This window comes from Gigantopelta aegis, chromosome 10, assembly GCF_016097555.1.
Source record: "Gigantopelta aegis isolate Gae_Host chromosome 10, Gae_host_genome, whole genome shotgun sequence".
Lineage (NCBI taxonomy): Eukaryota > Metazoa > Mollusca > Gastropoda > Neomphalida > Peltospiridae > Gigantopelta > Gigantopelta aegis.
In genome coordinates this window covers 31,384,222-31,507,745 of record NC_054708.1, presented here as the reverse complement: position 1 = coordinate 31,507,745, position 123,524 = coordinate 31,384,222, and the positions used below count along the sequence as shown (strand labels likewise).

The 123,524-nt window shown below is 36.2% G+C and overlaps 2 protein-coding genes across 2 annotated transcripts in view; one reads left to right on the top strand and one right to left on the bottom strand.

The window, feature by feature from the left end:
* Positions 1-10,793: 10,793 nt before the first annotated feature.
* Positions 10,794-92,759, top strand: LOC121383234 (E3 ubiquitin-protein ligase MARCHF5-like). Its single transcript, XM_041513126.1, has 6 exons — positions 10,794-11,124; positions 13,101-13,306; positions 14,003-14,133; positions 15,361-15,547; positions 84,501-84,664; positions 89,330-92,759. The coding sequence occupies exons 1-6, from the start codon at positions 11,063-11,065 to the stop codon at positions 89,477-89,479; spliced, it is 900 nt and encodes a 299-aa protein (XP_041369060.1). The 5' UTR covers positions 10,794-11,062; the 3' UTR covers positions 89,480-92,759.
* Positions 92,760-114,435: 21,676 nt separating this feature from the next.
* Positions 114,436-123,524, bottom strand: part of LOC121384470 — a 23,974-nt gene continuing 14,885 nt past the window's right edge. Inside the window, exon 2 of the mRNA XM_041514876.1 lies at positions 114,436-115,729. Coding sequence (XP_041370810.1) covers positions 114,791-115,729 — 939 coding nt within the window. The 3' untranslated portion in view covers positions 114,436-114,790. The remainder of the gene's footprint in view (positions 115,730-123,524) is intronic.

Genomic DNA, 123,524 nt, shown 5'->3' with positions numbered 1-123,524 from the left:
GGGACAAAGTCTGTTTTCTCAACATTCATGAGTGCATAGAAAAAGTAGGCTTAAAAGTAATCATATTTATAATTATTAATTTCGTGATACAAAACGGAAACGGACCTTACTTTGTTTTGGACCTGACAAAGAAACTGATTAGACCTAGGGCTACTTTGTTTGGACATCTATTTGAGTTTGTATTAAAAACACACACACACACACACACACACACAAACTGTAAATAAAAGAGGTCGAGGATTGCGATACATTATTGGTTGACAGACATCGAGGGCGCAAAGCAGAGTTTTTAGTGGGTTTCGGGGTATTCCGTAAAAATTTAAAAACTACTGAGAATTTCCTATTCTACAAGTATTTATCTCTGCCTTATGTTTGACATGTGTGTGTGAGTCCCCTTGTGTTCGCCGTGCCTGGAGACAGTCTTGTATGTATGTATGTATGTGTGTGTGTGTGTGTGTGTGTGTGTGTGTGTGTGTGTATATATATATATATATATATATATATATATATATATATATATATATATATATATATATGAGACGTGGACGCTAGCTTGGGGCGGAACGTAGCCCAGTGGTAAAGCGTTCGCTTGATGCGCGGTCGGTTTGGGATCGATCCCCGTCAGTGGGCCCATTGGGCTATTTTTCGCTCCAGCCAGTGCACTACGACTGGTATATCAAAGGCCGTGGTATGTGTCATCTTGTCTGTGGAATGGCGCATATAAAAGATTCCTTGCTGCTAATCGAAAAGAGTAGCCCATGAAGTGGCGACAGCGGGTTTCCTCTCTATATATCTGTGTGGTCCTTAACCATTTATGTCCGACGCCATATAACCGTAATTAAAATGTGTTGAGTGCGTCGTTAAATAAAACATTTCCTGGACGCTAGCTTTAAACATTTCGTTTGAGAAACATTGTTGTAGCAGGGTGCTAACTTCTATAGGTCCGTGCATGACATCGTGCTAACACATGTTATTCAATATTTACAACACCGTTTATTTTAAACTATATATATATATTTATATATGTGACGTCTGTGAACTTCGCGACTGTTGATATGGCTTCCTTTACATTTGAGATAACTATTTGATATTTATACTGAGTCACATACATAATGTGTTCGTCAAATATCATTCATGTTTTTGCGTGATGACTATTTGTATGATCAACTTCATGTACGGGTGAATTCTATTTTCAGGATGTATTTCTTTTACAATGTCTGGGTTGCAAATATAATTAAATATCAAACTGTGCGTTTGTGTTTGTGCGTGTCCGTCACCTCTCTCTCTCTCTCTCTCTCTCTCTCTCTCTCTCTCTCTCTCTCTCTCTCTCTCTCTCTCTCTCTCTCTCTCTCTCTCTCTCTCTCTCTCTCTCTCTCTCTCTCTCGTATGTCACTCAGAGTTTGGTGGGAGTGACTGAGTGATATCCTCCTACATTTCTACCCATCCCGGTATTGATTATTTAAATGTCCCAGAATGTTCTTAATTTTGCGATTATTAAAAAACTCACCATTTCACTAAAAGGCTCATAGGAACAATATTTGGCAGTGCAGTTTTCACAAACTAATATTGAGATATTTGGATGTTTCGAATTTTTAACATTGAAAAATTTAAAGTTTCTTTGTATTGAATGGTAAAATTGAAAATTAAATAGCGGAGCTCTCTAGACCGAAAGGCCTTTTGTTTATATTTATACTTCCACAATCTAAAATTATATCCGACAGGCCTGCATGGGTGGGTGGATTTATTATTTATTCTCTAGCCTAATTCTATGCTGCTTCTACTCTATTTTAAATGTGTTACGTTTTGATTATACAGTATACGATTCAGTAGCTACTACCTGTAAAATTAACATCTATAATATTGATAACGGGGCTGTACCTAGCTTAAAAGAACTGTACTAATAAGGAGAGGGCAATTAAGGCATTTGGCCTGGTATGCATATTCAACGATATATAATGCACATTATTGCTTAATATCAACACGTATAATCGTATAGTTAACTAATAAAACGGTTAAATGTGACGGTTATATATAACGGGCGCAGCCATTTTGTACCATCTCAGTGAGTACGCCCTCTGGCGAGCTGGTGGTTACGTAATACTTAACGCGTAACGTCAGGAATGAGCCTTAGAACTAGAGAAACACAATCTACCTGGTTTTTGCGGAATAATTAAGTTTGTTTTGTTTAACGACATCACTAGAGCACATTGATTATTTATCATCGGCTATTGGATGTCAAACATTTGGTATTTCTGACATGTCATCAGAGGAAACCCGCTACATTTTTCTTAATGTAGCAAGGTATATTTTATATGCACCATCCCACAGACATGATAGCTTATACCACGGCCTTTTATATACCAGTCGTGGTGCACTGGTTGGGAGGAAAAAAATATTGCGATATAGCGCGATTAAAACATAATAATAAACATCCCTACTGCTCTTAATGTGTGTGCGTGCGCGCGCGTCTGTGTAAATAAATTTTGGGCTAACTTCTATCAGAGAACTGTTAAAGCACGCTTGTTGTGTACATAGAGTTGTCCAAGATGGGCGATGTTGGCAGGAACTAACATAAAGTTCTAAGTGTATAATCACCTAAACATTGGTGCGAACCAAAAATGCTCAACTTTTATCTGGAGTCCACGCGTAGATGTTTAAATATTCGTGCTCAGTGAAAGTGTTCGGAATTGTAAAATATCCGACAATTCAACAGGATGCATTTATGAAAATTGCATGTTGTCAAATGCGCAACAAAGATTAGATATCATCACACAGTTCAGCCATTGAAGTTGCTCGTTATCACAATATAAACAGATATAACAGATTGTGTGTTTTGTGTAATTTAGGCGAGGTTGAGGATAGATTTCATGCTATATTATCTGGCCCTTTTTTTTCTTTTTTTTTTAACAATGATTGTTGTTTTATGTATTAATAAATATTATAGAATTCATTCATCTATATTTAAATTAGTATAGTTATTATCTAATAATAATGTAAAGGAATTATGCAAATTAGAAAAACTATTATTAATGCATGCAAAATGTTTAAAAGTAGAGAATATCTATAGTTGTATAATTGTGACACTTCGTGTTCTTAAATGTTTAAAGTTCTTAGTCTATACACATTGTATATTCTCCTTATCTATCTGTTTTATAACACCTTTCATTATGCATGTAAGTAATCGTTATGTGCATGTTAACTGATGATATAAACGCTCACGGTTAATAAAGAATTGAATTGAATTGATTGAATTGAACAGTCTGTCGTGCGACTTGAAACTGTCCGACCTTCTGTTATTAAAGGGACTCTCCCAAAATTGTCGCCACTTAACATATTTAGATCAGATCCTAAAAGTACGTTATTTAGATATTTTCCTGTTTAGAATATCACTGTCTGTATAAACAAGGTGTTTGTAAATTGTCCTAATGTTTTCATTAGGCCAAACTAGATTTCACCGTGAACCAAAAAATACGAAGAAAAGGAGCAATGAATCTTACAAACATTAGAACACGACTGCAAACCTGGATATACAGGCACTGGTATTCTATTCATATTGTAATTCTAATCGCTGAAAAGAGGAAACATCTTAGCCTAAATGGTTGCAAATTCAAGACAGTCCTTTTTTTAAAGACAAATAAGATCAAAATGGAGGTCTATAAATGAACAGTCTAATCAAGAAACGAAAATTTTCGACCAGAATATTTTGAATATAGAATACATACAGAGTGGATTGATTTTGTTCCAGTTGATACCAAAAACACCTGCTGCATCTTCGACAGCTGTAAATACTTAATCATTGATATGTGTGGAAAAGGTCCACGCACTTCATGTGACACAATGGGACATCTGGTTTTGGTTTGTTTACGACAGCATTATTCGTATGGATTGAGGCTAAATGGCAAGCATATCTCATTAGAAAATCCCGACTGGCTATTGACAGAAATAAATATTTGTAATTAAAATGGGATGCTAAATATACTCAACAAAGAAAGTTTAGCTAATGTTAAAAAAAATGGCATAACATTTTAAAATTAACCTATTTTTATTAATTAGTATTCACATCTGAAATGTTTACCATTTGCAAACAACATAAACTCAACAACCTTTGCCTTAACACAACAGGAGGACCTGGTTTTCTTTTAAGTTCATTCAACCATGGCAAATATAGACGTAATAAAAGATATTTGCTAAACTTTCGTTGTTGAGTATATAATATGTATGCTCTGGTTACATTAGACCACTGTTTTATTTTATGGAGTAGTCATTGATTTATTTACTTTAATAAAATAAAATTATTAAAATAAAGACGGCTGATTGTAGGGTAGGTTATGGAAACATTTCAACGTCTAATGGTGGGTGTGTTTAATACTTAATAGATTAAAACTTATTAGGCCCTATACTCGTTTCCTCTTCGAATCATGAACAACTATTAGTTCACAACAATATATTTAAAAATAAATAAATAAATAAATAAATAAATAATTAAAATAATTAAAATCAATGAAACTTAAACACAAAGTATTTAAATAATTTCTACAAATAGTTTATACATATGAAATCAGGTCTCCAAATTGGCAAAACAAACAACAATGTAAAATATAACTGTTTAAAAAAGAAAAGGAAAAAGAAGGAAGCAAAAGCCCTTTAGGCGATATTTCTGTCTCTCTCTGTCACTCTGTCTCTGTCCAGATTTCGTATTCGCCCTTGAAATATATTTGTGTCGTATGACATGTACATGTATTCAAGTGTCAAACATACAATCTGTGACACGTGTCTAGACGACAGAAGAAACTCATACCGCCACATGGGCGGTTTTATTTTTATTCTAAGGAAAGGTCCAACGTTAAAGAAAAAGCACAGGTCTACTGTTTAGCTAAGCATTTTATTTAGGCAATAATAATTATTATTCAGAAACATCTAGGCGATCAGTATAATACATCATGTATGCATGCACACGCATACATATACAAATGCACATAATGTGATACACATTACGAACTTGTAAACTCACACTTAAACACATCATAAACATGTACACAAACACACAAACTAACTCTCTCTCTCTCTCTCTCTCTCTCTCTCTCTCTCTCTCTCTCTCTCTCTCTCTCTCTCTCTATACTCTGTATACACACACACACACACACACACACACACACACACACACACACACACACACACACCGTAAGCCTAGTTTTGCACGTAAACGCAAATCTACGACTAAACCACAATTCTTATTATTATTATAGTACAACAAATTCAGTTAGAAATACACATAATATTTCATTTTCTTTTGTTCTTAAAATGCGCCATTTGTCGTAATGATGTAATTTTCTTCACGAAGTAGATGCCGAACACTTATAAATGTATGTCCGGTATAACTGCTAGTCGCAATATAAATTTACGATGTTTTGAGAAATTGTCCCCTGATATGCCTGCCACTCCATACTTAAAGTGGCCGTCGGGACATCCAAGACGGAGTGGTAGTAAGCTCTTATTTCAATCACGAGGCACCGTAACTGTAACTTAGCTCCAGCAGGTTCATCAATCATCATTTATTTATAGGTACCAAACAATATAGGGCGCAGTACGAATCCAAAGAGCTCCACAAATTTAATATTTAATAATACACAAATTTTACACATAATGTATCATTAAACTTTGGGTGTTTTTTTTTTAAAAGGCAATTTGATTTTCGCACCCGCTTTGGATCCGCGCCTGCACCATATACAGTCAAACCTGTCCTAGCGGCTACCTGTACTCAGCGGTCACCTACCTTAAGCAGCCACTTTTTTCCCTCCCAAACGATTTATAATGTAAATGCACCTGTAATAAGCGGTCACCAGTCTAACGCGGTCAGCGGCCACCTAAATCGGATCCCAAATCGCTAAAATACCTGTATTAAGCGGCCACAGTAAAGTTTTACTATTACATAAAAGGGATATATTAACAACAAAAATAAGGTGCAGCAAATAACCGATCTTCACACCTTCAGGAATACTAGTACCGATTCAGTCACGACATCTCTACTGTATATCAATTAAGAAAGTATGACTCTGGAATGCATCTCTGGACAGGCTATGCTTGACATTTGTAGATTCACTTACTATGACAATACACCGCATGAAGTAGGAATTAAATAATTAAATGGAAAAAGAAAACAAACTTGTTGAGAACGGTTAATTTAATACATTCCATTTGCATTTTTTTCTTTTTTGAAGGAGACATGTCAAAAGTTGATTTATAGTCAACTGTGAAACACACATTCGTTGATTAGCAGTACAGACGGTAAAACAAGGAACAACAACAAATGTTTTACAGACTATATACGTGGCAACCTGTACTCAGCGGCCACCTGTTTTAAGCGGCTACTTTTATTTACTCCCTTGTGTGACCGTTTAAAACAGGTTTGACTGTAGGCCTACTTGTATTTGTTTTATATCTGGGTGAGGTTTTTTTTTCATTTCGCACATTTTAATACTTGACAGACATGATCATAAATGATTGCGTAAATTTAAACAGGCTACTTCAATATTTTTGATAATGACAATTTAAAGAGGCTTGCTTAAGATTTATTTTGTTAGATTTCTTTTCTTTTTTTCATCTTTTAGGACAATAGCGATGATCACGCAATGGCGACTGAATCGCTTGGCGAATTCGCTTATAGGCCATGGTTATCGTAATTGTGCCCCGGAGACACGTGCCTGAACTTTAATTAGGTATAGGCACACTAATATGGTATCCTATCTCTGGTATCTTATTTCCTTATCACGCTCTCATATCATTCACAACCATAACCCGTAGGTTCGTGGGTGGGCATGTCATTATTTTTCTTTAGGTCGTGTTATCAAAATTAGTTAACACGTCAGCTTCCATTTTTAGTGTAGGGGATTGTCAAAATCATCGTCCAAATGATTTAAAACTTTAGAACGACGACCATAAACTTATTTTCATTAATAGTACAACCACTAATTTATCGATTATGTCACTAATTAACCAGATAAAGTCATTGCACGTTTTGTCCAAACCCATTTTTGTTTTGGAGAGGATATTTATAAGCACGTCAAATATTTAGTTCAAGTAATTTCCTTAACCAGGATGGAAGTAGGTATTCGAACTCTCTGTTCCAATGATTATACATATATACGCTTACGAAGTATGAGGTGCAAACTAGAGAATCCAAAAGTGGCCATAAGATACCATTTACCAAACGTGTGTCAAAATGACCATGTTGAACATTATTTACAGGTGCGGGTCGAGGGGTAGAGTGCAGGAAGCTGCATCCCTCCGCACACACAGTTCAAAGTGCTTGGAAAATTCAGACATGAATATAGTGGATTTCTTTCTTTTTGGTGAAGACTTAGAGTATTTTTACATGCTCCTATACCACTAAGGTTTCGGGCATGTTCGTCCTGGGTCTCTGGATAGCCAGTGATCCGACATGGTACAGAATTTTGGTGAGGAAAAATTAAAGTTTGTTTTGTTTAACGACACCACTAGAGCACATTGATTAATTAATAATCGGCTATTGGATGTAAAAAATTGGGTAAATATGACACGTGGTCATCAGAGGAAACCCGCTACATTTTTCCATTAGCAGCACTTATATGCACTTTCCCACAAATAGGAAAGCATATACAACGGCCTTTGACCAGTTGTGATGCACTGGTTAGAACGTGAAAAAAACCCAATCAGTTGAATGGATCCACTAAGATGGTTCGATCCTGACACGCAAGCCCCTCAGCCGAGCACTCAACCGACTGACCTAAATTCCGCCACCCATTCCGGAGGTGCGTAATATAAATATAATGCGTGTTTCTCTGGATTAGACTTATTGCATGCGCCTATCTTCTCTTCTTCTTGTTCCTTAATATCTCTGTCTCTCTCTCTCTCTCTCTCTCTCTCTCTCTCTCTCTCTCTCTCCCTCCCTCTCCCTCTCCTCTCTCTCTCTCTCTCTCTCTCTCTCTCTCTCTCTCTCTCTCTCTCTCTCTCTCACACACACACACACACACACACACCCCTCTCTCTAATATTATTATTAGTTTTTAATTATTATTTTATATATAGATGTTGCGCCTCTCCCTAGAAAGATGCTGCAGCCATCCCTGAAATAACTGCACTTTAAAATGTGCTGAAATATATTCCTTTTCTTCTATTATTAGTGATCCGTTTCATTATTATGTACTTGGTGACGTTCGTTTAATAGCTGGCGTCATGTACATATTGCTGTCGCCGTGACACCTGTCAGTCAACAGACGATGTCGTATTTCAGTGCAGCTGCAATAAGTCTTATTCGAAAAAAAAAAAGGAATGCAGGGCCGTACATAGTCTAAAATAACTAGAGGGAGGTACAAGAAACAAATAATAAGAAAAAAAAGGAGAAGAAAAAACAATCACTACCGCATTCCCCCCCCCCCCCCAAAAAAAAAAACACCAAAAAAAAAACTAAACTAAAAACAACAACAAACCAACTAACAAAACCCCCAATACAACAACCCCCCCCCAATTTTTTTTTTACAAAAACAAAATAAAATAAAACAACATCAGCAACAGCAGCAGCAGCATGCAACAACAATAACATTTTAAACAAAAACCAACTCCCTCGAAACGAATCATAAAAACAAAAACAAACAAACAACAAACATGCTAAAATAAATAAATAATAAATAAATAAATAAATAAATAAATAAATAAATAAATCTTCGTTGCTAAAAAATACAATCTTGTTACAGAAATATATTTCTGCTGCACGACGTCATTTAACAAAAATAATTTTAACGAGATTTATTCCTCACCCTTCAAGTTTCTTTTAGGCCTAAATAAAGGTATATTTGTTTTGTTTAACGGCACCACTAGAGCACATTGATTCATTAATCATCGGCTGTTGAATGTCAACCATTTGGTAATTTTGGAATATATAGTCTTATTTAGAGAGGAAACACGCTACATTTTCCTATCAGTTCAGGTCATAGGACTTAATAATAACATGCACATTCAGAGCAAGCTGATTTAGCGAACGTCTGTCATGGGCGCCGATGGGTGGGAGAGTGGATCGCCCGCCCTGGCAAGTACAAGAGAGTACAAGTAGCCCGACCAGGGTTGGTAGCGGCGGGGGGCATTTGTGGTGCTATTGGATTTTGAATTTCCCCTAAAATATAAAAATTTGCGCAGTTTTCATGAGGTAATTTTGGCTTATAATTTTGAATTGGGGTCTTTATATGCACCGTCCCACAGACAGGGTAGGACATACCACGTCCTTTGATATACCAGTCGTGGTGCACTGGCTAGAGCGAGAAATAGCACAATGGCTCCACCGACGAGGGTCTGTCGTAGACCGAAAGCGCACCAGACGAGCGCTTTACCACATGTTATATAATTATTTTTGGTTTAACAACACCACTAGAGTAAATATTGATTTATTAATCATCGGCTATTGGATGTCAAACATTTGGTAATTTTGACATATATAGTCTCAGAGAGGAAACCCGCTATATTTTTCCATTAATAGCAAGGGATATTGTGTATGCACCTTCCCACAGACAAGATAGCACATACCACCGGCTTTGTTATACGTCCTAGTGAATTGGCTGAAACGATAAATAACCCAAGTGGTTAGAATTATGAAAATACTCTCATAACGAGTTGTTTTAAAATGTATTTAACGAGCGAAAGCCTTTTTGATACGTTTTTAAATAACGAGTTGTGAGATAAATGGTATCTAACGGACAGGAATGTATTATTCTATTTTTTTTACATATCTTAAAAAAAACAAGGTTTTAAGCAAATTTTAACATATTTTTCGACTAAAAGTTATTTACAGCCGTTGCACTTGTAGCCGACTTAGGCGTTACAGACTTATATGAATGTCAGGTTAACTATATGTCACAGTCTAATCGATTTCCATCGTGTAGTTTTTCATTGGGTGTATGACATTGGTGGCCTGGTCAACACCTAGGATCAGCCAGTCGTATGTCTTGAAATTGTTAACATACGTGCATGTGTTAGCCTAACAACCATGCGTAACCAAAAATAACGCATGGTGTTCTCACCAATGGGTGTGTAAGAAATTTAATTTAAGAAATAAACTTTTTTCTGCCTCACGACTACGAAAGTCATGGTTGTTTTTAAGAATGAACTAACTTGAAAAAAAGAGAAGACAATCTTGTGATTTATTTGTATTTTAATCTAATAACTGTAAAACTTGATCATTCATGCATCCTAAGTCATGTCATAGGTAATTGACGTAACATTTTTAGCCAATATTTTAATTTCGATGTTTGCTGAACATAACGTTCAATCATAGCAGATATCCATAAAACTAACATAAAACTTCAAATACTTTGATGGCCATTTTTAAACTGACCGTAACTAACTTTCCAAAATTAAATGGCCACATGTCATTCCCACAGCCTGATAGGGAACGCCTTTTTCATACAATGGAATTTACTACACGTTATTTATTTATTTTATTTCCAAAACACTTTTAGGCGACTTTTCTTCTTACGTCAAACCAAACTGAAATTATTTACAAAAAAAACCACCCACATTTTTTTGTGGATATGTGACGGACATTTAAAAAATAGCCCGATACATTTTTATTGCAACATTTCATAGATATGAACCTAAAAGGAAGATATGCTCGGATACAAAAGTAACCAAAATATGGATAGGCCTATTTGAAATTTCAAATTGATTGAAAATGTAACATCAGCTCCACAACATACTAGTTAACAATGAGAACTCAGAGAAACAATTCTGAATAAAGATAGCTCCCTCCAAACTTCCGGTAACCGACTTCCGGGTGAAAGGATTTGTGTTTTTAGTAATGGAAATAATGTTTTAAATTACAAACTTTTAGCTTTGTCTTTAGATGTTGGAATTACGAGTCCAGAATTTTGTAAACAGAAACATTCTATCTTTTTATCAATGGATATACAGATGTAATAATATGTGTACAAATCGGTATTGCGAGTGTTTGCCGAGCCGAGTTGATCGTTTTTTAACCTCGCACTATTGAATCTATTCTCTAAACTAATATTTAACACATACGATACATTTACAGCATATGCACACAGAAAATAAAGGTACTGAAATGTCGCAGAGTAGACTAAAGGATGATGATAACAGGTAACTACCAAAACTATGAACCCCAATAACTATCAGTGAGTATAAAAAAAACCTGTAATTTAACAACTGAATCATCACTCATGAATTTAGCTTGAGACATTTTACTGTTTAGTGACCTCTAGACCTACCCTGTTTTAACATTTATATGTGAGGACAAGGCTAGACTGTATTGAGTGTCACATTCTATTACCTAACATTCATCATATAACATGTCTATATGCATGTACACACAGTTTTTAAAATCTGATGCAATACTGTATTGAATACATCATCAATAACAGGTTTATGTCATTCAACTCACTGGTGTCATAAAAATGTTATTGATGTCTAGTACAAATTATGTAACAAAAAACAAACTCCCCTATCCGAAACATTAGAACATCAGGATTAGTTCTAGATTAACAGACAATTTCACCAAATTATCTATTAAATTATATATTTTGGTAGAAACCCAGTTATTTTCTAACAAAATATCAATTATTACATGCAATTATTTTGCCAAATTAAATTAAAATTTGCCACTTGTTTTTAAAGTTTGCAGTTGGCGAGCCAGAGTTAGTATTAATAGTATTAATAATATTGGGGTTTTTTTTAATAGCAAAGTACTGTAAAATGCTTTATTTTTGTGAGGAATTTGTTTTCGCGTTTGAATAAAATTCGTGAAAATAAATTCCACACCCTGAAACTGAATCAATGTAACAAAAGACACCGCCTCTGTGCTAGCGCAAACTACAGATCTGGAAGCAGACAACATACATGTAGAAAATGTTCTATATATTGATAGGGCCAGACTGACCAGACTCCACCTCAACCTCTGCGATTTGTAAATGGACAGGATATGCCATAATTATCTAGTAGACTTACTTTTTGATATTATTCAGTGTTATGGTAAAAATTAATCTTTGTGAATAGTTTTATTATTCTGGGACAGAATCAGTCTAGCTTGTAGTTTTAACTCACACTAATGTGAGTACATACGCGCATATGAAAATAACAAGGGAATGTTTCATTTCTATTCCAAATGTCAGTTAATTGAATGTCGTCATTAGTATTGTTTTAAGTTTAAGCAATTTACTTGAAATAAGAACTGATCAGGGCCCATGCTTATAAAACTTGAAGTCTAGACTAATAAAATCCAGACTTTAACGTAATGCTATTTGAATGACGTTGACATGACGTTAAAGTCTGGACTTAATTAAAGTCTAGACTTTAAGGTTTATAAGCACGGGGCCAGATCTAAAGTCTTGACACCAAGTCTTTTTCTTTCGATATTTATTTTATTAGTAGACTACTACTGTACTATACAATATCCAAATTAAACATACACATGTGTGTGTATACTATTATTACTATACACACACAAATTATTAAATTTTACTGAGGCAGAAAATATCAATTTGAAGCTATAATCTGTTTGTGTCAAAAGGAAACCGTTGAATTGACATGTATGTAATTTCATAGTGAATAATGTTAAAACTTATATTAAAAAATATTATTTATTATGTTTTAAACCCATACCATCTCAACATTTTTGGGGAGAACAAGTTAAGTGTAAATTAAAAAGAAAATTTACAAATTACCATCAAACTGCATAGGCTAAATCCTCTTTTCTGACACAGATTTTAAAACAGTAGATGTCTTTCTCATTCCACTGCGCATGTGCCCGTTGCAGGGCAACTTGAGGACGCAAACCGCAAACTCACGTGAGATCTCGCAAAAATAGCCCTGTGTACAAGTTGGGGGGCATAGACAATGAGAGGCCATGCAGTAGGAATGTGAATATCTTCATGATTAATTATTCAATCAGTAGGGAACCCGAAAATTCTGTGCTCGAGTGGTGTTGTTAAACAAAACAAAATTATCAACTTCTCTTGTGACTAGTGTTGGCTGACTGTTCCTCTTTTTATGATTTATTTGTTATGTTACACAAATTTGATTGCTGTTGCTTATTGCTTCTCATTAATTGTTTGTTTCAGACAGTCTTGCTGGGTTTGTTTCGCCACTGAAGAAGATGACCGTGAAGCATCATGGGTACGGCCTTGTCGTTGTCGAGGAACGACACAGTGGGTGCATCAGAATTGCCTACAGCGCTGGATTGATGAAAAGCAAAAAGGAAACAGCACTGCCAAAGTAGCTTGTCCACAATGCAATACAGAATATATGATAATATTTCCAAAGTTAGGTACGGTTTAGAAGATAGTAACAAAATTAAAGACGCAGACTGTAGTTTCAAAATGGGCACCAAGTTTCGTTAATTGATAAACCTGTAACACATTTGGATAAAGCTGCAATAGAGTGAAACAAGAGTTTGTGACCTTGAAACGGAGAAATACTCTTAAAATAGACTATAGCTCATCTCCATAACTGTTACTTCTCAAAGGTACATGATGTATACTATTTAAAAATTATTTATTTATAACAGGGCTTCTAGACTCCCATGGCTAGTGATATTCAATGTTGGGCTAGTAAATAATTACTATTGCCATGCCCGACAGCTAGTGAAAACAAGTTGTCAAATGCTGCATTTTGTAAATATGAATATCCTGCCCCCACCCCCTAATCTTAGTTTTTTATATAGCTATTTCCCTCTTTAGGTAACATATCTGATTGTTACTATTAGTAAAATTGTATTAAGTAAAGTAGGGCTAGTGAATTTTTAATTGTGGCTAGTATATTTTTTAAATCACTGATCCCATGGCTAGTGGAGTTTGTGAAAATTCTAGATGCCCTGCAACAAGAGATTAATTTTGTCTGCTTGACTACTATATTAGTAGTTGATATTGGCATATAATAAGAAGAAATATTATGTTATATTTTTAAAGCTATATATATTCCATTGTATTTAATTTGGCCATTTCTTTTGATGTTTTGATTTCAGGACCAGTGGTATACATGATGGACATTGCAGACAAGATTATATACAAAATGTGTCCATTCGTTGCCGGTGGCATCTTTGTTGGGTCGGTCTACTGGACCGCTGTCACTTACGGAGCAGTCACAGTTATGCAGGTGAGATTAATTCATTTGATAATTTTAAGTTTTAAATTACGGTTCAAGCATGCTACACCAGCTGTCTGTCCAGGAGAGGTGATGGTTAGTGGAGAGTGAGGGATGGTTAGTGGAGAGTGAGGGATGGTTAGTGGAGAGTGGTGATGGTTAGTGGAGAGTGAGGGATGGTTAGTGGAGAGAGGGATGGTTAGTGGAGAGTGGTGATGATTAGTGGAGAGTGAGGGATGGTTAGTGGAGAGTGTTGATGGTTAGTGGAGAGTGAGGGATGGTTAGTGGAGAGTGGTGATGGTTAGTGGAGAGTGAGGGATGGTTAGTGGAGAGTGTTGATGGTTAGTGGAGAGTGAGGGATGGTTAGTGGAGAGTGGTGATGGTTAGTGGAGAGTGAGGGGATGGTTAGTGGAGAATGAGGGATGGTTAGGGATGGTTAGTGGAGAGTGAGGGATGATTAGTGGAGAGTGAGGGATGGTGTAGAGCCCTTACATCTCTCCTGGGTGGGATGTAGCCCAGTGGTAAAGCACTCACCTGATGTATGGTTGGTCTGGGATCGATCCCTGTTGGTGGGCCTATTGGACTTGTTTTCGTTCCAACCAGTGTACCATGACTGGTATATCAAAGGCCATGGTATGTGCTATCAAAGCTCCTTTGCTACTAATGGAAAAATGTAGTGGGTTTCATCTCTAAGACTATATGTCAGAATTACCGAATGTTTGACATCCAATAGCGATGATTAATAATCAATGTGCTCTAGTGGTATCGTTAAGCAACATGAAACGTTACACCTCTCCATTTCCATCCTCTCTCTGGGTAGATGTCAGTACTAGGATGTCAACCCATTCCTCTCTGACTTGTTCATCAAAGGACATGGTACTATAAACCAGAGGGAAAATGCATGCTTATAAATTCTGCCTTGTTCTTTCCCCACCTCAAGTTTGCGAAATTTATTCGTTCATGCAATGTTGGTTGTTTGCAAAATTTTACATGTGAAAATGCGCTAAGATGTGTCACAGTATTATTCTGGTCAACAGTATATGCTGTCCTGTTTAGTGCAAACTGCATATAAAAGACACTCTGCTTAAGTATGGTTGGAATAGTCCATTTGCTGACAACAACTTACCTGTATATTTCAAGTGGCACAGTTGTCATTGTACTGAACTTTCGTATGTATGCAGGTAAATTCCTTTGCATTTCTAGTTTTGTTGACCATCTAGATTGGTTTTCTCTCAACAGGTTCTTGGTCACAAAGAAGGTCTGAATGTCATGGAGCGGGCAGATCCCCTCTTCCTTCTCATCGGTTTACCCACAATTCCTGTGATGCTAATACTCGGTAAAATGGTGCGCTGGGAAGACTATGTTCTGAAACTGTGGAGAAAACATTCAGCAAAGCTTCCATTACTCAACTATTTATTTCCTGATGGTGAGTCTTTGTACTTGGTTTGTCCTGTTTCTTGCATTTCAGAGCAACACCTATACTCTTGCTCAAGGCGAGTATAAATCCCGGGGAACAAGTACATGTTAAATGCTGCTTGGGCCTTCAGGCCAGTCAAAATATGTTCCAGTGTGATAATTATGCAGATATGCTATGGTTGATTTTGGATTTGTTTCAGGATGAGAATATTTGTTCATCACATGGTTCCAACCAGTAGTGGGTTTTGGGTACTAGTCATTTGTCATTGGGATTGGTAACTTTCTCAGGCTAATAGACCTCAAGGCCAAAGGAAGTTTCTCAATTTCTTCCCCTGCAAAGTGGTACATACTTTTAAGTGAGGGTTTGCACAAACCTTGAAAAGTTCTTAAGTTTGAGTGGTGCATGAAAAGTACTTGGATGTTTTATGTTTAATTGCTTGAATGTTAATTGAAACCTCTGTGAATTGAAAAAAGAAGATACAAAGAACAAGAAATCCAACACATTTCTATAAGAAGTAAACCCTTTTTGTTGATTTTTCATAAAATTCTGAAATTTTGATTAGTCAAATCTATTTGAGAGTCCAATCATAAACCCTCCAAAAATGTCATCCGTAGAAAGTCGGGGAATATTTTGTTTTCAAAATCTTGATTAGCAATATTTCTAGTCAATTAAAATTGATTAGCGACTACTGTTTAATGATTTAAAATTGTGTAGTGATCTCAGAAACTCTTGACTTTCCTTTAATGACCTCTACAGGAAGGAATTGTGGGATACATACTGCAATATTGCAAGTGACTTCTGATGTATCGGGAGATGACCCTTTCTTCTCTTCCTGTACCGTATGTACTAAATTAAAAACAGAAAGTGATGCTTGTGCCGACAGACACATGGTCATTCATTTGCATAAAACATTTTTATTGCAATTAAGAAATTTGATTTTGTGATTTTAAGTCAGCCTAATTGATCTTGTATTTAGCAACCAGCAATCTTGAAACCTGATGAATAGATTTCACAAGTACTCAATAATTTAAGGTTGAATAGATTTGGAAAATGTGAAAACTTTGTGGGAATTTTAATGTTTAATCATGTACAGTATACCCTCGATTTACCGCCTACTGTGGTACTTACGTGATTTTGGCGTTATATCGAGTTGGCGTTAAAGTGAGGGTGCCAAGGATGCGCCACCAAACATATTTTCCATTTAATACATCTGCATGTATTAAATGTCATACAGTTTGTTTAAAACGACAATAAACAAAAACAGAAGAAAAAAAAGGTAACAAGTTAAACATTAATTTTAATTTGTCAATCAGCAATGAACATTGGAAATATAAAAACGTAAAGAAGTACGGCGAAACGGTAAAAAGTACAGTAAATTTGAATAGCACAGTGTCAAAGTCAATCCTTTTTAAAAAAAAGTCTAGAATATTTTTCTGCTGTGTGCTCAGAAGAATTAACTCGTTCACTCTTGTTTGGAAAGAAATCATCGAATTTACATCGGACTCAACTAAATGGGGATTATCTTTCATAAACCGAAGAACTGTTTTGATCGCGTCTCGCGCACATACCGCTGAGGGAACTTCTTTCGGTTCAGGGTCAGAATCGTCTTCCTGGTCGACACACTTTTCATCAGGTTTCTTCACACTTTGCACAGTTTGTTCATCAGTAAGATTGGCGAATGTCTCAGTTTCTTTATCAACATTAAGAAACTCGCATAGAGGCCCTGCTCTTAAAAAAGCTTTTCAATTTTCAATTCTTTATTCACTTTGAGCTTTGCAACTAACTCATCAGCTTATACAGCTTACACACAATAACAGTTAAAAAGGATGTTTCTTTATTTATTAAACGCGGTTCATACTTGATTAGGACTAAAACAACTGATGTTACGCATTTACCCAGAATGGCCCGATCAAATGCACCGATCAAATCCCTTATTGTCACGTGATCATCAAACCGGTTTTTTGTCTGGTACCGCTACTTCTTTGAACTGCGGAATCACTGCACTTACAACTAACTGTAACACAGTCAATCATTAGACAATACGAAAAGTAACAACTCCTGTAGAGCTTAATTACGGCCAATGTACTCCTGTCGAGCCGCTTGATTACAGCTAATTGGAGCACAGGCGATACAATCGAGGGGACTGTAACATCTAAAATGCATCTTGTTCAAAAAGATGTTTGGCGGATGGCGAGGGTGGCGCTAAATAGAGGGAATTAACCAAGAAAACAAACGGTACTTGGAAGAAAGTTGGCGATACGAGAGGTTGGCGTTAAATCGGGGGGGGCGGTAAATCGAGGTTATACTGTACATGCTGTGTTACTGTAAGAAGCAATCCGAAAACTATTATTCTCCCAGAAAAAGTATTTTTATAACAAAATAATAAATGTTAATAGGTTGTTTATGTGTGTGTCAGCTAGTCCATGTTAATACTGTTGTATAGCATGTTTTATTCATATTTTTTGGTAATTTTACCATGCAAAGCTGATTTTAGTCCGGCAGATAAGTTTATGCCATATGTTTAGTGTTTCCTGTCATTGGCAAATGTGTATTTTTGATTTGTTCTGAAGAAACACTGGACTAGTATATTTATGATTCCACTCTTGATTTGATAACACCTTGCTATTCAACTGTTTTTCCTACGTGTTTACATTTCTACTCTTTTTTAAGTTCACAAATTGGCAAATTTTATTTTAATTTGGTAAAATAAATTATGTAAGAAAGTTTCTATTAATAAAAATTGTATATATAATCTACAATATAATATGCAAGAAAATCTTAACATTTTCCCATGGTTCTCCTCTTTTGATTTGTACTGCCAATCACCTTCTTTGCACTTACCCGATCGTACAGATCTTTTTGCACTCATATTTGTTATTTAACAGAAATGGATTTATACACAGTGACCTTGTATATAGCCATGGCTAATGAAGGAAGGAAATGTTTTATTTAACGCACTCAACACATTTTATTTACGGTTATAATGCGTCTGACATATAGTTATGGACCACACAGATGTTGAGAGAGGAAACCTGCTGTCGCCACTTTATTGGCTACTCTTTTTGATTAGCAGCAAGGGATTTTTTATATGCACCATCCCACAGACAGGATAACACCAGTTATGGTGCACCGACTGGAGCGAGAAATAGCCCAATGGGCCCACTGACGGGTATCGATCCCATACCGATCGCACATCAAGCGAACACTTTACAACTGGGCTACGTCCCACCCCCTTGGCTAATGAAGGCTGGCTAACTATGCAGCTGTCATATTTTGAGGAGAAAGCCAGATGTAAGGCTGCCACCATACCCCTTCTTACATTTTCCAGCATAGTAACAAAATAAAAAGAAAGTAAAATGATTTTGGAACTTATCGGGTCCTCAAATAGTTTTGTAATTGTCACAAGACATTGTGCTTGAGTCAGAAGTTATATTAAGACAAAAATATGTTAGTGTGAAAACATAGATATTTTTCTCAGTTGTTAGTAAAGGTTAGAGATGGACAATTAACTACTATGCTGTAATTATTTGAAGTAAAGTGCAGCTTGTTTCTGAATTACTCACTTGGTTCATATCATAATGTTTTCTTATCAAATTCTACTTCTGGTAATAAAATTTAAGAAAACTGTTGAATGTTTTCACTAAAAAAAAACCATGATAGTATTAATTAACTGATAATTAATGTGTCATTGTTATGTTAAAGCAGGATCAAACCATCTTGGTGGATCCATGCAACTGATTTGGGGTTTTTCTTGTTCCAACCAGTGCACCACAACTGTCTTATAAAAGATCCCTTGCTGCATTAGGAAAAATGTAGCGGGTTTCCATTAATAACTGTGTCAGAATTACCAAATGTTTGACATCCAATAGCCGATGATTAATCAATGTGCTCTAGTGGTGTTGTTAAACAAAACAAACTTTGTTATGTTAAAATGAAAGTAATAGCTAGTATTTACTAACAATACTGAAATGAGTCTGGTTGAGAACAAAACAACACTTGACTAGACGCTGCAAACAGCATAACGCGCGACGATGTACAGACTCGAGCTCAAGTAAAACAATGCACTGACAAGGTGTTAAATGAGCTATGACACTAAACAAGCCTGTGTCTTAATGTCAGTTGTGGAATTTTGTTTTTAAAATCGGATTGGGTCAATAAATGTTATGGTGACTTTTGACTTGTCACTACTGCTAATATTTCAGCAACTTAAAACTGACTTTTGATATAGAAAAACTAAAAAACAACCCCCCCCCCCCCCAACAACTCCATTTTGCTGGCAGGATTAGGGCCTGGTGTGAATCATTTGTTATTTTATGATTTACGTGAGTAGAATTTGTCATTGGGCTCATTATAACAATGTGCATGTATATATTATTACTATGATGATAGGTGACATGTGAGGCATGTATATATGCTATTTCAAGGTTTATATAAGTACAATTTGCCATTGGGCAAGCATGGATAATGTGTGAATCATACATACATACATCTGCTCTTTCATGTTTTACGTGCGTAGAATTTGCCAGTAACCCACAAACACCTTCGTTAAGTGAAGCGTGTCTGACCATTGCCACTACAAGACTATCATTCATCTTTTATTGGTCCATAAACGTCAGTTGTACATCTGGTTAATAATCAGCTGATGACTGCCACAATACACCGTGGTAGAAGAGATACTGTGTTTCATTACAAGGAAAACTGTTAGGTCTGTGCTTGACTAACTTTGCATTGCTGACGATAAGAAAAGCATTGCATTAGCTCTCCATGGTAATTGTTATAATTAGGACATTAACAGTGGACTGAATGCTGCCTTCCGATGGATTTTATGGTATCAATAAATAATAATAATGTTCCTGGTATTAGAAATCTTTTTTAGCTAAATTGTTGTTTCCTTTTTTCTTTTCTCTCTTTTAAAAAAAGAAGAAGAAGCATTTATTAATTTTTTTATACTATCTTTGAGACCTCTTTTTTGTTCCGTAATAATTTGCATGTTGGTTTTCGAAGAAGAATGCCTCAAGCCAAATGCCATGTAGTCAGTTATGGAATAATCCATACTAGGTAAATATTTGTCCATAATTATGGGCTCATTTTATTAGGCATCTGTGAATCTGATTCCAATAAATAAAAATCATGTGGATGCAATAACATTCCAATACTAAAAAAACAAAAACAAAAACAAGCATCAAGTTTCACCAATGTTCAAACAACATTACAATAATTTTTACATCAAGTTACTAATTTTATTATTTGTTAACATCATATTTTCACTTAATTAGTCTCTTAGAATATTGTAAAAAAAAAACACAAATCCATTAAAAATGAGTCCTCGTCTCCTGTAACATAAAATTGTGAGAGCCCCAATAGAATGCTGGTGGAATTTGACCCACTTCAAAATGGTGCTTGTAATTGTAATATGTGAAAATGTGTAGCATGGATATTCTGGTGATAGTATTCCGTGCTGCAAGCTATTGTAATTCGAGCACAACTGCAAAGTACATATATACATGTATGTTTGTTAATTACTCATATATAGTTACGCTGACATATGTTGTTAATATGTTACTCAGTTATTCAGTTATTGTCGAACACAATGTACTTGAAGCTCAGTGGTTAGAGGACTCGCTTTTAGGTGATGGGTTGTAGGAATGATCTGCATATGTCAGTTATTCCAGTGGTGTCGTTGAACAAAACAAACTTTAATTATTCAGATTAAGAAATTAGTGCCAATTATGTCCACATTAGGACGATCAATATAAAATTCATAATAAAAGAAATTAAACCCCAACTAATTAGTTTAAATTTACATAAAATAAGAGTAAAGTTTATATTGATAAAAGTGGTCGAGAACTGCTTCTCAATTTCTAGCGTTCGTTTCCAGATTAAAATGTCACAGGCAGAGATTGCTTCCCATTTTATTAAATGAATTTCGAGCCTTAACACTGATCTCACTTAAAGGGACATTCCCGAGTTTGCTGCAATTTTGAAGATGTTATCGACTAACAGAGACTTTTTAACAGTTATAATTACATATCAAATATATTTTTCTACATGAAATATTAGTGGCTGTATATTAAACATGTTTCTGATCGTCGTAATAATTGTATTAGGATAAATTTCATTTTATTTCTTAAAATATTTTTTTTGGAACACACGAAATTATTAGAAGACAAAATCCAGTTTGGGCTCCTTACAAATATTAAGACGACCAGAAACACATTGAATATACAGACACTGATATTCTAAACAAGAAAATATATTTAATATGTAAGTTTAATCGAAGAAATATGTTTTTAGTCGGAAACATTGCAGCAAACTCAGGAATGTCCCTTTAATAACTACCAACACGCTAACCAGGAACCCCCTTTCTCATTCTATAGACCAGTATTATATAGTTCCTGTGTGTCAGATTTCTCACAACCACTGATTGGCCAATGTGCTGTGGTGTTATGATACCTACATTCCTTTCCTTGTTTGTTGAGAGTATTATGTGTCGGAGATATCAGCAGGCCAGAATGACAGAGATTATTCTGAAAATGTAACTGTTTCTTTATCAGTGATACCGTGATTGTTTGCTAGTTATCTGAAACATGTACTGTAAATCATCTGTTTATTGTATGATCATATTAATTAATTTACGATGAAAATCCCAGATTAAATTTTTTTTTATTCTAGATTTTAGTATTACTCGAAACCTGTTCCTGTCCTTGTTTGAAATTACAAGCTCCTGGTACCCAGTATGTTCATTAGCAGGCTCGCCTATTTTTCAGTTTTACACTTAATGAAAAACCTCTCTGCATTCAGTACATTTTTACAGCCATCTGTTTTCATAGGTAATGAACATCCTGGGTACTGTCCCCACCCACACACACTTCTCAAATATTAGAGTTTTCACAATTTTTTTCATCTAATGTCACGTTCTTCCTTGAATGTATACAAATCAAGACTTGCAATTGACGGAAGGCAGGAAGCAATTGCCGCTCAAAATGCACAATATGCTTTTTGACAATCAGTTTAACAAGCAGCTTTTGCTTTCCATCTTTCTTTTTTTTACAGTATTCCAGATGCATCCAGAATTCCTCATTTTCAGGAGTGATGGTATAGCTAATGAGCTGTTATCCATCTTTCACATTTGTTCAACTTCATTTTCGCAAAAAGCGTAATAAGGAGTCTAATTTTGATACTATTTCCTAAAACTGCTTCTCAATTTCTAACATTTGCCTCCAGATTGAAATTTGAGAAAGAAAATGAATTTCAGACATTGCAAAGTGTTCATTCGTAGGCAGCAGATGGTGATTTTTGGAGTTCATTATTGCGGCCATCACTGTTTATTCGTCATGCTTTGAGTTCAAATATACCTGCTTAGTAGACATGGATTTATCCAGGCATTGTGTGGGTCCAAAGATAGGCCCCTTTCCAAAAGAAAGTAGCACTGAAAATTCCCAATTTCTATGCTAAAAATTCACAATATATACACACACACACACACACGCAGATATATATATACACATATACATATATACACATATATATACACATACATATACACATATATATACACATAACTATACACATACACATACACAGTGAAACTCCTATAAACCGGACATGCTCGGACCAATTAAAAAGTCCGGTTTTAAGAAATTACCTTTTGCATTGATATTTAAAAAGGGACTGAAAAACGTCATGTTTTGAGGGAATTCTGTTTTACAGAGGGTCCGGTTTTGAGAGGTTTCACTGTATATATATATATATATTTAATAATAACATATGTCTGTTGTAATAAAATAATGTAATAGTCGTGTTCTGCATTATTCAGTGGCCTGAAAAAATATCCCACGTATGATTTACTCGCTCTAATTTTCCAAGTCCTATCAGACATGGGACCCTGGCAATAAATCCCTGATAGATACAGCCGCCTACTTTTGTCAAACAGCATCCAATTTTCACAGACAACCAACACCCTGTGTGTGTTTAAGATCAACACAAAGGTTTATTATATAATTAATGCGACCATAAAGGAAACCGGTGACTGTTTTAATAATACTGTTTTATGTGTAAACTAATTAAATACAATCCTTAAATACTAAAATAATACATTTATGATTTATGTAAGGTTAAACTAAATCCAGAACATTTATAATTTGTGGCTAGCGAAAAATTCATGATTTACAGTATGCGACAAGGAAGTTATGACCTGTTGTATGGGATGCCTAATGAAGCTTTAACAATGGGATATATATGGGCCAGAAGGGTCCGTGATCTTACGCATGTATGTAATCGGTCAATACTACAATCTGGTTTTAAACACCAACCCGTTGTTTCCTAATGGCGATAATTGTTTATAGTTCAGTAGCTGTGGCTTGTTTGAAAGGAGTGATTTTATATCCATGTTAGTTTTGTATTGTACGTATGGATTTTCCAAACTGCACTTAAAGAGAACAATGAGAAGCAGACATGGAACCTGGCAGGACTATTGTTAAATGATTTGATTCTACGAGAACCTGTTTCACTTCATTTGTCATAATTTGTATTGACATAAACTGAATGTTATACCCGTGGGTATAATAATTAAAATTTCATCTCAATCAATAGGATACACTGTGTGGGTGTTTATGCATTTGTATGTGTCAATGTGTGTGTGTGTGTGTGTGTATGTGTGCGCGCGCATGCATGATGGTGTGTGTTTTTGCAACTGGCAACAAATTTGAATTTACAGATACTATTTTGTTTTTCATGAAAGATATTTATTTATTTGTTACTTTTTGTTTAAAGTACATGTATATCATCAGCACATCACTGTTTTGCATCAAGTTGAAAACAAATTTAATTACTGATTCAAGTTTAAAGGTCGAATGATTAAAAATCACTCAACTCTGTTTTTGTCCACTTACTAGTAAAATTATAGTTAAAGTTTGATTTATTTAACGACACCACTAGAACACATTGATTTGTTAATCATCGGCTATTAGATATCAAACATATGGTAATTTTGACATATAGTCTTAGAGAGGAAACCCACTACATTTTTCCATTAGTAGCAAAGGATCTGTTATATGCACAGGATATACCACATGCCACAGCCTTTAATATACCAGTTGTGGTGAATTAGTTTAGCTGCAGCAAACTAAATATGTTTTTTAATGAAGGCCTAAATAAATTATAAGATGGTGTAGATTTGTAATCTATATGCAAAATTCGGAGAGAATGACATTTGTATTGATTCAAGTTTCTAATTCAGAGTGCATAAAATATGAATACATTCACATATATAATAATAGTACACAATGTATGTATTGGAAAAATAATTTTTCTATCGATTCTTGCTATGTGGGTTAATGATTTCTGAGATAATGTAACAGAACTTGTGGAACCAGTTAAGTATATACCCAAAGGCAAAAGTTATTGTGACATGGATTGTTTGGAGTAATAAATTTGTGATGTAAACCAGAGAAAATGTGCATGAAACAGCTCAAAGAAATGCAACCAAGCAGTTGTTGCAGCGATTGCATGCTTTGTTCAAGAAACATGGAATATTCGGGAGAAATCCTGTCCAGTGTTCACCATAAAAGGCCAGACATTCAGTTGCAAATCATTGCCACTCTGTGCAGCCTTCAGAAGTCCAGAAGTCAGAAAAACACCATTAGTGAACTATTTGATGCAATTTCATCATGAATCTTGAATCTGGGACCTCCCAGCATGACATCGCACGTCAATTCAACTTCCACAAAAACACCATATGGCACTTATGGTAACGATATCAACAAAACAACCAGATCAGGGACCGTCCCCATAGCGGCCGACCACCCGTGACAACCCCTCGCCAAGAACTCTGTCTGATACTTCCTCAGATCTGGAATAGCATTCCCAGGAACTTTCTCCAGCGTTTAGTGGCCACAATGAGACGACAGTGCCAGGCCTGTATCAATGCTCACAGTGGACATAGTCACTACTGACTGTGTGAACTTCGCTCTGGACCCCTTTTAGTGATGTGGCTCATTTGCATATGGCAGGTGCGCCCTTTTTGTGGACTATTGCTCATTTCCATACCTTCGGACTTTCTCTTTCCATGTTATAACGTTTCATATACGGCAGTAAAAATTTATTATCAATTATCTTTTTTGTGTGTTACAATAACTTTTGCCTTTTAGTATATTTATTGTTGCTACAATCAGAGTAAAAATGTGCAAAACTGAACCCATGCTAATTTAGAGCCATGTACATTTAAGTGATGCATTGAATCCAGAGTGAATAGAATGTTTTACAATGGATGCATTTATGTAAATCAATAGTAGATGTATATATACATGTATGTATGTTTAAATGCTAATCGCAGTTGTCAATAATATCACAAATGTACAAGTAGTCCTTTTTTTCTACAACCCTACTGGATGGAAGTACAGGGCTTCTTTAGATTTCACTAATTTGGGCACAACAGGGACTTTTGTCTTTTATGAATGCAGGACGGTCCTTAACAGCTGCTGTAGAGTTATCAATACTCAGAAATGCATTTCAAGTTATTTTAATCTATTGAAACTTAACATTTCAATGATTTTAAGGTGAAATATTTTGAGGTCAGCAAGTTTGTACTTAATCTGGGCATGATTATTTTTGGCATCTGTATTTTTGGCACAACGTTTATCGCCTCAACTTTAATGCAGTTTAAAACCCTGGACTATAGGCTTCATCTCCGTCCTTCTGTCTGTCCATCTGTCTGCCCAACATGTAGTTTTCCGGACATTTTGTTTTCACAATGCCTCAAGATATTGAGCTGAAATTTTGTGTATACATGTAGCTTGATCATGTACTGTTACAGATCACAATTTTCACACACTTATGGCCCTTGAACTTAGGAGATAAGAAAATGTGTTGTGCCTGCTTTAGCAGTACTCTCAGAATGGTTGTTGTTTTTCTCTTTGTTTTGTCTCATCTTTACGAAGTAAAAAGGCGAGATATAGGTATTAGTTTTCCGACAGTAGTGGCGGTGATGGCGGCGGCGTCAAGTTTTATGTTGAAGTTTTGCATTTAGATTAGTTTTTCACACACTACAAGTCCCAGATCAATTAACAACTTGGTTTATAGTTGCACCTACATGTATGGAATCCAATAGTCGATGATTAATAAATCAATATCCTTTAGTGGCGTCATCATACAAAACAAACGTCTTCTACATGTATGGATGTTCATTGCAGTGAACTGAAAAAGATTATGGTAGGCAAGAGATTTAATTTTGCCGAATTCTTGATTTTAAGTTGTGTTTTGTTTAAAATTGTTGTTTCAATGGTTTCTGCACAGACATATGCCATCTTGCTGACAGGTGAAGATGATGTGGATGGGGGTGCCACTAATAAAGAGCTCAATTCTAGATTTTGAAAAAACAACATTTAATTTTTAATGTTCATTAGTAAAAACTTTATTGGACATTCCTTTGTATTATGGCAGTAAAACAAATATTTTTTATGATAGATTTTACCTCGGAAATATAGCACAAATGCTACACATTTGTAGTGCACATTTGTTTTGAGATGTGGCTAGTGCTGGAACATATAGTTAATTAAGCATGGCCTCGACTTTCGTATGCACATCTGTTGTCAACACAGCGTCAGCTTCATACAGACTCTGTCTTGCTAATGCTTTAATCTCCAACACAGATTTTTCTTAGGCTCTTAACTTGGCAGCCTTGAACCCTGTGTTGTTTTTGTTTAGAATAATATATTCTCCTTATTACTGGTGGTTCCTTGTCAGTACAAAATATAAATAATTATTATAAAACTTTTTAAAAATCTAGTTCTTTCTTGTATATTTTGACAACCCTATAGAAGTTACTCTGATTTGTTTATTATGATCCTCCACCCCCCTCCCCACCCCCCTAAAAATTGTTTTGGAAAATACCAGTCCTGTCAAAATTTGCATTCTTGAGATAGCTATGTACTATAGTTTATTAGTTTATTAGAAAAGGAAAAAGATAGAAAACGTAATGTTTAAAAAAAAACATAAAAGAAAAAAAGCAATTTTATCAACCATCCAAATACGGAAGTAATTAGAAAGGTTAAGTAGTAAATCTAATATAGTCTAAACAGTTTTCCATCGAATACAGTTTACATTATTGAATACAATTTTCTGAACACTGCGACAGATGGTCACATTCTATAGTTAGTAATTTTCTCTGAATTCGTTAATTGGCTTGTTAGTTAGCTATTAAGGTTATTCATCAAGAATTGTGTAATAACTTAGCTGTAATTCAGGTACTGATGTAATGGCATCTGGTCGTTTATTTTGCGTTAAACATGTTACTTTCCTTTTTGATTATGTATACTGAAATGGCCATGATTGAATTTATGTGGCATGCTCTTACCAGTGTTTTGGCCAAAAACAAATTTACAGGTATGGCGCTATGGAATTGAATGCAACCACAGTCAACAGAGCGGGTATGGGGTGTGTGGGGGTGGGGGGGGGGGGGGGGGGTGGCCTCTTCCACAAAGAAAATGGGTTTAGAGTTAGGGTTAAGAAAATCTTATAGTAACGACAAGAGTAATTAATTTTGTCAAAATGTTAACTTAAAAAATATTTCTGCCAACACATTTGGGTATGGTGCCATACCTGTTACCCTCTGGCAGAAACCCTGCTTAATTCAGCAGCTGTTGTTAAAAATTCATGTACCACATACATATTACATGGTCGAATACTCTTATTAAGCAGCCATCTATTCTAAGAGGCTACTTTAGGGTCTGTTCACAATTATCAATATTTCATGAGAATACAGGCCATATGCTAGCACAAGGTGTAGAGGGTTAATGTCAATGCTCAAGTTTAAATAAACAAAAATGTTAATATAAAAAAACAATTCCCTACAGAATTTATTTATTTGATGTACTCTTTTAGGAGGGAGGGTGGGTACCATACCAAAAAAGAATTGCTTGTAAAATTACGAAAATGTTAATGGTTTGTTAATGGTTTGTATGAGTCATAAACATCATGTGAAGTATGTGTAATAGATTTGTAAATGTCACCAGAATATGAAATGAACAAGATTCTGTGCTGCTGTGAACCTCAGTATTATAAGTTTATAGAATGGAATCCCAAAATTCCTATGATATATTACATCAGTTTTACATTTCTAGGGGTATCCTCGAAGAAAATTTAAAATCCCAAAATACATGCCTGGAAAGACATGAAATTTGAAGTTTGATTATGGAATTGAAAATGTATTGAATGCCCCCATCCATTTAAAATAACACAAAAAGAAGGGAAATCTGCATCAAAACATATATTATGCTGATGATCACAAAAAAAATATCTTTGAAAATCCTATAAATGTAATGGAAACTGCCTTTAATAGTCATGCACCTTGTACTTCTGAATATCTCCTTACAATTCTCCATCTCTTAAGAAGTTAGAAGTTTGTTTTGTTTAACAACACCACTGGAACACATTGATTAATTGATCATCGGCTATTGGATGTAAAACATTTGGTAATTCTAACTCATAGTCATTAGAGAAAACCTGTTACATTTTTTCTAATGCAGCAAGGGATCTTTTATATGCACTTTCCCACAGACAGGAAATCACATACTACAGCCTTTGTCCAGTTGTGATGCACTGGTTGGAATGAGAAAAACCGCAATCAGCTGAATGGATCCACCAAGGTGGTTTGATCCTGCAACACAAGCATCTCAAGTGAGCACTCAACCGACTGAGCTAAATCCCTCCCCTTCAACTCTTAAATGACAACCTAAAGCAGCTATACATGTTTAGAAACCATTTCTTTTTTCTTCTTCTTCTTGTTTTTTTTAAGAAGACTGCTCCATCCATGCTAGTATTCACATAGCAGCCATATTTGTTCATTGCTACTGCCTGTTTCAGTTTAATACATTCATAATACGATTGCCTAATATCATTACCATGTCAATAAATGATAACTTGACAGGCTTAATTTTGGGCCATTATGCAGAGAGAAAGAAAACCGACGAAAGCCTGTTTGGTGATTGAATGGACTTCATTGTCAGGACTCTTGTTGGCCATGTTACATTATCCAAATTTAATAACAATTCACTCTGCTTTTCATCTGCATGCAATTAATTTCTCTGTAAATGTTTATTTTCTGAAATCAATAACATGGACATGGATGGATGATTTATCTGTAACGGTTGCACTTGAAGGCCTCCCAGCTATAAAATAAACTAAGCGTAGAATTGATATTGTAATCGTTAATAAGGTGAGATAGCCTGTTTGTACTGTTCGTGACAGATATGCAAAAGTAGAAACCCATCAATGTTACAGTGTTATTTATGTTTCCTAATGGGCCATTCACAGTTAACAGCATTTTCCAGAGCCATATGTAGAGGCACTGATTTTCCGTTTCAGACTTTTCCCTTTTCCGTTTCATAATGTTACAAATTCCGTTTTTTTCCGTTTCAGTATTAAACAAATTCTGTTTTTGTTTCACACACACACACACACACACACACACACACACACACACACACACACACACACACACACACACACACACACACACACAGTAACACACACACATCAATTAATTGCTTGTATAAAATAAATATGCAATGAGGCAAAACATGTCGGTAGTTTGTATTTATTTTTGGTTTAAATTTAAACACGAATACGCCACGACACAGACTTCGGACATTTTCGGTTTTCTTTACGATATGATCGGGAAAATAATTACAAACAATCACACTAGTGTCACTATAAACCACTTCCCTTGTATAATTTATTTTGAACAAAGCCTGGCATACAATATGCAATTATTGCATTCCTTTGTGAGATCGGAAATATGGCAATGCTACAAATGTTAAAAATTAATAAGCAAACATAACATAATATATCTTTCACTTGAGTAAATATCAGACAATTTTAGCTCACAATGTTCGGTTTTTCCCGTTAAATCGCCGGGAATAAGCGAAGAAAACACGACTGGTAAAACGTCTAGATACTCTACATTAAACATTTGGCGTAACATACAAAGGTACTAGTGTCGTAGCGTAGCACAGGCAGATGTCAGTGTCCATAGTTTCTAGCTCGAAAAATAAATTTTAATTAATCAAATGTGCTAATTAAAGTTAAATAATGTTTTGGAAAAAAATTGGGAATTCCGTTTCAGATAGTTATTTCCGTGATTCCGTCCGCGATTCTGCGATTCTACATATGCTTTTAAAATATTTTTATTATGATTATTATTATTATTTTGTTTTATTATTATTATATATAAATGTCAATAAGAATATCTTGAAAAAATTGACATTTGGATCCTTAAACGTCTTAAACTTTGATTTTTTACATTTTATTTTATTATTAATTTTTTTAAATTATTATTATTATTTTTTTAACATTTCAACAGATATGGGGTAACATCCTTTTAGTGTTGCTGCTGGTATTGTTTTCACAAAAGAGGTGTTTGCCAATTATTTATCAAATATTTGTTTCCTCTAATCTCGTTCATTCTACAAAGCAGCCGGAGCATGGAGCAGAATCTATTTGTTTGTCCCAGACATGTATATACTGCATGACATCACACATGGGTTTAACATCTCCTGTTTAGATTGCATGTTACTGTTTCTCTTTGAAAACACAACAGTTGTCGTATGGTGTGTCACTAAGATTATGAAACAAGACAATCAGCTCTCTGTTAAGCTGAATTCTTTGTTACCGTACAAAGAGCTGTTTTGTGCTATAATAATAATATTAGTATATCAGGTGCCCCCCCTCCCCCCCTTAAAAAAAACAAAAACAAAAATTTTTTTTTTTTAATAATAACCTTACTGACTATGGAATTATTTCACACCTATTACTATGTGAATATTTGCAATCTTCAGTTAAAACATTAGGCCCATAGGTCAAATATTGTTAAAATAGCACCTAATCAAAATTGTCAGTAAAAATAAATGTGATGTCGGACTGAAGGACAAGAAGTGCAGTGAGTGTCACATTTGTACAATATTCACTGAAGGTAGCAAATATTCTTATAGTAATGGGTGTATAATATCAAAGTTAGAGTCATGGTCTGCATTCATTCGGAAAGGTTCCAAATTAAACACATTAATTTAAGCAAAATAATTGAATGTTTCCATTAAAAATGGATCAGTATTAAGTACTAGTAAGTAATAATTAATGTGTCATTGTTATATTAAAATGAAATAATTAGTATTTATTTCCTGGCATTATTGAAATAAATCAGGCCAAGAACCGAAACACGCTTGACTGATTAATTGGAAACAGTGTGACATACACTATTACAGTAATGTCCAGTATCCCACCGATTTGAAACAAGGGACCCACAAGGTTCTAAGTGAGCTATGACAAACATGTCTATGTCTTGACATCTGTGGTATGATTTTGTTTTTGAAATCGGAAAGGGTAAAAAATATTACAGTGACTTCCACTTTTCACTAAGTACTGCCAACAAATCAGCAACTTGTCTTAGCTGTTAGCGAAAAAGAAACAGGTGTCATTTCACCAGCTAGAATAATGTCTGCAATAGTGTCTGATTATAAAGGATCAATCCTCAATGAATCCATTATATATTTTTTCCCTTCCCATCGCTTCCCCATGATTGATACATGTAGTGTTTTATGTGGGGTTTTTTATCTGTTAAAAAAATGTCTATAAAATATCACTTGCCGCAGTTTGGTAGGAGTCCGGTACTCTATATGGTGGCAGTAGAAATCCTCTCTTGCACTCAAGACTAAATGTTGCAATATCTGTATATGTTAAGGTATTCCTTTTTTTTCCTTCTAAAAACAGTTTTCCATTTGTGCATTTTTTGTTATAGTGTGAGTGCTGTCTGAGTGTAGAACATGGAAAATGTACATACAAAAAAAATTGATTCTATGATTACCAGTAACAGTGTGAGTGGCATACTTCTGGGTAACCACGACACTGATGTGTTAAAAACTGTGAAGATGGAAAATGGTCCTTAAAACAGTACCATGATAATCAGAATATTAACCATGTAACAAAAAGTAACATTTAAAAAAACCAAAACCTTAAAAATGTATTTAAAGAAAAGAGTAATCATTTATTATTAACACGCCTCAAAACTGATGGTCATACTTCTACATCACTATGGTGAGTATGGTCATTACAAAGAGGATATTGCTGTCCAGATGGCAAAGGGCGTTGTATTCTTATAAACATTGATTAACAAGATCCATAGATCTCTCTCTTGGTCAAAACTTTAACTCAGATTATAAAACTGATCTTTTATTAATATCATCATGATAATACATTAACTGGAAGGAAATCAGATATTAGTTTCGCATCAGATTCTCGCAAGAAGATGATCAATAAAAATGTTCTGTTCTTTTGAATATGTTTTTTCATCCACAACTGTTTTTCCACAACCTCTTGTATCATTTTTGTCTTTCTGTTAGGTCCGACAATGATTTACTTTCACATGGACATGCCAAACATTGGACGTTGTTTGTCAATTTGCGTGTTTGCATTGTGGTTTTTGGACACTGGCCTGTTTACATGGGTTTAAATCATTAGTCTGAGTGTGTCAACAACAACATACGGTATGTGGATGATCCAGGACGAGACCTGAACATTGGCTCAGGCATTAGCGTTTGTGTGTTGACAGGCCAGCCTACACTGTCACGTACTAGCTCCATGTCTCATGAGGGCGGGACATAGCCTAGTGGTAGAGCTTCTCGCCTGATGCATGGTCAGTTTAGGATTGACCCCCCCATTATTGGGCCCACTGGGCTAGTTCTCTTTCCAGCCAGTGATCCTATCTGGGATACTGCATATAAAAGATCCCTTGTTGCTGATCGGATTCACTAATATCAAAACCTATATTAGCTCAGCCATTTACCTTTTGACCGACCGTTCAAAATTGCGCCAAATTCCCTCGATCAAAATTGCACACCCTTTTCTCTTTGGCATTTAACTGCTCCATTCAAATTCCATAGCACCAACACCACCCCCACCTGCCTGCTACCGATTTGATCGGGCTGCTGGTGCTCCCTTGCACCTGCCAGTGCAGGCGGTCCCTTCTCTCCCCTCCACTCCCCCCACCTTTCCTGTCATGGACGGAGGAGCCGGCCAAGGCCGGCACTTGTGCCCACGACAGGCATGCGCTACAACAGCTTGTTCTGAATGTGCACGTAAAACCCTATGACATGACATGACATGATCGGAAAGAGTAGCCCATTGTGTGGTGCCTGCAGGTTTCCTGTCTCATTATCTGTGTGGCCCGTAGCCATTTATCTGATGCCATAAAACTGTAATTAAGATGTTTTGGTATAAATAATTAAATAAAAAATTTCATCCTTGCTACTCACAAAAAAGAAAAAAGATGAAAAAAGTAAAAGATATGTATACATAGAGAATACGATTTGCAGATCCACCTAGCATAAAACAATAATAAAATAAATAAATAAATAAATAAATTAATTAATTAATTAAAAAAGTAAACGATATGTATACCGGTACATAGAGAATAAGATTTTCAGGTCCACCAAGCATAAAACAATACGTAAGGCACCTCTCCACTCTTGCCCCCACTTGTTATTAACTCTAGAACAGCCCTAAGTGTCTGCACAAATTGGTTCATCCATTTGTAAAAGTCGTAATCTGAATGTAAAGATAAAGAGAATACATGTACATGTACCGGTAGTTTGAGCACATGCTCACACACGATCTATTAGCAGAACTGTTTATTAATGAACTGAACTGGACATGTACCCACACATACTGTTATCACTATGACACCCGAGTTAATCAAAGTTCGATGATGTGATGATGATGATGATGATGATGATACAACTTATTTTTATGCCTATTGTCTTGCCAAATATTATACCAGTTAATTTCCGAATGTGGCGAATGCATCAACTTTGTAGTTAGCTCAATGTTAAGTTTTGACATTTAATCCCACAGAATTTTATTTTTTTCCAACTTAAGTTGTAGCATCTTTTGCAGGGATGTGCCTGGGCTTGGAACTGGATTACTCACCACTCAAAATAAAGGCTAAAACTATCATTTTTTCTTTCTTTGCATTGCAAATATACAGAACTCGCCTCTTGGCTAAAGACCTGTTAAATCTCATGCCTTTGATGTTGCTTTTGCCCATTACTAAGACTGCTTGTGATTACAATTGTAACCAGGGTGGGAATGAGCAACACATTTCTAGAAACGGCAATTTAAAAAAAATCCTTTACAAGACTAAAATAGTAATATTTCCATATTCTACACGGGATTATTATTAAAGTTCTGCAGGGCGCTGATTATATTTTTATCGTATTTTAACCTTGCAGCCTGGTGGTTAATCATGCATATTTAATCGCCTTTTGCGAGGGCATTGTGTCTTCATCCGATATCGTTAGTGTGATGAGTTAGTACAATCAGCTTCGCTTCAGCTAGCTTAAATGTGCTCCTTCTGTCGTCCACAATGTCCAGTCTGTGAGAAGTCCTGTTGTACACCAAAGGGGGTGCTGTACACGTAATCAATTCCCAGTGTTGATCATGTACTCAGTGTTAAGCAGTTTCCAGTAAACTGTGTTTCAACTTCAGATTCCCCCAGGCAGTACACATGATATAGAGAGAGTTAGTACCTGTGTACTTGGATAAGACTGCGTCGGTGGTCTAGTGGTTAAGTCATTGGGTTCTAAGGCTGGTAAGTGCTGGGTTCCAATCTCAGTATAAGCTCCCATCCAGAGTTACATGCTTAAAGCCACTACGCACTGACTTCGTCTTCACTTGGAAAAATACTTAAGTATAAAAATTAATTTTAAATGAAATGAAAAAAATTGGATGGGTGACTATTTCAGAACAGAACATTGAGTACTTCAGATATGGCTGCCCCTCTCTCTTTCTCTGCCCCCCCCCCCCCCCCCCCCCAAACTGTATATAGTTGCCGTGTCTAGAGAAGTACACACAAGACAACATACTGCTGGGTGGTATTGAAATTTCAGATCGGTATCAGTATTTTGGGAGTGATTTACCTCGGTATTGGTACAGTATTCGGTATTTATACAATACCGGTACCGATACCAATATCAAGCGGTATTTTCTGTATAATTTAATCATACCGATACCGAACGTTATATATGGTTTATCGCCCCGCTCTACTCATAAATAAGAGTAACCTATTAATATCGTAGAAAACGTTCTAGAATCATAATTGGATTTTAACACAGAAAGTAATCATCATTATCATTATCAAGGATTTCCTTCTCTTTTCTTTTTCTCTTTTTTTCTTCTGGCTGTTAACTACAAAACAGGAAACATTGGATTTCTTGCTGATCGAGCTACTTCCTAATCTATTTTATACCATATCATCTTTAATTGTTCATGTTTATATAGCCAGTTTGGTTTCAAACTTATTTACTAGTGCACATATCTCAACTATCTGGACTGTGTCTAGGACAGAGGATATGGATAGAGGATATGGGTGGGGTTACTAAGGTCAACAACTAACTTTCGGACACTAGTTTTGGCTTCGTACACAATAAATAAAAAACATATCCAACAGTAATTTTTATATGATATATTTGACAAAATGTACTTCTTCTTTTTTTCCCATCTTTTAAAACTTAAAATTAATATTTTGTTCAGAATTATGAAAAATTAAAAAATATCAACCTGTAAACAGCATTGTATGGGTGTCATAGAAATTTGATAGGGGTCAAGGTTAGTAGACCAGTTTTTATTTTAATGTGACGAAGCATTGTAATGATATAGCTAATTTTGAATTGAATGACGTCAGTATTCCAATGACGTCACTTTACATCTCCTTACAGTAACCATAAACTGTTTACATGACACTTCCGTTTTGGGAAAATGCTATTAAAATTGAAATATTTTTGTTCCAACATTACTAATGCACCTGAAAGTGTTTGAAGGAAATCTTGTGGTTAAAAAAATTGTACAGTACCTTTTACGAAATTTTAAGTGAAATTATGGTAACATATGTTATATTTATTGTGTACGAAGCCAAAGCAAGGATGCGAAAAGTGATTACATGGTCTACCTTAGAGAGATGTTTGAATTAAAAGACCCAATCATACAGTCATGTGAAATGGAAAAAGTACATCTGAAATGGTGGAAATTTTGATCTGCCAAGTCAGTCGAAATTTCCACCATCAAGTATGTTCTTTCTCAATCCCACATTTGAAGGAGTCTTTTTTTTCTCATCCATGTTGTAAATAAAATATAATTTTACATGAACAGACAAAAATATCTGATAAAGTAACTTTTTTATTTGACAATTTTTTCATAAATAGACTACATTATCATATTTGTCATGTTTGTTTCATAAATGTGTAAAATATAATTTAACACTACAAATTAACAAGGTAGCTTTTATAATGAAGATTTTAATAACAAAACATTATGATGTCATATATTACGAACGACATCATACTCCCCTTGTTAAGTGCAAGCACACGATAGCCCATGAAAGACAGAAAATCTATTATAGCTGTCATTCAATGAATAACTCTTTGGGACGGGACATAACCCAGTGGTAAAGCACTCAGCCCATTGGGCTATTTCTCATCCCAGCCAGTGCACCACGACTGGTATATCAAAAGCTGTGGTATGTGCTATTCTGTCTGCATGATGGTGCATCTAAAATATCCATAGCTAGTACCGGTAATGGACAAATTTAGCAGGTTTCCTCTCTAAGACTATGTCAGAATTACCAAATGTTTGACATCCAATAGCAGATGATTAATAAATCAATGTGTTCTAAGAGTTATTCCAAAAATGAATATGGGTATTTCCTTCAGTTATACTTTGAGTATGGGGTTGTAGTACTGGTATTTATGGGTTATAATTTGGTTGATATATTGCATATAGTGTCTTTAAACACAAATGTTAACATGGTCACCTATGGGATTTTATTGGGTATAGTACACCCTGTAGTGGCCTTATGCCATGGTGTAATGATTCGTCCTAGAAATTACATACCCCACCACTTGTTATGTACAAGGATATAAGGTACTCCAGAAAGTTTGTTCTGAATAGCTATACAATGCTTTTCTTTTAGATGGAAAGCTAAAGCTGGCTGTAAAATTGATTTGGTACTGTGATATGATCCCAGCACCAGTCTCCCAAGTGTTCACTTGATACAGGGATTAAATACACAAAACACATGGAAGTATGTAAATGTGTAAAATGTTTATTTGACATCAGTCTGACAAACTGCAAACATTAACTTGTCGTCAGTGGAAGATCACCAGGACTCATCTTTCATCAAAGTCTTCCAGAATCCATTTGCATTATATTCCTGCATCTTTACATCAAAGGACCGGCCTCGGTGGCGTAGTGGTTAGGCCATTGGTCTACAGGCTAGTAGGTACTGGGTTCAGATCCCAGTCAAGGCATAGGATTTTTAATCCAGATACCGACTCCAAACCCTGAGTGAGTGCTCCACAAGGCTCAATGGGTAGGTGTAAACCACTTGCACCAACCAGTGATCCATAACTGGTTCAACAAAGGCCATGGTTTGTGCTATCCTGCCTGTGGGAAGCGCTAATAAAAGATCCCTTGCTGCTAATCGGAAAGAGTAGCCCCTTTAGTGGCGACAGCGGGTTTCCTCTCAAACTCTGTGTGGTCCTTAACCATATGTCTGACGCCATATAACCGTAAATAAAATGTGTTGAGTGCGTCGTTAAATAAAACATTTCTTTCTTTCTTTCTTTACATCGAAGGAATCCTTGAGATTCTAATTTTGTTTATAGATTTTCTTTGCTGGGGGATGGGGCAGAACGTAGCCCAGTTGTGAAGTGCTCGCTTGATGCACCATCAGTTTGGGATCGATTCGCGTCGGTGGACCCATTAGGCTGTTTCTCGTTCCAGCCAGTGCACCACGACTGGTATACCAAAGGCTGTGGTATGTGCTGTCCTGTCTGTGGGATAGTGCATATAAAAGATCCCTTGATACTAATGGACAAGTGTTGTGGGTTTCCTCTCTAAGACTGTTTAAAAAATTACCAAATGTTTGACATCCAATAGCCGAAGATTAATAAATCAATGTGCTCTAGTGGTGTCAATTTTTTTATAACTTTTCCTTGATGTGGGAAATAATTCTTCTATATGCTTTCGAAATGAAAAAGAAAAATATAAATACCCCTTGCTACAGAACCAACATTTTAATGTACATTTTCAAGAGAGGATAGAAGTTACAACACATATAGCCCCCAAAAATAAGAAAGCATTTTGTAAATTTGTAAACATGTGAACAACCCCTTAGATAGGACTAGTCAAACAGAAATATGGGGGTTTTTTTCAGTTCATCCAGATTTGAAATGTGACCTCTTCTTTGTTTTCACAGTATTACAGAATCATGAGAAATATCAATACCATAATAAGCCAATTATTATGAATCTGCATCACATATTATCTACCCAGCTCAGAAAGTCCTTATTACAGCCAGCGTATATTTCCAATAACACTGCATGTGACAGGGTATTAATTATGGGGTCGGTGAACTTTACCTTAGTCATAAACAGTATAACAATAGCTAAGGGAGATTAACCTTAGCAGCATATTGTTGAACCATTCAGGCTGGAAGGTGCTGGGTTCGTATCCCAGTATTAGCTGGCTGCGTATCCCAGTATTAGCTGGCTGTATCCTGGTCTTTGCTTTAACAGCTTGATGGGAAGATGTAAGACTACAACACTGCCTGACTTCTCTTTCATTAACTAAGCACTTACAACTTACCATTAACTCTTGTCTCAGACAGTCAGCCCAAATAGTTGAGATGTATGTCCAGGACAGTATGCTTGAAGCTTATCAGCGATTGTTTTTCAGAGGGTAAAATGGGTAAAAAAAATTACACTCATGTTTTGTTAGAGTGCAGATCCATATACCCTTAAAATAGCAGAGCAACATCTTTTCTAAAAAGGTTAAAAAGTAGTTTGAATGTCCGTGTTTGCTTTGTACAGTCAGTGATGCACTGATGGTATGTAACAGTGAAACACAGAAAATTTTGTATCCTCAAAAATATTCCTAGTGGAAACTGTTTATAGGACATTTATAGCACCGTTTTCTTAACTTGCTTATCAGAATTTAAGAATAAAAATAATTTCCCTTTCCTTTTGTGGAATTGCGGAATAAAAACAATAACAGGTTAATATGAATAGGATATAACCTTTATTCTGTCCAGGACATTTGAGAGAATTCCATTTAGCTGTCAACATTATTTTTCATTTTTCTATTGACAGGAATATAAAGCCAATGCCAGACATCATAAGCCTTTCATTTTGTATATAAATACCTTGTTACACTAGAAAACTCACCCCCACAGTTTTGACTATTAATGGCAAATTAACAATTTTTTTATGTGACCTAGATTAGCAACTGCATCTAAATCATATTCAAGAATGGCCTATCATCGAATTTTTTTTTTTTTAAATCTGGATCTATTTTAATTGATTAAATTATAATAAAAAATATATATATTTCAGCTTGCAATTGAAGCATGCTAATTCTCAAATCAACTTTACGGTGAACTTCAACCTGTTGTGAAATGCATTTATCAACTTCAAACTTTATTCATATTTGGCAATTTTTTTGGACTATGTCTTGATGCCTGTTTGTAACATGGCATTATTTATGGGGTCGTTGAACCTAGATCTCAGAGCAGTTTATCGGTAAATGTAATAGCGTAATTGAACATGCCACAAGTACAAACACCGGCGGCTTCCATTATGGACTGTGTAGCAATTTTCTTGTTAATTTCAGTCCAGTAAGAGCCATCGTCAGGTCATGATGAGGGTATGCCGAGTTCATCGGTTAGATCTGTCGCAGCCGTTTTGTTGTATTAAAATGATAGAACTGTGCCCGCATGAAATCAATGACTGCCAGTCAGGTTTCTGATTGCCTTGTGCACTGGGGTATTCTGTTATTTCATTAAAGTGCCACAATCAATGCAGATTGGTTAATAACTATTCAACATGTTGACCACACTATTAATTATCAAGATTGTGCCTTAAAGTACCGCACACATATTTAATATTAATGAACTCTCTTGTATTTCACATATTTCACAGACACAGGTTTTCGTTGAAAATATTCTGATAAAGCAAATGTCTTTGGTTGTTGCTAAATAGTAACTAATTTCTAAGGTTTATTTTATTAGTGCTCATTTAGGTAAAATTATGTTCTAATATGTAAACACTTCTAATATAAAGTTTCAGGAAAGAAGGAATGTTTTATTGAACGGCGCACTCAACACATTTTATTTACGGTTATATGGCGTCAGACATATGGGGTAGGACCACACAGATTTTGAGAGGAAACCCGCTGTCGCCACTACATGGGCTACTCTTCTGATTAGCAGCAAGGGATCTTTTATTTGCGCTTCCCACAGGCAGGATAGCACAAACCATGGCCTTTGTTGAACCAGTTATGGATCACTGGTCAGTGCAAGTGGTTTACACCTACTCATTGAGCCTTGCGGAGCACTCACTCGGGGTTTGGAGTCGGTATCTGGATTAAAAATCCCATGCCTCGACTGGGATCCGAACCCAGTACCTACCAGCCTGTAGACCGATGGCCTACCACGACGCCACCGAGGCCGGTGTGTTCCTTTAAGATTCTTGTGTCTGTGCAAATTTCTACAAACACATCCATGTCACTTTTATTTAATTTTTTCGTTTTTCTTTTTTCATTCTTCATTTCTTAAAATCACTTTTATTCATTATGTTGAATTATGTTCTGCTTTCTCATATACCATACAACTGAACATTTTTGTGGGTTATATTTTCGAGGGTAAGTGGTAAGCCTCGAAGATTTAAAACCTTGAAAATATCTGAAAATTTCAACAAATAATATCAAAAATATTCATTGTGACAGCGCTATGATAAACTGACAATTGACTGGACTATATTATTTCCTGTCATGTGCAGACCACATGAAACTACAATACAATAGTGTATTCAATACAACAAGTTGTTATATTACAAATAAACACACACTATATTTATCTAAAAACATATATTTATTGGTGGACAACAATAAAAAAAAAAACCCAAGAAATTCCCCACTAAGACTAGAATAAAACATCATTAAACGTCTACCTTGCATGAATTGGTTTTATTGCCAAAGTACGCATGTCGTTAAACAAAACAAACTTTAAGTAATAGTTAGAGGACGAGTAACAATACTTTATCGGCGTATAAAGGTAGTGTCGCACGAGACAAAGGCGAGGCGTTAGCCGAGCGTTTTCTCGTGCGACACTACCTTTATACGCCGATAAAGTATTGTTACTCGTCCTCTAACTGTCTTAAAGCAGAGCCAAAATCTCGTGCAGCAATACCGCTTATAAAGTGAATGTCTGAAGTACTTTATCGGGATATAAATGTACTTCACGTGACCAAATATGAAGCTCCCATTGGACTAGAAATTGAGCTGTGCTCTAACTTTAATTGCTATTGCTTGATGAGTGGTTGGTCTAGGATCAGTCCCCGTCTGTGAGCCCATTGGGCTATTTCTCATTCCATCCTGTGCACCACGACTGGTATATCCTGTCGGAGGAATAGTGCATATAAAAAATCCCTTGCTACTAATGGAAAAATGAAGCAGGTTTCATCTCTAAGACTATATGTCAGAATTACCAAATGTTTGACATCCAATAGTCGACGATTAATAAATCAATGTGCTCTAGTGGTGTCATTAAACAAAGCAAACTTTAACTTTGAACTTTAGTTTGTCATAAACGTGCAGACAAGTTCTAATTAAAATGAACATCAATACTGAGTTCTTTTTTAAGGTTAGCTTAAGCAAATCACCGATGTAATATGCTTATTTCTGTTATATTATTCATGAATATTATAAATAGCACGAATTGCTAATTATAAGACACTTCCTGGTGAGTGGTATAATGGGCGTGTATTGATTTATTTGCTTATGTTTATTTTTATTTTGTTTGGCTTACAACAAATATGTTTCTTTTCATGTCTGGCTAATTAGTGTACATCCTTAACGGAGTAAACATCTGTACTTTTGTTGAAGTCGACTACTTCCTAGTTCATGAAACTTTCAATAAAAGAAATATATCTTTAACAAGACATGTGCACTTCAGTTGAAGTGGGCAACTTCCAAGTACATATGTAGAATATATGATATTACGTTAAAATTTTCAATAAAAGAAAGGAATATTTGTTTAATGAATTATCAGTAAATTTTAAATTATGGCTATTTGTTAAAAGGTTGGGGTTTTTAATGACACCACTAGAGCACATTGATTAATTAATCATCTGCTATTGGATGTCAAACATTTGGTAATTTGGACATATATTCTTAGAAATGAAACCTGCTTCATGTTTCCATTAGTAGCAAGGGATCTTTTACATGCACTATTCCTCCGACAGGATAGCACATACCACAGCCTTTGATCAAATGTTGTGCACTGGCTATTTGGTGTCTGGCACCAAATATTAATATATGTAAAATATAGATTACTTATGCACTTTGTTGTGAAGAAACTAAACAAAGCAACAGTCTGTTTTAGGAGTTGGTAACTTTTTTGTTTACATGTGTTTAACTCTTAAAGGTTTTATATCGAAGAAGATTATCACCCAAGAAATGAATTTCCTGTGTAAAAACACTGGTTTAGTGTCGTCGTATTTTTTTCTTTCTTTCTTTCTTTTAAAACTTGACAGGCGGTAGTGTTTCATGAACACATAGCTTGTGTCATGGACTGCAGTCGCTGGGCCACAAGTTGTGTCCAGTTGGTATAATATTTTAAATGGATCAACACCTCACGCCCGTGTCAACATTCTTTGTTGGTATGATAAATCCACACATTTACATTTCCACATTCTTGGGATCTTTAAAATTTTACATGGCTTTTCTTGCTTTTGTTTGTTAGCTAATTTTAGCTACAAATAAAACAGCTGGTGTGTTTTTAAATATATATATCTTATGATATTTTGTAACTAAAATTGCTACTGAACATTTGATTATAATATTAAGCTGTTCCAGAATTAGTCACGTGGAAAGAAAAGGAAGTAATGTTTTTCATCTCGAGAATAGTTAATCTGCAGTTAATTTTAGCCACAGATATAAAATTAATTTGAAATTGAAAACATGATAAAAGTGACACATGATTTTAACTAATACTTCAGACCTAAAAAAAAAGAAAGAAAAAGAAAGAAAAATGACACATAGAGTCCATGAATTGTTGTTGTTATTGATAATACTACAGTCCGTCCCATCATTCTTTAAAAGTGTTTTTTTGTAAATAATTTCAGTTTGTTTTGTCTAAGAAGAAAAGTAAAAGTGTTGTGAAAATTTTAAAACCCCCACTATTTTTATGTGCAATTTACAAATCAATCAGCTCAGAAATAAATAACTTGTAGTAAATTTCATAGTATGAAAAAAGGCGTTTACTGTGGGACGGACTATAGATTGCTGTACCCTGTTAGCCCCATACCTTGTTATTTTTGTAGTACTCTGTATAAGAGGTAGACCGGCCTCGGTGGCGTCATGGCAGGCCATCGGTCTACAGGCTGGTAGGTACTGGGTTCGGATCCCAGTCGAGCCATGGGATTTTTAATCCAGATACCGACTCCAAACCCCGAGTGAGTGCTCCGCAAGGCTCAATGGGTAGGTGTAAACCACTTGCACCGACCAGTGATCCATAACTGGTTCAACAAAGGCCATGGTTTGTGCTATCCTGCCTGTGGGAAGCGCAAATAAAAGATCCTTGCTGTCTGTCGTAAAAGAGTAGCCTATGTGGTGACAGCGGGTTTCCTCTCAAAATCTGTGAGGTCCTTAACCATATGTCTGAAGCCATATAACCGTAAATAAAAATGTGTTGAGTGCGTCGTTAAATAAAACATTTCTTTCTTTCTTTCTGTATAAGAGGTAGAGACAATTACTACTACCATTTAGTTACAAAACATGGCTAGCTTCCAGTGGTTTGACTGTCAAAACAAATGCCATCTTCTTGATGCCAACTGATGTGAGATAAACCTAAAGTACATTTACTGAAAAAAACTTGAGTATTTCTTGTTTGCAATGTGATTTTTTAAAAGTTGTATTTATTTACCAGACACATTAATAAAAAGAAAATGCATTTGAGTGTGTACATGCATTTGTCCCAACACAATAATATCATGACACATTATTTTTGTGATTTACAGTATATACATGTGTGTAGGACATTTGCAATTAATGTTAGGACATTTAGTTGTATCTGTTGAAGAAATGATGGCTTAGACAGATCCAATAAACAAGATCTAATTTTAATAACAAAATAATATATAGGACTATAAATTTCTGGTCTCGGTTCAGCGCGATTTTGACCATCGCGCATCAACATTTGGTTTTTTCCCCCTTTGGTATGAGGTAGATTTTTACCGGGACGTAAAACCACATTTGGAGCCAAAATGCCATCACGCATGAAATAAGACATGCATTCTGATTTCAATTTAAATATACCGCTTATTTTGGTATCAAATATACCCACCTTTTTTGTGCAATCCATGCTTTTCAAAAAATAATAATAAAAATAAATTTTTAAAAGTTGCCTCCCCACATCAATTCTGGAACTTTGATATGACCAGAGACCAACTTTTTTCTCTCTTTTTTGGCCTAAGGATGTGTTCAGTACTCACAATTTGTGGATTAAAATTCATTGACAGAAACATGTTGCTATATGTGTGGTATGTTAATAAGTTATAAAATTAAAAAGTCAAAAGTGTGTTGCATTTGTAATTATTAACTACATTTGTTGTGCTGTTCCAGAAATCTTCATTTTTAAGAGAAGAAAGGAATGTTTGTCTAACAACACCTTTGCATGTTTTGAAATATTACACATAGAATTCATTCAAACTTGGTCTAAAGTTTTATAGGGGAAAAAACGTGTGGCTGCCACATACATGTAGGCTACTTCTGCTAATTAATAAATTAACAGCAGGGGATCTTTTATATACTCTTCTTTTTTTTTTTAATGTAGGACAGCACAATTCATCTTGTAGGACAGCACATACCACAGCAGTTGTTGACACTAGCTCAGACAAAATCAAACCTGACAGATTTACGGATAATCAATTCTATCATATTGCGCCTTGGCCAAGTGTGATATTACCGAGTAACATTCCGCTAACTTAATATTGTTGAGAGACAGACGAGAACAGTTTTTGGGGTTTTTAGTATCAGACTATCCATAGATTATAATTAAAGCATTTGTTTTCACAGGCATTACGGCTTGTTTTTACAGTACTCCCAGCAGGCATCATTACTACATTTTTGATGTGATAATTTTAACAGTCTTTATTGACTATCACTTCCAGAGTTATTTCTGGATGCACTTTAAAAGGAAGTGTGTTTGTTAATAATGTGATATTACATAATCCATATATTAAAAAATAAACCAACATGGTGTGTGTATCAAATGAGTTTGATTGTGTTAACAGATGTTTAGCAACTTTGATGGATATTGATGGAAGTTTTGTTGTTAATATCGTGTGCTTTAGATTGAACATGGTCCAAGACTCGAGTAACCATTAGGTTTGCTGAGAATGTGGTCAGTTTGACATTGAGGCTGTTGAAAAAACATCTGCATTTGCAGCCGTAGCTTTTGAAATGCTTTTCGTGAAGTCGCCAAATTTGAATTGAAGCTGACTGTAACAAGTAAAATTGTATATTGAAGTTAGCAACAAGTGAACTCAGCCACCATATGTTGTCTTTTTTGGTTTCTTTAACTTAGTTTTGCCACATTTAATTAGAAAGGAAAAGAAAGCTGCTGCCACAATCTTATGTATTTTTAATAAAAGCTTCAAGGACATGTATAATGTTTCATAGACAGAACAACCTTGATGTATCTGTTATGGGTTAGTGGTCAAAATGAAAAAAATCCAATGTGACTGTCAAAGGGGACTGAACCTTTGATCTATCACACCTCATTTAAACGCTAACATTCCGTAGAAAAGCAAAGGAATAAAGCTGCCATTTTAAAATTGCATTGTTTTATGTGATTTTTAGTTTTGCAGTTGGTGATTTTACTTGTAGAATGAAAATGTTAATATTATTTCTTGGCCATACGTATTCTTGGTACTATGTGTTGGCATCTTTGTTGTATATATATGTTCAGGTTTGACCACAAATGTGTGTGTTTTGATGATTTTTCTACTCAGTATTTAGTATACTTCACTGGAGCTGTCAATTCTTCATGACTGGTTTGTCAAAGGCTGTTGTATGTGATGTTTTGTCTGTAGAAGCATGCACTAATCAATAAGTTGCTTGAGTACTCGCTTGAGGTGGATCCATTCACTGATAGTTTTTTCTCGTTCCAACCAGTGCACCACAACTGGACAAAGGCTGTGGTACGTAATTTCCTGTCTATGGGAAAATGCATATAAAAGATCCCTTGCTGCATTAGAAAAAATGTAACGGGTTTCCTCTGATGACTACAAGTCAGAATTACCAAATGTTTAACATCCAATAGCTGATGATTAATTAATCAATGTTCTCCAGTGGTGTCGTTAAACAAAACAAACTTTAGTCAATAAGAATAGCGTATATGACGGTAGTATGTTTGCTTTTGTTACTTTTTAGACCAGTTATTACAATTATTATGTTAGGTATTCTACTACTGTCATTGTTGATTAAAAATTTGCAGGGATGTTGTTTCTCTGCTTTCTTGAACAATTTCTCTATCTATACCCAGTCTTTCTGCTCTATTCAACTTCAACAGTGACTTTAAAGCTGTTGGCAAGTGTCAACATGATGCAGTTTCAATTGATTATTGATAGAGCTCAGTTTACTCACAAATGCACGAGAGATTCTTTTATACTTCTGAATGCTTAGTATCATCTCTTTCAAATCTGTTTCAGTGATGTTTTCCCAGTTCCAGCCAGTGTTTTACAACTGGTTTATAAAAAGTCGTAGTACACTAGCTGGAATGAGAAATAGCCCAGTGGGCTTACCGACGGCGATCGATCCCAGACCAGCTGCGCATCAGGCATCTCGCCATAAAAAGTCATGGTAACACTATCTAACAATAAAGAATTTTGTAAAGTGATCCAATGTGGGATAAAAAAAATTATGTTCATTTTATTTCTATCTTCATCGAATGAATCAATCGCTTTGATATCGCCAGCTGATAAAAAGTTTTGTTTTTGTAAAGGCTGTGTATATATTATTTGACACTATATATATGTAATTTTAATGATGATTAGTTTTTACTTACCACTTCTGTTGTTTTTATAAGAGGTGATATTCCCCCCTCCCCCCCCCATGAAAAGTTTCTAATATTTTATAAAGAATTGTGAAATAAACAAATGACAGAAAGTAAAAATCATCAGTTACAAGCAATTAAATCTAATTGAGGAAAAAATATCAGACGATAGTTTGTGGACACAAAAGACATTCTGATCATTTGACAAATTTGGAGCCAAAATAAGTGGGGGGTTTTCAGTCGGAGATTGCCGAATTGATTAAAAAAAAGAAGTTTTCATTGCTTAATTTAAATAAAATATAACTTATTGTGTGTATCAAACATACAAATGGATACATGTATGGGACAAAATAGAGGCTGTTAAAAATACCATTAAATTACATAATGTAACTGTCATACCAAACGTTTTCGTCAGTTGCTTTTCCATACACACTGTAGCTTTTTTCTTTTGATGTCCAGTGTGCTGACTAATCAAAATATTTTTATTCGGGTGTGCCTTTGGAAATAGCGGAGATGGGTGCTGTAAAATATAGTAGGATGCAGGAAAATAAAGAGGGGCGCAGAAAAATAAAGGAGGGCGGCAGAACGTGAAAGGAGGACGGCAAAATGCAATAGCGGGGCGCCAAGAACACTGTTATGTATGACTTTCACACAAGTTTATTTTTACTGTTACTCTGTAATGGTTGATCCAAACTCATCTTCTTCAAAGCTGGTATCAGACTCATCAAAGTCATTGTCAGCAATTGTTTCCTGCAAAACACCTTAAATAATGTTCAGTATGCTTTAAAGAAAATATTTTACAAATATAAAAAAAATAGAACGTGTGCTTTTTGTACGTCATCAATTTCACGTTTGCAAAAATAAAAAAAGTTCTCCCCTTTTCTTTTTGATATTGTGATAATTTAAATAAGAACACCAGCCAAAAAATATACATAATGTGTTCAGTTGTTATTCTACCATGTTCTAGCATTCACAGAATCAAGATAGATAACTCACATGAATGTTAACAGTTATGCTTTTGAAGACCAGTCACCTCTATCGTGAAGAATGGATGGGAAAGAGCCAAGGACCTCTTGTTGCTCAAGGGGCGGGACGTAGCCCAGTGGTACAATGCTCGCTCGATGCGCGGTCGGTGTGGGATCGATCCCTGTCGGTGGGCCCATTGGGCTATTTCTCATTCCAACCAATGCACCACGACTGGTATATCAAAGGCCATACTACCCTGTCTGTGGGATGGTGCATATAAAAAATCCCTTACTGCTAATTGAAAAGAGTAGCCCATGAAGTGGCAACAGCAGGTTCACTCTCTCCATATCTGTGTGGTCCTTAACCATATGTCTGATGCCATATAACCATAAATAAAATATGTTGAGTGCATTGTCAAATAAAACATTTCTTTCTTGTTGCTCATGTGGCAACAGCAGGTTTCTTTTCTCTAATTCTTTGGATCATGTTACAATTGCATGTCAGACACCTAATGCTCTGCGATTTATCCATGTACTGGCAGATCATTAATTTAAATATTCTTCTTTTTTGTTCTCCAAGATTTCAGTGACATTGTGACAAACCAAAGAAAAGGAATGTTTGTGTAATAACCACACCTCAATACATTATATAATCAATGCTCATTATGTGTCAGTCACTTCAATTGTCATACAAACAAAACCAGTGCAGTAACATTGAAAAGAAAGCAAGAAAGAAAGAAATGTTTTATTTAATGACACACCTTTTATTTGTGATTATATGGCATCGGACATATGGTTAAGGAGTGTTTCTACCAGAAAGACATTTTTGCGTATGGCACTATGGAATTGAATGCGGCCACAATCAACAGGGGATATGGGGGATCTCCCCCAGAAAGAAAGTGGGTAAAGTTTAGGTTTAGGGTTAAGAAAATCATACAGTAATGATAAGAGTAATTAATTTTGTCAAAAGGTCAACTTAAAAAAATAAAATCTGCAAAAATATTTGGTATAACACCATACCCGTTTTACCCTCTGACAGAAACTCTGGGTTAAGAATCACACAGATAACATAGGAAACCACTCCATACAGGAAGCTTCTCTTTTTGAGTAGCAATAAGAGATTTTGTATATGCACAGTCTTTAAAACACCAGTTTGGAGCACTGGATAGAAAGGAAGGAAATGTTTTATTTAATGATGCTCTCAACACATTTTATTTATGGCTATATGGCGTCGGACATATGGTTAAGGACCACACAGATATTGACAGAGAAAACCCACTGTCTCCACTTCATGGGCTACTCTTTTTGATTAGTAGCAAGGGATCTTTTATATGCACCATCCTATGGGCACATCATCAGGGATCGATCCTAGACTGACCGCACATCAGGCGAGTTCTGTATCACTAAGCTATGTCCCGACCCCCACATTGGATAGAATGAGAAATAGACCAATGACAGGGATCGATCATGCATCAGACAAGCACTTTACCACTGGGCTATGTTTCCCCTCCCCCACACTGCATCGTTGGATGCATCAGACGAGCACTTTACCACTGGGCTATGTTTCCCCTCCCCCACACTGCATCGTTGGATGCATCAGACGAGCACTTTACCACTGGGCTATGTTTCCCCTCCCCCACACTGTTTCCCCTCCCCCACACTGCATCGTTGGATGCATCAGACCAGCACTTTACCACTGGGCTATGTTTCCCCTCCCCCACACTGCATCGTTGGATGCATCAGACCAGCACTTTACCACTGGGCTATGTTTCCCCTCCCCCACACTGCCTCGTTGGATGCATCAGACTAGCACTTTACCACTGGGCTATGTTTCCCCTCCCCCACACTGCATCGTTGGATGCATCAGACCAGCACTTTACCACTGGGATATGTTTCCACCTATGTTTCCCCTCCCCCACACTGCATCGTTGGATGCATCAGACCAGCACTTTACCACTGGGCTATGTTTCCCCTCCCCCACACTGCCTCGTTGGATGCATCAGACTAGCACTTTACCACTGGGCTATGTTTCCCCTCCCCCACACAGCATCGTTGGATGCATCAGACGAGCACTATACCACTGGGCTATGTTTCCCCTCCCCCACACTGCATCGTTGGATGCATCAGACGAGCACTATACCACTGGGCTATGTTTCCCCTCCCCCACACTGCATCGTTGGATGCACATAGCCACTGATTAACACCAATACATGTTTCATAATATTTTCCAACTGACAGTGTTAAGACAGCACATACCACAGCGTTAGATATATACCAGTTGTTGTAAATGGGGCCATCAAGGGATTTGAATCTACGATCCATCACACTTAAAGCCAAAAGTCTATAACTGAGCAACTTCCCGTTACAAAATGTAAGAAAACTAAGGTAGATACATTAATAACAATGACACTAAGTGTCATAAAAACAATAAACACCAGAAAACCAGTTGAAGCACTATTGTGCCTGTGATGTTGGGGACAGGCAAACGAAGTTTGACGTCATTCTTATATCTATGTTAATAGTGAAACAAAAATGCCAAAACGTCAACAGAATGGAATGTTTTGTGTGAATGTCATAACAACAATAAACTCGGAAAAGCCGATTTACAGGTTAGTGTGCCCATGACGGTCTGGACAGGCTCACTAAATTGGATGTCATTCTTTTATTTATGTTGATTAGTAAACCCAAAAACGTAAAAACATCAACAGTAACTTGGTGGATTGTATTGTGGACTTGTCGAGCATGTAGGAATTGTTTCTTATATCATGTATAACATTATACATTGTATTACATATATTTAGACAGTAATAAACAAGCTACCAATACAATGGCTATCAAGTTTATTGCCCGAGTGATAAATGAAAATTATTTAATAGTGGCGTAGGTAGGTGCCAAAAACTGGGGTGCCACACTTATATTTACACACTTTTACACTAGTATAAAGCAAATATAAAGCAAAATATCTGAAAAGTTGGGGGCACATGCTCCCCTTGCCCCTCCGCTTCCTACGCTAGTGTTTAACCATATAGTATATTAAAGAGAGGAAAGGAATATTGAAATGCTGTGTATTACAAAATGTAACGAATAATAATAATAATAATACAGATTTCATATCGGTGATCTATAGAGTACATAGATTTAAAGTAAAGTTTGTTTTATTTAACGAAGCCACCAGAGCACATTGATTTTTTATCTTATCATCGGCTATTGGACGTCAAACATATGGTCATTCTGACACTGTTTTGAAGAGGAAACCCGCTGTCGCCACATAGGCTACTCTTTTTCCGACAGGCAGCAAGGGATCTTTTATTTGCGCTTCCCACAGGCAGGACAGCACAAACCATGGCCTTTGTTGAACCAGTTATGGATCACTGGTCGGTGCAAGTGGTTTACACCTACCCATTGAGCCTTGTGGAGCACTCACTCAGGGTTTGGAGTCGATATCTGGATTAAAAATCCCATGCCTCGACTGGGATCCGAACCCAGTACCTACCAGCCTGTAGACCGATGGCCTGCCATGACTCCACCGAGGCCGGTAGTACATAGATTTATACATTCACATACAAAAGTGATTACATGCTGTACAGTAGCCTGTGCCAGCGATTTATGCATACATGTTTTTATGTACACACTTGCGTACTGCATGTGTGCTGCAAGTAGAGGTTCATTTGTGTTTGCTAATTCAGTCTTGCTCTTCAGCAAATATGCTGTTAAGCAAAGTAAAGCACTTACAAAATATTGTTAAAATCTGAGTAACATATGTGTACTGGTATTGGTACTGTATGGTCATTTATGTCTGATCTTCCATCGTTATGCATTATTATAAGATTTTGTTTATATCCTTCATGGTATAAAGCAATTAGATATGTTTATCTGTATACTTGAAACATTAAAAAAAAAAAATATGCACGCACACGCATGCGCACACATACACGTGATGTGGTATTTCAATGCAGCTGCAATAAGTCTTATTCTAAGAAAAAAGGAATACAGGGCCGTACATAGTCTAGAGGGAGGTACAACAAACAAAAAATAAGAAAAACACACGCAAACACACACACACACATACATACACACACACATACACATACATACACACACATACATACACACACACACACACACACACGCATGCATATATACATATATACATACACATACACACACACATACACACACACACATACATACATACACACGTACACATACACACACATACATACACACATACACACACACATACAACACACTCATACATACACATACACATACAGACACACACACACACAACACACACATATACACACACACACACAGCACGCATACACACACACACACACACACAGACACACACACACACACACACACACACACACACAAAAAGAACAATCATCATATTTTTAATTCAGTCACATTTTAGTAAGCTTTCTACAACATCATGTATTATATTTACAACGAAAGCACAAAATATAAATTCAAAATGAAATGAAGTTTTTGGCGGACACATTTTCAGTTTTTCTTATTCATTACAAGTATCCGTTCATCTAATTACTTGATGTCTGCAAACCATCCAAGTGTACAAAGTATATATTGTAGATACAATTTTCTGCAATGAAAATGCTAATTTTTTCTCCATACCCCTGCAAGCTATGATTATCGGTGCTGGCAGAGTTGAGTGGAACTTAACCGAGTTTTGGCAATTACCATCATCCAAGCTTTAAACATATTGATTTTTGCTCCACTTCACTTTCAATTAAAGTTGTGCTGCGTTTGGCCTTGGCCTTTGATAGTTAATGTCCGGTTGCTTTTTTCTATATTTTCTTCCTTTGCTTGTTTGCAACATGTTAAGTGCAAACGTTATTAAAAAAAATTGTGTATAAAGTACATATACAGTGAAACCTCTCAAAACTGGACCCTCTGTAAACCGGAATTCCCTCAAAACTGGACCCTCTGTAAACCGGAATTCCCTCAAAACTGGACCCTCTGTAAACCGGAATTCCCTCAAAACTGGACCGTCTGTAAACCGGAATTTCCTCAAAACTGGACCATCTGTAAACCGGAATTCCCTCAAAACTGGACCGTCTGTAAACCGGAATTCCCTCAAAACCGGACGTTTAAATATCTGTACAGAAGAGAACCATCTAAACCGGATACCTCTTAAAACCGTACTTTTTACTTAGTCACGAGGGTGTCCAGTTTATAGGAGTTTCACTGTACATAATAGGGGGCGGGACATAACCCAGTAGTAAAATGCTCGCTTGATGCGCGGTCGGTCTGGGATCGATCCCAGCCAGTGCACAACAACCGGTTTCTCCATCCTTTGTTTAACTTCACTTTTAAAAAAAAAAATAATGTTCAGTCACAGATTTTTATTTGTTAGTTGAGGTTTTCCAATGTTTGTCAAATTTAAAAAAATATTTTCTGTCTAAAACTTACGATATGATTTTGGTTGATACTTTGCATATATTCTTAAAGGGACATACCCTAGTTTTAACCCATGAAAATTAACACTAAGTTTAGTTAATCTACAAACCTGTAACACATTTGGATAAAGTTACAAATGAGTGAAACATGAGTCTGTGACTTTGAAATGGTGAAATGCCCTCTAAAAATAGACTAAAACTCGACTCCATACTGTTACTTTTCAGACGCACGTGCGTTTTTAAAAATATAAGAAGTGCATTTTGTGATATTAAAAACACCAGGATGACCAAAAACACTTCGAATGTACGGAAATTGAAAATCTAAACGATAAAATCTAAGTAAAGTATGATTTAAGTGATCAAAAACGGTTATAATAGTCAAAAATATGTGTTAGTGTTTAAAAACTAGGGTATGTCCCTTTAATGGGAGCACCACTTTAGACCATTATGCAACCTTAACCCGACTACCCAATATTAAAATATCTGGATTTTTTGTTTGTAATCCACTTTCATTTCAGGGTTTTTTTTATACTCTGGACCAAATGTCAAAATAACCTGTGATGAAATAACAAATACCGGCTAACCATATAGTTTAAAATATGCTAAGGAAATGTTGAACATTCTTCTCAATTCCTTTCAAAAGTTTTGTGTTTTAAATTTGTGAAACAAAGGGTCTCTTTTGTGTAATGAGTGCAAGCCTGATTCCAAAGTGCAAACTAATATTGTGTTCTTTATTTAACGTGGTATTAGTTGCTGAAAGCTAACGTTGTTTGAGGATGAAGGGAGAACAAAGCGCTGTTAGTGTTTGAAGTTCATCAATAAACTCTGCTTATATCTCTTTGTGTTGGCAAATGCTTTCAACATGATAATGTAATATTGTCCATAATTCTTCATGTGTTTATGTAACGACATGTGGTGGGTTTTGTTTGTGGTGCATTATTTATTAATGTTTACTGTTCAGACTTTGTATTGTCATTTGCACACATACATGTACCAGGTAATATTACTAAGGAATAATAGCTGAACATTCATTTAGATTATCTAAATTGATATATGCAATGTTTTGGGGAGAGGTTTTGGTACATTTTCCCCCCTTTTCTTTTGGTGTATAGGGGTGGGTTTTTTCTCGCCTTTATAAATAATAAAGTAAAAAATGTGAGATATTAATATTACTTTTTGGACAGCAGAGGACTGTTTTTAATTCAAAGTTTCACGTTTAACTCCATTTCTCACTAACTATGTAAAGGTTAGATCAATGAAACTTGGTATATAGTTGTACTTATTGATGTTCATCACAGTGCAAAAAAATTCATAATAATAAATAAAATTTAAAAATATATATTAATTTTAAAAAAGTTTAATTTGTAAACATTTATTAAATTATTTTATTAACATACATTGAGATGAACATCTATGGATGGAGCTGTCAGCAGCAACAAATACGCTTATGATAGATGAAACATTTAATTCTGTGGAATTCTCATTTTACAGTATTTCAGGGAGTCTAGATTATAGTAGCCCCACTTCCATGGCTAGTGATATTCAATGTTGGGTTAGTAAATAACTACCATTGCCATGCCCGACAGCTAGTGATTTTTTTGGGTCAAATGTTGCAGTTAAGTCTATTTTGTAAATATGAATATCCTACCCCTACCCCAATCCTCCAATATTAGTGTTTCTAAGCTCTATCTCCCTCTTTAGGTGACAAAAATTCCAGAAGCCCCGAGTATTTGTTAAAATTTTTCTTCTCTATGTACATGTAGTATGGGTAGTGGTTGTATATAAAGCTTTGCTTCCAGACCCTCTTTAATTCCGGAACATCCCTAATTAGAAGACTTTATGGAAAGGCATTCAGAGGGCTTCAGACCGTAAATTAATTTCTTCGCATCACCCGGGAAGTGCCCAATTATCACTGGCGGATATGTATTGGTAGCCATAACAGCAGATGTTTGTGCAGCAGATGTCACTAACGGAGTCTCTCCAGAAGTCTTGGAAGTCTTCCAAAATAGGAAATTATAGTGGTTTCCACGCAGGGTCCATAATATGCCAGAGAAGTGTAATCACCCAAATTATGTATAATGTCGAGAAGAAAATTCTAGCTTTATATCTATGGTGTCCACACGAATAATTAATTTTAACTTTTAATGTGTGGTATTTAATGTGGGTTGTACGGTTAATTCGGTGTGTGTTAGTTATTTTACTGAATTGATACATATAGTTGAGGAATATATAAATATATGTATATGTATATAATATGTATATATTAATTCCATTACCAGATAGGTCATTGCATTGATTTATTATGGGGCGGGACATAGCCTAGTGGTAAAGCATTCGCTTGATGTGCGGTCAGTCTAGGATCGATCCCCATCTGTGAGCCCATTGGGCTATTTCTAGCTCCAGCCAGTGCACCACGACAGGTATATCAAAGGCTGTGGTATGTGCTATCCTGTCTATGGGATGGTGCATATAAAATATTCCTAGCTGTTAATCGAAAAGAGTAGCCCATGAAGTGGCGACAGTAGGTCTGCTCTCTCAGTATCTGTGTGGTCCTTAACCATATGTCCGATACCATATAAACCTGTAAATAAAATGTGTTGAGTGCATTGTTAAATAAAACATTTACTTCCTTCCTTGATTTATTATATTTGACCAATGAACAAAATAAAACCATTTTTCTTTAAAGCATTGTCATAAAAAAAAAATTAAAGTGTGTGTGTGTGTACATTCGTGTGTGTGTACATCTGTGTATGTTTGCATTTTAGTTTGTTATGAAAGCTCTCTATTTAAGTTACCAGTATGATTATGGAAAGAAATGTCAGTGTTTGGCTTCACTGAAGCCATGTGACTATACCAGTAATAGAAATTACAACACACATTAATTGCATTAATTAATTATCAATCATGGCAGCTTGTAATTTTCATACTTGTTTCAGTTGTTTGAACCATTGTATGACTTCTAGTTCTGTAATTATGTGCAGTTACCCAGTTAGAATTCCATTCATGCATGTAATTAGAGCTTAATTTGAGGTTGCCTTGCACCAAACAAATTCCCAGTGGGGATGGTATTGAACGTTGATGATAATAAACAGGGTACGATCAACCCACCCAGCCAGTATACATGACGTGTACAAGAAACTGCATGTACTTGTAACAGGTAGGTCACGGTGACACTTGGTGTACAGAGTTAGAGAAGAAACATGCAGTCACCACAAAGACTAAACTTATTGATGAAGTTTGTTTTGTTTAATGACACCGCCAGAGCACATTGATTAATTAATCCATCGGCTATTGGATGTCAAACATTTTGTAATTCTGACTCAGTCATCAGAAGAAACTCACTACATTTTTCATAATACTGTTATATGCACTTTCCCACAGACAGGAAAGCACATGCCACAGCCTTTGACCAGCTGTGGTGCACTGTTTGGAATGAGAGAAAAAACCTAATCAGTTGAATGGATCCACTGAGGTGAAAACTTATTGATGACTAGCAGCAAGTGATCTTGTGCATTTTCAGTGGAGTGATGGGGAGTGAGACTAATAGCACAGCAAGGGTCGGGACGTAGCCCAGTGGTAAAGCATTCGCTTGATGCGTGGTCCATCTAGGATCGATCCCCGTCGGTGGACCCATTGGGCTATTTCTCGTTTCAGCCAGTCCTCCACAATTGGTGTAGCAAAAGACCATGATATGTACTATCCTGTTTGTGGGATGGTACATATAAAAGATTCCTTGTTGCTAATCGAAAAGAGTAGCTAATGAAGTGGCGACAGCAGGTTTCCTCTATCAATATCTGTGTGGTCCTTAACCATATGTTTGACGCCATATAACCATAAAGAAAATGTGTTGAGTGCGTTGTTAAATAAAACATTTCCTTTCTTCCGTAAACATCAAAGTTTGCATTTTAACCTGTCTATTTGATGTCTTAGCATATATATGGTTATTCTGACACTTGGTCAAGAGAGAAAGCAATGGAAAACCTGTTGCCTCTACACATTTCTCTTTCTTTTTTAATGCACCTTCCCATAAACAATACATGGGGTGGGGGAGATGCCCAAATACACTGAGTGTGATAGAACCTACAACCCATCGTTTCCCAGTCAAGTGCTTTACCATTGAGTTACGTATATCAGCCTCCAGTATGTGTTTGTTTGTGGATAGTTGGTGGAGGCAGTCTAGAGAGGAATGACATGGTGGTGTGCAGCATACTATCAAAATGAGTCCTGGGTTGATCGAGTGACCGTTTCTTTAATAAAGAGCAGCATCCTCTAGCCGCTTTACTGCAACAAGTCACGGGATCGGCATCAAAATGGTGAACCTCAAGGGGGGAGGGGATATTTACGGAGCAAGAGTTGCCAGTTCACATGATGTAATGCCTACTTCTCCATGCAAATATTCAAGTATATTGTTAATTCTCTCACTTGCGACCCCTGCGTGTCAGGTTTCAGGAGAATTGGAATCGTACTCGAGTGTCCTGCTTTATTGATTGCCGCTGTTTGAAGGCGGCGCCATGCTGCAAGCCACACGACCACCGATCCTACACGAACATTGAATAATAAAACACTTCAATTGAATTAGACTGCAGATGGTGGAATACATCAGAGATTGCTTGGTCATGAACCGTTGCCTGAGCCATTTTAATTATTGAGTGCACCTATATTGTTTTGTGTTCTTGCACTCCCTTTTTGTGCCATGTGTGTAGCATCTATGGGAATGGTTCCTCCCTGGGTGTGCTTGGAAAGATCTAACTGATTGCGTTTGTATATCAATCTATAAAAAATTTAAAGGTCTGTGTTGCTGTTGCAATATTGTATATACTTCAAGCTGAAATATATACATTTTCATAATTACATATAGGATGTCAAAGGTTTATGTTAATTTTTACTACAATCTACATATCAGGAAACATTTTGTTCAGTATCGCGTCGCAATTCGCTACACAAGTTTCAGAGATCGCTACACAATTTTAAAACATTAATTCAGTAGTTGCTAATCAATTTTCAGTTGACTAGAAATATCGCTAATTAACATTTTGAAAACAAAATGTTCCCTGTGTATTGGATAAAAGTTGGGATGGGGTTTAAAAAAAAAAAAAAATTAGGCTATTAATTTCTGTACATCTAGTGTATTCTTGGCTGTACTAATGCTAATGGAAGTTCATGACAGCACTAATATTTTTAAGATACTAGATTTCTATAGCTGTACTCTTTAGAAATACATCATATTCATTTGTTAGGATGTTTGCTAATTAAAACTGATCAAAAACATTTAAGCATATATTTCTTTTCAGACAAGGTATTTCAGTTGGAGTGTACTGAACAAATGTGTATGTAAGATGACTCATATATTAGAAGCAAACTATGACCTACACATGTATTGTTGTTATCATTTTTAAATAGCAGGCTAAAAGAAATACATGTATGTCCTGCAAAGAAAAAATATGGTCTGCTGGACATAAGATAGCACATGGTGAGTGGGACGGATTGGGATAATGTGTACACAAAAATAAATTGGAACCTCTGATTAGCAGCAAGGGATCTTTTATTTGCGCTTCCCACAGGCAGGATAGCACAAACCATGGCCTTTGTTGAACCAGTTCTGGATCACTGGTCGGTGCAAGTGGTTTACACCTACCCACTGAGCCTTGCGGAGCACTCACTCAGGGTTTGGAGTCGGTATCTTGATTAAAAATCCCATGCCTCGACTGGGATCTGAACCCAGTACCTACCAGCCTGTAGACCGATGGCCTAACCACGATGCCACCGATGCCGGTAGAACCTCTGAGATGTATAATGCTCTGAAAAAAAAAAAAAAAAATCATTAGCTAAACAGCAGATGAAATCATTGTACACGGTACACACATGCATATCTGTCTTTTGAAAAATGGCATGTGATTTTGTTTTGTTTTTGTGGTATGTTTTAGCAGGTGAATTTTTATTTTACTTTCTTGGTCTAAAAAATAGAATGCTTTTCGCTTTTCTCAGGTCACTGTTATGTAAGATTATGTACTCGGAAATATCTTCATATTTTTTCCCTATTCATAATTTTTAATGTTAATTAAAATGTTAAAAAATAAAACATCTGGTGTGTACACATAAATAGTCGGTCAGCTTCTAGCAAACCACTGTTTTTGAAAGGAGATTGTGATAGTATGAAGAAAAGTAAATAATGTAGACACAGAAATACTTCTAATGATTTGTATGGTCACAGGGTTATCTACATGTTGCTTGCTGCTGGCAACATGCACACCTAGATTTCTGTGTCAGGTTGATGACATGCTGCGTGAAACTTTGATCCGTCTAATTGGTCACTGATACTGTCAATCTTTGACCTGCGTCCAGGCTGTGATAGCCTCATTTCAGTCACAAGTAATGTGTATTTTAGGATACTCTTATTCTTAATTAAAAATCATCACATAAACAAGTATGTCAGCACAATGAACCCTGCTCAGGTAGTCATCTCCATTAAGCGGATGCCAGTCTTAGGAGACGGTCCTATTATTTGAAGGGTAGATGTAGGATTTTTGAGGGGGCAGGTGAATAAGAATCCTTAAAAGGATCCTCTTGAACCCCAGTGATTTTTTTACCTGATAATCTAAAGCATCTTATTGTTTAAATATAAAGTTGCAAATGGATAAGGTATCCATTTAATTTTATAAAATGTGTGATCGGGGGGGTGGGGGGGTGGGTGGGTGGAGCTGATCCCCCCCCCCCCCCCCTTCGATTTACTCCTGTATTCTCTAATTGAATATGAAGCACAAATTGACATATGCCCTGTTTAAAACATATATGTCATCATAAATAAATACCTACTATCATAACCGTAATGTTTTTTTCTGTGATTGAATGCAGCATAGTTTACTACTGTCATAAGTTACAGTGGAAATTTACAATATGTCTTAAGGCACTTTTAAAGTTACTAATGTAAATGAAAGTTAAATGATTAGCATCCTTGTGGCAAAACGGATCTAATGTATACAACATATTCAGTGTCAAACATTTTTGTCCTCTTTAAAGTTAAAGTTTGTTTCGTTTAACATAATAACACCACTGGAGCACATTGATTAATTTGGTTCAAATGCCGATGTCCATGATTTTACAGATTTTTTATGGTCTATAGTGTTTTCTGGTTTTTTCCTGTTTGTACCAAATTGTCCATATTCTCCATCCAAAACTTGTTATGGTTTCACCTGGTGCTTTGTATACATTCTTTTTCATTTTTTTTTATTGTGTAAGCCACTTTCAGTCTCATTTCTGCGTGTTTATATCATAACAGATGATCCATTCATTAATTGATTATCTCTTTTACATCATCCCATGTTTATTTTGCCAAGTTAGTACTAGTGAAATTAACAACATTTAAAGGCCAAATTTACAGTAAACAGTATTTATCTCTTGATCACGTGTAACGTTCCTATACAGCTGTGTATGCTTAATAATTTATGGTAAATGCAGATGTTTAGCTACATGAATGTCTTTGTCCACGTTTAATTTGCACATGTGCACACACACAAATGCACATTTATATATACACACACACTCACGCGCGCACGCACACAGATACACTCACACACACAGAGAGAGAGAGAGAGAGAGTTAAAATCTGTAATTGATATCAGTCGAAATTAGAAAAGGTGTTTCTGTGTAATGTAATGTTAGCAGTGGCTGATTCTGGAGTAATCGTTACCTATTGACCTAGATCTGAAGATGTAGCGTGTATATGTAATGTAGATCATCTCTACATCCTGATGGTTAACTACGTTAGCATCTTGACGTGAAAATGATCAATGTGTTGTCTTGCTTGTTGTGCGGACATAAATCATAACTAATTGTCGGTTTGGCCATAGGCCTTTATCAGAATCGCAAAATTGCATCTCAGACGGGATGTAGTGGCCAACAGATTCATAATTTTGGTCAAGGCCTTTGGCCGAAATGTCAGAAAAGAGTGAATGTATTACCCTTATGGATATCAATTAAAACATGATTGATTGATTGATTAATTGTAAGTGTACAAATACTATCTAATACAGAGTGTAAAGTGGGTATAATTTACTACTAATGTTCTAAAAAGCATTTTGTTCAGTATACTGATTATAGCCCTTGATATGCAAAATGAGATAAGAAACCCACTGCTGCAACAAAGTTTGTTTTGTTTAGTGACACGGAAACCTGCTACATTTTTTTCAAATGCAGCAAGGGATCTTTTATATATGCACTTTCCCAGAGACAGGAAAGCACATACCACAGTCTTTGACCAGTTGTGGTGCACTGGCTGGAATCAGAAAAACGAATCAGTTGAATGGATTCACCGAGGTGGTTCGATCTATGTGAGCACTCAACCAACTGAGCTAAATCCCACGCCCCCCACCCCCACTGCTGCAACATGTCTACTCTTTATTATCATTTCATTAACAGCAAGATGTACCACATGTGCACACACACACCCCCAAATAGGACCACACATACCATAGGTCCTGACAAATTACAGCTTATGACACACCAGTTGTTAGAATGGGAAAAATCCCAGTGTCTAGTGACAGAGTTGATCCTTTGACCCATCACATGTCAGGTGAGAGCTCCACAGGGGAAAAAGAAGTAGACTGACATTGTGAGAATTTTCATAAGTGGTCAGGTTTATAGCAAACAAAAAATGTAGGCTTTATTTAAGGCAGATTTCTGGATTAGACATAAAATGTTAAATATAAATAATCTAATGCCATGTGATGGAAAAACTGAAGTAGTCGGCAGCTTAAATATCAGAAGCTTAAACCTTGAACTTGGAAAATACTCTAGTTAACAATGAACTTTCGATCATGTGAGAAACGATTTCACGTGCAAAGTAATTCAGTTCAAGCAGATTTTTTTTTTTTTTTTTTTTAGATGAGATCAAAGTTCAGCTAATCCTCTCTTGAACTGAATTTAAAATCAGCTGACAATAACTGTTGATAGTGATAATGTACAAATTCCTTATAACGTTAGTACTGTAAGTGATGTGATATCATGGCAGGATGAAACTGCGTCATTACTGTCATATGAGGGGTGAGACGCAGCCCAGTGGTAAAGCGCTCGCTTGATGCACGGTCAGTTTGGGATCGATCGATATTGGGCTATTTCTCGCTCCAGCAAGTGCACCACAACTGGTACATCAAAGGCCATGGTATCTGCTATCCTGTTTGGGATGGTGCATATAAAAGATCCCTTGCTGCTAATCGAAAAGAGTAGTCCATGAAGTGGCGACAGCGGGTTTCCTCTCTCATTATATATGTGGTCCTTAACCATATGTCTGACACCATATGATTGTAAATAAAATGTGTTGAGTGTGTCGTTAAAAAAACATTAAATTACTGTCATATGAACACATTTGATAATTCCTTGTCCAAATAGCCTTATTACTAATAGAAAAATGTGGGTTTCCTCTCTTAGACTTTATATCAAAATTAACATCCAATAGCCAATGATTAATAAATCAATGTGCTCTAGTGGTGTCATAAAACAAAACAAATTTTATTTTTGTCCAAACAGAAATAGAGAGAATATAAATATATTCAACAATATTAAATGAGGGCCAGTACATTTTTGGGGTAATTTTTGCGTACGTCTGTTTTTGTGCATTTATGAAAACTACTGAAAGATGCATTCAGTTAGGATTCATTACATGTTGGTTTGTATCGACACAGTATACTTGTCATTTTATTCACTCTAAATTGTTGCTAGCCTGATGCGCAATCGATCTAGGATCGATTCCTGTCAGTGGGCTCATTGGGCTATTTCTCGTTCTAGCCAGTGCTCCACAACTGGTGTAGCAAAGGCCATGGTATGTACTGTCCTGTCTGTGGGATGGTGCGTATAAAAGATCCCTTGCTGCCCATGAAGTGGCGACAGCAGGTTTCCTCTCTCAATATCTCTGTGGTCCTTAACCATATATCCATATAACCGAAAATAAAATGTGTTGAGTGCGTCATTGTTGGTTAAGAACATGTCATATCACATTGTTGACACTTTTTTTTACTTTTTTTTCAACCATATGTAATGAAAAATGCCAAAAAAACCATCTTAATTTTGTTTAATGTGTATGTGTGTGTCTGTGTCTGTGTGTTTCTGTGTATGTGTGTGTGTGTATTTGTGTCTGTGTGTGTGTTTGTGTGTGTGTGTGTGTCTGTCTGTCTGTCTGTCTGTCTGTGTGTGTGTCTGTGTGTTTGTGTCTGTGTCTGTGTATGTGAATGCAATATTATTATATGAAAATTACTGAATTCATTACTTAAATTGTTTCATTAATAATCAATTAGTAGTACAGTTCTGAATGAGTTTCATATGGCAGACATGCAATTGTGATTACTTATTTATTATCAGGACATTGGATGTGTGCCAGTTAAAGAATTAATAATAATGGGATGTGTCTCTCAATGACTGCAAAAGTCTAAAGACACACAAGTTCACAACTAACAAATGTTGTCAATTTTACCAACCCGTGAAGCTATACTGTCATATCTGTCCTTCGATATAAAGAATAAAACACGAGTGGTCATTAGATGCATTTTATCTTACGAGTTTATTAAAAACATATTTAATTAATAAAAGCTAGTTGGATATGTTTTTAAACTAATTGTAAGATAAATGATATTTAATGGTGTCAAATGTAGGGCAAAAATAAAAATTAAGTTTGTTTGTCCTAACCCGACCGACCCACAAAAATTGGCTCAAGTCAAAAAAGATTTTGACGTCTTTTGGGGAAGATGGTGTTTTAAATTTATTTTTAGTACTATTGTCATATATCTGTTGAAGAAACATTTTTAAAAAATCCGTACCTACACACATTTGAAATTAATGGTCGGAAATGGACAAACAAAAATATTTTTAAGGATGGCCTAGTATTTGGTTTCTTACTTACATGTGTATCATCAAAAAGCAGATTAAAAATAATCTAAATGTCTTTTTCAAGTGAAACATATTTATGGCACTTACAGTTAATGTATGCATGACAGAGCAATCGGTTTCAGGTTAACTTGTATGTCACAGAGCAATCAATTTCAGTCATGCTTTTTTCATTCGATGTATGGCTGTGGCACCTGGGCCATCACCTAGGACCAGCCAGTCATATATCTTTAAACCAATAACAAGTGTGTTATTTCCTTGTGATCTCATAAATTGTGTATGATGTTCTCGCAAAATGTTATGTAAAATATCATTATTGCACATTGTATGTCTTCTCAACAGTTGCTTACTGATCAAAGAAAATACAGCATTGATAAGCCACAAGAAAGGTGTAAAATGTGGAATGAAAATCAGAGAGGAAGAGTATCACTTTATCTTGATAATTTTATTTTTTGAACGAACACGTGCTGTCTGTTTTAACTTGAGTAAATATTACATGTTAATACATGTACTAGAAATTGGCAGTAACTGGAAAATAATCTTTAAAATGCAATATGTACATTATCAAGTATATTTAATTGTCCACCCTCCATATATACACCATTATTGCAATGTAAATAAAATATACGCCTTTGAGTCAGAAGGCATAAGCAAACAGAGTAATCTTTTCATTTATTTTTAACTGTATGGCTAATAAACAGGTCTATCATAATCGATGAATCGAAATAGTTGTATAAATAAATAATCAAAAACTTCAAATTGCTATTGTATAAATGGTATTTGTATTTTTTTTTAATAAAAATGCTAAATGTATAAATGGTATTTTTATGTGTTTTTTTTTTTAAATAATAAAAAATTCTTCATTTCTCTTTGTGGACAATTGTCCTTTTCATTTGTATTAAAATATCCTTTTATGGGCCTTTTTGTCTGATTTAATTAACCAATATTTCATGACTTTTTACAATTGTGTGGGCAGAAAACAGATATCAAAGGCGTATTTGAAAACACATGCACCAATCAAACACAATCATTGATTTTGGAATGGAGCCAGGTTATTAGTTTGCGACTGCACCTCTCCTGGGCGTCTCGGCAAAAATCAATACAGTTCTGGTATACACAATTGATTCTTTCTCTTACCCGGCAAAATTTATTTGCCTAGTACATGTGGCTGATCAGACTTGATTAAAGAATTACATTTTACATTTACACTTCTCTGTGAAACATCCATTCAGTCTGTACAGTATCACCACCCCACAGTCTGACACACACACCCCGTCCCTCCATCTATTTTGTGCTGTTCTCGGTGAAAATGAATGTGATGATATTCTAATTAAATGTATTTATGCAAATTTATTGTGCACAGCAGCATGTGGTGAGTGTCTCCCCCTCAGCCCCCAATACCACATATAAACAAGTGTTTGAGTTAATAGATTTTTTGTTTGCTGGTGAAGCGCAGTGTGAATCTGTTGAATTAGATCTGTAAGCTCAGTGTTTTAACATGTGTTTCATGTAGAGAGTAGTTTGCAAGATGTAATGCGTGGGGGTTTTAAAATTCTTTTTTCGTTTATTTTTTGGTGTGTTTTTTTTGTTATGAAGAACAATTGGTGACGACTGATCAGTGATTAATCATTTAAAATAGTTTGTTTAAGAAGAGCCATTAAAAATAATAATTACACACACACACACACATGCTTACGCATACGCATGCACACACACATGCACTCACATACATACACACGCTTACGCATACGCATACGCATACGCATGTACGCACACATACACGTACACAATCACGCACGCACATACACACACCACAAGTGTTATGAGTTAACATTTTTTAAATATGTCTGTCTGCATTACCATAGTTTAGTTTATGTTGGGATTTTTTCTCCTGCTACTTATTCTTTTTCTAGTGAATCTAAATTGGTAAACCAAAGGCCATTGTTTGTACTGTCCTATCAGTGAAAACATTCATACAACAACTGAAACACTATATTATCTGTGTGTATTATCATTCTCTCTATTGTATCAATAACACTGCAAAAATAAAAATGTGTGGCCGAGATATTCATAGAGGATTCGTTTGTATATCAGTTTTAACCATATCAAGATAAAAATGAATATTATTTGAAAACTAAATTTACTGGGTTTTTTTTTATCATTTTAATGTTGGTACCGTATATCTTCGCCTGTAAGTCGATCTCGGCTATAAGTCGAGTCCCTAATTTCAAGCCTCTGGAAAGTACACTGGTTTTTGTACCAAATGATGTGTGTCCCTATTGCTTTAGATAAGTGAACTGCAGAGATCAGTCTATTTTAAGGGAAAGCTTAGTAATATTCATGAAGTTAATCACCGCCAAAACATTGTTTGAACAACCATTAATGCCAGTGACCAGATTTCAAAATAAACTCAGGCAACAGGTAGTTAGTATTGTTTACATTTTTACTATTAGTTATGACTGTTAATTTAACTAAGTGGACTGTTGTCTTGGCAAGTGAGTGAGATCGTACGCCTTTTCGCATAACCAAAACCGTTCTAATGCCAAAAAAAATAGGTTATAAAAAATAAATGTGTCAAATTAACATATTTGAGTATAAATACATGGCATACTTCAACAATAAAACTTGTAAAATAATCCCCAAAACTACTGAAAATATAAGGACAAATCATGAACCCCTTTATAATTGTGAATTGCCCGTTAGTTGAAACTGGTTCTGTCAAACATTTAAGCCCTGTTTTATGAAGCTATCTTAGTGCAAAGATCACTTTAAGTACATAAGGTATTGGGTACATGTAGTTTGGTACATAAGGTGATCTTAGCTCTAAGATCGCTTCATAAAACGGGGCCTTGGTTTGTTGAAGTCAATGTAAAGAATAACAGTGTATAAGTTAATTGTTGTTCCTTCTTCTTCTAGCCACTTTGTTGATAACATGTACATAAAATATGTGATATAAATACAAGCAAAACCCTGTAGGCTAAAACATGCAGTCACCTGCATCTATACTAGTAATTCAGAATGGATGGCTGCCAACCTATCCACATAGTGTAGAACAAGACAGACCGGTACAATTTCTGTACTAAGTTATTAAGTATATGTTCCATTGGCATTGCACGCCATCGGCACGAGTCTTTATTTTCTCCCACATTGCAGCTGTCATGCAACATTGATTGCATGCATTGATCACATGTATGCTAGTGCTAGAGTTGATGGTTAAGTATTGGCCATTTGAATAAAATGAACTGATGAAATTGCGTCTCCATTCCATTTTATTTTTAATAAATGTTGATTATATTGCAGCTGTCATACGACAAGTCACATAGTTTGCATGCATTGATCACGTGTAATCATTATACAGTTAGTGTTGTTTAAGTATGATTTTTTTTTTCAGTTGAATAAAATTAAGAAGTTTGTTTTGTTTAATGACACCACTAGAGCACATTGATTTATTAATCATCGGCTGTTGGATGTCAAACATATGGTTATTTTGACACAGACATAGAGAGGACGTAACCCAGTGGTGACGTGCTTGTTTAATGCGCGGTTGGTCTGGACTGATCCCCATCGGTGGATGCATTGGGCTGTTTCTCATTCCACCCAGTGCTCTATGACTGGTATATCAAAGGCCGTGGTATGTACTGTCCTGTCTGTGGGATGGTGCATATAAAAGATCCCTTGCTACTAATGAAAAAATGTAGCGGGTTTCCTCGCTATGACTGTGTCAAAAATGACCATATGTTTGATATCCAATAGCCGATGATTAATAAATCAATGTGCCCTAGTTGTGTCGTTAAACAAAACAAACGTTTTCTAGATTGGAGCTAATGCTGGAATAAAACCCAGAACAGGGCGGGACATAGCCCAGTGGTAAAGCATTCGCTTGATGTGCTGTTGGTCTAGGATCAATCCCCATCGGTGGGCTCATTGGGCTATTTCTCATTTTAGCCAGTGCACCATGACTGGTATATCAAAGGCTGTGGTATGTGCTATCCTGTCCGTGGGGTGGTGCATATAAAATATCCTTTGCTACTAATGGGAAAATGTAGCGTGTTTCCTCTCTGAGACAGTATGTCCCAGTTACCAAATGTTTGACATCCAGTAGCCGATGATTAATAAATCAATGTGCTCTAGTGATGTCATTAAACAAAACAAACTTTGAAACCCAGCACCTGTTAACTATAAGCCTTGGGGCTTAACCACTGCACTGCATGTTAAGGCCATTCATAAAATATGCCACGATTTCATGTTAGTTGTTTCCTAGGGGAAATAACTCTGCATGTGTTCATCCACGGGGTTCTTGTTTTGAAGGCTTTGTGGATCGTCCTTGATCCTTCCGTAAGCTTGTGACTAATTGTTCCTGCAGTACATTGTACTTTTCCAATTTTCTTTTCATGATCGGATTACGTCTGTTTGGAGACTTTTTCAGGAAATATATATTTAGAAAAGTAAAACGGGAAAATTAGAATAAAAATTATATAATCAGATTAGATGCTCATTTTTAGAAAATGTAATTTTGTTTTAGATGGCTTAAAGTAAAATTAGACCTATCATTGTGTATTAAGGCTGCTCGGTTGAATTTAAACCATTGTTCATGTATCTAAGCTGTTAAAATTGTATTTAAACATTTTATTGTGTATTTAGAATAATAAATTTGTGTTTTTAGTTAAAAGTTTTTGTTTAATGACACCACTAGAGCACATTGATTAAATTAATCATCGGCTATTAGATGCCAAACATTTGGCAACCAGAGGAAACCTGCTACATTTTTCCTAATGCAGCAAGGGATCTTTTATATGTACTTTCTCACAGACAGGATAGCATATACCATGGTCTTTGACCAGTTGTGGTGCACTGGTTGGAAGGAAAAGAAAACCCTAACAGTTGAATGGATCCACCAAGGTGGTTCGATCCTGTGACTCCAATACATTAAGCGAGCACTCAACCAACTGAGCTAACTCCTGCACCTGTGTTTTGAGATGACCAAGTGTGTTTTGTGTGTTTTGAGATGACCAAGTGTGTTTTGTGTGTTTTGAGATGACCAAGTGTGTTTTGTGTGTTTTGAGATGACCAAGTGTGTTTTGTGTGTTTTGAGATGACCAAGTGTGTTTTGAGATGACCAAGTGTGTTTTGTGTGTTTTGAGATGACCAAGTGTGTTTTGAGATGACCAAGTGTGTTTTGAGATGACCAAGTGTGTTTTGAGATGACCAAGTGTGTTTTGTGTGTTTTGAGATGACCAAGTGTGTTTTGAGATGACCAAGTGTGTTTTGAGATGACCAAGTGTGTTTTGACATGACCAAGTGTGTTTTGTGTGTTTTGAGATGACCAAGTGTGTTTTGAGATGACCAAGTGTGTTTTGAGATGACCAAGTGTGTTTTGAGATGACCAAGTGTGTTTTGTGTGTTTTGAGATGACCAAGTGTGTTTTGAGATGACCAAGTGTGTTTTGAGATGACCAAGTGTGTTTTGAGATGACCAAGTGTGTTTTTCTGTAAGAAGCATGAAAGTAATATGTATTGCATGATATACATTCAACACATTTTTTAATGTCGGTTATATGGCATCAGACCAAACAGATGATGAAAATGGAAACTCGTACATATAAGTATCAATTAAATCAGCGAGTAGATTTTCGTAAATTTGTAATATGTAAAAAAAAAATGTTTTTTTAAAGCCATGCTTATCCACTGGTCAATAATAATTAGCTATTAGTTGATCTGGTGGTTAATGTTAATGGAATCCTTACTATCATTATGGTAAAATAAACACATACCATTAATTTCCTCATGAAAGGTGGGGGGGGTTTTTTGTTTTGTTTTTTTGTTGGGGTTTTTTGTTCATTTTTGTTCTTTTTCTGGATGGAATCTACCTCATTAGGCTGCCAAAGAATGATAAATGCTTGCTGGCTGCCTTTCATAGACAAGGTCCAGCTGCAATGGCTTATTATAGGTTATGTGGGGTCAGTATTATTGTTCATACTTTCTGATTCGGAGAGATCAGGTGTTATTGAGAGTTACTCAGACTGTCAGAGTAATTAAGAAAATAACACAGATGTCAGTATTCCAAAATAATCATATTTTTTAAGGAGATATTTCAAGGTTACATATATGCCATGATCCTAGTCAAAGCTGCTGTTTTCTACATGCAAATCATATATATTTTATAATAACAAACCTTCTCTTTTTTAAAAATGGCTTAACTCAAAAATGAACATGTCAATGAGATGTTTTCCGTATTTTATTATATTTTGTTTAGTGAAGACAAATTTACTTTGTACTTTGACTGAATAAGGTTAACACAGATTAGCTGTTTTATAAAGTTAAACTTTGTTTTATATAATGACACCACTAGAGCACACTGATTAATTTATCATCGGTTATTGTCAAACATTTGGTAATTTGACATATACAACATTTAGTCTTAGAGGAAACCTGCTATATTTTTTCATTAGTAGCAAGTAATGTTTTATATGCACTTTTCCACACAGACAGGACAGCACATACCACTGCCTTTGATATACCATTGAATGGGATATGAAAAAAATAACAATTAAAGAATTGGTCCACCAAGGGGGATTGGTAGTACAGGGGCTGGAAATTGACACGTTTGATGATGAGGATTTAAAACATTTTGTCCTTGGCTAAAATTCATAAATAAATAAAAATTAGTTTCATGTGTCTAATATTTTACTAGTTCCTTGTTTTGAAGTGTGATTTTTCAATCTGATAATCTTTAGGTGAAGTACATTTCCTTGTTCTAGGCGTTATTGATCTCATTCTAATGCTGTTGTTTGTACAAACATGTACTGTACGCTGACAATACCATCCTGTCCTATTTCAGTGCTTCCTGGTTCAAAAGAATGCTAAGTTTCCCTACGCACAGAAATGGGATGACAATTTCACTATTGTTTCACACCGATTCCTTGAATAAACGGGCAAATAAGATCTGTTTGTCAAGACAGTTGACACTAGAGGAAAGTCTAAGTCAGACGGTCTTAATGAAATGCTTTCGGCATTCCCGCATAACTGACTGCTGTAAGGAATGCCTTCGAAACTAATTTTAATTCCAGGAATTATTGTCTCTCCGACTGACAATGGATATTCTTTGAAACAGAATAGCTGACTATTATTCAAATTTTGTCCCCCTTTGTTTTGTTTTTTTTGTTTTTAAAACCTTTTTTGACTAGTAGGTAGCAGTTATAAAACAAACAAAATTCCTGTCTGTTGCATTGTATGGAACTTATTTATTTGGGGTTGTTGGGGTTTTTTTTTAGGAAGGAAAAGATTTTTAATAATGCCTGTGGCACAAGCACCTGAGACAAAAGCTCTACCGACTGAGCTAGACCCTGCCGCCCTCAGCACATTGGTTTATAAGGGGAATATTTTGTCTTGGTTTTGTTATTGAAAAAAAACTGTAGACTTTGAAAAGTTCTTCAATTTCTGGATGGTGCTTGATATGTGCTCAAGATTCAGGGTTTCTGCCAGAAAGATATTTTTGGGTATGGCCCTATGGAATTGATTTTTTTTTTATTGCGAGTGCTATTGACATCTGCAGTTGATGAGGGGTCTGGGGGGAGGTGGTGTGGGCCCCTCCCCCCCCCCCCCAAAAATGCAATTTAGGATCCCTCAGATGCATTTTCCAACCATCTGTGAATTCCTTGGTCCCCATCATGGTTGTTAGTGCAAATACGAGTTCGGTATAAACAAATATAATTCTTTCACATATGTCGAAAATATCTGAGAAAATAATGCCTGATCATTAAAGTAAAATTAAATGCTCCACTAAAATATATCCTGTTACTGTTAGGTTGTTCCCATTGAATTGACTCGTTAATAATACAGTAATGATATGACTAATTAAATTTGTCAAAAGGTTAACTAAAAAGATTAAATCTGCAAAAACATTTGGTATGTCATACACAAATAATATTTTGGGGGGATGGTGTTTACCCATTTTACCCTTTGGCAGAAACTCTGAGATTTTGTAAATATGAAATTTTGAAATATGAAGTTCAGTGAAATAAATATATTTCTGAGAAAAAAAAATCTATATGGTGATTTTGCCAAATTCTACCAGATGTCAGTTCACACAAATTCCTAAAATGGCTCACTTTTCAGTTTCACCCAGAATGCTTGTTAGTAAATATGAAGGTAAAATATATGAATCCATGGCCTGTAGTTATGTTACAGTTAAAAATGATTAGAAATGTGCTTTAAAAGTGTTATAAGCTGGTAGATACTGGGTTCGCAGCCCAGCAGTACCGGCTCCAACCCAGAGCGAGTTCTTAAGGGCTCAGTGGGTAGGTGTAAGGCCACTACAACCTCTTCTCTCTCACTAACAACTAACAACGAACCCACTGTCCTGGACAGCCCAGATAGCTGAGGTGTATGCCCAGAATAACATGCTTGAACCTTAATTGAATATAAACACAAAATAAGTTGAAATTGAAATTGAAAAAGTGTTTGGGAAAAAAATATTTTACAGAGTTGCACTTAATAGGTAGTAACTAACACATCAGCAAAACCCCCTAAAAACTCGATCACTGAGCCTATATCCTGCCTCCAGTTTAGATAAAGTGCGCACTGCACTTTACTCCCGTAATGAGAAGCAACCTTATAAGTGATGTCCAGATAAATAGTTTTATTTTACAAATTGAAACCTCTGTCCTCCTGGCTGGTTTCCACCAAATAAATGGATTGCCTTCTCGCCTGATTTGTGCCCCGAAACCACACAGTACGTACGAAGTGCTAACCAAATGAGGCTTAATAACGGCACCGTGATCAAACCCAATTTTACACTGATCTGAGAACACGAACGATGGGACTCGCTTCTCATTTATCATTTGTGTTCATCGTAGAGGAATGTGACCAAAAGACGCGAAGGAAGACACAAAAGGATTCCTGGTAGGCGGTGTTGAGGGAATGCTAGTAGGCAAGTGTAATGGATAAAAATGTTAGTAGGTGGCAACGTAGGAAACCCTAGCACGTCCTGCCAGCTATGGATTACAAATGTCTTGGGAGAATTTTATCTCTTAATAAACATCGGATTACTTTTTATAAAAAGATTCCGATTTAAAAAAAGAATTCTACGAAAGGTCAAAGCTGTCATGATATGAAATATCAGATTGAGAGAATGAGAATACGATATACAGTGAAGACAACGTTAAATGGCTCAGATAGTCCAGTAATGATATCAAGGATTTCTAACAGTCATATAACTCTTTGTCAGGGGATAAGAAATATGTTTTTTTCAAAAAGGTAATAGCTTCTGTACAAAGTTGGCTGCTTAATACCTTGGTTTATTACTCATATACATGTAGGCAGAGAGATGCAGAAACAGATTTTGCTAACTTTTCCCTAGGGAACGATATATTTTTTTTCTGACATTCATTGCTTTAGTCCTGTGGTGTCACAATAAGCAACAAAACCCAAAACATTTTCATTCAATTGCTTGGTGATGGTGTCAATGTAATTGTAGCCTGTTGAATCCTAAATTTGACTCCATCGTGCCAGTACATTCCCCGGTTTGGCAGTACTCATGTTACATTGTTAGGCCCAAAACAAATGTGTTGTTGAACAATAAAGTATAAATTGATTCTGGGGTTGTGGTGGTGGGGTGGGGTGGGTTAAATGTGTGAATGTGTCAGATTGATGACATTTCACTGTCTTTTGTTCTCAGCATGGTGAACTTATACAAAATGCTTTGTTTAAAAATACCCCATTAAATGATTTAAGAATGACAGTGGGTAATAAACAGAATGCCAAACTCACTACTCGGCAGTACTATTCATCTTGCACTCAGGAATACTAATACTTTTTGAAAATGTCACAGAAAGGAAGTCCAGCCTGAACAGGTGCTGTGCATTACTCACACAGATAGGTGTCATAGGAAATCTTACCCCCCACCCCCCCCCCCCCCCGAAAATCTTCCCCCTAGGGGGTATATATCCTAGGAAATATACCCCTGGGGCAAGATTTCCTACAATATATAACCCCAGGGACACCTGTGCCCATGACAGCCGTGCAATACAACAGCTTGCTCTGAATACACATTAAGCCCTATGATCTGACCTGACCTGACCTGACCTGATGTGACCTGACCACTAACCTTTTAAAATTTTATTTTCAGTATTAAATACGACCGTAAAAGTATCTTTTTGCTTTAACCACAAGTTTTACAGTCATACTTAATTCCTCATCCTTTGTTTCAACTAGAACTTTGTTTACACTGGAGGTTTCATCTTTGGAATGAATGAATCAATCAATCAATCCTAGACCAACTGCGCATCAAGCGAGCACTTTACCACTGGGCTACATCCCGCCCCTTTCAGTATAACTAGGTTCCAGTGTTATCCAATCTTATGAAATCAATCATGCACAAAATCAGGCAAGTTGACTGTCAGCAGCTAGATAGAGCCAACAGAGACTGATGAATTGCACAAAGACAGCATACTTGTCAGCAGCATTGCCTGGCATAGCATTACACAGAGTGTTCACCTCAACTGAACATGGCAGTTCCTTCAGTCATTCTCTAAAGAGTCTCCATTTTTATTTTTATTTTTCTCCTTTTAGTAAATTAAATTATTTAGTTATCTTTTGTGGTCATATATAATCGTTGAAAGTATAATGTTTTTATTCTATAGCAAAAATTAATAAATAATTTTGGCGGGAAGCCATCATTATGCAGATTTGAGATTATTGGTCTTTAAATCTTCTTTTTTGACTACTGTGATGTGTTTTTGGTCATTCTAGTGTTTGTGGTAGCTCAAAATGAAATGGAAAAGATGTGTAACTCCTGAACTGGGTCAATAATTTTAATGCATGTCAGTTGTAGAATATTGTTTGCTTTGGAGGAATATTGAGATGGTCTTTTAAAATGGGTGACTGTGTAATACAGGTTCATTTGGGAGATTTCGTGCATTATATTGTTTTAAGTGCACATGCTTCAAATAATGTTTTATTTTAAAACATTTTAGAGAAGAAATTGTTGCTTTTACATAACATTTGTATATTTATGTGTTCAGGAATACATACGCACTGTGGTACATATACATAACTGTTGACATTAATTGTAGTCTCATCCTACAAAAATGTTTGTTTTGTTTTTTTGTAAATAATTTGTTTTGTTTGACATAAAAAAAAGAGTAAAAGTGTTTTGGAAATAACAAAAATTACAATCGGATCAGAAATAAATATATGTATAAAAAAAAAAAATAGCTATGGGATGGACTATATAGATATTCTTACTATATGTTAATCCACAACCTAAAATGTTTTAGGTTTTTTGTCTATTTTTATTGACAAACCATTAAAAAAAACCCACCTCAATTACTGGTAAGTTTTCATGCTGTCCTTTTTTTTTTCAGTACAATGTTAAAAATATATATTATTTAGAATTGCCTTATTCTGCAGCTGCATTTGCATTTCGCATTTTCTTCTTTTTACTTTTTTTCCTTCTTTTGTTTTCTTCTTGTGTGTTGTTGGAATGTGTGTCAGTCATGCCAATGTCAAGAATCTATTTCCACTCCTGTTCCAATACATGTTGAGGAAGAAATCAATTTGGGGTAAACACAAATTGCCGGTGTGTAAAGCTGACGTTAGCGTAATGTGCAGGCCCTGGTGCTTGTGATATACAGAGCCTATTGATTGAGAAGGGGCAAGAAAGCTGAGAGCTTTTCATTACTCTACGTGCAGAATGTTGGTCAAACCAAATACGCTGAATTCACAATTTTGTTTCTAACGTGGGATGCATATCTTTTACTGTATATGCTGACCGTACAATAAGAGAATGAAACCAGTGGCATAGCATGAGTGGGGGGGGGGGGGGGGGGGGCACCGGGGCAGTTGCCCTGGGCACAAAATTCTGTACTGGTGGAAGGGACTTTGGGAGTGTTAACAGTCCACTGGTTAGGGGGCGCAATACTTGCCTTGCCCCGGGCGCTGGCAACCCACGCTAAGCCACTGAATAAAACTAAAGTCCTTTTGGTTGATTTGTGGTAACCCATCCCATGTAATAAGAATACATAAATCTGGTATTTATGTAGGTATAGGTGTACTTGTTATTTGAGTAAAGTTACTTTATATACTCACAGACAAAGATTCCCTGTGTGTGAATTGTTCAATGTGTACTATATGTTTAGCAGTAATGAAGAAAAATCAGATTATTTTCAAAAACAATTTTTTGCTTATTCACAAACATTATGAGGGGATTTTCATTTTATATGTACCGCATACCCGGTATATGTATTTTGTGTAAGTTACTTTAAGTAAAGTCAGGGCTTTAGATTGCACCAAAGTTAAGGCGATAAACTTTGTGCCAAAAATACGTATGCCAAAAATAATTATGCCCAAATTAAGTACAAACTTGCTAACCTCAAAATATTTCATCCTTAAAATTATTGAAATGTTAAGCTTAATTAGATTAAAATAACTAGAAATGCATTTCTGAATATTGACAAATCTACAGCAGCTGTTAATGACAGTACTGGACTAAACCGACCTTCCTGCACTCACACAAGACAGAAGACCCTGTTGTGCCCAAATTAGTGAGATCTGAAGCCCTGAAAGTTGCTTTCTGTATAAGAGAGAACTTACTTTATAGGTGGAATTACTTTGCAAGTTTATTTTATATGAATAAAATTACTTCATATAAATAAAGTACTCTCTATAGGGAGATCGAGATGTAGCTTAATGAGATGCAATGGCTTATATGATCAATCCCCTTTAGTGAATAGACCCATTCTGGCTTTTTCCCATTTCTAATCTACTCAGCAACTGGTTATATCAGGCAGTGCTATGTGCAATCCAGTATATTGACAGGCACATATCCAGGGGTTTGTGAGGTGGTGGAGGAGGGGGGGGGGGGGGGGGGGGGGGGGGGGGATGGTAAGAGGTGTTGTACAGGCTTGTTTTTTCTTCTTTGATATTGGGGTAGCAGGCTGCAGCCCTTTGTGCCCCTGCCCCTGGATCAGTGCCTGATGGGTGTATATTATCAAATCAAATTCTATAGACTACAATAGTAACATATGTGGCTAAAACTCCTACCTGCAGGGTATCAATTGACATAAACACCACGGATATAAAGTGAATTGGAAAAAATTGGGGGTCAAGCTGCTCATTTCTGAGATAACGGGTAGCGTCTATGACTACTCTAGTTCCGCACAAAATTTGAGTACTTTTTTTTTTACAGGTACCCCATACTTGTTTCAAGCACAAGGCTACTTGACACAGTGGTACTAAATGAAATAAAATAGCATACATTTTTTGCCCAGATGAAACTTTTTTTTTTTACAACTAACACACTCACATTTATCACCAATCACAGGATTTGTGGTGGTCGCTTCTCTATCAAATGTTGGGTGTACCTCGAACTTTGACCCAGCTGGATGTTATTTGGTTAGTACTACCTGATGGGGAAAGTACTACCAGTAATGAATAAGATTAATCTACGAGGCAGTAACAGCTTTTTTCTCTCACTTTCTAAGTTACTGTTCACGAGACACCTCTACACTACATCTTTAAGTAATTTCTTGTTTATAGATTTATTTGCATATACAGTGAAACTCCTCTAAACTGGACACCCTTGGGACCAAGACAATTGTCCCCTATTAAGAGGGATTCAGTTTAGGGAGGTTATATTCTGTACTTGTTTTAAAAAGGGACTCTGTAAAACGTCCGGTTTTGACGGAATTTCGGTTTACAGGGTCCAGTCTTGAGAGGTTTTACTGTATAACGAAAGGTAAACACTTTTGTGGCTTTACATATGTCAGTGGTAGAGCATATGTTGAATTTCTGATGAATCATGGGATCAATTGCACTTAATTGACTTTAAGTTTGGGTTTTTTCGCTCAGTACCAACCAGTGTATACACAAGGCCATGGTATGTACTGACTTGCCTATGGGAAAGTGTATAAAAACATCCCTTACTGGGTTTCTTTAGAACATTGTAGTCTGTAGCAGAAGCAAGTTTACCATCTCTTGACCAGGTGTTAAAATTACCATATGATAGACATCAAACAGTCATATTTTTTAATGTACCGAGATGTCATTAAACAATTATTTCTTTCCATCTGTGGCTTCTGTGGCTCGGGGAGATAGTTGACGTGATGTTTTTCATCAGCGAGTTCTCTTGTTCATGATGGAGAACCATCAGACAATGTTCTGTTATTACACTTGATGGGGGGACCCTGCGGCCGGGCCATCAGCCTGCTTGTACTTCTACTCTAGATGACCAGATCTGTCCCGCTGACTTTCTGTGTAATTTGTTGATTATTTCACCAGCACTTTGGGGACTTTATTGATCTCCGTATTGCATGACTATCGGAGGAACATTGCCATAACGCAGAGTCAAAATCTACTTACGACAGACAAGCCTGCAGCCTCCGATGTCTATTAATTGAAATTATTGAACATTTATTAACGTTCTCTCTTCTTTTCTTCTCTTTTCTCTCTTTCTCTCTCTCTCTCTCTCTCTCTCTCTCTCTCTCTCTCTCTCTCTCTCTCTCTCTCTCTCTCTCTCTCTCTCTCTCTCTCTCTCTCTCTCTCTCTCTCTCTCTCTCTCGGTGTGCCGTCCTGCAGCATATTTAATAGTTCCACTTCTCGCACGCACGTCAATAGCAGGACTCTTGAGAGACAAGAATATAAATTAGTTTAATCATCCCCTTTGAATGCGGTCTCACACCACAATTTTTGCTAGGGTTGATTAGAGAAAATTCATGTACACTGGATGATATTATTCTTTAATCACATACTATTGGTTTTCATTGGGTAAAGTGGGTTCATTATACAGTAGGTGTATTGTAAGACGTGATGAAATCATCTTGGATGGATGCAAGAAAAGAATGGCATTTTAAAAATTATAATAACTGTCACAGTCTGTGAAATGTCAGCGTTTGGGATAGAATGGCTGTAATGTGATTTACAAGGATGAAAAATAGAAGGATAATTAATGTAAATCGGGAAATGTTAGCAAGAATACAATTTGTGCGAATTTAGTGAGGCCATGCGAGACTAGTATTTCATTACGCTATATTTAAAAAGACTGTTTCAAAAAACAATTGTGCAATTGTTTTGTCGGTGATTGACTGAACACACAATAATGGTTACATGCTACTGCTTAAACCAAAAGGATAGCAAACAACAAGAGTTAGTTAACATGCATATTCCTGCAATTTTCGAATAAATTTAAGTCAACTGTAAGCCACATAACATAATGATTGATCAAACATATTATTTCAGCTGATCCAACAACTTCAACTTTATTTTTGAATTCCTGATACAACGAGCTCATGTCACTAATTAATATGTCACTAATTAATATGTTACTTATTTGGATTTTGCTCAATTTTAAGAGAGCTAATATTTTATGATTTACATATACATGTTAATAAATGGTGTTATAAATATTAGGCTGTTTTTTAAAATGAATTCTTTACCTTTGTTCTGAACGTTCCAGCCAGTGCACCACGACGGGTATATCAAAGACTGTGGTATGTGCTATCCTGTCTGTAGGATAGTGCATATAAAAGATTCCTTGCTACTAATGGAACAAATATTGCGGATTTCCTCTATGACTGTGTCAAAATGACCATATGTTTGATATCCAATAACCGATGATTAATAAATCAATGTTGTCTGGTGGTGTCGTTAAACAAAAACAAAAAACTTTGTTCTTAAATATTCTAGAAATGATTGTTTTTGCTTGTATCATCTGGGAGCATAATTTTTTAACCATTCATTTTGTTTTTAAAAATTGGATTAATTCTTTATTTCTAAAATTCTTAAGAACTATTCACATTTGTCAGAATCTTACAAAGAGTTCTCTTCTTTTATATGATACACATAAGTAATATTCAGAAACATCTAGGCTATCAGTATAATACATCATGCATGTATGCACACCCACACATATACAAATGCACACAGTGTGATACACATTACGAACTTGTAAACTCACATACTTAAACACACAGACACACAAACTCTCTCTAACCCTCTCTCTCTCTTTCTCTCTATCTCTCTCTCTCTCTCTCTCTCTCTCTCTCTCTCTCTCTCTCTCTCTCTCTCTCTCTCTCTATCTATCTATCTCTCTCTCTTTCTGTGTATATGTGTATATATATATATATATATATATATATATATATATATATATATATATATATATATATATAAATATAATTTTACACGGTATATTTTTACTGACATTGTTTAATTTTCCATTAGAAAAATATACACTGACATTAACTTTTCTTTACCAGGATACTGTTTGTATGCTTGTAAAAATATTTCTAATTGTAAATGGTACTTTAAACATCATTTCAGTCAAAGTAAAAAAAAAAAAAAAAAAAAAAAAAAACTAGCAAGCAATACCCCATAATCAATGAATTAATAGTTAAAAATATCAATGGTTAATTCTAATTCAGCATGTGATGTTTATGAGATATTTTGATTGGGAGATGTCAAAAGTTCATTAAATGTTCATTAACAACACCATGTATGAAAATAGAAAGTCATTGCATGCGTTGTTGACTTCGGTAGTGGTTGTTAGCCAAACAACGTGAAAACCTGAAAGTGGTAACTGGATCAAATATCAATATACACTGTAGGTGGTAATTATAATATGTGGTCTACAGTATTGTGATTTTCTTTTTATAATTGGTGGTCCATGAATTGATGCCAATTTGCAACAAAGTCTTCACCAGTCCATATGAGATTAAGTCAAAGACAAACGTAGCAGATACAGTAAACAAATGAAGCTAAATTTACAAAGAAGACCAAATCCAAAGTTGGTGGCCAGTCACCAGTATCAAAACGTTAAAGTTGGTTTTGTTTAACAACACCACTAGAGCAATAATGGTTTATTAATCATCCGCTATTGGATACGAGACACTTGATAATTCTGACCTATGCATTATCAACAAGAAATCTTTGATTTGCAATTTCCCTCAAACAGAACAACGCATACCACAGCGTTTGATATATCAGCCATGGGGCTCTGTTTAGGACAGGGGGAAAAAAAACAGTCAGAGAATGGGTCGACCAAGGAGAAGGAAGGAAATGGTTTATTTAACTACACACTCAACACATTTTATTTACGGTTATATGGCGTCGGACATATGGTTAAGAACCACACATATAGAGAAAGAGGAAACCTGCTGTCGCCACTTCATGGATTACTCTTTTCGATTAGCAGCAAGGGATCTTTTATATGCACCATCCCACAGACAGGATAGTACATACCACAGCCTTTGTTACACCAGTCATGGAAAAATAGCCCAATGGGGCCACCGACAGGAATCAATCCTAAACCGTATCAAGCGAGCGCTTTACCACTGGGTTACGTCCCGCCCGTGACCAAGGGTGTGCGCTCTACTACCAAAGCAAGATCTCATCCAGTCCCTAGTATCCAAAACGTTATGAGCAGGTGGCATGTGGGTCAGTAGTAGAACATTCTTCTGAATTGTAATGAAACATAGGGTTGATTGCCCTTGATCAGATGGATCTGTCAGGTTTTTTCCCCCATCCCTACCACTGGGATATCGCAACCTGTGGTATGTACTGCCCTGGATGTGGCATTGTTGCAGTTTGATAGTAGTAGAGCCTTTGTAGCAGCATGTGTCTCTTCTGTCACATCCCAGACCAGGTGTTATATTAACCATATGTTGGACAGCAAAATATTTAATTACTGCTGTTTAAAATGTGTTATGGTGTTGTTGCACAAACATGCCTTACTTTTTCATTTAGCAGCAATAATGTTTAAATAAACCTTCAAAAGACAGCATGTGTTGCAATTTTAATATATATATATATATATATATATATATATATATATATATATATATATATATCCCTTATTTCCTCTGCGTCCAGAGTTTGCATTCTGTGTTAAGAACATTGTTAAACTGTATTTTTGTTCCATTCACTGAAAAACCTTTTTCTTAGTTTGATGTTTAGATATGTGATATGTGTAGCCTTTTCCTCACTTCCCAATCAGTTCAGCATGGTTTTCTGGCTCTCCCTGACTAGCTTTTGTACCCATGTTTACAAGGAGAACGTTTGTTGTTTGTGATAACATTAAGCCTGTACCATCTTGATTCACTCTTACCTGGTGTACAGGTGGGTAAAACAAGTATTTAGTGTGGGTATTTACCTTTTCAGTGGTACATACCAGAAGACAAGATCAAGCAACTTAAACTGAGCTAGAAACATTCCTTGGCAAAAACATTAATTATGTGATTTCTGATTTTGTTTTTTGCTAATGTACATATGTGTTTTGTACTGATGCAGGATTTGCAATTTGCAAGTATCTCAGTGGTAGATAGTTAATTCACCTTAAGATGCAAGGGAACACAATTTAACAATAGCTCACTGGTATAAAATGTAGTGGGGTTTGCAGTAGCTGTGTTGTAAAGAATTAATTTTCAATAAGGTGCCTGCAACTCAATGGTAGAGCAGTCTTCGCCATAAACAAAATCAAGACGAGCTGAAGACCACTCTCCTTAAATGGGCAGTTACATGAAGTTTCAAATGAAATTCATTAAATGTTTAATTACAAGGCGATCAATTTTCAGCTTTCTTAAAACTTTCCAGGTGAGAATGAAGGTGACAATGATGAATCACCTTTCTTGGTACGGTGTGGTGATGTAGGATTTGCATGTCGTTCAATGGCAGACAGTTCACTCTGAGGTGCCATGGAATAGGATTTGCAGTAGCATAGAATTAATTTTCCCCTAGGTGCGATGGAGCAAAATTTACCTATAGCTCAGTGGTAGAGCAATCGCCATACGGTGCAATGGAATAGGAGTTGCATATAGCTCAACGGTAGAGAATTTTCTCTAGGGTGCAATGGAGTAGAATTTGCATATCATTGAATCGAAATTTGCTGGTAGCTTGGTGGAGAAATGCTGCAAGGCCCATATTTTTGAAGCTTGTTTTAGCGCTACAAAATCATAAAACCATTGTAAGCTATGATGTCACTATGTTATGTACTGTAGTGATGTCATAGCCTACGATGGTTTTACGATTTCGTAGGGCTGAGATAGCTTCGAAAATATGGAACCAGGATGGTAAGTGGCATAGGGGAAGAGCGTTCAACCTAGGGAGAAATGGCGCATGTAGCATGGTGGTAAAATGACCACGAGAGGAATAAGATTGACTGGTACACATGGCTCAGTTATAGAGAATTCATCCTAATGTTCAATGGAACAGCATTTGCATGTACAGTCGAAACCTCTCCAGACTGAACCCTCTGTAAACCGAACCCTCTGTAAACCGGACCCTCTGTAAACTGGAATTCCTTCAAAACCAGAACTTTTACAGACTCCCTTTTTAAAAGACAGGACAAAACTTGACCTATCTAAACAAGATCCCTCTTAAACAGGACATTTGTCTTGGTCCCAAGGGTGTCCGGTTTAGAGGGGTTTCACTGTAGTTTATAGTAAAGCATTGGTAGGTCAACTGCTATGCAAACCTGCCTACATTTACATTTGATTATTTAAGTTTATAAACAATTTCTTCTTTAACCTGCTTAGTGTAAATCTTGTGTACTTTCAGAATGTTCCCGTCTTTCACGAATTCCAGCAGAAACCGTGCCTCTGTCGGATCCAATCTCCGCGACGAGGGTGTTATGTGGAGCCTTAATACTTCCAACGATAGCCACCATAGTCGGCAAGCTTATGTTTGGAAGTGTACAGTCAAACTTCCAGAGGACATTGCTGGTAAGACCTATCCTGTGTGTGTGAACGATGGACATGCCTATTTGGATCACTAAACAAAAAAACTACTCAAAAACTTGTTGATTTTTTTTACACCTCAGTGCATTGCGTAAGGAGGTTTGCTGTTTTGAAAGGGGGCAAAGAAAGAGTCAAACTGTCATTTTAGTTCTGTAATTTTAACACTTGGTTTACAAAGAATGAAAGTCTTGGATACATCAGTTATCAGGACTAGAGCTCTGTGGGTGAGCAGAAAATGTTGCCAAATTATCTATTAAACTTCAACCAAAATTGTAGAAACCCAATTATTTTCTAACAAATTATCAATTATTTCATGAAATTATTTAGCCAAATTAAAATAAAATTTGCCAATTATTTTTGAATTTCACAATTGGTAAATTTGGCGAGTGCCAAAGCTAGTCCAGGTTGTAAGTCATTAGTTCAGAGGGCAGAATGTAGCTCAGTGAGACAGAATACCTGCATGATATTGAGTTGAAATGGATCATATGATCAATTGCATTCAGTGGATTCGGGGATTTTTGTTTCCATCCCAACCAATGCCCTTGTACATTAAAGGCTGTGATATGTACTGTCTTGACAACGAGGAAGTGCATATCAAATATCCGTTGTATTAAACACCAGATACGGAAATAGCCATAGTTTTAAAGTGCTGAGGTGTCATTAAACAAACATTCCTTTCCTTTTTATTCATCGGAATGGGAAAAAACAACAAAAATGGATTCATCTATTAAATAGGATGTTGATTCTATGCCTGTGGTGCCTAAATGTTGCTGTATTGTGCTTCAGCACGCAATTGAAGAAACCTGTTACCGCCAGAACAGATGATCGAGACATTTGACCCACAATCTGAGCACACTTGTATTATTACCATCAATGTCTGCAGTGCAATGTACATGTATTTACATCTGTTGCTATAGTTACCATGATGTGCATTCCATCACAATTTAATGTTAATTGTTGAGAGAGGCTTTTGTTTTCTTTTATTTACACAATAAGGTCCAATGTTTCTGCAGCAGTGGGTAAACGTGAACTTTCCATGCAGTGCATTTAGCACAAAACAAGTGTCTACTATCATAACAAACAATCTTTTAGACGGAATGTTTCAAGGGAATATATTAATGGATGTGGTAAACTAACAGTTTATAGTCCGTCCCACAGGGAACGCCTTTTATTTCGTACTATGAAATTTACTACAAGTTATTTATTTCTGAGCCAAATGATTTGTAAATTGCACACAAAAATTGCAAAAAAAAAGAGTATTTTTTTGTTATTTCCAAAACACGTTTACTTTTCTTCTTACGTCAAACCAAACTGTAATTAATTACAAAATTCATTTTTATAGAATGATGGGACAGACGATAGGCCTATTCACATTTTATGAACACACATATTTGTTGAGGTTGGTTGGTTGTGAACATACTAATTTTGTAAAGCTGGTTACTGTGGATTTGTTTGAGAAAGTATTGAGTACATGTAACATAAATTAAAAGTGACAGTCCCTAGTTTAAAAAAAAACTATGACATATTTTGCATCCCCTACCAGTCCCAAATGAAGGAGACTACAGGTTTCGTCTTTATTCTTCTGTCAGAGCAGGATGTAGCCCAGTGGTAAAGCGTTCACTTGATGTGCAGTCGGTCTAGGATCAATCCCCGTCGGTAGACTTATTTGGCTATTTCTCCTTCCAGCCAGCGCTCCTCAACTGGTGTAACAAAGGCCGTGGTATGTACTATCCTGTCTGTGGGATGGTGCATATAAAAGATCCCTTGCTGCTAATCGAAAATAGTAGCCCATGAAGTGGCGACAGTGGGTTTCCTCTCTCAATATCTGTGTGGTCTTTAACCATATGTCTGACGCCATGTAACCATAAATAAAATGTGTTGAGAGTGTCGTTAAATAAAACATTTCCTTCGTCCTTCTGTCTGTCTGTCTGTCTGTCTGTCTGTCTGTCCATCTGTCCCACATATAGTTTTTCGGACCTTTTTTCTCACAATTGCTTAAGATACTAAGCTGAAATTTTGTGTACATTGTACTGTTACAGATCAAGTTTGATTTTGTGGTGAGTTATCCATTTTTGACAGAGTTGTGGCCCTTGAACGTAGGAGATTAAGACCATTTGTTTTCCAGACTTTTTGTTTTTCACAATGCTTCAAGATATTGAGCTGAAATCTTTTTCATAGTTTTATCATGTACTGTCACAGATAAGTTTGATGTTAATGGTGATTTACCCATTTTTCACAATTATGGCTCCTTCACAGAGTTATGTCCCTTGAACTTAGGAGATATGAAAATGTATTGGGTCTGGTAGGGGACATGTATTGCTTTAGCAGTACTCTCAGAATGCTTGTTCACTATTAGAGCCATTTTCTTTTTTAAATTATTTAAATTAGAAGTTACTTACATTTTATTGTTTAGAATATTCATTTTTATACATCGAAGTGTTTCTGGTCATCCTGAGCTTTGTAATACACCGAAATACATTTTTCATAATTCTAAAAATGCACATAACTCTGAGAAGTAATGTGTATAGAGGCAAGCTTTAGTCTTATTTTTACTTTTCAATGTTACAGACTCTCGTTTCGCTCTGTTGTAACTTTATCCAGATGTTACAGGTTTGTAGATTAACCAAACGTAAGTGTCCATTTTAACCGGTTAAAACTAGGGTCTGTGCCATTAATAAATTAATTTGTATTGATCGGTCAACAGGTGGTGTCTGTATGAAAATCGTTTTAGAACAGTAAGAACATTGCAGCTAAGAGGTGTACTAATAACATAATTTATCGTATAACTTTCCCATGATATTAATGCCATAAACCCTTGTGATAATTTAGTGTATTAACCCGGTTAATAATGATATGCAAATGTGCAAGGTCTCTAGGTAATGTGTTGCTGTGGATAGGTCATTTGTTTACAAGCCAACAAGACCTGTATACCTGAGCTTGAGGTTTTCTGAGATTTAGTTAAAATGCGTGATGTCAAACTTTGTGCTAATTGTGATGACGTCATATTACCAATGGCGACGACTTTAGTATTGTGATTTACTAAAATTGAATTAAAATGTTATTTTAGAAGTGTTATAGGTTAAATAGAATTCGCTACTTGGTGGGTTTTTTAGTATGTAAAATATTAACATAGACTCAGTTGATATTTTCCATATTGAAAAATACTCGTGACGAATCCTCTATATATTCACAGACAGACAATGAAATATAAGCACACTAAATTGGAAACCTATAAATGCTGAGATTACTACTGCAATGAGCAAGAATAATAATTTCTGGCACTCATCCTTTTGAAGGTTGTTTTTCTGACTTCTTTTTTTTCAAATCATTCCTTGAAGTGAACTTTTGTAAGCTCCATGAGTTGGGGGGTGGGGGTTCATAAGATTTTATTGCATCAGAAAAAAAGAAATGTTTTATTTAACGACGCACTCCACACATTTTATTTACGGTTATATGGCATCAGACATATGGTTAAGGACCACACAGATTTTGAGAGAAAACCCGCTGTCGTCACTACATGGGCTACTCTTTCCGATTAGCAGCACGGGATCTTTTATTTGGGCTTCTCACAGGCAGGATAGCACAAACCATGGCCTTTGTTGAACCAGTTATGGATAACTGGTTGGTGCAAGTGGTTTACACCTACCCATTGAGCCTTGCGGAGCACTCACTCAGGGTTTGGAGTCGGTATCTGGATTAAAAATCCCATGCCTCGACTGGGATCCGAACCCAGTACCTACCAGCCTATAGACCGATGGCCTACCACGATGCCACCAAGGCCGGTCCTTATTGCATCAGAAGTCCCATCCTCTTAATGTGGTTATTCCATATTTTTGTTGACTTAGAAAAAAATTAAAACATTGCATCATGAATGTTCCATCATAGCAAGAAATTATCAGAGGCTGGGGTGTTTTCAGTGGTTGTTTTTGTTTGTTTGTTTTTGTTTTTTATTTGTTTTTTGTTTGTTATGAAAATATTATATGTCCTATAACATCACCATCTGGAGTGTTTAGCATTCATATGACAGCATTTAAAAATAAAAAAGGTCCCCTAGGAAAATTCAGTTCCAGTCTTTTATTCAGTATATGTTGTCAAAAAATGTCTTTAATACTATATTAAGGTTAACTGGGCAATGATAGTATGTATTAAAGATATGTTTTACAGTCGCTACCTGGATTCTTGTTACTCTCTGTTAAAATTATTTGGTAAATGTATACACAAGTCAAAGTTTGTTTTGTTTAACAACACCACTAGAGTACATTGATTAATTCATCATCGGTTAATGGATGTCAAATATTTGGTAATTCTGACTTGTAGTCATCAGAGGAAACCCACTACATTTTTCTTAATGCAGCAAGGGGTATTTTATTTGCACTTTCCCACAGACAGGAAAGCACATACCACAGCCTTTGACCAGTTGTGGTGCACTGGTTGGAACGAGAAAACACAAGTCAAAGCTACAGGGCTACAATACTGGACTCTCTACAATCGACCTACAGCTGTAACTAGACTGAAAATGTTTTAATTTGATATATATTATTAGTATCATATTTCTTTCTACATTACCTTCCAAATATATATATATATATATATATATATATATATATATATATATATATTAAATTATTCTTTGGTTTCTTGTTTTTGCAGGGTGGAATTGCATTTATTGCCATCAAAGGTGTTTTAAAAATCTACTACAAACAACACCAGTACATGAGGCAAGCTAACAGAGTTATCCTCGATTATCAAGAAGAATCTTCGACATCTCAGCCAGATTCACAACCTTCTGCTTCACAATAGAGATAGTTGACTGCAGATATATAATATGTGTGTGTGCGTGTGTTTTTGAGAGAGACATTTTGCCTTCTAATTGGCTGGACAAGTATGAGTGTGTTTGTTACTGGCAGCTGGTAATTGTCAGTTGTTAATTAGTCTCTAACACTTGAAAATGGCTGATAGGTAAGCAGAATGGTCACAGAAGGACATGACCTGACCAGACTTTCATGTACTGCTTTAAACTGATTTTTCTGTGTACTGTTCCTGCCTTTTTAAAGAGTGTTGCCAATTTGATGTTTTTAAAAGGGATGGGCTCACCTAAGACAATCTTCTGTGTTGGTCTAAACAGTATTGCTATCATGTCTTCACTTCCTGCTAACTGTATGTTTCCATAGCAGTGTTCAGCTTATGTATATTTTGTGCATATTGCATCCCAGAAACTGTGTGCATGTTTTGTATATCTCTAAACAGAAGTTATAAAATGTATACCAAACAACCACATTAGTACTATAATCTGCAGATGACCAAGTTGTAGTTAATTAACAACAGAAGAAGAAAAAATATGTAAACAAAACTTGATCTTAAAACAAATATGTTACAAGCAAAATGACCACTTTGTACTCGACTGGCTTAAATTAATGGAGTTGGCCCGATATTGGAAACTACTTGATACTGTGCAAATTCTGGTAATGGGCAAGCTCTGAAACTAGTATTGAGATAATCTTGATACTGTGCAAATTCTGGTAATGGGCAAGCTCTGAAACTACAGTATTGATTGAATCTTGATACTGTGAAAGACTTCACCTTTTCTCATGCTTTAAGCCTTATAAACATTTAGAATATGCTTATAAATATTTGGAATAAAGAAAGAGTATTAAATCCTCGTTCAAAATTGACACTTGTTACACTGTCATGAAAATCCTACATTGAGACACACAATAATTTAGAAAGGGATAGGTTAGACACAAGGCTTCAGCAAAGTCTTCAAACTTTACCTATGTGTATGATCAAGATTTCATTAAAGCTATGAGTCGAGACTTTATTAAAGCTTTGAGTCAAGCCTTTATTAAAGCTTTGAGTCAATACTTTATTAAGGCTTCGAGTCAAAGACTTTATTAAAGCTTTGAGTCGATATTTTTATAAAGCTATGAGTTGAGACTTTGTTAAAGCTTTGAGTCGATACTTTATTAAAGCTTTGAGTCAAAGATTTTATTAAAGTTTTGAGTATTAAAGCTTTGAGTCGATATTTTAATAAAGCTATGAGTTGAGACTTTGTTAAAGCTTTGAGTCGATACTTTATTAAAGCTTTGAGTCAAAGATTTTATTAAAGTTTTGAGTCAAAGGCTTTATTAAAGCTTTGAGTCGATACTTTAATTAAGCTATGAGTTGAGACTTTGTTAAAGCTTTGAGTCAAGACTTTATTAAAGCTTTAAGTCAAGACTTTAAAGTTGTACAAGCTCAGGACCTGTTCACGGGAAAGCCCTGATATTGTAATGGTCAAGCCCTGGGACTGGGCTGATAATGAGTTGTCTGGATATTGCAGTGTGTTTTATTTTATTGTTAAAAATGTTTGTTTTTTATTTATCTACTATTTATGTACAGTACCTGGCATGTTTTGGAAAGTTGGTTGTGCATGTTTACTTGAGACAAATGTTGGTTGTTAAAGCGACTGGCTCTGTGTTTATTATATATACATACTAGTCAGTCTGTTTTTGTTTTGTACAGATTTTAAAATTATATTTGAGAAATGGTTAAAAAAAAAAAAAAGTTAAGGAGCTATTGACAGTTATCAGGATTTTCACAATCTGTCCCACTCTCCATCTTAAAAGGGCAGGCGTACATAAAAATATTGAATTTGCAAGGGTTAATTTTATTAAAATGTTTTGTGTTTTATGTTTTTTTAAATTTGAACAGCTGAAAATTTGCCACACACAAATGTAAATAATGTCTGTGTGAAACTGAAAGGTTTTAACATCTTGCCAATTGGTAGTACATACCAGTAGAAGGATCTAAACACAAAACATTGACATGCAGCATGTCATTATAAATGTAATTCTCAGACCAATAAATAACTAAGGTCAAAGGTGAGGTAGTTTAACTAAAATAACATATTATGCCAAAAACTGAGGTTGTTTTGACTAAAATAAGCAACTATGGCCAAAACTAGGGTTATTTGGCTAACATGAATGACTATGGCCAAAGCTAGGGCTATTTGACTAAAACAAATTACTGTGGCCAAAATTGGGATTCTTTATCTGATATGGTTTCTTCTCTTGCTCAAGCCATACAGTTTCTGAAATTAAGTTGCTGTGAACTGAATGAGGTTTTGATGCTTATGGCTAGCTAATCAAAATGACAATACCATATTCAGTTGCATCTCTGTGTATGATAATATATACGAAGCTGTGAGATGTGTACAAGATCAACCACTCAGTCTGCATGTATTAAGACAACGAAGAACACAACCACAGTACAGCTATATAAGTTAAAATACACATTTATTAATTACAATACAGCTGTATAGATTATAATACAGTTGTATAAATTACATTACAGCTGTATAAATTACAAGTATAATCAAACTTGAAAAACAAGTAATTAATAGTTAATTTGTTGAATATTTTTTCTTCTTTTCTTCTTCTTTTTTTTTTCTTTTTTTTTTTCTTGGTTCATTGACAGATTTCTCAATATATTGTTTGTATGTACAAATATGTATTTACTATGTATACAGAAAATTAAAAACTGAAAAGAAAACTGAAATTGATTTGAGAATGTCTGTACCATTATCTTTTCCCTTTTAATGACTTGGCTTAGCTTTTGGATAATTCTTTGTCAAAAACCACATTGAGAATTGGCCACATTTGAGAGACCATATCTTAAAAACTTATGATCTGATTGGACCAGTTCTTCACATTTCAGTCTTTTCTACAACAATAACTTGGATACTAACTTAAAGAGAGTGAGGTTATAAAAAAAGAATCGCCCTTTTTCAGTATGCCCTCATGAATCGCAGTTAAAATATTGATGATAACTACCATTCATTCATTTAATACATATGCTTCATGATGTCGTGAAATGCTCACTAGCATGGTTTAATTCAGCTGCCGGAACAGGATGGGCCACTTGTGTGTCATTTAGATTCTCTCCAGAATTGTGTCTTTTAAAACGTCGCTCCACTTAGATATATACTGAAGGCCAAAAGAAACTTTACCATAGTTTTAAATCACTCTGGTGTAAAAACAACAAAAGATAGTCGCATGAGGTAAAATATATTGACTAGATCAATATGTCAACATTAACATAACTAAAAATGAGTGTCATTCAGCATGTGATAATGACGTCACATTTTCCCAAAGCGAGGTGGTGTACACAAATCGAGCTTTCAACTTCATGGACGACATGCAAAGCATACAGACAATCACTCAAGTCCAATAACAAGTCACATTAATAGCGTGTGTGACCACCCCTTGCCCCAATACAAGCAATAATTCTCCAACGCATAGAAAAAATCAGTCGTCTGATGAGGTCACGTGGGACGCGTTGCCATTCTTCTTGAAGGGCCTGGATCATTCCTGTTGGTTGGCTGGAGGGTGTGGTCATTGTCGAACACGGCGATCCAAAACATCCCAGAGGTGTTCTATGGGGGACATGTCTGGGGAGCGTGCAGGCCATGGCAATACGTTTACGTTGTTGGCTCTAAGGAAGTTCTGTGTGATTCTGGCTGTATGAGGTCTGGCGTTGTCTTGCTGAAAAATGACACCATGTGGCTGCCGTTGGAGAAATGGTATTGCAGTTGGACGAAGAATGTCATCCCTGTAACGTTGAGCTGTCAAGTTTCCGTGAACGATGACCAATGGTGTCCTTTCCTGTGCACAGATACCTCCCCACACCATGACACTCCCTCCACCATATGGCATGACCTCCTGAACGCAAGAAGCCGCCACTCGTTCTCCCCTACGGCGGTACACACGCTGTCTTCCATCAACTCTGAACAAACAGAACCGGCTTTCATCAGTGAAAAGAACCCGCAGCCAATCACGTCACTGCCAACGTCATACAGTCCTAGCCTATGTCAATCTCAAACGACGATGTTGTGGTGTCAGTAAGTGTCCTCTATATGGTCTGTAAGCCCTTATTCCATGAGTCCTGAGTCGCCTGGCCACTGTCTGTCTACTAACCCTGTGACCTAAGGCATTCATTGCTGATGACGTCACTGTCAGGAAGCGATTTTGTAGATGCAAGGTATGCAAGTACCGGTCATCACGGGGCGAAGTCACCCTGGGTCTGCCTGTTCTTGGCCTGTCTGATGTCTGCCCTCTTTGCCTGTAGCGTTGCATCAAGTTTGTAACAGTAACACGGGAACAACCGAAGGTTCTGGCGATGTGGGCATGAGTGGCTCCCATCTGTATCATACCCAGGGCTCTCTCATGTTGTTCTGGTGTTAGTCGTGGCATTCCTATGGTGGGTTTTTTTATCTGTGTGGATGTCTAACATGCCGTCTAAACTGTTTTTATACCCTTATTGCACGTGCAATTGCTGTTGTTCATAGTGCACAAGTTTTTCACTTTTCTGTGTGTTCCACACAAAACGTGCAGTGGGCAGGTATAATTTTCTGCATACATTATTGTTGTGTTTGGGCTATGTGTTTTGGATTGAGTTACTTTTTAAAAACAATTCATTTTTTCTTAAATTCCACATTGAAAATGGTAAAGTTTCTTTTGGCCTTCAGTATATATTCAATTAGATGCATGAAGAGAGTGAAATGACAGAGTAGGATTTTATATCAATACAACCAATGCAATTTAGGACTATGTACATATAACTGAGTATGAAAACCACAGCTAAATTGATACCTGTAAATATTCAAAACAGACTTTGTTTCATATATTTTACTTTGTTTGACATAGAGTGTGTTGGTGGTATGGGTAAGACAGGGTGTTTGCATGAATCCCTATTTTTATATGTAATATAAATACGTTCTTATGTATTAATCTCATGAAACAGTAAATTTTAATGAACTAATGCAATTGTTAATCCCATGTATTTATAAACAAAGAAAAAAGATGTAATAATTTAATGTATACATGTATATCAAAACAAAACATTATAATAATGAAATGTTGAAATATAATAAATACTGAAAGCATTATAAAATTTAAACTATAGAAGTATTGCAAATTAATGCTAAATAACTGCTCAATACACCTCGGTCTAGCCAGTGCACCACAATTACTATATCTAAGGTCTTTGTATGTGCTATTCTGTCTGGGATAAAAAGACCATAATAAATAATAATTTTTTAATGTTTGCTTGGTTTTTGTTATGGATTTGATTTTGGGTTTTTTAAAGTATATTCATAAATACTAGTGTGAAATCAGTTTGGAAATTTATACTTCATCAGCAGATACAAGTGACGATGAAACAATTTTCCCAGTATGTATAGGAGGCATTCAGTTGGGAACTACAATATCGATTTAATCTCGGTTTGCTTGTCCTTAATAATGTACCATTCCAGAATCAATATTGTGCCATACACATCTTGCATGCTGCTTTTCATGAATAGAAATCTTCAATTAAATATTATTTAAATTAAAGGTGCTGACCATAGTTGTTGGTTATTATAGAATTTTTTTTTTCCCATTAAATTACACATTACTTTAAACCTCCTTTCCAGAAGAAGGGAGACAAGTTTCATAAAAATAAACCAAGTGAATATACAGGGTGGAAAGTAGCCCAGTGGTAAAGCGCTCACTTGATGCACGGTCAGTTTAGGATCGATCCCTGTCAGTGGGCCATTTGGGCTATTTCTCGGTCTAGTAGCCAGTGCACCACAATTGGTATATCAAAGATCATGGTATGTGCTATCCTGTTTGGGATGATGCATATAAAAGATCGCTTGATACTAATGGAAAAATGTAGCAGTTTCCTCTCTAAGACTATATGTTAAAATTACCAAATGTTTGACATCCAATAGCTGATGATTAATAATTAAGTGTGCTCTAGTGGTGTCGTTAAACAAAACAAACTTTAACTTTATCGATACATTTCATTGTGTTTTGTCATGTTTCGTGTTCATTGGGATAGGATCCACATTATACACTTGGCCCAAATCATAAAATTTCATTATTAAATATAAATACCACTTTTTTCAGTATAGAAATTTATCCAAAACAATTTAATGCTAGTATTTCTATTAAAAATATGATAGTTATAAATAACTGATATTTAATGTGTTGTTGTATTAAAATGAAAATAGTAACCACTATTTTGTGGCATTATTAAACTGAATCTGGCCGAGAAACCAACAACACATGGCTGAGCAACTGCAAAGGGAAACTGTGTCAGTGTCTTGACATCTGATTTGTGATTTTGTATTTGAAATCAGATTAGGTCTAAACAATTACCACTTCCACTTCTCATTACTGCCAGCAACTCGGGGGGGGGGGGGGGGGGGGGGGACACCTGAGCCAACTTTTGACAAAAAAACACAGAAGTGCCATTTTACCAGCTAGATTAGTGTGTGCTCCTTGATTCAATTATAAATTTTAGTTCGAATCAGATGTGTTTCTTGTTGTCCTGGTGTTTGTAATAGCTCAAAATGTTTTTCATGCAAAAATTAGATTTCAGTTGTATGAATTTAGAAATGAAGGATGTAAATGTTTTATTTAACAACACACTCAACACATTTTATTTTACGGTTATATGGCGTCGGATATATGGTTAAGGACCACACAGATATTGAGGGAGGAAACCCACTGTCGCCACTTCATGGACTACCGGTACTCTTTTCAGTTGGCAGCAAAGGATCTTTTATATGCACCATCCCACAGACAGGATAGTATATGTCATGGCCTTTGTTACACCAGTTGTGGAGCACTGGATAGAACAAGAAATAAAATTTAGAAATGAATGATACAAGTTTTAGTTTAATAATGTGACTAGATAAATGGTATAAAGTCGTGCTGCTTTTTCACAAACAGAAATCTTAACTTAATTACAATTAAGTTTCCGTAAATAGCGTTAGAGTTGAGTTATATGAATTTTAACATTGAATTGAAATGAATGTTATGAAGTTGAATGGTATGAAGTTAGTTGAATTGGTATGGTATGAATTTAAATTAGAAGCACATGAAATTAGTTGAAATGTATGAATTTAGTATTTGCAATTAAATGATGCAATGTCAGTTGGATGTATTCAGAGTTGATTAATACAAAATTATTTGCATATGGTTTAATGTTACAGTTGAATAAGTACACACTTGGTGTATTAATCTTTTTGTTTATATTATTTAACAAACATATATATACATACCGGTATATATTTATCCTATAACTTACCCATGATATCCTTGACATAAACCCATGTGATAATTTACTTTATTAACCCGATTAATAATGGTATGCAAATTTGCAGGGTCTCAAGGTAACGTGTTGCTGTGGATGGGTCATTTGCTTACAAGCCAACCAGACCCATGTACCTGAGCGTAATGTTTTCAAAGATTTGTTTAAAATGCGTGACGTCAAATTAATCTGTGCTAATCGTGATGACATCATATTATTGATGGCGGCGACTTTAGTACTGTGATTTACTAAAATAATAATTAAAATGTTATTTTAGAAGAGTAAATAGAATTCGTTACTCGTGTTTTTTAATACATAAAATATCAACCTCGTCTGGTTAATCAGTATTTGTCTCGGCAGTGCCATGACAAATACCGATTAACATAGACTCGGTTGATATTTTCCATATTAAAAAATACTCGTGACGAATCCTCTCTCTCTCTCTCTCTCTCTCTCTCTCTCTCTCTCTCTCTCTCTCTCTCTCTCTCTCTCTCTCTCTCTCTCTCTCTCTCTCTCTCTCTCTCTCTCTCTATATATATATATATATACATACGTACATACGGACGGACGGACGGATGGACAGACGGACACACAGACACACAGACACACACACACACACACATACACACACACATACATACATACATACATACATACAGACGGACACAGACACACACACACACACACACATACATATATATGTTTATGACAGATTGAAGAAATAATGTTTCCTTCATTTGAATAATTAAGACACAGGAAAACAACACACATTCATTGCAGCTATTTTTCTTGAAATACATTGTATTGGGTAATTTAATATTTATTATTTTTGTTATGAAATAATTTTATGCAGTAAAACATATATCACATCTCATTTTTCTTTTTTATAAAGAAATTATTCAGTAAAAGAGGATTGATTTTACATGTGTATTTTATGTATTATAAATAGAATGCTGCTATTATGCTTTTGTGAAATAAAAAGAGGTGTATCTTATGTGCAATCTACTAAGTTTACCTTTTTTCTTCTTTGTTTTTGATGCTAGGAGATTTGTTTACAAATGAGATACTGAAGTTCCTAAATTTGGTTAAAATAATTCTCTTCATTCAAATCCATTGCAGGGGTGGGACGTAGCCCAGTGGTAAAGCGTTCGCTTGATGCACAGTCAGTCTAGGATCGATCCCCGTCGGTGGACCCATTGGGTTATTTCTCACTCCAGCCAGTGCACCACGACTGGTATATCAAAGGCCGTGGTATGTGCTATCCTATCTGTGGGATGGTGCATATAAAAGATCCCTTGCTGCTAATCGAAAAGAGTAGCCCATGAAGTTGCAACAGCGGGTTTCCTCTCTCAATATTTGTATGGTCCTTAACCATATGTCCGACGCCATATAACCGTAAATAAAATGTGTTGAGTGCGTCGTTAAATAAAACATTTCCTTCCTTCAAATCCATTGCACACATTAGCTATTCCGGATTCTCATTGCTGAAAACAATACTTAATAAATTATACTTTAATCATTTTAGATCAATTTTCATGGGGAAGCTTCATGTTTTCATGTTTTGAAATTAGGGACTAAATTAAAGCTGAGATTGTCTAATAGACAAAGATATATAGTTTATCATCCATTAAAGGCTTTTGTAGGCGATATCACTGCCACTATAATTTGTAATATCTTCTGCGATATTCTCCTATTTATGTTTCAGCGCTAAACTTATCATTAGTGACATCACACTACTGTTGTTCTGCTAGTTAATGAGTCTACTGCTGCCAAATATAGTGACATTCAATCCACATTACTGACATTGTTTACAATTGTCGCAAATGAAAAGAATGATAATTGATGATAAATAGAATACCTGATAAAAGTATAAAAATCCTCGGCAAGCCTCAGATTTCATACTTTTATCAACTCTTACTGATAAATTATGATATCACAAGACACTCGGGGAGAGTCCTTTATATACATGAAAGTAAATTAAAAAAATAATAAAACAGCCTAGAACAACATGCATAACCTCATTTAAATATAAACACAAGAATAAGTTTATCATTTTTCACCAACATATTTGTGTTGTCATTTTAATATAAAGTCAGAAAGCAAAGAATTTATACACCTTCAATTATAGTTTCTAATTTCTATTGAAAATGTTGACAGTTTTGTAATTCCCACTAAGTTTGTGTCGTTGCAAAGTGTTTTCAAGGTCTGTGTTGGTGGGTTTGATTTGTTTTTGTTTTGTTGGTATTTTGGGGGAGCTTTTTGGTGGTGGGGGGGGGGGGTTTGTGTGGTTTTTTAGTGGACAAGTCCTTGAGCTGCCGCACACTGCCATCATCTCAGCTAATTGCTTTTAAAAGAAGATGCTTCCGTAACAGAGTCTTCGATGCAGGAAACAGATCATCCAGTTACACAAATTGAGTTCTTCTTTGACAGTTGAAAGTGATGCTCTCCAGAAAAGAGGGGATTTGTAACACAGAATTAAGACTGCTTGAGGCATCTTCAAATCATCCTGAGGAAATTGCTAGGTGGGAGTACTGATAGTGCTATTTAATGCGTAGGCTGTTCGGAAACTGGGAGTGGAGATTTTTTTTTTTTTTTTTTTCTAATAAAAGAAAAAGGCCATGTTTAATGTACAAGGGAGCTTTGGTTTACAGTTGAATTTACTGAGATCGTAAGCAGTGTATGTGTCTTTCTATATCAGTATTATATCTATTAAATATTTTGATTCACTAACTTCCATGTACATATAATATGTATTCTACGTATATCTATTTTATTTATAATATGTATTTTATGTTCTTGCTAAAAAGTGGCATATATATATATATATATATAATAAACCAAAATATCTGTTTATTATCATGTTACTTTGCAGGAATGTATAATGAATATTATTTTTAACGATAATTCAACTCGTTAGAAACAACAAACAGCCTTTGGTGTCTCATATTTATTTTTAATATTTGTAGTAGATATTCAGATAGAAAACATACTGACCATTTCTACTGAATTTTAACAAAGTCTGCTTAGCAGCTATGACTAGTGTGGATAACAGTAAAACCTGCTAGTCTGTTCATGAATCTTCCAACATGAAAATCTCCAGCAATACAATTCTGTTATTTATCGATTATTTTCACTCGAGTCATAAGAATAATTTCCGTAATAATTTCAAGCCTGAAATCACAATATATTAGTGTGTGAAAAGTAATCTTTTTTTTTTTATATATGTACTATATTTAAAAAAATATTTAAAGTTATTAATGCCATTCATTAAACCTGCTGTTTCTGGCATTGTACTTTGTGTCAAACCTACAAACCACTCCTAAAATTTCCCTGGCCTTGCTACTGAGATATCTATCTGTTTGTCTGTCTATCTATTTTATTATTTAACAATTTAGAATAGCTTGTCAATATTAATGTCCATGTCGTCAAATGCCATTCTTCGATTTCATTTGGCTATGCTTGCTATCAGCATCACTTACAAAATATATTGATCTCAATTTTAATACTTAGAAGTGGGCTACAGATTCGTTTTTAAAAAGTAATACAAATATGGCAACATTGTTTATACTTTACAATAACCCTATTGATATCGATAACACTCAAATTTATTAAAAACCTATTGCATTTGTATAATATGTTCAGGCGAATTGAAATTTTTTTTTTTTTTAAATTAAAAAAGGATAAATGATCAGTTTATCAAGGTCCATCTATATGAAAGATTCCTTGCTATTACTCAGTAGGAATACCTTATATGGCATCCTTTTTAGTAGGAGTGGGTTTCGTCTATCCTTCACTCTTTGACTCTTATCTCTCTTTGTGTTTCTCTTTCTTTCTCTCTCCCACTCCTCCCACCCCTCTCACTCACTCTCTCTCTCTCTCTCTCTCTCTCTCTCTCTCTCTCTCTCTCTCTCTCTCTCTCTCTCTCTCTCTCTCACTCCTCCCACCCCCCTCTCACTCTCTCTCTCTCTCTCTCTCTCTCTCTCTCTCTCTCTCTCTCTCTCTCTCTCTCTCTCTCTCTCTCTCTCTCTCTCTCTCTCTCTCTCTCTCTCTCTCCCCCTCTCCCTAGCTATCTTTATCTGATTTCTCAATAACTATATGATAAACACCTAAATGTTCATCTGCTTTCCTCTCTTGTACACTAGACCAAGTGTCGAAATAATCTTATGTTGAGACACTAAACAGCTGTATTTTGAAAGGTACTCCAAAACATCCATTATTGTTTATGATCTGAGATAAACATTTCTCTTGAGTTATGTGTGGTTATTTTATTGAAAACTACTACTATAAAACTACTAATATTCATGCAGCCTTGCAGCCTCTGGCATCACACTGTGACAAACCTACAAACCACTTCTAAAATGTTCCTGGCTTTGCTACTGAGAAATCAATATACATCAATGTGATGCTTGTGTATGTTTCTTAGGTCATACTGTGTGTTTGTATAGTTAACATTGTACAGGTTTGCCATCTTTATTTAACAGCAACCTGTCATAAGAGTCGCTTTTAATTTTCTTCCAAATTATCTAATAGAGTGCAAGCTCTTGACAAGCATCTGAAACAGAATATGTTGTATATTTCAGGTGGTTACTTATAATAGGTTTCACTGTATCTCTAAAACTGATTGTTGTTTAAACTTGTATGTTACTTATTACAAACATCTATGAGTCTTTGTTTGAAAATGGTTCCTTTTTGATCCCACAGACACTTTGACAGTTCAATACAGTTGTATTTTCCTTATTACAAATGGCCTATACTGGGCTATTTCTCATTCTAGCCAGTGGTATATCAAAGACTGAAGTATGTGCTATCCTGTCTGTGAAATGGTGTATATAAAACATCCATTCACAAACAAAAATTGTAAGCTTAATAAATAGCTGGTAACAACCTTGCGGCAAGGTAGTAACTACCGCGTTTCGAGCTAGTATTTGGAACCTTTTTACAACCTTGCCGCAAGCTTGCGACGAGCTTCTTGCAACCTTGCCACAAGCTTGTATGCTTGCGACGAGCTTCCTGCAAGCTTATTCAGTTTAAGCTAGTATTTGGAACCTTTTTACAACCTTGCCGCAAGCTTGCGGCGAGCTTCCCGCAAGCTTGTTGCAAGCTTGCGACGAGCTTCCCGCAAGCTTATTCAGTTTAAGCTAGTATTTGGAACCTTTTTACAACCTTGCCGAGAGCTTGCGGGAAGCTTGTTGCAACCTTGCCGCAAGCTTGTGACGAGCTTCCCACATGCTTGCGACGAGCTTCCCGCAAGCTTGCGACCAGCTACCTGCACGCTTGCGACGAGCTTCCTGCAAGCTTGCAACAAGCTTCCTGCAAGCTTGCAACGATCTACCTACAAGCTTGCATCAGTGGCAGCCATCTTGCATCTTGTATAATTCTTTAAAAAAACAACAATGGTTTTAAAGTGAAAAACATGAACAATTAAAACAAAAAAATAGGTGCTACATGTTGTCAGATACTTAGGCTACAAAATTAGTTTACCTGTCTGATAGACATGTTCCATTTATGTGGGATAGTCTTGACTAAACTAATATGCTAAAAAGCTCCTGGTCCTATATTCTTCTTCTTCTTCTTGTTTTAGGTTATATTCCTCCACTATCTGGAGATCCACACTGTGGTGTAAAGTCATTTGTTTGTTTCTTCTTGTTTTCTTTTTTCTCCTGTTCCACCAAGCAGGATTCAACCAAACTTGGTCCAAATGATCCTCTTATAGACCTGACCAAGTGTTGTTATTTTTCAGGCCAATAAAAATTCCAAGATGACCGCCCTGGCCTCTGAATAACTGAGACATTTTTAACTTTTACTCAAGTTCCACCATGCAAATTTAAACCATATGTATTCCTAATGATCCTCTCATGGCCCTGACCAAGTTTGTTATTTTTCGGGCAGATTTAAAATCAAGATCGCTGCCCTGGCCTCTGATTGACAGAGACATTTTGTTGCTTCTTTTCAAGGTCCACCAGGCAGGTTTCAATCAAACTTAGTCCAAATGATTCTCTCATGACTTACTAAGTGTTGTTATTTTTGTGGCTGATTCAAAATCCAAGATGGCCACCCTGGCCTCTGATTGGCTCAGACATTTTCAACATCTTCTCAAATTCCACCAGGCTAATTTCAACCAAACATGGCCCATGTCATCCTCTCATGGCCATGCATATGTTATTATTTTGGGGGCCAATTGAAAATCCATTTATTACAAGATGATTCTGTTTTAACCATATTGTATTATCATTCGTATGTATTAATATTAATTTTGTTTTAATTATTATTGTAAATACTATCTAAATCTGTAACATGTATGTTTGGTTGTTTAGCCACTGTTCCCACTGAATTTGATAAATCATATGAGAAGTTATGAATTAAAAACAAAAAAACCATGAAAATGATTTGGACTTAGCTTTTTCTCCACAAGTGTAGACATGCTTTCACAGTTGAAGATATACATGCAGCAAGCTTACAAAAATGAAAACATGCTTGTGGGAAGCTTGCACAGTTGAAGATATGCATGCAGCAAGCTTGCAAAATGAAAACATGCTTGCGGGAAGCTTGCACAGTGAAGATATGCTTGCAGCAAGCTAGCAAAAATGAAAACATGCTTGCGGGAAGCTTGCACAGTTGAAGATATGCATACAGCAAGCTTGCGCATGCTTTCACAAATGAAAACATGCATGCGGCAAGCTTGCAGAAATACTGACTACCTTACGCGAGCTAAATGTTAGCTTGCAAATAGCTTGCATTGCTTGTACTACCTTGTAACAACCTTGTAACTACCTTGCAACAACCTAGCCACAAGCATGCATTTTTGTTTGGGGAATTAATTGTTACTATTGGAAAAATGTTGCGGGTTTTCTCTCTAATACTTAATGTTGAACTTACCAAATGTTTGACATCCAATAGCCGATGATTAATAAATCAATGTGCTCTAGTGGTGTCGTTAAAACAAAACAAACTTTTTTTTTTATTACAAACATTTTTATTTAAACCTGAATGGTACTTATTATAAACACTGTTGCTTAAAACAAAAACATTGTCTAAACCAGTGTAATGCTTATTACAAATCCTGTTAACCAAACCTAAATTGTACTCATTACAATTTTTATATGATATAGGTTGGATGGATGGATAGATGGATGTTTGCATACGTATGTACATACATATATACTCATGGAAAATATTTCCTGCACAAGATATGTTTAACAGTAATGTAGGAGAGAAAAAAAAAGTTTAAAAAAAATATATATATTTGTCATTTATAAACATGAGTCGATTTGCACACTTATGGTGTATTTACAAAAAAAAAAAGTTAGTTTGTTTTGTTTAACTACACTGCTAAAGCACATTGATTTATTAATCATCGCCAATTGGATGTTAAGCATTTGGTAATTTTTACATATCTTAGCGAGAAAATCTGCTACATTTTTCCATTATTAGCAGTGGATCTTTTGTATGTACTATCCCACAAACAGGATATCACACACCACGGCCTTTGATATACAGAAGGAAATATTAAATGACATTATTTTTCAAAATGTACACCTATATTGTAATATAATGATCAGTCATTAATACAGTGTTGTGAATATAAAAGACATTCATATGCCTACAGATCACTCGGAAGCATAATGCCAATACAGGCATTTTAACAGTGGGGGTTTAGACTGGCAAGCAAAGTTGATGGGTGTGGGGGGGGGGGAGGGGGGTCGAGACATCGTCCCATGGAAAATGTATTGGGGGAAAAAATAAAGGAATTTTGTTTTTGGACATATTAATAGTAAAGCATTGAGAGTATTACTTTATAAATAAGTCATATACTAATAGTTTCTGAGGTAAATCAAACATGTAGCAGATTTCTTTTATGCAGAAATGTGTTAAGCCATATTGTAGTATTGAACAGCTAGTGTTTAAAACAAGTAGATAATATCCAAACGTAGCACACGATAGTATGAACAGATTCCCTGTTACACTATGCCTACCCCCATCCAGGGGAAACAAGGGCAGGTAGTCAACATGACCCAGGAATTGTTTTTAACATTTAAAAAAACCCCAGAGTAATATTAATAGTATTGTGTGGTAAATAGAGGCAATGATGCCATTAATGTTCATGAAAGATACAGAAATATACCAAGAACCATAAAAAATAATCGAACTTGTGAAATTCAAGTTAATAAATTAATAATGCGCGCATACACAAATTTTTTTTAATAAAAAAGGTAATATATTGCATACACACAAGAAAAAAGGTAATATATTATTGCATAACCACAAAGTATATAGTAGTATTGTATCATATATCCTACCTTTTATGTGATAAATAATATACTGTATGTGAATGTGTGATATGTATATGATAGTGAGAAAATATTTGTGGATGTTGAAATAAATAAATTTATTTTATGTTGTTGACTTGTTAACTTAAAGGAACTTACTTCATTGGTAGAAGATCTTATATTGGCGTTTCAAAATCACTTTTATCTTGAAACTTTTTATATTAATCTACATAAAAAATTAATATTATATAATATTTGTTTTTCAGTTGGGGGAATTTGTCAATGCATAAATTGTACGAATGAAATTGTGTAGAGTTGCAAAGGTACACTAAAACAGTTTTATATCTATAAATGTTACTAAAACATAGTGTTATATCTATAAAATGCAGTTTTATATCTATAAAATATTACTAAAATAGTTTATATCAGGAACGGGAACTCTGTTAACATGCCCATATCCCAAAGGTTCAGGCACGCCCACCCCGGACATGGCCTCTGACATCGCCAGTGACCAATTTCGGGGCAAGAGGAGTTTTATATCTACAAAAAATTACTAAAATATAGTTTTATATCTATAAAAAAATTAATAAAATACATGTATAATTTTATATCTATAAAATATTACTAAAACAGTTTTATATCTATAAAATATTACTAAAACATAGTTTTATATCTATAAAATATTACTAAAACATAGTTTTATATCTATAAAATATTACTAAAACATAGTTTTATATTTATAAAATACAGTTTTATATCTATAAAATATTGAATAATGACAATATTTTCTAAACAACTCTTTAAACCCATGAACTACTTTGGTCTGGTAGAATGAATCCCAATAGAATAAATTATGGATTTAAAAAATGTAGGAGTCCGGGCTAGCTCTGGATGATCAGAACATTTCGCCAAATCAACATTTTAAACTTTAAAAATGGCAAAACCCCAGTTATTTTCTAATAAAATAACATTTATTACATGAAATTTATTCGCCAAATTAAAAGAAAATTCACCAATTGTTTTTAAAATTCGCACTTGACGAATTTGGCGACTGCCAGAGCTAGCCCTGGGAGTGAAAGGGTTAAACGTGTGTTAAATATTTTACCTTTGGTACATTTTCTGATTTAATGTATTCAGAAAAAGATCTGTAAATTTATGTACCATTTATCATGTCCTGAACTATAAAATGACAGAGCTGAAATATTCATTATTGAAGAAGACCGAAAATCAATTTTCTTGCTAAGACTTCTCATGTGAATGTCTTCAGAGATGGATATGCTATCAAAGGCAGAATCACAGTCGAGTTGATGGCCCCTTGGTTCAGCTTCAGTTACAGTGTTCCTAATGAAATTCGGTGGATTTCAAACTAGTTTCCCATTGGATCTCTGTGAAATTGTCTCTCTCTGGTTTCACCTTTTACCATTCTTGGCACAAATTTCTCTGGTAATTTGTACACTTCCGGGGGATATGCCATGATGAGTTACACTGATACAAAATCTATAGATCTGATCTATAGTATATTTATGGCCTGTACGTCAGAGGATATGGTTGCATTTACTGTTAAGTCTTATGTCAAGTAGTCGCTCTAGAGAAAATAAAAAAGGACACCTCTTTGTACACTTCCAGGAAAAATGCCATGATGAGTTACACTGAAACAAAATCTATAGATCTGATCTATAGTATATTTATTGACTGTACATCAGAGGGTATGGTTGCATTTACAGTTTAAGTTTATGTCAAACAGTCACTCTAGAGAAAATAAAAAAGGACACCTCTTTGAGGGGAAAAAAACACTTTTATATCCATCAAGTTGCTTGGGATGGTTCGACATATAAGAATGACTTCAGAACAATGCATACATGTTGCATAGCCACATCAAATGGGTGAATTAAAGTTTTTGTCCTTTCACTTAACCAATCTATATAGGGTGTATACTACCAAATCAAATCCCATAGACGACAATAGTAACATGTGGCTAAAACTCCTATCTGCAGTGTATCAATCGACATAAACGCCACAGATATAAATAGTACCACCCCTCACCCTTAAAGTGAATCAGAAAAAAAAATTGGGGTCCAGCTGCTCATTTTTGAAATAACGGGTAGCATCTATGACTACCCTAGTTTCATACAAAATTTGAGTACTTTTTTTTTTATAGGTACCCCATATATGTTTCAAGCATAAGGCTACTTGACACAGAGGTACTAGATAAAATAAAATTGCTTTTTTTTTTTTAACCATATGCAATTTTTTTTTTTTTTACAACCAACACACTCACATTTATCATCAATTACAGGACTTGTGGTGTTCACTTCTGTATCAAAAGTTGGGTGCACCTCGAACTTGGACCCAGCCGGAAGTTATTTGGTTTAGTACTACCAGAAGTGCATTCACACTGGGTTGGAGTTGGTACAGGAATGAAAAATCTTACATTGCTTCAGGCGGGAGTTGAACCAAGAGCATGTCGGCCTTTACTCCCATGACATGTTCACTATGCCACTAAAGCCAGTTATGTATAAATATGTTTTACTGACTTAAATCAATCGACTGGCTTTGAAAATGTTTATAATTTAATGAAAACCATACTAGTGCAAACTCTGGTTGATCTTTGTGAAAACAGTTTAAAAGATGATACGCTTTAAATCGTTTTGCATTAGCTCTGAATGGCGCTTGATCATATTTGTAGTCTTAAATCTGTTTACTTAACATTTCCTGGCAGTTATGTAAAGAAGAAATTACGGTGTGAGACCAAGTGAGTGGGTTTGGGATTGTCTGCAGACTCTTTTTAACAAGCTGAGGTTATATCACATTATATTGGATCTTGGAATAATAACAAGGCAGTGGCCTGTGTTGTAAATTCATTTAGACAAGTAGAATTAAGAAAAAATGACTGATGTATGACTCTGTCTTTAGTATAAATGTAATATTTGTGAATTTGGCAAATCGCGATTGATTGATCTCCAATCAGACAAAGGAAATTATACTGTTTGTTTGAAATTATAGCCCGTGGCTAATCTGCCCGTGTCTTCGGGTTGTGAGAATTAATATTATTGATTGACGGGCAGATACTCTCCAGATATGTTGACTTGGCATTTTGGTAATACAATTCTTGTGCAAAGCGGCATGAACCGATATATTGCTTTTTTTGGAAATAGGGATAATTCATTGGTTGCTTGGTAACCTCACAGATTTATTGGAGTATATAACACCAATGGTTGTAAGAATGAAAAAATAATTGCATCTTGCCTGAATTGAAAGCATCGATGATTACACAGTATCTTAGAACAAGAATTTGGAGTCTGTCTTTACACCCACATTCTGTCGTATTAGAGAAATAGCATTTATTGATTTGCAGTCAAAACGTGCTCTTAAGAGATTTTACTACCGATAATGTCAGTTTTTGTTTTATAAGTTAATTGTAAATTGAAAAAAAGACATTTGTCTTAGGAACTTAAAGTTGGAAAGAAAGAAAGAAAGAAATGTTATATTTAACGATGCACTCAACACATTTTATTTACGGTTATATGGTGTCCGACATATGGTTAAGGACCACACAGATATTGAGAGAGGAAATCCGCTGTCGCCACTTCATAGGCTACTCTTTTCGATTAGCAGCAAGGGATCTTTTATATGCACCATCCCATAGACAGGGTAGTACATACCACGGCCTATGATATACCAGTCGTGGTGCACTGGCTGGAACGAGACTTAAAGTTAGAGACTTAAGACATTAGGCATTAAATTGATTTAAGGTTTATAATAAATAACATATATTAACGATCATTCTTAATTAATTGTGATGTAGCCCAGTGGTAGAATAGTCATAAGCATATTGGTTTAGTAGTCGTAATGGTGGCATTTTTGTCTCCCGCAAAATATTTGCAATGACATTATTTTTTTTAATCTACACATATTGAAATATAATGATAAATCATTAATACAGTGTCATGTATGTAAACGAAATTAGCATGGTGACAATATAGCTGAGTTCTCTATGTAAATCTGAAGAATAAATCTCACTAGATGACATATGATCTGTGAGCTTTCTACATGGCCCAGAAACGTTGAGGTTTTAGACACTACTAGAATATTTTTCAGGAATATGAAATGTAAAACTGAAAAGTCAGTCACCACTCTTTTTAAACTGGTCAAATTTTCCATATTCCTCAAAATGGGGTTGTCACCTGCTATCCCCCACCCCGGTCCTCGTCTATTCCTATATTAGCACCAAATCAAGGTTAAAACTAGATGAAATATGATTTGTGAGCTTTCTACGTGGCCCAGAAATGTTGAGGTTGTGGACACTACTAGAATATTTTTCTGGAATATGAAATGCAAAACTAAAAACTTGGGCACCAGTCTTTATGCAGTGATCAAATTTTCTCTCATCCTCAGGTATATAGGACAGAGCTATCCCATGAAAGAAAGCTGTGTAAGAAATTTCTATCATACATGGGATATCATGTGCTTGCGTTTAACATGACATCGTTGATAATATATGACATCATATTAATATGAGATGATGACTTGAGGTCATTAGACACAGTTTAAATTAATATTTTGTTATTAAAACCTTCATTTTAAAAGATATCTAGTTAATTTGTAGTGTTAAATTTTATTTAACACATGAAACAAACACGGCAAATACGATAGTATAGTTTATTTATAATAAAATGGTCAAATAAAAAAGTTACTTGTTCAGCCATATTTTTCTGTTCGTGTAAAATAATAGTTTATTTAATGAATGAATGATAGAAAAAGACTCCATCATATGCGATCATGTGGGATAGAAAAAGTACACCCACGGTGGTGAACATTTTAACAATGGGACTCGGCAAGCCTCGTCCCAGGTCGAAATTTTCACCACCTCGGGTGTACTTTTTTTTTTATCCCACATGACCGCATATGATGGAGTCTTATATTCCATATTTCTCAGCTGCTATCCCCCACCCCAGTACTCTTCTGTTCCTGTATTAGCACCAAATCAAGGTTAAAACTCTTTCATCAAATTGAAGCCAAAAAACAGCCTGAGTCTTTTTCTACAAGAAAACAACTAAGGCCACTCCTGTGCATGACTTTACTGGGAGGACTGGGGGCGTGTGGACAAATGTCAAACACTCAGGTGAGGTTTGTAGACTTGCTTAACTTCCACGGTAATTGGAGTTTTAGACTGACTGTGGGGGTTGATCTTGCAGTACATACCACCTTAGGCAAGCACTCTAACACCCAGCCTTGTAAAAATAATAGTTTGGCAACAGGAAACACTTTGTACAAAGTATTGAAAATCAATATCGCAGTTTACACTTTACAGGCTTAAAGGTAGAAAATAACCAGAATGGATTTCTATTTCTGTTGAGAAAATTATATGCACTTGTAGGGTGTATGTGTAGAGCCGATGTGTTTGTAGTATAAAATGTTATTTAATACTTGGTCCTAATTTTACTGTTTACTGGCATAGGAAGCAGGGGAGGTTGGGGGGGGGGGGGGAGCAAGGGGGCATGTGTCCCCCCACTTCTCAGATATTTTGCTTTATATTTGCTTTATAATAGTGTAAAATTGTGTAAATATAAAAGTGTGCCTCCCCCACACACACACTTTTTGTTAAGGTTAGATTTAGAACAAACATTTAGGATTTGTCTACCTTATATTCTTGGTTATAATATATATGTGCAGTGGAACATATTTTCAGATTAATGTAATAAACAATCATCATATATATGCTGCCAAATCAAATCCCATAGACACTAATTATATCTAGCTTAAGCTGCTACATGCAACCTGTCCCGAATCCTTAAACATATAGTTAAAGGAACACAGCAGTAATTGGAGAGCCCAGTTATACAGTGAAAACCGGCATCAGTGGCACAGTGGTTAAGCCATCGGACTACAGGCTGGTAGGTACAGGGTTCACAGCCCGGTACCGGCTCCAACCCCCCAGAGCGAGTTCTTAAGGGCTCAATGGGTAGGTGTAAGGCCACTATACATCTTTTCTCTCTCACTAACCACTAACCAACTAACAACTAATCCACTGTCCTGGACAGACAGCCCAGATAGCTGAGGTGTGTGCCCAGGACAGCGAGCTTGAACCTTAATTGGATATAAGCATGAAAATAAGTTGAAATGAATACAGTGACAGTGACAGCTATCTGGGCTGTCTGTCCAGGACAGTGAGTTAGTTGTTAGTGTTTAACGAGAGAGAAGAGGGTACAGGGCTTCTAGATTATGGTAGCCCCATTCCCATGGCTAGTGATATTCAATGTTGGGCTAGTAAATAACTACTATCAGCGTGCTTGAACCTTAATTGGATATAAGCATGAAAATAAGTTGAAATGAATACAGTGAAATACCTTAAAAATGGATTTTTTTTTATTGTCCATTTTTAAATACCGGGGTATAACATAACCTCTCTAAACCAGATACTTCAAATTTTTTGTCTCATAGGTGAGCTGCTTAGAGGGGTTCACTGTATTTTAGTTTGCCTTTTAACTGGAGGGTGGGGTGAGGGGGAGGCAATGCATTATCTTCAGATCTGAGATTTGTGCCCTGAACCTGGATATAAGATGCATAGTCTTCAGATCTGAGATTTGTGCCCTGAACCTGGATATAAGATGCATAGTCTTCAGATCTGAGATTTATGCCCTGAACCTGGATATAAGATGCATAGTCTTCAGAGGAAACCAGCTACATAATACAGTGAAACTCTTCTAAACCGGACACTCTAGGAACCAAGTAAAAAGTCTGATTTTAACAGGTATCCAGTTTAGAGAGGTTCTCTTCTGTACAGATATTTAAAAATGGGCTGTGAAATATGTCTGGTTCTGAGGGAATTCCGGTTTACAGAGGGTCCGGTTTTGAGAGGTTTCACTGTGTAGTAAACAAATAATTTGAGACAATTGATCTTTTATATGTAATTTCCCACAGACAGGACATCATAATAATGTTAATTAAACCATGGCCTATAATATACCAGTCATGGGGATTTGGTTGGAACAGGAAAATTCCTGTCCAAGAATGGGTTCACCAAATTACCTTGGGTAAGCACTCTACCAGCTGGGGGGAGGGGGTTTACTCAAGTAGTTGAGTGCTCGCTTGAGGTTCTTGTGGATTGAACCACCTCAGATCCATTCAACTGATTAGTTTTTTTCTCATTCCAACCAGTGCCCCACAGGTAGACAAATGCTGTGGTATGTGCTTCCCTGTCTGTGGGAAAGTGCATATAAAAGATCCCTTGCTGCATTAGGAAAAATGTAGTGTGTTTCCTCTGATGACTATGTGTCAGAAGTATTAAATGTTTGACATCCAATAGCCGACTGGCCTCGGTGGCGTCGTGGTTAGGCCATCGGTCTATAGGCTGGTAGGTACTGGGTTCGGATCCCAGTCGAGGCATGGGATTTTTAATCCAGATACCGACTCCAAACCCCGAGTGAGTGCTTCGCAAGGCTCAATGGGTAGGTGTAAATCACTTGCACTGACCAATGATCCATAACTGGTTCAACAAAGGCCATGGTTTGTGCTATCCTGCCTGTGGGAAGTGCAAATAAAAGATCCCTTGCTGCTAATCGGAAAGAGTAGCCCATGTAGTGGTAACAGCGGGTTTCCTCTCAAACTCTGTGTGGTCCTTAACCATAAGTCTGATGCCATATAACCATAAATAAAAATGTGTTGAGTGCGTCGTTAAATAAAACATTTCTTTCTTTCTTTCTTTTCCAATAGTCGATGATTAATCAATCAACGTGCTTCAGTGATGTCGTTAAACAAAACAAACTTTCTACCAACTGAGCTAGATGCAGCCTCTATGTTTTTTTCTTTTCAGTTCAACTTATTTTCGTGCTTATATCCAATTAAGGTTCAAGCACACTGTCCTGGGCACACACTTCAGCTATCTGGGCTGTCTGTCCAGGACAGTGAGTTAGTTGTTAGTAGTTAACGAGAGAGAAGAGGGTGCAGGGCTTCTAGATTATGATAGCCCCACTCCCATGGCTAGTGATATTCAATGTTGGGCTAGTAAATAACTACTATCACCATGCCAGACAGGGCTTCTAGATTATGATAGCCCACTCCCATGGCTAGTGATATTCAATGTTGGGCTAGTAAATAACTACTATCATCATGCCAGACAGGGCTTCTAGATTATGATAGCCCCACTCCCATGGCTAGTGATATTCCATGTTGGGCTAGTAAATAACTACTATCACCATGCCAGACAGGGCTTCTAGATTATGATAGCCCCACTCCCATGGCTAGTGATATTCAATGTTGGGCTAGTAAATAACTACTATCACCATGCCAGACAGGGCTTCTAGATTATGGTAGCCCCACTCCCATGGCTAGTGATATTCAATGTTGGGCTAGTAAATAACTACTATCACCATGCCAGACAGGGCTTCTAGATTATGGTAGCCCCACTCCCATGGCTAGTGATATTCAATGTTGGGCTAGTAAATAACTACTATCATCATGCCAGACAGGGCTTCTAGATTATGGTAGCCCCACTCCCATGGCTAGTGATATTCTATGTTGGGCTGGTAAATAACTACTATCATCATGCCAGACAGGGCTTCTAGATTATGATAGCCCCACTCCCATGGCTAGTGATATTCTATGTTGGGCTGGTAAATAACTACTATCATCATGCCAGACAGGGCTTCTAGATTATGATAGCCCCACTCCCATGGCTAGTGATATTCTATGTTGGGCTGGTAAATAACTACTATCATCATGCCCGACGGCTCGTAAAAAACAAAGTTGTAAAATGCTGAATTTATGTCTGTTTTGAAAATATTACTTTCCTGCCCCACCCACCTACCCAAATCGAAGGGTTTTTAAACTCTATCTCCCTCTTTGGGTGACATACCTGCATCTGATTGTATTTATTAAAGTAGGGTTAGTGAATTTATAATCATGGCTAGTAAAGTTTTTAAATCACTGATCCCATGGTTAGTGGATTTTTATAAAATTCTAGAAGCCCTGCGGATCTAGTGGTCTTACTAAGTCATTAAAACTTGCTCTGAGTGAGAGCCGGTACCGGGCTGTGAACCTTGTACCTACCAGCCATTATGTCCGATGACTTAACCATGACACCACCGAGGCTGGTCTCTATGCAAACAGATGAACAATGGGCAATGGGCAACTATATTTACGTGCCCCTATCCACGAAGGTTCAGGCACACCCACTACGGATTTAGCCTCTGACTTCGCCAGTGACCAACTCTGGAGTGGGGGGGGGGGGGGGGGAGGTAAGTTTGAGGTCGGCAGAATTTGGAATATAGCCAGTTAGTAGAGTCCAGCGAGAACGCGGACCAAATAGCAGACACCAAGTGAGGCCGAGCTGTGATTGGCTGAATTTCGATTCCTTGGGAAATTGTCAAAAGTCTAAGTCTGCAGTTTGAATCCAGCGAAAGCGCGGACCAAATCGTAGCACCAAGTGGGGCCAAGCTGTGATTGGCTGAATTTCGATTCCTTGGTGAAAACTTGACAAACTACGACTACCGAGAATAACTGCATCCAAAAGCATGTCTGGACACTAAAATTAAAGCCAAAATTAGTTGAGACTGCTCGGTCGAAAGGTTTTTAAGGTGATTGTGAGCAACTGAACGGGCGCCAAAGTAAAGTGCGTCGGACTATTTATAAAAAAATAAACTTAAGAATTTTGAACAACCATCGAAATATTTAAAGTCCAACTAGCCTAATAAAGGAGGTTGATACCTGTCCTAGCAAAGGTTGGCATCTATGGCGATCCGATGAAGTCGGTGGTGTCCAGATGTGGAAGATCAGACCGGTAGGGGGAGGCTGCTAAACTCTTGGTGATGAAACGGTAGTCATCCCCCGCTATGGTTTTGAGAACGCGGTGTAGGGTGGGGTTGTCCATCTCCTTGAGTAGTAGCGCTTGATTGTATCTCCCCCTCCGCCTGATGGTGACGCAAACTGCGTTGATATCCACATCAACTTGGACTCGATGGACGGCGAAGTCCCCTTCATCGGGATTGGTTGGCAGAGGGTGGTAAGCTTTGTGTTTGGGCTCACTGATGAGTTGACGAACGTTCTCCAGGTTGGATTTGATGATTTGGTGAAATCGCGGATGTAATTTGCTGGCCTTCAATGTCCATTGTCTGGTTGGTTGCTCTGGCTTCGGCGGCTGAGTGGGGCAACATGGCCTGGTTGGGGTGGCACTCGGGGGAGTGGTCGCCTTCCTCTTCACCACTGCCGTTTTCCGGGCCGGGACCTCTACGGGCGCCGTCGGTTGGATTGGTGACACATCCGGAGGTCCAGAAGTAAAGGCCGGTGGATCGGGTCTGTTGTAGGGTGTAACACAGATCGCTGTGTCAAACTCGTTCAGATCATCATTCTCCGTCGAAGAGACTGCGATGGATGGAGCCGGAGCCACTTCCTTCTTCATCTTCTTCTTCGGGGGGTCGGCGTTGGGCGGTCCAGCAGACGGAGTCGGTTTTGACTCCCCCTGCGCCGCCGCTGGCGCACGTCTCCTCTTCCTCCACCTTCCTTTCTTCAGAACTCTATCACCGTACACCAAGGTCACGGTTGCCCGTGACCCGGTGTACGAGACTCGATACTCTAGTAAGCTTCCATATGTGGCAATTAATCCCCCCAGGTGGGGGGGGGGGTAATTGCACAGCGCACTCGACAACGTCTTGTTGGATAGGCTGCATAACTGGAAAAATGAAAGTACAGAATGAACAGATGAACATGTTCTTTAAAGACTTGGTTTGCATTATGAAACAAAAGATAACAGGATTAACAGTGCAGTCAGGTTAGCTACTTACCATTGTCTCCTAGGAGCAACAAACGCTTCTTTGTTTCAGAAGTTCAAATAAACAATCCTTGTCTGCCCCATAAGCTTATTTGTCTTTCAGACAATGGATAAGTGAGGCTGAATAATGCATATATAATGAACCTTAAGTGGATTGCTTTTTTGTCTTTTTTAGGATTTTGTGATAGAAAAAGTCTTATGACACTAAATGTCGTCGGTGGATTCACTGTCTCGGAAACAGTATACATGTACATCCAAACCTGGTTGTTGTGTGGGTTTTTCTCTGGGGTGTTTTTTTCTTCTGTGCTGTGCTGTGCTGTGCTGTGCTGTGCTGTGCTGTGCTGTGCTGTGCTGTGCTGTGCTGTGCTGTGCTGTGCTGTGCTGTGCTGTGCTGTGCTGTGCTGTGCTGTGCTGTGCTGTGCTGTGCTGTGCTGTAATGGAAATGAAAATGTGTTATTTAACAACACTCTCAACACATTTTATTTACAGTTATATGGGGTCAGACATATGGTTAAAGGATCATACAGATATAGAGAGAGGAAACCCGCTGTCACCACTTCATGGGCTACTCTTTTTCAATTAGCAGCAAGGGATCTTTTATATGCACCATCCCACAGACAGGATAGTACATACCACGGCCTTTGATATACCAGTCATGGTGCACTGGCTGGAATGAGAAATAGCCCAATGGGACCACCGATGGGGATCAATCCTAAACCGATCGTGCATCAAGCGAGCGGTTTACCACTGGGCTTATGTCCCACCCTGTGTTGTGTTGTGTTTTTTGTTTTGCTTTTGTTTTTGTGGTTTGGTTTGGTTTGGGATTTGTTTTTGGTGGGGATGGGTGTGTGTGGGGTGGGTGGGAGTTGTTTGTTCTTTCTTTCTTTTTTTTTCTTTTTTTACTTTTTTTTTTGTATTTTAAGGTTTGGTATGTTTAAATAAAGAAGATGTGTTCCAGACACCTAAATTTCAATGACTTTTGATTTTGTTTGATGCATAATCAGTATACAAGTATGTTTCAAAATTAATTCTCAACAAAGTTTCTAAAATAATAAATGTCCATGTTATAACAATTACTATGGGGGGTTTTTGTGTCTTTTTTTCTTTTTTTTATCTCTAGCCTAGTGTATTCAAATAAGATTACGTAAAAGAAAGAAATGTTTTATTTAGTGTGGATCAATACTTGATCAACAATCTTTGGTCATTCACACATCAAAAATGAGAATGGTGACTCAGAATCATAATTTTTTGTATATTTTTAAACTTTGTTTTTATTTGATGTACAATCAAAAATGTGGTATAATACATGCTTCTAGCATTTATTTTCATAAATGTATTGATTTTTATCCCAAAATTGGCTTCTGGGCCACACTCAAAATCTGTAAGCAAAATATAGAGAGTATTACAGTGCAAACTGTATTTCCAATCTGTGCTCCAGGGGATGTACTAAAGTTTGTACATAAACTTCTGTCCTTGCTTGTTAACAAGCAGAACAAGCTGCATCTGGTACATGTAATGAAATTATATTCCCCTTCGTAAAGCTAAATAGATTTTCTATTCAGTCGTATGTAATCTTCTGGAGCACGTGTGTGGTGGAGGCCAATTACTGAATACTTTTCATCAGAAGTAAATTAACTTAACCCTCGTTTGTATGTGTAAAAAAAAAACCCTGTTATAATTTGTTTGGAACATATGTGTACACCTCTGAGTGATACAGTGTTCACACCAGCAGGGGAAAAGCTGGGGAAATAATGTTGTTAGCAATTTGGCAACTTTCATGTTTCAAACTGATTAGACAAATTAAGAGGGAGAGGGAGAGAGAAAGACAGACAGACAGACAGACAGACAGACAAATAGAGAGACACAGGCAGAGAGATGCAAAGAGAGAGACTCACAGAGGGAGAGAGAGACAGACACAGACTGAGAAAGATATGTACATTTAAAATGCTATTTATTAAATCAGCATTTTTTGGTAAATGTATTATCAGTGATATTTGCCAAAATCATTTTTAAATCATATTTGTCAGTTTGACAACCATAACCATAACCATTAAGGATGCTACTTAATACCTTGAACAAGCACTCTCTTGATGCGTTGTCGGTCTAGGATCGATCCCCATTGGTGGGCCCATTGGCTATTTAATATTTCAGCCAGTGCACAACAACTGGTATATCAAAGGCTGCTGTATGCACTGTCCTGTCTGTGGGATAGTGCATATAAAAGATCCCTTGCTACTAATGGAAAAATGTAGCAGGCTTCCTCTCTAACACTATATGTCAGAATTAACACATATCTGACATCAAATAGCTGATGTTTAATAAATCAGTGTGTTCTAGTGGTGTCGTTTATACAAAAACAATCTTTAATACCTTGAACATGCAGTAAGGACTGGCATAAGATAGCCTAAGACTGGTTTTTAGGCTCGATTGGTGGTTCAAATATGATAGGGTTAAACCATGTCAAGATAAACTTGATTTGAATCAACCATCAGCTATGAACCTATGATGGTCCATGGACTTTTAACTAAAAACCACTTGCCTGTAAGAATCTAGGAAAAAAACTCATAGAAAAAAACACTTGCCTGTAAGAACCTAGGAAAAAAGTCATACGTAAAAAAAAGTCATAGAAAAAAGTCACAGAAAAAATTGTCACAACTTTTAATTAAAAAATATATTAGGCAATGAAAAACAGATGAAACACACTTTGTCACTGAGAGTTTTTGTCAATGTTCTTTGTTTTCAATGTTGGTGGTTTAAGCCAATGTTCCACCCGATGCCACGGAGAAATTCTGCCAGTCTTGCAGTCCTCGAGACTATCGACACACATTATGAAGCTTCTTTCTTTAATCTAGCCTAATTGACTCAGATACAAGAAAAGAAAGAAAGAAATGTTTTATTTAACGACGCACTCAACACATTTTATTTACGGTTATATGGCACCAGACATATGGTTAAGGACCACACAGATATTGAGAGAAGAAAACCGCTGTCACCACTTCATGGACTACTCTTTTCGATTAGCAGCAAGGGTTCTTTTATATGCACCATCACACAGACAGGATAGCACATACTACAGCCTTTGATATACCAGTCGTGGTGCACTGGCACTGGCTGTAACGAGAAATAGCCAAATGGGCCCACTGACAAGGATCGATCCCTGACCGATCGCGCATCGAGCGAACGCTTTACCACGGGACTACATCCCGCCCCCTGTGGAATGGAAGTGCAGGTGGAGGAACATATCACTTTTAGCTCTTCCAACAGGTCATCAAGTTATTCTTTTTTTAACATCATTTTTGTTGGGAAATAAGAGGAGTGGCATTTTCCTTCTAGCCTCTTCCTGCAAGTGCCAGTGCTACAAGCTATCACATCCAGTTTTCAATTTAGTATTTTTTGGCAGCATTCCACCTCAGGCCAAACACCTCAGGGGAGAAGTCAATAACATCAATAAAATTAATTTTCTTGCAGATTAGCCTTTGTTAGGCAAACCCAGAAATGACTCCCCATTGGTCCTCCCAGTGTATGGTTACCACGGAGGAGTAACAAGTTATTTGTTCAGTCAAATTTTCAACAAAAGGGAATACTTGCAGTCATACAACGGCAACGGGCAACTCTATTAACGTGCCCCTATCCACAAGGGTTCAGGCACGCCTGCCCCGGATCTAGCCTCTGACTTCACCAGTGACCACCTCCGGGGCGGGAGCAGTCATACACACACAGTGATATACAGCATTCATTTATATATGGTATGAAATGTCACAGTTAATTAGTGAAATCTCTACTCTGCCACACTGGGGAAATAATGTAAATTAGGTTATGGTGACCTGTCTCATATTTAATTGTCTATTAAAGGCACAATGGGTGGGAATCAATGGGGGTGTTTATTAGCATTTCCACGAGTACTCGGGCACGGGCTGAGTCTAGCAAGACTCTAATCAATTCACAGGACTCGAGTATCCGTGCAAGGAAAAGGATGGTCATTTAATTATTTTGTACATCATTTTGCCATATGCTTGCCGCCAGTTACATTATAGGGCTATTAGAACGTGTGGAACGCAATACAATGGCATGATTTGGCAGCCATGTTCAGTGCTGGAATTAAGATGCATAATGCTGTTTTACTTTATTCCTTAGTCTCATCAACATCTAGTGTCAGGTACTCGGGTCCGGGTCAAGTTTGACCCTTGAATACATGAGTCCAATGGACTCGTGGAGGCCCTAGTGTTTACACACTTTCTGATTACAAACTTTTTGAGAGAAAGAAGAAACCTGCTTTCACCACATAATTTACTCCTACCAAAAAAGTGGGGCAAGATGTAGCCTGGTGGTAAAGCGCTAGCTTGATGCGTGGTCGGTTTGGGATCGATCCCCGTCAGTGGGCCCATTGGGTTATTTTTCACTCCAGTCAATGCATCATGACTGGTACATCAAAGGCTGTGGTATGTGCTATCATGTCTATGGGATGGTGCATATAAGAGATCCCTTGCTGCTAATCGAAAAGAGTAGCCCATGAAGTGGTGACAGCGGGTTTCCTCCTTCAATATCTGTGTGGTCCTTAACCATATGTCCGACGCCACATAACCATTAATAAAATGTGTTGAGTGCATCATTAAATAAACCATTTCCTTCCTTCCTTCCTACAAAAACAAAATGGCAATGGATCTTTTGTATGTATTTTTCCCATAGAGAGGATAATATGTTTGCCTTTTGATGTATCAGTCAAGTGATACTGGCTGGGATGGGGAGAGAGAGTTTAACCTGAATCCCCTGAGGGATGATCGAACCTGCAACTCGTCATTCTTCAGATGAGCTTAATCATATATCCGACGCCATATAACCTTAAATAAAATGTGTTGAGTGCGTTGTTAAATAAAACATTTCTTTCTTTCTTCAGATGAGAGCACTCTAATAACCTGATGATAAAAGAAGGAAAACAGTATCAGAACGTTTTGACCTCAACACTTTGTCTAGTTGGCTTGGCTTATGATATGCAAGTGTACTGATTGCCAAAACTAAGTCAGGTGTCTACAAAGTTCACCTACCTATGACTGTGCAATTCCATCCATGTTGGCTGTTAAAGATAGCAAACTGTCATTTACTATGCAATTAAAAAATGTTTTAGTATCTAAAGAACTATGCCACTGCCTTTTTTTGCTTTTGAACTGCAATTGCCCTGTAATATGCAAAAAAAAAAAAAAAAAAAAAAATATATATATACATGTATATATATATATATATAATAATAATAATAATAATAAACAAAATACAGTATAATAATAAATAAATATAATAATAATGATTAAAAAGAAGAAGAAATTAAGAAATTAACTAAAAATGTTGAGTTATTTCCCCCCCCCCCCCCCCCCAACAAAATCTGTTTGTGATCTAAAACTTAAAATAAATGAGGTTATTATTAACCACGTGCAATCGGTCAAATTTCTCGGAGTAATCTTTGACCATAATCTTAGTTTTGAAGAACACATAACGGAGGTGACTGGTAACTGCACTATATATATAAATTTACTTAGGGCATTATCAGGCACACCCTGGGGTGCTGATAGAAAAACGCTGCTCATGATCTTTGAGGCATGTATAGTGTCCAGATTGCAGTATGGAGCCCAGGCCTTTGGATGTGCTTCCCAGACTCAGCTGAGAAAACTGGATAGTGTGTATGGTAGGGCTCTCAAGGTAATAGTTGGGGGAACTATCTGCACACCGTATGATAGTGTCTTGGTAGAGCTGGGGGTAATGCCATTGGCCCTTAGGAGGATCAGGCAGGGGTTGAAATATATTAATAAAATCCGTAACCTTGTGCCTGATTCTCCAGTTAACAACCTTAAACCTGTTAAAGTAAATATAAACAGAGATAGGGACATATCTATTGTTTCATATTTAAATAAGTTTGCAAATGACTTTGTGATTGTTGGCCTTCTGCTAAGCAGAATAGAGACATCGGTGGATCTGCCGTGGGTGACCAATGTCCCAAAAGTGCATTACCATATCAGGAAAGAAATTATTAAAACTAATAATCCTAATTTTAAAAATATTATATTTCAAGCAGTGGTTGGAGAAATCTACCTGGATGTGACTCAGGTCTATACAGATGGGTCGAAAGACCCAACCACTGGTAAAACAGGAATGGCCTTTGTTATTAATAATTTTAAATATTTAAGGAAACCGATAGCCATTAGGGCTAGACTATCGGATAACATTTCAGTTTATACATCAGAATTAATGGCCATACTGTATTCCCTGAAATGGATTGAAAGATATCATGTTAATAATAGCCCCAATAGATATGTCATCTTCTCTGACAGTCTTAGTGCCCTACAAGCAATCAATGGAGCCCATAGTATCAGATCGGAAATTATAAATAAAATTTATAAAATATATTTTAATATTTCTGCTCTGGGTATCCAAGTCGTTAATGAATGGGTTCCGGCTCATATTGGAATATCTGGTAATGAAGCAGCCGATGCCAACGCTAAAAAGAGTTTGCTGGAGCCAGCAATCGGCGTTCCAATAGAACATAATGTTAACGAAATAAATTCCATAGCTGAGCCACACCTGGTGGCTTTGTGGCAAACCAAATGGAACCACAGAGCCAGGGTGTGGCATGCCTGCATTAAACCAAAAGCGACCACTCCTGGGCCAGTTTCTTTTAATGTTAAGGTAACTAGAATTATTGCAAGACTTAGAATGGGTGTCTCTTCGGCTTTAAATGATGTTAGATTTAAAATTAAAAAAGTTAAGTCACCCAACTGTTTAGTATGTCATACAATCGAAGATGTTAATCATTTTTTTATAAAATGTACTAAACATGACAAAATTAGACTGAAACTGGTTAATTATTTTATTAAAATTAAATTAGAGTTTAATGCTTATAATTTATTAAATCCACCTAAAGAATATAAAAATACAATAGACAGGTTGTTGGTCACTTTTGTATATCAATCTAAAATAAATATATAATATTATAGGGTTCTCCTGGGGGGCAGTTCCTGCCATAGCCTAGGCATTGTTAGATTGGTGCAAATGTGGCAGGCCCGTTCCTTTTGTGGGACCCACAATAAATAATCACTGTTGGTGGGCTGGGTAATAGCACTCATTATTGTTTGCTCCTTACCCCTTCTGGGGTTGGAAGGATGTTACCTGTGCCCCTACTGTCCAATTTTGTTTAAAAGACTTGGTTAACCTACTTGTAATCATCATAGAAACAAAAATTATACTTCAGGAATCAAAGTCAACATTTTACATGTGAATAATTAGGTCTATAATGTATAAAAACAAAATAGAAAAAAATTAATATGGAAATATTTTGAGTTAATAACATGTTGGGCATATACTGCAACAAAAGTTGGCATGATTCCAGTTCCTCTATTGTCTATTGCAGGTGCCTCTGTGTCCACATGAGACATTGCTGAAGGTATAAAGACATCAAAATTGGTCTTGAAAATGTCTGCTTCGCCTGAAGATAAAAGCAGCATGCAGGTCATTTCTAGTGATTTGGGCAGATATCTGACTCTAAAAAGTTAATTCCCTACTTGAAATTACTGTCATGAAACAATCATACAAATGATGTAAGTAGTGGGTTGAATGTAGCCTAGTGGTAAAGTACTCGCCTGATGCATAGTCAGTTTGGGATCGATCCCCATGAGTAGGCTCATTGGGCTATTTCTCACTTCAGCCATTGCAC

What these genes read in the sequence shown, in the direction of transcription:
- LOC121383234 (XM_041513126.1), top strand. Translation starts at nt 11,063, where the DNA reads ATGCACACAGAAAATAAAGGTACTGAAATGTCGCAGAGTAGACTAAAG. An exon ending in CTAAAGGATGATGATAACAG is followed by an intron (nt 11,125 to 13,100) that starts GTAACTACCAAA and finishes TGTTTGTTTCAG; the next exon opens with ACAGTCTTGCTGGGTTTGTT. An exon ending in CAACTATTTATTTCCTGATG is followed by an intron (nt 15,548 to 84,500) that starts GTGAGTCTTTGT and finishes GTGTACTTTCAG; the next exon opens with AATGTTCCCGTCTTTCACGA.